General features: G+C 46.0%; 8 protein-coding genes, 1 long non-coding RNA gene and 1 other non-coding gene across 20 annotated transcripts; 4 read left to right on the top strand and 6 right to left on the bottom strand.

Annotated features, from left to right (window-relative positions):
- Positions 1-6228: 6228 nt before the first annotated feature.
- On the top strand, positions 6229-28754 carry pan2 (poly(A) specific ribonuclease subunit PAN2). The gene is made up of 27 exons (XM_061847124.1): positions 6229-6391; positions 6743-7048; positions 7131-7300; positions 7379-7499; positions 7563-7640; positions 7746-8016; positions 8226-8571; positions 12050-12146; positions 12249-12368; positions 12455-12574; positions 12664-12792; positions 14368-14567; positions 15376-15524; positions 16447-16553; positions 16661-16759; positions 18142-18230; positions 18300-18426; positions 18502-18639; positions 18714-18773; positions 20515-20605; positions 20699-20856; positions 22510-22653; positions 23517-23696; positions 23773-23866; positions 24571-24774; positions 24847-25907; positions 26765-28754. The coding sequence occupies exons 2-26, from the start codon at positions 6764-6766 to the stop codon at positions 24879-24881; spliced, it is 3612 nt and encodes a 1203-aa protein (XP_061703108.1). The 5' UTR covers positions 6229-6391; positions 6743-6763; the 3' UTR covers positions 24882-25907; positions 26765-28754.
- Positions 28755-29046: 292 nt separating this feature from the next.
- On the bottom strand, positions 29047-43239 carry spats2 (spermatogenesis associated serine rich 2). 2 transcript variants are annotated; one of them, XM_061847125.1, is made up of 13 exons: positions 42998-43239; positions 39140-39395; positions 38708-38787; positions 37593-37701; positions 36213-36262; positions 35648-35870; positions 34240-34386; positions 33924-34059; positions 32358-32416; positions 31499-31608; positions 31315-31417; positions 30735-30880; positions 29047-29860 (listed from the first exon to the last, which is right to left on the bottom strand). In XM_061847125.1, the coding sequence occupies exons 2-13, from the start codon at positions 39159-39161 to the stop codon at positions 29606-29608; spliced, it is 1440 nt and encodes a 479-aa protein (XP_061703109.1). In that variant the 5' UTR covers positions 39162-39395; positions 42998-43239; the 3' UTR covers positions 29047-29605. The 2 variants fall into 2 exon arrangements, with proteins under 2 accessions (XP_061703109.1, XP_061703119.1); XM_061847135.1 differs by lacking the exon at positions 42998-43239 and adding an exon at positions 42675-42781.
- Positions 43240-43787: 548 nt separating this feature from the next.
- On the top strand, positions 43788-49071 carry pym1 (PYM homolog 1, exon junction complex associated factor). The gene is made up of 3 exons (XM_061847147.1): positions 43788-45984; positions 47247-47340; positions 47430-49071. Exons 1-3 carry the CDS (start codon positions 45954-45956, stop codon positions 47965-47967), a joined length of 663 nt encoding a protein of 220 aa, XP_061703131.1. The 5' UTR covers positions 43788-45953; the 3' UTR covers positions 47968-49071.
- A 6105-nt stretch (positions 49072-55176) lies between these two features.
- On the bottom strand, positions 55177-67114 carry ocstamp (osteoclast stimulatory transmembrane protein). 5 transcript variants are annotated; one of them, XM_061847082.1, is made up of 4 exons: positions 67060-67114; positions 58506-58649; positions 57600-58410; positions 55177-57162 (listed from the first exon to the last, which is right to left on the bottom strand). In XM_061847082.1, exons 3-4 carry the CDS (start codon positions 58365-58367, stop codon positions 56785-56787), a joined length of 1146 nt encoding a protein of 381 aa, XP_061703066.1. In that variant the 5' UTR covers positions 58368-58410; positions 58506-58649; positions 67060-67114; the 3' UTR covers positions 55177-56784. The 5 variants fall into 5 exon arrangements, with proteins under 5 accessions (XP_061703066.1, XP_061703096.1, XP_061703076.1 ...); XM_061847112.1 differs by lacking the exon at positions 67060-67114 and adding an exon at positions 60941-60955; XM_061847092.1 differs by lacking the exon at positions 67060-67114 and adding an exon at positions 60577-60910.
- A 2065-nt stretch (positions 67115-69179) lies between these two features.
- Positions 69180-81507, bottom strand: slc13a3 (solute carrier family 13 member 3). The gene is made up of 13 exons (XM_061847198.1): positions 80988-81507; positions 80639-80904; positions 79976-80154; positions 78506-78572; positions 77991-78170; positions 77770-77895; positions 76861-76953; positions 76658-76762; positions 76469-76566; positions 73825-73937; positions 72995-73156; positions 70222-70359; positions 69180-70106 (listed from the first exon to the last, which is right to left on the bottom strand). Exons 1-13 carry the CDS (start codon positions 81093-81095, stop codon positions 69948-69950), a joined length of 1794 nt encoding a protein of 597 aa, XP_061703182.1. The 5' UTR covers positions 81096-81507; the 3' UTR covers positions 69180-69947.
- Positions 81508-87161: 5654 nt separating this feature from the next.
- LOC133515067 (uncharacterized) lies at positions 87162-92764 on the bottom strand. 5 transcript variants are annotated; one of them, XM_061847352.1, is made up of 6 exons: positions 92662-92764; positions 91323-91450; positions 91017-91139; positions 90743-90950; positions 88112-88278; positions 87719-88040 (listed from the first exon to the last, which is right to left on the bottom strand). In XM_061847352.1, the coding sequence occupies exons 2-6, from the start codon at positions 91365-91367 to the stop codon at positions 88008-88010; spliced, it is 576 nt and encodes a 191-aa protein (XP_061703336.1). In that variant the 5' UTR covers positions 91368-91450; positions 92662-92764; the 3' UTR covers positions 87719-88007. The 5 variants fall into 5 exon arrangements, with proteins under 5 accessions (XP_061703321.1, XP_061703313.1, XP_061703306.1 ...); XM_061847329.1 differs by having other exon boundaries at positions 87693-88040; positions 91017-91840; positions 92662-92761; XM_061847322.1 differs by having other exon boundaries at positions 87694-88040; positions 91017-91450.
- Positions 92765-94140: 1376 nt separating this feature from the next.
- On the top strand, positions 94141-94213 carry trnat-ggu (transfer RNA threonine (anticodon GGU)). The gene has a single exon. It is a non-coding gene; the product is annotated as a tRNA-Thr (tRNA).
- Positions 94214-102947: 8734 nt separating this feature from the next.
- On the bottom strand, positions 102948-104074 carry tcf15 (transcription factor 15). Its single transcript, XM_061847032.1, has 2 exons — positions 103471-104074; positions 102948-103086 (listed from the first exon to the last, which is right to left on the bottom strand). Exons 1-2 carry the CDS (start codon positions 103942-103944, stop codon positions 103021-103023), a joined length of 540 nt encoding a protein of 179 aa, XP_061703016.1. The 5' UTR covers positions 103945-104074; the 3' UTR covers positions 102948-103020.
- A 5160-nt stretch (positions 104075-109234) lies between these two features.
- On the bottom strand, positions 109235-116353 carry srxn1 (sulfiredoxin 1 homolog (S. cerevisiae)). 2 transcript variants are annotated; one of them, XM_061847043.1, is made up of 3 exons: positions 116084-116353; positions 114875-115113; positions 109235-109914 (listed from the first exon to the last, which is right to left on the bottom strand). In XM_061847043.1, the coding sequence occupies exons 1-2, from the start codon at positions 116309-116311 to the stop codon at positions 114904-114906; spliced, it is 438 nt and encodes a 145-aa protein (XP_061703027.1). In that variant the 5' UTR covers positions 116312-116353; the 3' UTR covers positions 109235-109914; positions 114875-114903. The 2 variants fall into 2 exon arrangements, with proteins under 2 accessions (XP_061703027.1, XP_061703036.1); XM_061847052.1 differs by lacking the exon at positions 109235-109914 and having other exon boundaries at positions 114345-115113.
- A 17-nt stretch (positions 116354-116370) lies between these two features.
- LOC133514941 (uncharacterized) lies at positions 116371-124669 on the top strand. Its single transcript, XR_009798901.1, has 3 exons — positions 116371-116493; positions 120472-120607; positions 123717-124669. It is a non-coding gene; the product is annotated as an uncharacterized LOC133514941 (long non-coding RNA).
- Positions 124670-125037: the final 368 nt, after the last annotated feature.

Here is a 125037-nt window from a genome sequence, read left to right as displayed (position 1 = left end):
GCCGACGTTATGAATCTGTAAGATGTAAACGTCAATCTCGGTATTTACTTGGGACACATAACAACATTTTTTTGACGTGATGTTTATTAGCTAGAAAAGAGCAGACACTTTGTGGCAGAAGCTTTTGAAAACCACAGCGTTTAATGCTTTTTATGAAGACATGAAATTAACATTGGAAACGAGAGATTATGTGTGATCGGTACGTCCACGTGTGTTCACGTGGCTATCCATGTGGATTTGGCTCCTCGGGAAAATGAATTATCCACCACTAGGAACTAGCATGTTTATTATCTATATTATGAAATGCCAGAAGAATGAAGTGGGAACGACGACCGCGGCCTGCAGAGCAACGACGACGCTGCATCCCTCGCCGCCGGTGTCCGTCGACGGCTTTGGGGATCGCGGTCACGACGGGCACCGAAGACCTCGTGGACACGGTTCCCATCGGCCGCCTCCACAACGGCGCCACGGCGCACGACCCGTTCGGACTCAATGTCCCCCGCTATCCCGGAATGGGTTTAAAATTCTGCAGCGATGTGCGTGTTCTGACGCAGGACCCGCTCTCACGATACAGTTTGGTGAGCCAGGTCAGAGCGACGGGCGTCTTGCCCCACCATTGGAGACGAGACACCACCGGGTGGTGATCGGTTGACAGCTCTCTCCTTCTCGTCTTCTGCCGATTGACGTCACCCAAGCGCAAAACCGATGCGGGTGTATTTTGAGGGTACCACTGCGTACCAGCCCAACGGGCCAGGCCACGGCTCTTAGGATCACTGAGAAATGCACCCCCCACCCCACCCCATGGCTGTTTGGTGAGAGCTCAGAGACGAGATGGACACATTCGATAAATCCATATTTCCCCCCTGAATCAGACCGACCATGACGACTGCATCTGCATTAATCGTTGTTTGTAGAGTTGTGTCACACTACGAACATTTGAATGAATTCCAACATCCTCGTTGAGTAGTAACACGGCTTATTGACATTGAAGCCGTCATACTTCCCCTTTAAATGTTCCGCTTTATAAAAAACTATAAACATTCCCCCATTGTTTGCTTGCAAATACTAGTGAATTAGTGTTGCATCATCGGCGTGTGAAATAACTCACGGGAGCAAATCTGCTGCAGTGGACATGCCTAAAAGGAAGCGTGCAGAAATATTTGGGGAAAACACACCTTCCTTGTGTCAGCAATTATCACAGACAATATACATGAATTTTTCAAATGGGAACATTTTAGGTTCTCCTCGCGGGGTCGTGACCAAATTGTGGTGGAGGACTTGGGTGTCTACCAATGATCCAAGGAGCTAAGTTGGTCTGGGGATTTAAGCCCTTGCCGTGATCCTCGAGGCAAACTGGTCCTACGCGAGGGACCAGACAAAGCAGACCTCCGGAAGCCCCGTGACCTTGTTTTCCCCGACATGGAGACTGAGTGACTTGTGGCCGGGGCTGCACGCACGGGTCAGGCCAGAGAGGTAACATGGGTCCCCATTACCCTGGGTACACCGTCTGTGGAAGGGGTCGAGGGTCACGGATGCATATTGACTGATGCGGGTGCTGGCTTTGGCGGTCAAATCCCCGGCGATAAGAAGCTAGCGGTAACTTTGTGGAATGTCGCTTTTCTGGCAGGGAAGGAACGGCAGCTGGTGTGCGAGGTCGAGAAGTTCCGATTTGATGTGGTTGGGCTTTCCTCACCACGCAGCCTGAGTTCTGGTCGCAATCATCTTGAGTGCGAATGGGCTCTCTTCCGCTCTGGAGTTGCCCCAGAACCAAGGTGCCGAGCTCTCATTACCCGCAGCTTTACCGCAATGAATGGGGGAGTAGCCTCCCCCTGCCTTCAGGTAGGTATTTGTCCCCTATCCAGCCTTTGTGAATGAAGTCTTTAGAGGGGGTGCTGAAGGACACTTCCACTGAGGACCGGAATCCCGCCAGAAGAGCTGGCTCGGCAGACGGAAGTCGAGCCTTCTTTGCTGAGACTGCTCCCGCCGGTACTCGAATAGGGTGAGGTAGGGGAAGCTGAGCCTTCCCATCCCGGTGTCCAGGGCAAGCGCCCCTTCCCTCAGGACGGGACGGATATGCACGGTCCATTCTCCTGTGCCCAATTCCGTCGGTGCCCCTGCGGTGGGGGTCTCGCGGCGATGCCCATGGCTCCGGGCAGCGCGTGGCCCGGGCCCCCACCTCACGGTTCGAGTGCGTCATCACGGTTGTTACAACAAGTCCTTGCAGCGTAAAACCTGGTGGGAACTTGTTATTTTGCGAGAGGCAATGTGTACGAGGTGGAGAAAAGCACTCACCCAGGGGGGGGGGGGGGAGAAAATTACCCCCTCAAAAGAATCAGACACAAAAACAATGCGGGTTGCCCCCCCCCCAAAAAAAAGGCAAAATGCAGAAAAAAATGCAGATATATGGTCAAAAAAATGTGACAAAACATGCATGAAAAAGAAAAAACAAATCAATGCAAAAAAAGGGAAGAAAAAGATGGGGGGGGGCTCCCCAGCAACAAGGAATTACAACCCAGCAGGCCTAAAATCTGGTCGAAGAGTTGCAAAGTTGAGCTTCTGTTTGCTAGGGTTAGGGTTAGAAACTAAAACTGAAATGGATGGATGGATGGATGGATGGATGGATGGATGGATGGATGGATGGATGGAACAGTTTTTTTTCCCTCTGGCAATTACACTAAGTCATTAAATTTTTGATCAGCGAACGTACTATTTTTCTCCCTTTGTGCCATGTTAGGACGTTCATCCTGCTGGTCCAATCAGTATTGGTATTAGTTATTTTGTTTGATATTTATTTTTTCATATTTTGTAGACTGCACAGTTCGTCAGTATAAACTGCTCCCTTTGCACAATTGACCCCGCCGTACAGGGCACTTAACCACGCCCCCCCGAAGTGACGTCACGCCACGTGCGCTGACGTAAGACAAACAATTCGCAAAAATGGCAAATACAATACAATACACTCTTAACTGAGAGAGACGCCATGCTTCTCATTTCATTCAAATCAACGATATATTGTAGATTCTAAATACAATACATTCTGAACTGAGAGATGCCATACTTCTGATTTCATTCAATCGTTCACACGTAGCGGTGTTATGCTAGCGAAGAACGTCTCATTCATTTATACGAGACGTGTATTTAAAATCAAATTTAGGGCATATCTTCGTGCAAACGCAGTCTGGTTAACTTTCGGCCGCAAGCCAGCAAGAAATCAATACGTTTGTGGAGTCCGATCATCGCTAAATATCGCTCAACAAAGAATAAGTGTGTCAATCGTTCACGCGCAGCAGTGTTACGCTAGCGAAGAACTTTGAATTCATTTATACGAGACGTGTATTGAAAATCAAATATAGGGCATACCTTGGTGCAAACATATGCGTTCCGGTTGATATTAGATGGATTTAGTTGATGATGCGGTCTTCCACAAAGTTTGATCCATCGAAGGCATTTTTCGTACCGGGTCTTCGGTTTTGGAAAGGGTACGAGTGGAACTCCACCAACTCGCCTTTCGGGATACCCGTCGTCACGATTACAAAGTCCGTGACTACACCTCTTAACCATATCGATTTGTTAAAGAACCCAAATACGCGATAAAACGCCAACCAAACCTATACTGGACCATGCAATGTTGTCTGAGAAAATGGCGGGAGCAAAAACGGGCTTCGGTCTATGCGGATCTCTGGCCTCTGATTGGTCAGTGACGCGGATTGCGCAATATCCACGGAGGGATCAATTGTCACTGCACCGATGTACAACGGGAACCGCAAACGGGTAAAGGCACTCTGTTAAGAAAATGAACACCCTTCCATATCCCTTCCCTATTCTAAATGAAGAAGATTTTACATATTACGCGACTTATAAGGAATAATTCCTAGAAACAGAAAATGTCTTTTGTTCTTTGTCCTTGTTGCTTTGTTGTTCTTTGCTCTGAACGTCGTACTAAGGCAGCACCGACTGCCGGAAAAAAAAAAATTCACACTTGGCAAATAAAGCTGGTTATGATTCCGATGGACGGATGGAAATTAGTGTTCATTTATGAAATAAATGTAAGGAAGTTTGAAGAAGAGAGAACGAGTTGTCCAATGTAGTTTACTCATTATTTTTATTGGGAAACTTTTGCATGGGGTGTGTAGGTTCATCATACAAAAACAATAAATAGCCATAAATAGAATAAATATTGCTTGTAAAAAAATTACCATGTAGTTAAAAAAAAAAAAAAAACGTTTGACTTTCCATTGGAAATACAATGCACACTAATTAAGATAATTATGATCAGGCAGGCAACAAGCGGCTGCATTAGATGTGCCGATCGGAACGACGACGATGCATCGATGGATCTCTACATGCACTTGTTGGACGAGGCTTGCGCGTGACGAGTCGGGTGGCCGGCTGCAAAGACCCGAGCCGTGAGCACGGAGAAGGACACGAGTCGGTCCAGGGTGTAGTGGCAAAACGGGTCCGTTTTCCAGTCCTCGAGTTTAGACTCTTTCGTCTCACTGCCGACGTCCTGCACAGAGACACCCCCGAAAATCTTTTACATCCGTTATTAGGTCTGAAAAGTCAAGTCGGCGAAGCAGTTTTCCAAGCCGCTCACCTCCTTCAACGGGACGCATCTGCTCATGCTTTTGTGCAGACCGTCCAATGCCGGCTTGACTTGAGCGGCGGCCTTTGAACAATTGATGAACCCCGTGACAGTTTTCAGGGCCGATCTGTGGCTGCTCAGGACCTTGGCGATCTTTTCAACGCACGGCTGTCGAGAGGGATGCGTGACATCACAATTTACTGCGCTGTACTTCCAATGTTACCCTAATCGCGTTCTGTGCTACTTACAGTGGAGTCCTCGCTCAAGGTCTTCGGATCGCACTTATCTTTGGCCTCGATCCAATCAGGTGTGAACAAGAAACTCGAGACATCCTTCGATCCATTCCGCGCCTGTAAAACATTTTTTTTTTTTTTTTTTTTTCATGTAATGAGTTGAAGATCCAGAAACAATCAAGAGCCAATGAAGAAAAAAAGCTGCTGGTGTCCATTTCATTCTCCGCAGCTCGGGTATAAAATATAGATATTGCTCATTTATTCGTGTACAATTTGAAATTCACATAGTACAGTAATTTCTCGCTCGGCATTTACAGTACTTTTCACCACACCACAGCTATGTATATCTATTTGATCAACAAGCCATTTCCAAATCGTTGGGGCCGTCTGATGAAATAAAACATTTTCTTTGAATACTCTCGCCCACTTTTGCGCAAAACATTTGAAAAAAATCACTTCTACCCGCGACTATTTCCAAATCGCTTACCTGCAGTGAGGCGTTTTTGGCGAGCTGGTTTAGTAGCAGGGAGTTCCTTTGCACGTCCGCGCACGCATCATCCACGAGGCCGGCAGGGGCGCACCAAGAGCAGACGGAAGCCGCCAGCAGCCAGGAAAGACACGCTAAAGTCTTGCAAACCAACGTCATGGTCGTTTTCTTCTTTTTTGTTTTTGTTTTTGGAATTTATATGACGCTGATGTATGTATCGAGATTTGCTCCTCGGTGTGTTGTGAGTGATGCGCGTTTGGGGCTTTATTTATATCAACAAGGATGCGTGACAGTTCAGGGATTTCCCTGCGTCAGTGGGCATCCCTCAGGTGAGTAACTCCAACCGGTGTCGCACGTTTAAGCCACATTAAAGGATAATTCATGGGACAAAAATGGAAAGAAAAAGACAATAATGCACATTTCTGTAGCCGTTATTGTTTTTCTTTGTTTTCATTGTTAAACAAAAAGACGAAATCGGCATCAAAATTGTTTTTCTTTTTGTGTTGTTTTCAAAGTAAGAACCTTTTTGAAAGATTCTTCCGAACTTGGAAGATGGGACAATTTCATCATTGAGATTTCTCTCTCTTTTGGGATATGAAAGTATGCCCCGTACAAAATATCAGTAAATGTTATTGAAGTGAGTTAATAATATCCGAAATATATCTCCGAAAAAATATTTTTCACGTTTAAATAAAGGCGATCCAAACAATGCAGACATTCAAAATGTGTCAAGAGGAAAAAATATGAATGAAGTCTCCCTGCATCTATAAGATAATCAAATTTAGCCACTGGAAAATTACAAATGCTGTACATTAAATTCCGTAACTCGGTAAATTCGCCAACAATCAAATTTACTACTACGGTACTTTTTTTTTTTTTTTTTGGAGACATTCACAGCAACAGAGCTCTTAAATGTGCTTTTGAACGCACCACCACTGCGCCGTTGCGTTCACAGCCATCGCGTGTGTTATTGTTTATTATTTTAGTGTGTGTGTGTGTTTTTTTTTTTTTTGTTTGTTTTTACTTTTTCGTGACTTCTGCTACGAATATGGACGGCGAATCCAACTTCAAGCTTAGCGCGACAAGAACGTATGACTTTCAATGATTGTTGATTGTTTTGTCGAAGTGTGTCTGCGTTCGTTCAGATTCCGTATTTGTTTCTTGTTAGCTAGAAGCTAACCTGCTGTGCGTAGCAATGCTCGGCCGGTGGGTCGATTCCACTCGCTGTAATGGAGCTGCGATTATTACTCATGTGCACGCTCCAATGTCATTGTCTCTTATGATTTATCGATTGTTTCGTGAACTGCAGGAGTTTTGTTGAATCCCTGCAGTGTTAGCTTCAGTTGCTTGCTAGCGAGCCGTTTAGCCGACACGAAGCGAAGGTTTTCTGGTTCTCCCCGCTTTTGAAAGTTGACCGCAAATTTCGCCTTCATTTCACAGGCCGCTTTAGCCGGACCCACGATGAACTATGAGGGTCTGGACACAGGGATGGGGGAGTACTCTCCGAGCCTTCACGGCACTCTGGATGCAGGGATCGAGCCCTCCATGGATCCGCACATCAACCGCAACCTCCTCCGCGGCGTCGAGATGGACTCGGACGGCCTGGCCGTGACAGTCCCCGAACCCGTGCACCTCCTGGAGGGCATGTTTTCCGAGCTCCACAGCGTGGTCTCCGAAGTCGGCGTCCCCGTGACAGCCGTGCATTTTGACGTGCAGGAAGAAATGCTTTGGATGGGGAACCACAGAGTGAGAGCGGAGACCATCCACGGAGGGTATTTGGCCTTCAAATGCGCTTATCGTGTCTCCCTCCCACCCCCTTCGCCAACAGGGCCACGCCACATCGTTCTTCGGGCCGACGATGGGCCGCTACTCTTCTTTCCAAGTGCAGGCGACGGATGACATCCGGCACATTCAGAGCCTGGAAACGGGCGTGCTGTTCCTCTCCAAGTCCAACCTCAAGTGCTGCACTCGCGGGGGCCTCGTCATGTTCGATTATCCGTACGGCCATCGTTCCTCTCCGCCTGAATTGCAGGTTCCGTTTAATTTCTCGTATTAATGTCGCACCTGCCACTGTAGGATGGAGGAAGGCGCCGACATGCACAGCCTCCTCATGACAAACAGCAACACTTTGTTAATGGGTGGACTCCAGAACTACGTCGCCGAAGTTGACTTGAATGCCGTTCAGGAAACTCAAAAGGTGAGCTTCACATATAGCGAGTGCGGGATCACGTTTTTCAAGTCATGGTGTGTGTCTACAAAGTTCACCGTGGAGGTCCCCGGAGTTGCAATTATGCGCCAAACCGGTCGCTTCTTCTTCTGCGGGCACACTTCCGGCAAGGTGGGGACGCTCAGTAGGTTTTTTTTTTTTTTTTTTTTTCTTGAGGGGGGTGGGGGGTGGGGGTTGGGAATTTCAGTAGTCACGTTGTCGTCCGTCGAAAACCAGGTGACACTCCGCGACCTGCGTACGTTCAAAACGGAGCACGAGTTCGACGCCTTCTCGGGCAGCCTGTCGGACTTCGACGTGCACGGCAACCTCCTGGCCGCGTGCGGCTTCTCCACCCGGGGACTGAACGGCTTGGCCTGCGACCGCTTCCTCATGGTCTACGACCTCCGCATGATGCGAGCCGTCACGCCGCTGCAAGTCCACGTGGACCCGCTCTTTCTGCGCTTCATTCCGACTTACACGTCCCGCCTGGCCATCATCTCACAGACGGGTACGGCGGTGACGACGTCGTACGATGCCACAAGTCATACGTTTTGACCCCGAATTTGAAGCCGAAGATCTGGACAATTTCAAATGAAGCGCCGGCTGTAAACGACAAATGAATGATCAAAATAATCGTCGCGTATTTTCATTGTCGATTAACGGATGAATGGCGAAACCTCTCCTGTTAAATACGCGCCCCGTGTTTCCCCTCTCCAGGTCAGTGCCAATTCTGCGAGCCCACCGGCCTCGCCAACGTGGCGGACATTTTCCACGTGAACACGGTGGGCCACCTGCTGATGAGTTTTGACGTATCGTCCAGCAAACAAGCTTTAGCCTTCGGGGACTCTGGGGGTTGCGTGCACCTGTGGTCTGACGCTCCCGACGTTTCGTTCAATGACTATTCCCGGGAAACCGAGTTTCCCCTGCCGTGCCTCGTGGACACGCTTCCTCAGCTGGAGTGGAACCACGACCTGCTGCCGCTTTCTCTCGTTCCCATGACGCTCACCGGTACCGAGCCGCTGCTGTCGGACTGGCCCGCCGCGCTGGCCACGCCCAGCCCGAGGTAACACTTCTTTCAGTGATCAATTGATTGGCGCAAACAAAATCAACCCCCTGTATTTCATTTGATTTCAAATTGATCAAATTCACTAACCGGTTTGTTCTGGGACATGTCGCAAAATGGGCAAAAGTGTTCTCACAGATGTTTGTAAATGTCTTATTTTGATGAAACACAAATACATTGCACCCCCCCCTGACCCCCCCCCCCCCCCAAAAAAAAAAAAAAAAAAGTACCGGAACGACAAGGTCAGTTCCTTTGTTTTTGTTGTATTCTGAAGACGTTTGAGTTCAAAAGATGATTATGAGACAAAAGTTCAAAATTGCAGCTTTTATTTCATGTAGACGTGTGACACAACTCTGGATCGAAACCCCTTGTTCACGCGAACAAAACTATTGGAACAGACATGAATGATATTAATTTCATTTTTTGTTGTATGACCCTTACTTGCAATAATTGCATCAAGCCTGTGATGCACTGACTCAAGTAAAAGCGTTTCTGGGCCTGTGGTACACCTTTTTTCTGTTGTTGTTTGGTTTTGGGTTTTCTCCCTTCAGTCTCCTTTTCGGGAGTTAAAATGCATGCTCTATAGTATTGAGGTCCGGTGATTGACTTGGCCAGTCCAAGACCTTCTATGTTTTCCCAGATGAAGGCCTTTGTTTTGTTGGTTTGTGTTGTAGGTCACTCACTATTTGCACGATGATGCTCGTCCTGAATAGTCTTGTTTTCATTTTTCTGTAAATTACCAGGGGGGGGGGGGGGAAAGAGATTTTGTAGCCTTTAGCTGTTATTCTGCTGCTACCATCACAAGTTACATCCACAAATAAAGACTAGTGACGCCGTTCCGTACATTTCCGCCGCCGTGCTTCACAGATGACCTTTTGCAGATCTTTTCTTTCGTCATACTTTGGTAGTGGTTGATCTTGACCTCATCAGTCCATAAAACTTTTGTGGCTCATCTTAGTAACTCTTTGCAAAGTCCAATCCGGCCTTCTGGTTCTTTTTGCTGATGAGTGGTTTGGCCTCCATCTTTCTTCTCTCAAAGTCTTCTTGGAGCTGTGGATTATGATACCTTCAGTCCTGCCCTGTGGAGGTTGGCAGTGATGTCCCCGACAGTCGTCTCTGCGCATTTCATTCTTAGCTCTTACCATGTTTCCGTCATCAACTGCTGTCGGTCCCCTGTTTGATTTCCGTTGCTCAGTTCACCGGTAGTTTCTTTATTATTCAGGACACACCAAATTGATGCCCAATTTTTCTGCAGTTCTCTCAGCTTCCAAATGGACACAAACAGCTTTATGGGCTTCATGTTTGCTGAACAGCAAATGCAGTTTTCGCAGGAGAAACTCAAAACCCCAAAACAAGCTTGAATGTTTTGGCAATCAATTGAAAAGGCAACACTCGCGTGTTCCAAAACTTTTGCCCACTTGAAAAGTGGGTAGATTCAAACAGAAGTTGCTTTTTTCCTTAGTTGTTTAACACATCTAGATGTAAATAGGGTGAAACATATGATGGAATTATCAACTTTTGTCTCATTTTTTTTAATTCAAAACCCAAATGTCTTCACCATACAGCAAAAATGAAGGAATGGAGCTTGCCGTTAATTTTGTAGGGCACTGGATAATCAGTCCGTTTCGGTATTATCACAAGTATGAAATCCTTTATTATTGTCCGTCCATCCATGTTCCGACCCGCTTGTGGTCATTGGGGTCGCAGGGACGGTGGCGACTATCCCAGTTATCTACGGGCGAGAGGCAAAGCACACGCTGAACTGTTCCCCAGACGAATACGAAACAAACGACCGTCGGCTCCCCCATTGGGTCATTGACGCTCTTCAATCAACCTACCGGGCGTGTTTTCCGAACGTGGGAGAAGAAATCCGGCGCGCGTAGGCACGGGGATATTTATTAAATCACCAAAACTCTTTATGGATAAATGTGTTGCACCTCTACTTCTCAGCAAAGTTTATTGTGAGTCATCCGGATAACTTTATGCTCCCAGGAATATTTAGCAACGCGCCGAATCTGCATGAAATCCACAGCGCACGGCGACTTCTGTTTGAATTGCCCGGCGTGAAAGATGAAGCCGATAGCGGGCTTTGGGTGAGTCACGGGCAGGCCGGGGGAAGTCACAGTGGGAGGTGGAGTTCTACGAACGCCGCTGGGTTTTTCACTTTATCCAGAATGGAGATGTGTGGCGTCACTATCGCTGCGTCGAAATAGCACGTCGAGCTGTTAACCGTGTGGAAGTTCACTCGGTTCTCTTATCAAGCAGCTGTGAGTGTGTGTTCAGTCACGTCACCCGCCCGCCCACCCGCCCCTTTCATCATCAGCAGTGCAGAACCACTGATTTAATCTCACACTTTCAACCGCCACCTTCAAAACTTTGATATTTGGCGGCGGTGTTAAGAGTGAACGTCTCGGGAGATTTCTTTCAAAGGGCTTTCACAATTTGTACCCGACTTGGAATTCTCAGCCAGAGCAGCTTTTAATAATAATCGCAATCATAATGCGCGTCTTTTGCCGAGCGTTTTTAAAGGGCACGGCGAGATGCTAATAAAATACCGAGATAAAAACAAGTCAACAATATGACAGATTCATATGTAAAAAAAAAAAGTTGGGGTGTGGGGTGGAGGGATTTTCATGGTAGGGAATGTTTGCTGCCACCCACCATTTAGGTCATCGGCCTAAAGGCAACGTACACACTTGCAGTGCACAGACAGACAGACGGTGGCGCGTGAGAGTCAGTTTATTGTACCTGCGGTTCTCTTTCTTACTAGCAATTGTTGGGAAACTTGCCGATAAAATGCAACAAACCCAAAGTATTTTTTGGGGGATTTCGCCGTCAATTTCAACATTCAGTTTTTAATTTGAACATTTTGAGGAATTGTTGATGCTACCCCCCCCCCCCCCAAAAAAAAAAAAAAAAAAGTAAAGTGAAATTAGAGAGAAATAATATAAAGAATTAAATAGAGGCCCCATAGCTCAGTGGTTAGAGCATTGATTTTTGCAAACCAATCGTGAGTTGGTATCTCACTGTGGCCTCCACTCCCCGAGAGGGGTTGCGTCAGGAAGGGCGTCCGGCGTAAAAACTGTGCCAAACAAGTGAGCGTTCAACTGAGACGTTACGCTGTGGACAAGCCGAAAGAAACTTACTTGCGTTTATTTTTCAACAAAGAAAATGAAATGGGACTGCAGGTGTGAACCATTCCAACGGACGAAATAATGGCTGATAGGAAAGCGCAGTTGTTTGTTTGCATTCCGGCTTCAGTTTGCAGCCAAGATGAGTGTGACGTCGAGTTTGCTGCGATCGGATTATTCCAATTTTAGCCTCCTGGAGACTCCGATGTTGGTCCTCTCTCTCATTGACGACCAAAACGTAGACTATGCAACAAGAGTATCCGAACTGCTATTTCTGTCCATTTGATTTACAGCCCAAAAATATTAGCAAATATAGCAAAGATGATATATTTTGTCTTGTCTTGTAGACGAGCCCCTCCCGTGGACCCAGAAATCCTGCGCACAATGAAGACCGTCGGATTCATCGGCTACGCGGCGAACCCTCGCGCTCGTCCCCGGAACCAGGCATGTTGAAGTCATCATCAAGTGTTTTAAATCGGGCCGCTGTGGACAACGTCCAGGTGATCACTCGTCGCTTTCGTCCCGTTCCCTCCTCCCCTTATTCAGGTTCCCTACAAAATGAAAGACGTGGAGCAGGACTACGACACTTACAACCAGGTTCCGGAGTCACCAATCGGGCGTGACGAAGAGCCGCACCTCTACATGGTGCCCAAAAAGTACAGAAAGGTTGGACTTTTTCCTCTGTGTGAAGGCATTCATTTCTTTTTATAGCGTATCTGTTGTCTGATTGTGGTCTTCTTGTGCCCGGGAAGGTGACAATCAAATACTCCAAACTGGGACTGGAGGACTTTGACTTCAAACATTACAACAAAACCCTGTTTGCTGGCCTGGAGCCTCACATTCCCAATGCTTACTGCAACTGCATGATCCAGGTGAGACATTTTACTCTGTCTCATATTTCTTGAAACGTGGTTGTATCCTTTCAATCCTGGACCTTTTCACATTTGTGTTGTCACGCTAGGTTCTCTATTTTCTGGAGCCAGTTCGCTGTCTGGTGCAGAATCATTTGTGTCAGAAGGAATTTTGTTTGGCTTGCGAGCTCGGCTTCCTCTTCCACATGTTGGATTTGTCACGAGGGGATCCGTGTCAGGTCAGCCGAGCCTCCGTGTTGTCCACATCGACTGGTCACGTGCCCTCGCGGATAATCAGCTGTGGGGAAACTCTGGGAAATAATCAAATTAGTCGGAAAATTATTACACTTTTGCCAATCTATCAATGCCAGTGACGTAACCAGCCGATCAGAAGAAACAAAATTAATGCTCTTCTCCGAGATGGCAGAAGGTCCAACTGTCCTCTGTACGCACTTGTTGCCATTCATGCCACAGATTACAGTAATTTCCGGACCATAAAGCGCACCTGATTATAAGCCTCACCCAGTACATTTTTAAAGGAAAAAGCATTTCGTACACACACAAGCCGCACTTGATTAAAAGCCGCATGCGCCCACATTGAAACACGACATATTTACAAAGACGGTACACAGAGTTATAAAAGTTTTGATAATCTACCTTAGCTTTTCTTTCCAAACAGTGCCTGTGACGTGGCAGCAACACGCTAAGACAGTGCTAACGCTAGCACAGTGCTAACAGGGGCAGTTAAAAAACATACCGGTAAAAATCACTGAGACGCGGAAGTAACACAGCAGCAACACGCTAGCACAGTGCTAACAGGGCCGGTTAAAAACACATACCGGTAAAAGTCACTGAGACACGGAAGTAACACAGCAGCAACACGCTAGCACAGTGCTAACAGGGCAGTTAAAAAAAACACCGGTAAAAATCACAGACGCGGAAATAACACAGCAGCAACGTGCTAGGACTGTGCTGACGCTATCACAGCGCTAACAGGGCCGGTTAAAAAAACATACCGTTAAAAATCACTGAGCTGCGTCAGCAACACGCTAGCACAGCGCGGACACTAACACAGCGCTAACAGAGTCTGTTAAAAAAAAAACATACCGGTAAAAATCACCGTGACGTGGAAGTAACACAGCAGCAACACGCTAGCACAGTACTAACAGGGCCGGTTAAAAAAAAAAAAAAACATACCGGTAAAAGTCACTGAGATGCGGCAGCAACACGCTAGCACAGCGAGAGTTAAAAAAAAAAACATACCAGTAAAAATCCCTGGGACACGGAAGTAACACAGCAGCAACACGCGAGCACAGTGCAAACAGGGCGCTTAAAAAAACATACCGGTAAAAATCACTGAAACGCAGCAGTATCATCGGTCCAACACGCTAGCACAGCGTAAACGCTAGCACAGTCCTCACAGGCCCGGTTTAAAAAAAAAAAAAAAAAACATAACGGGTAAAAGTCAGTTCCTCGGTACATATATTCCACCTGTGTCACTCTTACCTTTCCGCTCGATTGCCCCTTTGCGGCCGTTCGGGGAAAAAAATGCACAAATTAGCCGCATCACCGCATAAATTTTGTGTGAAAAAAAAAAAAAAAAAAAAAAAAGGCGCGGTTTATAGTCTGGAGATTACGGGAATAGTTTTGTGTTTAATTGGCCCAAATTTGCCAGTTGGGACGAGATCATCATTACTTTAGTATGATTTTTGTGAGTTTTTTGTTTATTGGCGTTTCATAATGTCTGTGTGTCACAAGTATATTATATGTTATATAATATGTCTACATTATCTTAAGAGCACTGTGTCTTCCAGGCGAGTAATTTCCTGCGGGCGTTTCGCACCATCCCCGAAGCGTCGGCACTGGGCCTGATCCTCGCCGACTCGGACGAGCAAACGGGGAAGGCCCGACTCGGACGCCTCATCCAGAGCTGGAACCGCTTCATTCTCACGCAGTTGCACCAGGAGACCCAGGAGCAGGAGGGGCCGCAGGCCTACAGGGGCGCCAGCAGCAGGTCGGAGGCCGCGTTACCTTTTCAAAATGCCGGTGCCGTCCTTCCATCGGGGTGCAAAAAGTTGTGGCACGACAGAGAATTCGGACATTTTTCTCTGGGGGAAAAAAAAAAAAAAAAAAAAGATGAAATGCTACAAATTGTGCATTTTTTTTTTTTTTTTTTAAACAGCATAGTTTGTAAAGACACGGCCGACTGAAAAATTTGGATATCAATCATCTCATAAGATTTATTGCATTAATTAGCCGCTTTTTCCTTGAAATTTGTTTCTCGGACAAAATGCATTTCTTCATTTCTTTCCTTTCTAAGATAATTTGTTGATTTATTGTTGGTAGCAACCAAATTGTACTCATCTTTTTTTAATGAATATTTAGTTAATTAATTAAATAATAATGGTTCATTTTATGATGAATAATACAATTAAAAAGGAGGACAAACTCTTTATTTTGTATTGATTTTAAAAAAAACTTTTTTTTTTTCTTTTTTTAAAAACTGGCCCACGTGTCTGTTTAAAAAAAAAAATCCAACGTGGCGCTTTTAGCACACCCCTGCGTTACTGTCTCATGTAGTAGTGCAGCACTGAGAGGAGGCAGTAGAGTTTATATTAAATAAAATGCATTAGTTAAATACTCTTATCTGATCTCATCTAGATCGGAGTGAATACAAAAAATATTTATTTCAATTCCCGGAACCTTTGACGAATTCTAACTTTCCCGGTAGGGGAGGTGTCAATTCGGTGACCGTCCCCAAATCTTTCAGGCCGAAGAGTAAATCCAGGACGGAAACGGCAAGTGGTTTGTTATGTTTCCAGTTCTCTGGGCTCGTCTGGCGAGTCTGCCGTCGGGAGGCTGTTTGGATGCGAGGTGGAGAACAGCAGCCTTTGTCGTTGTGGTAAAGAAACGGTCCGCGCCTCCCTCACCTTGCTCTTCACCATGCATTACCCTGAGCAGAACTCTTTGGGTGAGTACGGCGAGCCCTCTCAAGACCGAAGCACAACGTCGCCTTAACTTTAGAGTCGAATTCGTTGCGTCCGACCACATTTCAGCTCGAAAGACTGGTTCCTCAAATCGCCTTTCTCCCGTGGAAATGGCACCATTCCGGTCCTACCCGGAAGAAAAAGGTTATTTTGTAACCATTGGAAGCGTTCAATCGCAAGGAATGGCAACGGGGTGCCTCAAGGGTCACTTCTTGGACTCCTCCGGTTTAGCCCACGTATGCTACCCTTGGGTCAAATTCTTCAGAACTTGAATTTTGGCTCTCGTAGCTATTGCTGATGACGCACAGTTCTGTCGAGCGGTGTCTCCACATGACACTGTTTAAAATGGATAAATTGTTGGATGAGCAACAAAACTGAGATTTATTTTGTTTTGTTTCCCACTTATAGTGTGTTATTTCCATTCGCAGTGTTTATTTATTTTTTGTGTCTCTATTATACCGTAACTTCGGAAGTGCCACCGCGGCACGACGCGGGTGCACCAAAATACCACGGCCGCGGCGGCAGCGCCCACTTAGGGCAGTTGATAGTGGTCGACAGCCCCTTAGCCGATCGGGACTCGAAACATCAGGATCCTGAACATTAATATGGTGTAAAAAAAAAACAAACAAAAAAAGACTGCTACACTATAAAAAATGACACACACAAAAATCCATGTAATATCAGATCCATGTAAAGTGAGCCAACAAGGTAACTCGCTACCCTATGAATACACACTGTGTAATCCTCTTTGTCTTATATTTAATTCAACTGTAAAGTTTAATTGCGTCTGGCAACAATCATCTTGAAACAAGCGTGAGCTTTTCTTCAAGACTTTATCAAAACTTTCCACTGCTTGCTGAGATTTTCCGCCACATGTAAATCCATATTTTTGCTCCGACCTACCAGACAAAACCATCAAGGAGTACAACTTTGCCGACATCCTGAAGAAGAGCATCTGTTTGGAGCAGAGTACGCAGGCGTGGTGTGAAAACTGCGAGAAGTATCAGCCCACAGTGAGTTCCCGCGTCGTCGCCGCCACCCCCCCACCTGCGCCTCGTACCCCCGGGTGGCCGAGCTCGTCCGGCGGCGGCGCTCTTGACGTCTTTGTGCGCCCCCGCAGGTCCAGACACGCAACATCCGGTGCCTCCCTGATGTTTTGGTCATCAACTGCGAGGTGAACAGCGCTAAAGAGGCAGAATTCTGGAAGATTCAGGCAGAGGTCATTTTCATTTGTTAAGATAAGATATTCAAGTTATTATAGAGCTCGTGCACGTGACGTCACCATTTTCGCGGCACCGTATTGCCGGTCAAAAGGAGCTGCTCGACAGCGCGGGGGGGACGTTGAACCGGAGCAGAATATTCATTGTTGTGCTGTTGGTTATTACAACAGAAGAGACAGATATTCAAAAAGGTCATTTTAGAGAAAACCAGCTGAAAAGACCAGAAGAAAAAAAAAAAAAAAAATCGATGGATGGTGCCCGACCAAAATACACACAATAGTGTGGTAACGATCACTTCATTTCAAGTAGGAATTGTTCTTCTCAATCTCAAATTCCCAACAAGTATTTATAATGCCAGGTTGGCTCATTTGAGAACAATGCGTAAAAAAAAAAAAACAAAAAAAAGAACAACAACAGGGAGTCGTCTCCAACGTACACAGAAGGGTGTTGCAGCCATACTTTAAACTTTGGTAAACCTCTCCCTGGCACTTTTTTTTTTTTAAATATGCATTGTTCTCAAATTAGTCCACTGCATATTTAAAAAAAACTAAATAAACCATCAATCACACAGAGGTCTATGTAGGTTAACATGTGACCACAACACGCTTCTGTGTACGGGGGCTGAAGCCTATCCCGGCTGTTTTTTTTTTTTTTTTTTTTAAATATGCATTGGATCATTTGAGAACGATGCATATTAAAAATAAAAAAAAAAAAAAAGTCTGTCACGGAGATGTTTACCGAAGTTTAACGTGTGGCCGCAACACGTTTCTGTGTACGGAGGAGCCGACTCGCTGTCTTTTTTTTTTTTTTTTTCAATCATATTTAATGAATACGAGTTTGCGTAAAACCGGAGGTCATTTATTGAAATATTATTTGTATTGAAAAAAATCTTGAGTGGCTCCATCGCTATGTGGGATTTATTCTTGATTGAGAACAGATCCAGTGAGGAGGTATTTGGAAGCGTCCAGACTTTTCTACGCTTTCAAACTCTTCCGTGTTAAATCTCGACGATTTCCTCACCAGATCCGTGTGTAGATCCAGTTGGCCAAGACAAGCGCAAGCGGGGTAACAGTCCAATTTCTTATCGGCGACTTAAGTCGACTTCGGCATTAAATATGGGTCCTCTGTGCCGAGCGTACCTTCGTTTATTATCATCCCCTTCTAAACGTCTGACGGTATCGGACAAGAGTCTGGGCGTCGTGTGTCGTCATTTAAGACGTATTTTCGTGTCTTCTCCACCCGACCGAGCATTGAAGAATGCTTTGTTTGACCGGCGCTTTCCGGCCAGCGACGTGACTTCGGTGCCGTAGGTGCCCGAGCTCTATCCAGACGTCCACGGCACATCGCATAATCCACCATTTGGTCGCGGCTCTCTCCGCAGTACGCCTTCGCCAGAGCCCGTCGAAAAGAGGAATCGGAGCCTGCGATGGCAAAAGAAGCGCCGCTCATGCCCACGGAGTGGTGCCTGGAGTAAGAACTCCCCCCACACGCTTGCTCTCTTCTTCAATTCCGACGCTTGAGGCTCTCATCATTTTCCAGCGGCGAGGACCTTTGCAGCGCGGAGGGCTCGGAAGACCTGAGACGCGTGTGGACGGCGCTCACGTTGAAGATGTCCATCAGCAAAACGCAAGGCCTGGACGTCAGCAGCTGGCCGGAAGGAGAGGAGGTGAGTGTGAACTAAAGTAGGAACGGAGCCACCAAAGGAAGCCCCCGTTTGCTCATTTTGGCCGCCGGCGGCCAGTTGAGCGCGGCCGAGGAGGCGGACGGCGCGTCCCTCTACGACCTGGTGGTGACCGTGCCGCACGTCCTCGACGCTCGCACGGGTGGAAACTTGGTGGCGCACATCAAAGTGGGAGAAACGTATCACCAGAGGAAAGAGGTCGGTGGGGCCAGGGCGGGTTTTTCCCCTCCCGCTCTCGGCTCGCTTGACTTCATGAGCCACGTTTGTTTCAGGGGGTCACGCACCAGCAGTGGTATCTGTTCAACGATTTCCTCATTGAGCCCGTCGACAAGGTGAGAAGGAATTTGTTTCACCGGGACAGCGCGTGCAAACCAAAAACTGTAGACGGCCCGAGCGCGCTAGCCTTAAAGTCAATGTCCGTTTTTGTCTTCGCGATGACGATCGAGTGAAATTTTTCCGCTTCAGTTAGCGACTCGACCTCACAGACAAAAAAAGGGAAGGCCTTCCATCGGGGGAAAACCGAGATTTGAGGTCTGACCTTTTAAGGAGCCACTTTTCTTTTTAGCGACTCGCGAAAAACACGCCGTGATTGTCGAGGAAGAAGCTGCTTTAAAATTTGAAAAATTGTGGAAGCTCATTAGATACATTTCATTTTGGAACGCCCGTTAAACACAGCCCTAAGTGCATTTTCATAAAACCCTTTCATTTTTTTTCAGCAATTTAAAAACCAGCAATCCAGGCTAAACTTGGCTCTTACTTGACGTGCAAAGATCTTTGTATCTTCTCAGACGAGATGGATCACCTCACCAGCACTTCTTTGGAACCGATTACTACTTTCCTATTAGCCAGACCTCTTGGAAGCATCCGACTGTGTTTTTATCATCTTTCTAAGCAAAGAGTAACACAATCAATCAATAAAACACGCAGTGTGAGCCACATATTGGTCTGCATGCAAACTTAGTTTTGGACCAAAACATGACTTTCCATCACAGGGAGTCCTTTCCAGTGCCCGTCCACGTCCGCCATTTTTCTCTGGCTAATGCTTGTCCGTGTTTGTGGGCCGGGAGTATTTGTTCGCATTTTTCGCCCTCCTTTTTGGACATTATCGCCCCAAAGAAGGAAGCTGTGTCTTTTAGCAATGCTTCTGCAGCCATAAAAAAAAAAAAAAAAATCCATCACCATGGAAACGAAACTCCAAATGATAAAAAGATTGGAGAAAGGAGGCTTCAGTCGGTCGACCGTGGTGGCAATTATTAAAGACCAAGCCGTATTTTAGCGCATGTGAAAGGTTCCGTTCCTATGTCGGATACGATGATCGCAAAACAAGGTTCTTTGATGCTTGTGGAGATGAAGAGCATTGAGGACTGAGGACCAGGTTCCAATAGCAGCAATTGCTCAGCACAGCACATTTATTTCAATGTATTTGCTTTTTATACAAAATATTTTGATGTAAATTCTGACTTTAACGTTGGAGTCCCATTTAAGTCGAAATTCTAAAGTAGAAACGGATCTCGTTTGTAGACCGAGGACTCCCTGTACTTTGCTTTTAACAATACAAACCTACTCAAATGTCTCCAACTTCGGCATTTTCACCGGTCACTGTCTTGAAAAAAAAAAAAAAAAAAAAACTTTCAATCTTGCGGCGACGCACGGCTCCCACGGGGTGATGGAAGAGGCGCACTTTTATGACACTTCTCAGACAGTTCAGGTGTTCAACCGATGCGTTCTCAAAGTATTTTCAGCACGCGGAGAAATAGGAGACCAATCGTATTGGTTTGTGAAAAAACATTGACCGTATTTGGACAAAAAGAGGATTTACCTGACAGTAAAAAAAAAAAAAAAAAAAAAAATGCACAGCGGGAGTTGGTTAAGGTGAGAACAAAGGAAAATCGTTTGCGTCTGGATGAGCCACAGCAATTTCTTTTGCATGCACTCATATCTGGAGAGTTGCAATTAATTAAAGCGTATTATGCATTCGATTGCATGTCCGATTTGAAAAAAATCAAGAGTTCTACGCGGTCTGGCAGCGTATGTGGATCATTTGCACGCTAAGGAGAATTTTGTTGGCCACAGACGGAAGCGGCGCAGTTCGACATGAGCTGGAAAGTTCCCGCCATCCTGTATTACGCCAAGAGGAACTACCACACCAAATACGACCTCCGCAGTGAGTCCCGCTTCCCGCGCAACGCGCGCGGGCGCTGGAGTCTTGACGGAGCGGTTTTTTTGTTTTTGTTTGTTTGTTTGTTTTCTTCTTCAGTTAAAAACCCCATCGACGCCAGCGTGCTGCTGACGGAGGCCTCGCTGGCTCGCAAGCAGCGCAAGACTCACGCCACCTTCATCCCGCTCATGGTCAGCGAGATGCCGCAGGCCGGCGACCTGGTGGGGCTGGACGCCGAGTTTGTTACGCTCAACCAGGTGAGCGTCTTTGTCCGAGGAAAAATTGAACATGATTAGGGAGCGACTTCAGAATATTATTATTATTATTTTTTTTTTTTTTTTGTCCAGGATTAATTCTGATGAGTAAGTCGGTCAAGGGGGCTTCAAATTGATGTTTGGAGCCACTATTCTCTTAAGAGTAAAAATTAGTGTCGTAATATTAACTTTTGTTTGAATTCCTTTAATCCTGATGAATTAAATGCATCTCAAGTACACTTTAAAAAAACTTTTTGAACGCTCAGACAATCGCTCTCTTTGTAGCTGGGACAGGCTCCAGCGGACCCGCGACGCTAGCGAGAATAAGCCAGCAGAAAATTACTAGATGGATCTTTTCAAAATTGTAATAAAAAGTGCAGAGCTCACAGGCTAAGTTCAAGTGAAATGAAGAATAACTAGCGAATAAATAGCTCTTGAAAGGTTTCCACAATGACACTACGTTACAGTTAAGAGTAGGGATGACTCGATCCAGTTTTTGAGTTGTGAAATCGGTCCGATGTCAGCAAAAGAGCCGGGATCGGATCCAGCCAACGTAACGTCTCAGATTTGACTTGTCTTGTACGAGGTCTTCGATCCAACAACGCACAGACGGCATTGCAGTGCCCGTGCGATTCCGACAACAGGTTGCTGAGGTCCTAAACGTAGTAGCAAGAAGTCAAAGATCATGTCGCTTGCTTCAAGTTTTTTTTTGTTTTTTTTTTTACACTCCAGATGGAGTTTACAGAAACACCAAACAGACACAACCCAAAACAAAAGAATGACACCTATTGAATGTTAAAATAAGGCACCGCCTTTGTTTTGCCTCGTTTTTGGTCGCGCTCAAAAACCTCATTGACCGGCAAACAAATGTTAGCATTGAATTTGTGTTGCCAATGAAAATTGGCAACACAAACGTTGTATGAACACATAAACAGGCGAAAAAGAGTCATATTTTCTGGCATCTATTCTATAAAATCTGAATTGTTCATCCCAGTAATTTGATATTTGATTGTGACTTGTATTTTCTTTGTTCTGCCCCACACTGCCCCTCAGAGGTCAAAACATTCACTGCAGTTACTTTATGTGCAGTAAAAGTAAGGAAGTTCCTTTCGGCTTGTCGGCTAACCTTAACCCTACAGCGAAACATTCATATTTGTAGTAAGCTTAATTAATAAACTGAGCTTAGTTAATAAACAGCTCAGTTTGTCCACACACCGAATGTTGCTCATATCTTTTCCTTGATCAACATTCCATGCACCAAAAATAAGTCCACGATGTATAATTATTGCCGCAGGCCTAATCTTTTAAATCCTGATAATGTCAATATTCCGTGCGTTTGCTTTGGTTGGCGACGACGCGCACGGGTTGAATGTTTTTGTAGTTTTTACGCGGAGGCGCAATTTCGTTCACAACAAAACGCAAAGTTGAAACTTGGTCTCGGCCAAAACTCAAGCCCGCAATTTCGCAATTGGATCGGGACGTCCCTGGTTATGAATTTTGCATTTGCGTATCATTAACATAAAACGGTCAGCTTGACGTCCACCCGCGCCGCCGTAACCGCCTCCGAAGTTGAACCGTCCACTTGGCCGTCGGATCCAAAATTAGCGTGAAAGTGGCACGTGCGCCGCGTGACGAGCCTGACGTGTGCCCGCACAGGAAGAGGCGGAGCTACGCAGCGACGGCACCAAGTCCACCATCAAGCCCAGTCAGATGTCCGTGGCCAGGATCACGTGCGTGCGGGGCCAAGGAGCCAACGAGGGCGTTCCCTTCATCGACGACTACATCTCCACGCAGGAGCAGGTGACGTCCAGGAGGGGGCGACACGCCCATCGCGTGCAATTCTTCATTTTCACCACTTTCTGCTTCTTCTTTTCCTTTCGGCTTGTCCCGTTAGCGTGTCATCTTTTTCCATCCAAGCCTAACCCGCCAAGGTCACCATTCGCCATCCTAATGATAGGATGGATAAGTAAATCATTTTCATTTTTGACGAAAAGTACAATGCCGGTGCCGCTTGGCCAAGTCCGTTATGGGCACGGCTGGCTCATATTTTACGTGGTTTGAAGCTTGAATTCAATGAACATTTGGTGCTATTTCTTTTCATCGTTCACTTTTCTTACAATCTATCATTGGAAGACTAAATTTAAAAAAAAAAAATACCTGCCCCCGCCCCTCCATTCTGGTACTTTGGCCGTGACCTTTTTTTTTTTTTTTTTTTTTTTTTTTTTTTTTAACTCCACTGATGTCTGAATTTCACGTACGGAAGTCCAGATTTTGCTCATCACACAAAGTGTGTGTGGGGGGGGGGGGAGAATCTATCAAGCACATGACTTCGAAGTTGGGGTGCTCATCATTCAAGGTACGAGCGTGCTAAAATAATGATGATCTCCTTCCAAAATTAAACGTAGCACACCATCACAATTCCAGACGTGTCACGTGATACAATCGCAGATCGTCAAGCGGAAAACAAATACGGCTGCCGGTGGGTGGACTTTAGATGGCGGTACTGACCCAACGGTAGCAAAAAATTGCGTGATCTGGCACCCATGTCACTCCCCGGGCCAGGCACGGCATTTTAAAGCCATACACACTCAAAGTCACAAGCGTGTCTAAGAATGCAGCGGATTTTTGTCTAACATCTGGAAATACTCGATGCGTTTGCGCAGGTGGTGGACTACTTGACCCAGTATTCCGGCATCAAACCCGGCGACCTGGACGCCAAGATCTCGTCCAAGCACCTGACCACGCTGAAGTCCACCTACCTCAAGCTGCGCTTCCTCATCGACACGGGAGTTCGCTTTGTCGGCCACGGCTTGCAGAAGGACTTCCGGGTGATCAATTTATTGGTACGCAAGCGCTGGGTGGTCGCGCGACGACGCCGCCGCCGCCGCCGATGATGACAGCCCGCCTCTTTCTTTCAAGGTGCTCAAAGACCAAGTCATCGACACGGTCTACTTGTTCCATTTGCCCCGGAAAAGGATGATATCGCTGCGCTTTCTGGCCTGGTACTTCCTCGGTAAGGAATTGTTGACGGATACACGTGCAGCCGTAACGTTTGTGTCGTCCCGCCTCCTGTACTGTAGATTCAACAGTTCATCTTCCCCGATTTTAAATCCGGGAAACGGCTCGGCTGTGATTGGTCCGGATCGCGACGTCCGATCGCGTAGAAGACTCGTTGCGGCCGGCGATTGTTCCGATTATCGGGTGGCTGGTGTGTGGCAGGCGAAAATTTCAGAAATGAATTCAACTGAAATAAACGCTGTACTCTTTAGAAAAGAAAAAAAAGCTGCTTGGCAAAAGCGGTTTTACGGCTCCGTGGCAGCGAACAAACTCCCGATGTCGGAAAGTTTCGTACACGTTGACGGTGGCTCGCAAAAAAATGTTACTGGCAATATTTACGCTTGTTTGCGACAAGCCGTGGAAAATGCAAAAAAACGTCACATGACCCCGCAGTCAGAAGTTACCAGTCACTCACATTTGAAAAATGTACAGGCATAACTTTAACGTCAAATCTGCATACATTGGCGGTTTGGCGAGTACACACACGTAGATTGCGTTGTTTTCAGACTCCCCGGCTTCGAACCCGGAAACGCCGTCATCGGTTTCGACCCCGCCCGTTTTGCGAGCCTTATGCGACTTTTGCGTTCAAGCGACAAACTCTCGACTGGGCTCTTTTCAGTTCTATGTTACCAAAAATCGGCATTTGCGCTGCGTTATCAGACCTCAGCATCCAGGGGGAAACCCACGACAGCATCGAGGACGCTCGCACGGCCCTGCAGCTGTACAGGAAGTACTTAGAGCTGAGTCGGGGAGGCGGCGCCGACGAGGTCAGGAAGGTCCTGAAGGGACTCTACGAGAAAGGCCGACAGATGGATTGGAAAGTCCCAGACGCCGACGCGGGAGACGGCCGAGGCAGCCCGAAAAGTACGAAAACCGTGCGACGACCCCGTCCGGGCGCCCCGTGGACTGACGCGACTTTTCTTCTTCCTCCGGCAGGTGCTGCGGCGTTTCCTGCCGTCCTGGGACTGTGACCCCCCCCCAAAAAAAAAAACGCCGTCACGGCCGTCTTCTGGGATCTCCGCTTTTTTTGGATCGCCGTTTAGACATTTTATTTAGGAAATGGCTCTGAGAACAGGAAGTCGAGTTGTTTTTAACGAAGATTTGTTTGCTTGGGGGAAAGGAAAAAAAAAAAAAAAAGTTGTTGGCGGATGTAAATAAACGAGTGCAACTTGAGCGCTGTCATATTTTGGTATGTTTGCGGAAGAAAAGAAAAATATTCGCTTGTTGATTCTGAGAGGAGCTTCCTGAGCAAACGGGACCAGGTCATTTTCTTTGCGTTTATATTCAATAATAATAGTAAACATTAAAAAACAGTACAACCCATCAGAATAAAAACACTTCAGGTATGTTTTTAATATATGTGCGATTGTAGACTTTGACCGGTTGTAACGTGTCCGATTTGAAGAACAAACGAGGCCGATGTGAGAGTCCGAAAAACTTTCCACTTCTTTTCCACAATCCAGCACATTTAGGCCGCATTCCGCACGTCAAAATATTGAATATGCAACAAAATGAGTTTAGTGAATTGTGATACATTTTATGTATTTATATATATTATTTTTATTTATATTATATATTTATGTATTTTATTTTATGTTCACACCTCTATGAATTGAAATGTTTGCTTACAAATACAAGTGAAAACAATATATATCGCCCATATGAAATATTGTACCTCACTTCCGAAGATTCTCACATATGCGTTTTTTTTTTTTTTTTTCTCAAATCACACATATTACAACCAGTCGTAGAATATGTCTCCAATCTGCACCCCGCACAGATTAAAATGTACCTGAAGTGGCCACAGCGTTTGACCCGGTGAGGTTTTTTTTTTTTTTTGTTCTGATGCAAATTCTGCGTGTGCAAGTCACTTATCTTAAAAAAAAAAAAAACAAAAAACTGGATAATGCATACATATCTAGCGGTGTGTCGATTGGTTGAGGCCAATTGGCCGCCATCTTGGTACTCCAACAACCTATGGAAGACATGTTTTACAGGTTGGATTATTTAGATTATTGCGGGGATTTTCTCAAAGTTTGGCATGTAGATTTAAAACCGGTCGTGTGAGCTTAACATGTTTTCCAGTTCTGGTAACATGAAGGAATTTTTATTCGGCTTAGTAAGCCCAAAAATGCCAAGTACAAAGGAAAGACATATAAACATCGTGACTAGCAAAAAAAAACCTTGCATATTAGCTAGGGCCCGATTTCCGAGACATGTGAACTTTTCCCAAAATACGCTGTGAAGCACTGTCATCATAACATAGCAAAAAACTAAGCATTTTTTGTCATAAAATCGTGAAATTTGAAGTCAATCAGTTCGATATATTTTTGGAAAGAAGGACTGGCATTGGGCAAATACATGCTAAACGCATTCTTCATTTGTTGTCTCCGCGACGTCTTTATTTCACACAGAAAATTTCAACTCGTTTCCTTGCATTTGAAAATCAAATTCAATTTGCAGAGTTCTCTGATTATGAAATTCATCAAAAACTTCACATAAAATGTGCTTTCTTGCTTATCCACTGATGACGTTTGGGAAAATATTGACATTGCTTTTTCGCAAAAAAAAAAAAACATCGGTCTTTAAAGGTGAAGCAGAGACAACAACAACCGGAAACAAAACTTTGTTCATGTGAATGAAGCTCATCAGAAAATAAAATGGGAAAAAAAAACCTTGACAAACGAACTTTAACAGTGTCAAAGTAAATCTTTCTAACTTACCTGTGGAATCTTTTCTCACAGCCACGAAACTGGCGATTAACGCTGCTTGTTTCGGGAGGATCAAGATGGCGGATGTCGACTTCAGTTTTGACGGTTTTTTTTGTTTGTTTGTTTTTTTTTTTTTTTTTTAGATCAGTGGTGCACGTTTGGCGCCACCTCGAGGAAAATGGCGGACGGTGGTTGACCAGTGACGTCGTCATTTGTGCCGACCCCTGCCCAGGTGCCCGGATGTCGCCAAACGTGGCCTTTGCCCCCCCCACACACACTTCACGTATTTCAACGCATTCCAATACGGTTAAACGCAATTCACGCATTTTCAATTTCATTACAATGGCTACCTATTGTTCTTTTTTTTTTTTTTTAATTTCATTTATTTGGAGGTAGCAAAAGCCGTACGGAATGTCACGTTGTACACTGCCGCCCCTTGGTCGTTCATTGTAAGTGCAGAAACAAAAAAAATGTTACCCCCCTCACATCTGAAAGACAAAAAAATAAGAATAATCGGGACTATAATTTATTTGAAATGTTCTCTTTTCTCGTCACATTCCAGTGGATAGGCCAAATAAAACGGGGGTTGGGGGGATTAACTCATTAAAAAAAAGCATCAATTGATGCTACAATTAGCAATAATTCAAGGTGAACTCAGTGTATATTGCAAATGATTTATTAGTAATAAATGAGGTGTGCCAATGGGGGAAAGAAAGCGTGCGGGCGAGTGTGGCCGAGCTCTTTGGTCCATTCACTGTGTGGTTGTTGGGTTTTGTTTGTTTTATTGTTTGGATGGAGGTGCGGGGGGGGGGGGCAGAAGAAAAGGCACTTAAGTTTGCAGCTGTCTCAGCAACTAATTTCCGTTATGCCTACCGTGAATATTCACCTACAAAACGCATACATGTATATACAGCAAAGAAATTCAAGAAGGAAAAACAAAAAAGATTCAGAAACCCCTGTCTACGTTTTTCTAACGAGGAAAGAGTTGGGGTGCAAGGTTAACTGTGATTAAAAAAAAAAAAACAAAAACGAGTCTTTGGCGTTAAACTCATATTTTTACAATTTGCAACAACAAAAAATTGACACGGTTTTGAAATTTTAACCAAGCCAACATCAGAAATGACAATCGCCACTTCGGTGGGTGAACATCTTTTGGAAATAAAAGCTAATGATCTTTACGCCAAGACCGCTGCATGATGCAAACGTTGCTGCTAGCATCTTTATAGCTCACAAAATAAAATAATAAAGTATCAGTAATTCCTTGTCGCGTGTACAAAGTGTGCGTGGGAACTGAGCTTCAATGAACGCGACGAGAAATATCGTCAGTGAACTTTGAAGATGTTAGCTGCAGGGTTAGCTCGATCGCTAAGCTAACCCAACGCTCGCTGTAGCGTCATATTTTCCAAAGTATTTTTTTTCCAGTCGGAAGAATCTTGGCTCACTCCACAGCAACCCACGGTGAACAAAATAATACAACCATTGACTGCGATAATTACATATTGTTGAGAGATATATACATGTAAAAAAAAAAAAAAAAGGTAACGAAAACAACTTTTTCATTTACGTTTTCCTAACGTTTGCTTGATACAGGCCACAGAAAAGCTTCCAAAGTGAGGTACGTAGTCGATTTGTTTTCCTTCATTTTTTTGCCGACAACACAGTGAGAAGCTCAGTGAAAATCGTGTGGTACAAAAATGCAAGCGCTTTTTTTTTGAAAAAAAAAAAAAAAAAAAAACCCCACAGTGGGGCATATCTTTTTACAACTATTTGAAAATTATCTCCCTAAATCACATTTCCTACGGAAGGAAGAGTAAAAAGGCCTGTCCAATAAAAGGCAAAACAATACAAGAACAAAAGTTGGCTGTTGTGATGGTCAGAAGCAAAAAACAAACAAAAAAAAAAACAAAACGAAAATCATTTTTTACATTGAAATCAATCTAGAAAAAAAGAAAATGAGCCCACACCAGTCACACAAAAAACAACTAACGGTGTCACATTTGTTCAGGAGGGGACGCCCCCGAAATGGGTCATTTCATTTCTCACTGCGTTGTTTCCCACATGTACGCATCGGCTGTGCCCTGGAAAATTCTACAATTTTGCTTGAATCGGTTTGACTTTTTTTTTTTTTTTAAACAGACATAGCGAAAATCTGGGAATAATTGCACCCCCGCCACCCCTCAAAAAAAAAAAAAAAAAGACAACTGCTTACGTGACACGTTTGTCATAGTGAAGCTCCTCAACTCACTCCAACATTGTTACTAGGAACCAAGACGGCAGCAAAGTGAAATTCTGGCTTTGGCCTGAGCACAAAATCAGCGAGGACGAACAAACAGGATCGCTTTGAATGCAAACTTGCAACTGTCGAGCCTCGAATATATTCGCGGTTCGCCCTTACGTAGCTCTGCTCATTATCTATGCCAGTGACATAGAGTGACAGGCGTTATACTCAACTACTATGAAATATATATGTGTTTAACTAAAGCCAACTGTAAATTTGTGAGTACTTTGACAAGATTACTGACGTCTGTACATTATTTTTATTTGGTGATGTGATTTATTTATTTTTTTGTCCCCCGCCTCGGTTCAATAAAGGTTGGGGAAAAACCGTCCGAGCTAATTAGCGTAGCTCAGCAACAACCTACTCGAGTTGTCTAACGCTAACGATTTAGCTCTCTCTGGCTACGCAGCAGCTCGGCAATCGTGCCAAAAGCTTCCTCGGAACGATTCCGTCATCGACGGAAAGAGGACACGAAAACGAAAAAAGAAGAAAAGTTCCACTTCCACAGTGCACGCAAGCGGACGGAGGACGGCGAGGAGACGCCCACGTCGACTCGTCTACCCGTGAACGGGTCGGTGTAAAGGGAACGATGACAATATGGAAACTTGTCTTCAGGATGGCGGACTCCAATCGCTGGTGGGGTCGGGCGGGGAGTGCAAGTTAAATGAAGTGAATGGGGGGAGGTCGGGGGGGTTACTCCCGCAACCTACGGGCAGGGCATCCGCGGAAGCCTTTGAGGGAGACCGTTGTGAGAACCTCGGCTTTGGTTGGACGCCGACGGGGCGCCGCCTCGGGAGCCCCCTCGATAGCTGTTGGAGGCCCCGCCGTCACCCCCGCCCCCGCCGCGTTGACGCTGATCAGGGCGTCCGGAGTTCCGATCGTGGTTGGAGCCGCTGCTGTACCGCTGGCCGCCGGACTGGTAACCCTGTCCCTGGAATGTGCGGCGGTTGCCTTGGAATATCTGAGGAGGGCGTGGCAAGTTTGGTCAATCTTGGACACCATTTGTTCATGATTACAACGAACCAGTTAAGTCGTTTTAAAAATGTGTACACAGTTGATACTTTTTTTGTTTGTGACTAGTGAATTAAACAAAAATGTTTAAAATAAATTTTAGCAGTCAAAAAAATGAAAATGTTGAAATTGGGGATAAATGAATGCCGAAATAATGTACAGAACGCTAAAAAAAAAAAAAAAAAAAAAAACGGGGGAAAAAAAAATGAGGAAGAAGCCTCTTTTCACACACACATTCAAAATGGTGGAAAAATAATAAGCCTTTGTGTCCCCCGTCTGCTGAAGACGCAGAAATCGCATCGATCGCACACCACTGCTAGGATGCGACGGGCGCCATTTGGTCCAGCATCTTTCATCACGTTTGAGCCACAAAAGGACACCGACCGGCTTAAAGCCACAACACAACAACGAGGCGCTCTCACGTGGCCACACGAGCGCAAAAACCATCACCACCTACTGGCTGGCTTTTTGTTCTTCTTCTTTGTTTTTCCACAATCTCTCCGTGATGTGCGCACACTCGAGGCTGACGACAAGTCGCTCTAAAGTGACCGAGGGGAAGATGCCTTTCTTTATCGTCTCTCTGCGATTTTTTGGTTTCGTTATGCACGAGAGAGGGTAAATTAATGAGAACCGACAAGAAAATGGCAGCACCGTGTGCTGGGGACCAAGTACAAACTACCGAGCCGAGTTCTGAAATGTAGGAAATCGGAAACAACATTTTATTTTTAAGGCGTAATGGCAAATGGACTGACGACAGGACCAAGCCAAACGTGGCCTTTGCCCCCCCCCAGCTATTAGCACGTATGTTATTTTCAGGAGCTCACCTGTTTGGCCGGCGGGGGTCGGAACTGGTTGGGGGGGCTTTGGGTCTGAGTGGCGGGAGGGGCTTCCGCAGTACTCGGGTGGACCAGCGAGGACGACGTGGAGCTGCAACGGGACCGATCGGAGTAACCCGTCCGGGGGTGGTAAACTGGGGAGGAAAGTGATAAGTTGAGAAAACTTTGTGACTCCACTGGGGTCCGGGGTGAGTTGGGTCCGACCCGAGCTGTCGTGGGGCAAGACTACACCCTGGACTCGGTCGACAGACAACGACAGGGCACTCGTAGACGAACATTTCCACCGTTTCCTATATTGTGTTTTGAAAAGGTGGCATTATTACCCTTTGTTTCAAGTTGAGTGCTTGAAAAAAAAAATTACGTTTTTCGCCAATTAATATGATGCCCCGTCAATGGCTGGCGACCATTTCAGGGTGTACCACGCCGCTGGGATCGGCTCCAACCCTGCCGCGACCAACGGGTGGGTCGGTTAACTTCTGTGAAAATCTTGACAAAACATTGAGCGTACATCAAGTCATTCAAAATAGAATTGATCTGACATGGAGGCGGCACCGACAAGCGCTTTTACCAGATCCAAACTGCGTGATGCTCGTCTTCAGCGGCTCCAGGTCGAAAGTAAATCTGACAGCTTTGCCGAGGTCCTCGTCGTACTTGCGCTCGCTCACAAAGTGCTGCGGAGAAACGGCAACCGTGACGTCGCGAGACGGCGTCACGACGGGAACCGGGGAGGCGCCAGAGAGCGGCTGGGGCACCTTGATGTCGGCCCGCAGTTCGGTCAGCTGCTCTTCAGACATGGACGCCGACTGGTCCGTCAGCCTGCGGAGCTCCTCGGCTCTCTTCTGTCGAGCGTTCAAACTGGACACTGAAACGCGCAATCCGAAGGCTCAATTCACGCTTCTCTCTTTTGCTTATCACGCATTTTAGGTTCATTGTGAAATGTCACCCGTTTGCATGTCGGTTAAGGCCGCAGAGAAAAGCCACACGACAACTTTGCCTATGCAAAGGCTCAAAGCGCAGCTGGCGTCTCCGATCCAAACTGATTTGATTGCGCTTGTGAGAGCCACTCGACGCTTTTGACGCTAACGTTGCGACCCAAAGTCGACTACACGCTGAATTTTCAATCAAGGCAGTCCGTTGGGGTTTGTCTTAACATCCCACCCCCCCTGGGGGACGTACAAGAAATACAGGAAAAGCAAAAAGGAGAAAGAAGCCCCCCCACCGCCGCCCCAAACGAGTTTCACAATCGATGGCGCTTCCTCGCATAAAGACGCTGCCCAGACTCCCCTGACACCCGACACCATTCAAGTTTTCCTGGAACGCTCATCACACAAAAGACCAGAGCAAGGCAGAATGGCCCACTTACTTGTGCAAATGTCTTATTCAATACTTTGATTTATTTTCCTACGCACACACAGGTTGGAAAATGCTGGAGGTATAGCGGGACCCTTGGGGGGCTCCTCTCACGCAAACTCGGACTTGCCGTTCCACTTACAATCACTTTTTAAAACCTTTTCTGAAAGACTTTTCACTTCGGGCCAGATGTTTACTTCCTACGGGGCACGTCGTCGAGCGCCGAGATCTGCCGGAAACTTTTCAAAATACGCAACTTACTGGCCTCCGCTTTCACTTTGTCCATTTCGGACAGCAATGTCACTTCTCTGTCCATTAGGCTGCAAAAGAGGGAAAAAAGAAAAAGAGAGGATGAGAGGCCTCCATTATCTTGAATCAGATTACGGAATAGAATTCCAGAAACATGAATCAAGAGACAGCTGTACGCACTTCGCAAAAGGCGTCTGACGCGTAGTGCGGCACTACAGTCAAGTCAGAGACGTTTCGACTGACCCTGAATTCATTTGTGCTATCACACAAGTTGGTTTGATGGGAATCCACAGATGTGTTTTTAAGCATATTTCGCGTGTTTCAAGATAATTATCACTCACCTAAGACAGTAGTTAAACCATAATTAGTTTGTATGAACACACTAAAAGGCAATAAAAAAATGGCAAGCCTATCAAGCGTGATCCCACGTGGCAATGGATTCTTTTTCCATCTGCTAAACGCCAATTTATTTCCAGCTACTACAAAGTACAGCAAAGCCTCGGTTTTCGAACGTCCCCGTTTTTGAACAAATGGGTTTTCGAATAAAAATTGAGATTTTTTTGCTTCCGTTTCCGAACGAAAATCGGTACTCGAACGATGCTGAAAAAAAAAAAACATAGTGCGCGCGGCCAGACCAGCTGACCCACGACGCGTTTTGTTGTGAATTTGCACGCCCCCGAAAAAACAATTCCCGCAGCACGAGCAGTTGACCCACCCACGACGCGTTTTGTAATTGTCTATTCGAACGCCCCCCAACCCGGGAAAAAAAAAAAAAAGAAAGAAAATGACATAACACAGATGGCACAATCATCGCACTTTAGTTAGTTAGTGTGTAGAGTATAACGCAGACGTGTCCCGGTAGCAACTGCGGTTTGTCCCAAGTGCTGACGTCAAAGCCGTCTGTGCCAAGTGGAACGAGATCCATAATTTCACCAAACTTCATCACTCCAATAAATCTGAATGTAGCAGAGCACTCCAAAATGTTAATGTCGTCGTGATTCAGAAATGTTCTTAAGAGACGGCAGAAACGAATGACTTTGGATTTGGTTTTTGTTAAAATGGGGCGACCCACCCACCCACCCCCGAAGACATTTGATACGTACAGTTTTTCTTTTGTTTGTTAGCTGGAGTTACGAATGTTTTTGTAAAAATGAAAAAAATATTAAATATTTATTTATTCTGCACTTTTGTTAATGATAAAGTTTACAAGGCTGGGGGGCGAGTCGCTACAGATACGGCAATGCGGTCCCAGCCTAACCTTCTCTACTACTAAAGCATACATTACATTACATACAAATTACAAATACATTGTATAAAGTATTTAGACTATACATGTATTTCTACTATGCAGTTCATTATCAGGAAAAGCTATCGAAAAATGCTTTAAAAAGCCAAATTGCTTAGGCTTGGAACGCATTATTTCTTTTTCCATTCATTTTAATGGGTAACATCGATTCGGTTTTCGAACCGTATCCTGGAACGGGTTGTGGTCGAGAACCGAGGCATCACTGTACGCGGTTGTCGTTGCCAATAAAGTTTCAAGAGGCTACTCCCACAGCAACAGAAAAATGTACGCACGTGGTCTGTAGCTCGGCAAACGTCTGCTTCATCTTCTTGAGAGACGACTCCATCTCCTCCTTCACCAACGCCCTGTAGCGAGTAAGCGAAGCGCTGCATCGCTGCAGGTCCTTCACGGAGCGGTCGATGTTGGGGGCTGAGGGGACACGTTGAAGTCCTCAAAAGACAAACGCGACTGTTGTGGCCTACAACATTCAAGTCACGGCCTGTCTAGTTGGCTATGAACACTTTCAGCAACTAGCGCGCACCACCGTCTTGGGCATCGATACCGTCAACTCAACAACGGGAGCGGACTGCAGCACTGAGCCGAGCTTACCGATCTTCTTTCCTGCAGACGGCCGTTGCTGACTTTGCCCATCGGGGAGGGCCGAGGAGGAGTTTTGGCGCTGTGAATCTCTGGGACTCTTGCCGCCTCTGGGACCCTGGTGGGAACTCTGCGCCGGCGGACTCTCTGCTTTGGCAACTGTGAGAGATCCGGAAGTCACAGCCGTTTATTCCACTGCGGCCCCGCGAGCCGTCGCGCGTCCGTCATTTGTGTTTGGTAAATGAAGACGTACTCGCAATCTTCGCATTGCTCGGGCCCACTTGACACATATTCAAGCCTTTAACATTTGCCGAGCGAATAAGTGACCTTTGGTCCCTTGAAAATTACTCCATAAAACCCAAGTTATGGCGCAGTGCTCGGATCCATAGTCAAAAAAAATTGGTGCGCACGCCCTCGTCCGGCACATATGGAAGAGCCGCTGAGCGACATTTTCGTGGCTACGCTGATGCAACATTTCTGACGAAAACAAAGATGGAACGGGAAATAATCTCAATTCAATTCTGTTGGACACTAAATGAGACCCAAACCTTTGTTTTTACTCTGTTGTAAAATGTCAGAGCTGGAACAAAAACCAAAAGCAACATTTCCCACAGGAAAGAGCTCGTCCAATTGACCCGTTCGTCTGATATTAACCTACCCCCAAAAAATACATATCTAAATATTTTATGGAGACTGGTCACATGAAATAAATGTAACTAATCAAAATGTACCCATGAACATTCAACACTACTTTGACCTTTTATTGAGTATATCGACATTAACCATGCAAAAGCTGCAGGCTACACGCAACCGTGTTACTGTTACTTGTAGGGGTTTTTTTTTTTTTTTTTTTTTTTCATGGCCTAAAATGCACAAAGAGTACAACAAATCTAAAAAATGATTGAAAAGGTTTCAAAATTTTCACTGGAGTGCTTGGTCACGGTGACATTGTTGACGTACAGTACTCATTATCGGACTGTCGCTTTGATGGGCCGTGAGGAATTAGTGTGCTTCCTAGTTCCGCGTGTTGCCAAAGATGAATGACTCAACAACCGGAAACTGTTTCGGTTCCAAAACTAGCATCTTGCAGACTGCAAAGACTTTTCTACTCCACAAATTTAACACCGAAGCCATGCCGCTCTCTCTTTCCTCTATGCATAATAAATAATAGATTGAACCACTGCACATGGCCACCACGTCAATGCCCCACATTCATCATGGCCGCCACGCGGGTATGGGAGGCCCATATTTTGGAATTAGATGTAATCGTATTGTATTTCAGTGACCAGTGACGGACAAGGCAGAAGGAAATCCCATCCAAGTCTGGCACTGTTCAAATCTCCGAGCGTGAGCATCACGTAAAACGCACAAGTGCGACCCAAACAACAGAACCGACAACACACAAGCCCTCCGTGTTTACCAGAAGTTACGGATGCGGTCACTTCAGAGTCCAGCTCCGACGCGTCCACGGAGGCCGAGTCCAGGTGTTCGCTCAGGGAGTCGAGCGACTCCCCCTCCGCCAGTGAGCCGTTGGGGTGGAAGCCGTTGGTCTTGTCCTTGGCTTCCTCAGGCGGCGTGGCTTCAGATGGGCCCGGTTCTGCTGGGGCCTCCGGCTGGGGCTTGGGCTTCTTTTTCTTATTGGGCTGCAGGGCCAAGAAATCATCGTCAGTCTGCTTTGTTGACATTTTCTGTCGTCAAGTAGCAAGAGAACAGTAAGAGTGTGACTTAAAATGTAACCTGAACAGTAAAATAATAATGACGCTAATAATAATAATAATGAGAACTGGAATAGCAACACCTTCGATTGTCTATCAAGTAAATCCAGACAAATACACAATTTCTTCTTTTCATGTCAATCCTGAATAGTGTCACATTTTGCTTTGACTTATGATCATCACGCTCAACCAAGATTACTCGCGTTTCAGACGACTTTCTGAGAGTGCGGGTCAAGAGTTGAGGTGCGCTCGAACGAGCTCCTATCCTACCTTCTTTTTGCCAGTGACGCTCCACTCCTTCAGGATCTCCACTGCACTGCCTACAAAGGGGGTGGCAACGAAACAATGAGGGCACAGCGCAAAATACGTCATCCGATGTCCGAACGCCATTTGGTGCCGTTAAGATCATGCACACAACGCAGAGGATTTGCCTTGCCCTTGCACCACCGTGTACGTTACCCAACGGATTATTCTGCTACGCTGGTGAGAAATGTCTAGAATTCATTACAACGTCCTAAATACTCAACCGTGTACATTGCTGCTCATAATCTCAGTACCGCAGATCGATGTTTACTGTACGCAGGAATTGCAGTTCTCCTTTATAATCACATTGGTTACCGTAATTAACGGCCAATAAGCCGTGACTGTTTTTCCACACGATTTCAACTCTGCGGTTTATGCGGCTAATTTGTGAATTTTTTCTAACGGCCGCAAGGGGGCACTCGAGCAGAAAAGAGAAGAGTGACACCAGTGGAATATATGTGCCGAGGAAGTGACTTTTACTGGTATAGCATGTTGCTGCTGTGTGTCAGTGACTTTTACCAGTAAGTTTTTTTTAACTGGCCCTGTTAGCGCAATGCTAGCGGTTTGCTGCGGCGTCTCAGTGATTTGGGCATGATTTTTTTTTTTTTTTTAAAGGCCCTGTTATTGCTGTCCTACCGTGTTGCTATTGTGTAGCTGTCACTACTGTGTTGTTGCTATGTTAAGCTAAGCTAAGGTATTAAACCTTTGAAAACTCTGTGTACCGTCTTTCTTTGTAAATATCTCGTGTTCCAATGTGGGCCCTAGCAGCTTTTACACAGGTGCGGCGTATGTATGTACCAAACGGTATTTCCCTTACAAATGTACTGGGTGAGGCTTATAACCGGGTGCGCTCTGGAGGCCGGGAGTTACGGTACATTGTCTAAAGTGTAAGACACAATGTACATATTTTAGACAGACCAGTTTATCTGTATTTTTTTTTCAAACATTTAGTCCATTATAGCACCGCAGGTCTAAGAGGAATGCGAAGAGTTTTTAAGATATGTTTTATGTATAAAACATCTGACAAAAGGGAGTCGGACGTAAAATGAGGACTTTGGTGTGCTTAACGTAGAGCGGGTATGCGCAAGAAATCTGGCATAGCATACGAAGCAAGTCATGCACTTCTGAGTGATGACAGCTCGTGCGTCACAACTGACTTGACGTGCAAGCAGGTGGAAATGCAAAAAAAACCAACATCCACTCATTGTGGTCACTGCCATACGTGACGTTCGTGAGTGGTGCCTCGAAGGCATTCGTGGGCTCAAGTGGTTATCTTGCACCAGCAAAACGCATCCCGTGAAATGTGCGCAGGGAAGCTTTCTAGTTCAACAAGAGACACCTGCATACCTTCTAAGAACGCTTGCACAGCCTTGTCAACGCAGTTTTCAAAATGCTGCAACACCAGAACAATCTCATTGTTGCTTTTGTTGGGGACGACTGCCCTGACGGCGCCGATCTGCGACACAAGAAGACAGAAAGCACACAAATCACGCAGAGCAGGTTTAAATAGTTCTCCACAATAAAACAAAGCAGCAAAACGAGTCGTACGCCCAACTGAAAAGCGTGAACCAACGCAACTGAACTGCCGCACTGTGTGCGGGGTTGTCAATGACTTTTCATCCGTGATTGGCAACTACCGTAATTTCCAGCCTATAAACCGCGACTTTTTTCCACACACTTTCAACCCTGCGGTTTATGCGGTGATGCGGCTTACTTGTGCAAGGGGGGCACTCGAGCGGAAAAGATAGGAGTGAGACCGGTGGAATATATTTGCCGAGGAAGTGAATTTTACCAGTGAAGAAGCCCTGTTAGCGCTGCGCTAGCGTGTTACTGCCATGTCTCAGTGATTTTTTTTTTTTTTTAACCGGTATGTTTCTTTAGTGCTGTTCTGTTAGCGCTGCGGCGCTAGCATTAAACTCTCTTTGTAAATATCATATATATATGTTTCAATGTGGGAACCTGCGGCTTTTACACGGCTGCAGCCTACGTATGTACCAAATGGTATTTCCTTTACAAATGTGCGCTCCGTCGGCCGGGAATTACGGTAGTTTTAGTTTTGACAATTTCAATGGCGGGTGAATGAGGTCGCAACACGGCAGACGTCACGCCGATGCGATGTTATATCACATCGCTTTTCCACAACAGAAATGAAAGCTCCAGGTCCAACTGGATCACTATTTGAACTCACACCATTAAAAGCAACGCGTTCCCACATCCGAGTAAAGCACGTGAATGTGCTCGGAACAAAATCCCAAATGAAGTGATTTCGGTCCAGCCCCGGCTGGGCTCAGGCCTATGGCGAGATAAACGTGCATTTCCATTCAAGGGCTTATCAAAGCAGACTTTATCCGCTGGCCTCCGGGTTAAGTCAGGCGTTGAACTTTAAACAAGCAAGACTTAAAGTACCAGCGCGATGTAAGGACGGCTTTATAACAACTCGCCTGGACGTACACACGTCTTACCTTCTCTTTCATCCTTTCCGGTGGTCCTCCCTGGGACATGACCATCTTTGAGCGCGTGTCAAACACCACCTCCGAGGTGTCTGAAAAGTTACCCCAAAGAAAAATATAATCAGTCCAGAATAGTTAGCTCGCAACTATGTCTTCAAAAGGGCTGCAATGCGATTTATTCAATTCCTACACTGGCTTGTTTGCGAGACTTCGACGACATTTCCCTTAAATGCAAAGAGGGAAAAAAAAAAAAAAAAAAAAGAACATTGTCACAGAACACAGTCGGAGCGTGAGAGGGAAGTCCAAAGTTAAACGGATCAGTTTACGATTGGGAAAAAGAGGTTAACGTGACAGGTCACTCTGCTACGCGTTACGCCACGTTGACGGCCGCGACCTCCACACGAGTGTCAGCTGTGTCCAAATCCACCGCACGCACAAACTCACCCTTTTGGTTCTTCTTTGCCATGTCGGTAGCTGCAAGTTCACGCGGCGACGACGAGTCTGCAACTTGCTCGGGAATGCGACGTCCAAAGGGCTCACTCACGCTTTTTGTTCAACGGAAGGGTCCGAAAGGTGTTTTGGTTCTGGTTTCTAATAAACGGCCTTTTCTCAGGGGGTTGTGTCGTGACTGAAGCTCGCGACCAACATCAACATCCGCTCAGCCAATGGCAGCTTTCCTTTTCTTGTGCTTCACGCTGACCTGTGACGGGGAGAAAAACAACAACAAAAAAAAAATGTGCTTATCATTCATTCATTCATTTGGCCGATTTCAGCTTTCTACTGATGGATGGAGTCCCGGATCAGGAGTTCGCAAACTTTAGCGGTTCAGGGACCCCTCGTGAGGGAGATTCCACCCCACAAGGAACTCTACGCAAAGCACCTCTTAAAAAAAATAAAGACATCCCATTATTTGTATTTAAGTTTTTTAATTCTGGAGGGGGAAAAGCCTGAACATTAAAGTCGATTTCATGAAATTGTTACCTGACCTTCCGGAAAACGAATCTCAAAGTACATTTTTCCGATTGTCCTAACCTTGTGACGTGTTTGCCACGTAATAATCTCACCGTTTGTTTTGGAGCACTTTTCACGTTGGGATACTACAAGTCGTCTCAGAGATCGGTTTCCCTGCAATATGTCACAAAGAACTCTCAAAGAGAAAATGACGGACCGATAAGCAGTGCCGGGACGTAACCGGGAAGTATTTTCTCCATTGTATGTATGAGTAACGGTAAAAATCACTTTTCTATTCAATTTCATTTCAGGGTGTACTTTATTACTTAAGCAGAGGAGTTAAATTAGTACTTCCAGCATTTTTTTTTTTTTTTTAATCTCTCAACACAAGTACAGTTTTGTGTACTTCTCCTTGAGGGTGAGTACTTGCCACCTGTTTATAAAGCAGAATCATTAGGCAAGTCTGATTGTTGAGAATCATTTAAATGAAAGAAACCTCAAAAAAAAAAAAAAAAAAAAATGTAAAAAGTGAGGTTTTGTCTTGTCATTGGGGAAAAACAAACCTTCAAAGAGCTCTCTTCTACCTACACGTCTTCCCATGAGGAAGCGAGAGTCCGGAATCTCTGGAGTTGAAGTCCGGTCAAAGAGGCGGTAGAAGCTCGTCGATGGCAAGGCGATTTGCGAGGCTCTGGATGTTGTGGGCCTGTCCCGGTTGAAACGCCTCTGCAACATTGGGGAAAGTCTCCCCGGTTTGGCAGACTGACTTGGTGGTGGTCTGCTTCTTTTAAGAAAGGGGAGGATTCATGGAACGGAGCACTGCCCTGCAGAAAAATCACTTTTTGACCGATGCACACTTCTTGCTGTACCACGTCCTGAACAAAGCGCCTTCGAAGAACTGACAATGTTCGAAAGTTCGTTTTGACCCAATGTGTATTCCAAAAAGCTCCAACGGGCTAATTTGGAATCAGAACAGCCAATACCTTCACTTTGCTGGCATCTGAGTGGAAGTGGAGGTCTGTCCAACCACCTGATCCGTCAAGGGTCACTTTCATTTCTTCAGTTCGTAAAACATTTGAGAGAACAGTTTTCAGGAAGGCGTAGAACCGTGGGGCAACTGGTTACAGCGGTTGGCCTCACAGTTCTGAGGACCGGGGTTGAAGTGTCCCCCCAACCCCTTGATTTTCTCCGGGCACTCCAGTTTCCTGTCCACGTCCCCAAAACCTGCATTCATTGCGGACTCTCAAGTGCCCCGAAGTGCGATTGTGACTGTTGTCTGCCTCCATGTGCTCTGCGACTGGCTGCCAACTTGTTCAGGGTGTACCTCGCCTGATGCCCGACCATAGCCGGGGTAGGTCCCAACACTCCTGTGACCCTTGTGAGGATGAGCGGAAAAGAAAATGGATGGATGTTTTCGGCTATATCTTGGCCCAGTTTAGGGGCTTCCACTGTGTGTCTTTCTCAGTTTTTCCTCCTTTGGCGAGGTCTCTCGGTCGCTTCCACTTTGAAAGTTTGACAGAACTCGAGTCGGCTCGAGGCTTCCTGGTAGCACCACGCTTGATTCTTTTCAAATCCCCTGCAGTTAATTTGCAGCTTTTTCTCCCGCCACGTTTCTTGCAACCCCGTTGACTGCTTGCCACAAAAACGTTTGATGGTTCTGCGATCAGGTCCGACTATTTTAGATATTTCAGGATCCCGCAAACATTTTTTTAGAGTCAGTTAAATCTTTATTGGGTCCATTTTGGTTTAAAGAGCAGGCGTTGAATATTAATTATGCGGACTATTATATAGGTTGTTGATGTCTTTAGGCCACGCCCACACTTATTCTATTCTTAAATCCATTTAGTATTCAGGTTTATCCAGATGGGATCTGAGAAATATGTATTAAAGTGATACATATACGAAAAAAGTACGTTTCTTTCAGCTTCTCCGGTTACTTGCCTGATAATTCTGTAGCTGAATGAGTGGCCTGCTCGTGCCACACTGAACAGGTCCAACAACCACCCACTTATCAAAGATTATACAATCATTTTTGGTGTTGTTGTTTGCTTTGACCAAGAAGTACAACTGATTGCCACTTCCCTGGAAATAGAAACCAAAAAGGTTGTTCACGCCCCTTCTGCTGTACTGAGGTCTGCTTCCACCACACCAGCGCGCGTGCGATGCGTGAAGACGGGGATGCGTGAAGACGGGAATGTCGCACGTATGCTGCGTAAAAGTCAGGGAAATTCATCTTTGTGGCGAAATTTCAAAATGCACTTTGTCTGTCCGGGTGAAGTTAATGTGACCGCTTGTAGCAACTATTGAAGGCAACTTTCCAGCTGCTCTTTAACAAGCAGCAAAAAAAAAAAAAAAAAAAAGTCCATGAATCTGTGCCTTTTAGCGACTCCTCGAATCTTGCCGTAATTCAACAAGCGGGAATTTATCAGTCGATCCTGGTCACATTTTCTCAACATTCTGCACACAGAAGGCCACCAATAAAGAGTAATAAATAAAGTCGAGTCGGGTGAAACGTCGCCTGTAGTACGCCGAATAGCCAAGTAGCGTAGTTGCTGCATCCTTGTGAATTGTTGATCAAGTGGGTTGCTGCCGCTCCTGCTTGAGTCGTCAAGAGAGCCAGCAGGATTTGGGCTGCCGACTGCAGGATGATGGGGGGGGGGGGGGGGCTCTCAACTTTAAACTGGACACAATTAAACGCGCTGTGACGTTCGCTTGTCAACGGCCTCCTCGGAACACGTCAAACGGCTGGAAAGCAAAACGAGTAGAAGGACTTGGACGCCACTCGGCAGACGTTCATAAGCGTTGAAACGACGTTTTTGCCAACTAAGCCTCCCCCCCCCACACTTTTCAACGAACATTCGCGTGTATGTAAGGCAACCCAGGGCGAAAGTCGAACGGTGGGAAGACGGCACCGAGTCGCGAGGACCGGCTTGGAAATTCACGCAGCTTTCTTTCTCGCCGCTTTCCCCCCCCCCCCCCATCTTCATCTGCACTCCAGAGCTAAGGTTAGCACGCTAAAGGTTAGCCTTACCTAACGCCGCGTTAGCTTGGCGAGATGAATCTTTCGCCCCTGGCGCAACATTTCCAGCAACACGCGCGCCACCATTTGCAACGCGAGCGGCACCTCCTCGGTTAACATCGGAATGCTGTTAGCGATAGTTTACAGGTATGTATTTAAAAAAAAACAACAACAACAATTTAAGGAATGAAAATCTGCTCATAATAGCGACCGCTCCATCCAGTAGATGCCGGGTTGAGCAGGGCTCGGTGAAGGCGTCGCGTTTCTTTCTTTCTGCGATGAATACGAGACGTTCGCGCGGGCCGGTAGGAACAGCAACGAAAACAGTTACGTACGTGGCGATGAGAAAGGCGGAACCGATTTGGGGTTCGGGCGAGCGCGGATCCCGAAGGCGGCCGACTTGCGACTTGCGCGCTGAGACTGCGAAGAAGAGACTGAGCCGCTCGGCTGCTCCTGCGGGGGTTGCCAGGTTGGGAGTCGCACAAACACGCCTTTAGCCGTGACGTTCTCGACAACCGGGAGGCAAATTGTTCGGGTCACGGCTGCAAAATAAGGCGGAGACACACTGCTTTGTCGGTTGGTCCTTTGTTTGTATTTACTCACGTCTCAGCAAATTAAAAAAAAAAAAAAAATGGCGCAAGTATATGAATACAATGGCAAAATGGAGGACAGGGTGTCCTAATACTGCACTGCTTTTTAGATCTGTACCTCATGATTACTTTAATAAACGATTCATCTATTGATTCATTTAAGGAGCAATTGCTTATTGTTTTTTTTTTTTTTTTGTAATCTCCATCCCTTTATTAAAAACCAGGACATCGTACTGGTCTGGTATATAACGTCAGAAAATAGGCCAAAATATTGATCGTTGTTTCCAAAAGTAAAACAGACGTTTGCAAATGTCACACAAAGATACTTCGTCTGCCGTCATGGAGAGCTACAGCAAAATTCTTCGGATGTTTACTGTTGAGAGGCCCCGGAAGCATCTGCAATACATATGAAAATTCAAAGAGAACATCAATTTCATGCTTATTTCTTATCAATTCATTCAGTGCAACTGCTAAAAGGCATTGATAAATATCATCATCCAAATTTCTTGAAGAAGAATTTGACACGCTTACTCATGTGTGGCGGCATGGCGGAGCAGCTGGAAAGCGTTGGCCTCACAGTTCTGAGGTCCCAGGTTCAATCCCGGCCCCGCCTGTGTGGCTTTTCTCCGGGTGGCCACTCCGGTTTCCTCCCACATCCCAAAAACATGCAACATTATTTGGACACTCTAAATCGCCCCTCGGTGAGATTGTGAGCGGGGCTGTTTGTCTCGACCAGTTCAGGGTGTACCCTGCCCGTTGACAGCTGGGATAGGCTCCATCGCTCCCCATGACCCTCGTGAGGATAAGCGGGAAAGAAAATGGATGGATGGCAGAGATAGAGAGAGAAAGTGCATGAGAAAATAATCCAACAGGTTAAGAAAATGTTCTCAATGTCCAATTGCAAGGAATTTAGGGATTTCATCATCTACGATCCGTAATACCATCCAAAAAAAAAAAAATGTCCAGAGAATCTGCAGGTAAGCGGCAAGGGCGAAAACTACCATCGAAAGCCCGTGACGTTCGATCCCTCAGGCGGCCTTGCATCAAAAATCGACATCAGTGTGGAAAGGAAATCACCAGGCGGGCTCAGGACCACTTCGCAAAAACCAATGTAAGTCAATACAGTTCAGTGTTACATCCAGAAGTGCAATTTAAAACTCTACTATGCAACGAAAAAGCCATAGATCAACAAAACTTACAAACGGCGCCGGCTTCTACGGGCCCAAGCTCACCTGAGATGGGCTGATGCAAAGCGGTTCTGTGGTCAGACGAGTCCACATTTCAAACAATTTTTGGAAATTGTGGACGTCGTGTCCTCCGGGCCAAAGAGGAGAAGAACCAGACCGGACTTTTATGGACGTAAAGTTCAAAAGCTGACACTTGTGATGGTATGGGGCTCTGTGAAGGCACCATTACTCCTGAAAGGTACATAAAGGTTTGGGAGAAACATGCTGCCATCCAAGCAACGTCTTTTTCATGGAGACTCCTGCTTATTTCAGCAAGACAACACCAAACCGCATTCTGCAAGTGTTACAATAGTCCAGCTTTGTGGTAAAAGAATGAGGGTAACAGACCGACCCGCTTCCAGTCCAGAGAATGTGTGGCGTCATATGAAGCATAAAATAAAACAACGGAGACCCCGGACTGTTGAACAGCTGAAGCTGTACATCAAGCAAAAAATGGAATAAATTCCACCTGAAAATGTTCAACTATTGTTGTTCTTAGTTCCTCAACGTTTATTGAACTCTGTGAAAAGAAAAGGTGATGGAACACCGTGGTAAACGAGACCCTTTCCCGACCTTTTTGGAACATGTTGCATCAAGGTTGATCATTAAATATCGTCTTTGTAGTCTATTCAATTACAAATATTGCTTGAACATGATTTGCAATTCATTGTATTCTGTTTTTCTGTATGTTTAATAGCCAAGCTTCATTGGAATCGGGTTTTTAGGAATATTAAGAACCAGTCATTCTAGTTCGTTCGTGAACAATATCAAAACAGAAGGGGGAAAAAAAAAAAGAAATCAAAGAAAAAAATGGGGCTGACGACATTCATTTCCCTGGCGATCATGGTTTGAATACCTCTCAATGAATATTCGTAGCTTCACATGCTTTATTTGTGACCGATTTAAGAAATAATAATAATAAATGAGATGATTTTTTATTTTTTTTATTTCGCACTTCTGGATGGGAAATTTTCCTAATAAGATATGGATCGATGATGGTGTATAATTGATTCTCCTTGGATTCAAATATTTTTTTCTAGTTTTGACAAGCATGAAGATTTAATTGATTTAGTTGACATGGCTTACAACAACATATGTACATGAAATTCACGAGAACTGTATCAATGCCAATGAATGACATATTTCCAAAACGAAAGAAAAAAAGAAAGCTAGCAAGCAGTTCGCCCTCCCGTCCAACCTGGCAACCCAAATTCTGTCGTCATTTCCGGAGAGGAAGGGGGAGGGGGGGAGCGTTCGCTTGTTTTGTCGGCTCGCGTCTCCCGATTGCAAAAATCATGTTCTCGCGCACCTGCTCGACTTCGCCACCCGTTCTTGCGTTCGCGTCAAATGTTGCCACGGGAGTGACCACTTGGACGGGAACGTCGTGAGTTCGCCATCATGCTCACGATCTCGTAGTCTGCGGGGGGTGGGGGGACGTTTGGACTGACCCGCGGAGGGCGACGGAGCTCTTCAAAATGGCAACCCCCTACGTTACGGATGAATCGGGTACGCCCGGCGCATGTGGCACGTTGCGGTCGGTATAATGGCGACGGAAACGAAACGAAACGAAACGTAACGAAGGGAACATCAGTCAGGAAGCGGCTGCGGTGTGCTCGCCGGCGGCCGCTGCTTCGTTTTTACCGCAAATGAACGTCCGTCTTGTTGCTCGGAGGCTAGCTAGCTAGCTAGTTAGCCGGATGCTAGCGCGGGTCCTTTCGAACCAGGACAAGAGCGACAAACTTGCTTTCGGATCTTTTCGTCGTCGTTTTTGCTAAGCGCTTGTAAAAATACAATTATGTAGTGATACCAGAAGAGAGACCGGGGAGTAGGTTAAACTGAACCATAAGGTACCTGAAAGGAGCCTTGCATACTGTTCACGGCAGCCTTTGATACCAATCTATACTCGGTATAAATCAGTATAATACTGCCAAAGCATCTTCGTCATATTACAAAAAGTCTCACGAAAAATTGGATGCACTTCTTTTCGCTAGTGATGGGTTTTCATGGAAAGAAAATAATTTGATTGATATTAAAGCCATGATGAATAAACGGGTTTTCCTTGACTTCAAAGCCGTATTCTGTTGCCGAAACTAAAAAATCTGACTACGTTTTTTTAAAAAGAAAAAGCAAAAATTAAATTCGTCATAGAGTTTACAGTAGTAAAAAAAAATACCTGGCCTCTTGGGGGCAGTGTGGCGCGTGTATGCACTCTGGAGATATTCACATTAAAATGATAAAAAGAGTAGAAGAAGCAAGTCGCGATGGAATTTTATCATCACTTGTTGTTCACAGATTAGGATTTACAAAAAATGTCCTACGTTTGAATTTAGGCCAACGTCCACTTTGTTCAAACCAGCAGAATGCGATGAGGCAGTTTGTATTGCGTTTCTGACAATTCAATTATATATAATTGTAAATATTTTAATGATGCTCTAGAAAAAGGGTGCACGGATGAACTGTTTCCTTTCTGCCTTTCTGTAATATGGACTGTCAATTAAACTACCCACCTAAATTAATCACAATTTGAATTTATTTATGGACTTCCTTTGTTCCTCTCTAAAATATTGGATTTTTTTTATATTGAGTTGCTCTTGTTACGGCAAAGTAATGCTGCAAAAAGAACTTTGAAATGATTAGTCTTGCACTCGTTTATTTTTTTTTTAAATCACAAAAATCTTCCATTTGCTGCGGCGTATATCGACTTTTTACACGTACTTTGTTAACGGCTTCATCATTTTCTTTCGATGCTACTTGTCGGTGGTGTTTAGGAAAATACATTGCCGCCACGCAGCGACCGGACGGCACGTGGAGGAAGCCGCGGCGGGTGAAGGAAGGCTACGTCCCTCAAGAAGAAGTCCCGGTGTACGTCAACCTCTTCCCAACAGTTTCATGGCAAAAAAATATGTCAATATAATTTTTTTTAATCTTTAGATTTCCTCTTTGCGTTACAGGTATGAAAACAAATACGTGAAGTTCTTCAAGAAGAAACCGGGTCTACCGCCGGGCCTGAGCGCATCTGACGCCGAGCCCCAGCAGCACCAGCAGCAAAAGATCCCGGGATGTCCGGACAGCGACGCCGCCGGACTCTCCAAGTCAGCCAAGCGCAACCTGAAACGGAAAGAAAAGCGAAAACAGCAGCAGCAGCAGCAGCAGCAGCAGCAGGAGGAGGAGGAGGAGGAGCCGGAGGAGAACGACGACGACGCCGCCGCCGCCCCCGACGTGTCGTCGCTCGCTGACGCTGTCGGGAACGTCAACGTCTCGCAGGGCGGCGAGCAGTCGGTCAAGGCCGAGGCGGCGGCGGACGAGTCCTCTGCGGTGGAAAAAGCCAAGAAAATAAAGAATATGAGAAAGAAGCTGCGTCAGGCGGAGGAGCTGCAGCAGAAGGTGGACTCGGGGGAAATAAAGCAGCCCACGCAGGATCAGCTCGAAAAGTTGGCCCGGGCGGCTGCTCTGCGAGACCAGTTGGAGCAGCTGGAACGCCGCTCGTGAGAACGGACAGACAAACTCGCCCGGGGCAACCTCTCCGACTCCGGCCTCCGTCTGACGTCGACGCTCGAGTCGTGACTCATGCCGAGTCACACAACTCGGCGTGGCCCTGATGTTCATTTGGAAACCTCCTTAAAAAAAAAACAACAAAAATTGTCTCTTCCATTTTATACCTTTTTAAAAAAGTGAAATTTGTTGACGCGTGTGCTTTTTGAATAATCCCAGCCAAGGCACCATATCTTTCTTAAAAGTACATCCAACCCAAGATTTTCGGGGAGGCTCGTAAGCGGCGTTTTGGAGTCGCCTCGCCCGACTTGCGAGTTTTTCCAACAACTCGTCTCGCTTCGCAGCAAGCGGCACTCTGGCAGATGATGTGATGGTTACCGTCCATCCATCCATCCATTTTTCTGCCGCTTATCCTCACGAGGGTCGCGGTTAGTGCTGCAACCTATCCCAGTTGCCCACGGGCAGGAGGCAGTTTACACCCTGAACTGGTCGCCAGCCAATTGTAGGGCAGGCAGAGACAGACAACAATCACAATCACACCTTGGGACAATTTAGGGTGTTCAATTAATGTTGCGTGTTTTTGGGATGTGGGAGGAAACCCACACAGGTGGGGCCGGGATCGAACCCAGGACCTCAGAACTGTGAGCCCCTTTTAGCAGCCGGTCCGCCGTGTATTTAAAAAAAAAAAAAAAAAAACGTCCACTTGGCCTGACGCCAGCAATGCAAAATGACATAGATGTGCAAAGAAACTGACAAGACCGGTAATATAGCAATACTAAATAAAGAGATAAAGCAACACGAGCGGGCATTTCTCCTTCTATCTGTGCATGCGTGACTGGAGTTTTGAACAGCGCCATCTAGGAACTGTATGTCTATAATACTGCCCCCAGGTGGCCAAGGCGCGCACACCAGAACAAGTGGCACAATTTGCGTCGCCTTGAATGGCTAAAAAACGTTTTCATTCTCTAAATTATTTTTCTTTTCCTTTCAGCTTGTCCCATTAGGGGTCGCCACAGCGTGTCATTTTAGATGAATGCATATTTGTAATTATGTCATTACTGTGTTTGTTTTTTACAATGTTATAAACTTCTATCTTACTAAAACTTTTTTTTTTTTTTTTTTTGGGGGGGGGAGGATGGAACCGATGAGAGGCATTATTTCCATTTTCAGTGGGATTTGAGATGTGTTATGAGCGTGGTCGCGGAACAAATTAAATTTTTTATCTCAAAGCTGCACTAGTGGAAATCCATGAATAATTGACCAAATGTGATCATTGCCTCTATGACCAATTAAAGCTACAAAGCCACCACAAACTATGTTTTGCAAACTCTTGGGAAGTGCCTCGGGGTATTTGAAATCCTTTCAAGCATGTTGTAGATATTTTGCCTTGAAAATAACAGCGATTATGGGCCTTTTTATACCAATAAAGGGCAAATAGATCCGTCTCTAATCCGTCCATCATGGCCGCCCTGACCGCTTTGCCCTTCATCCGCAATTAACTTTCCAGGATTTTTGCTTTGTGTCTCGAGTGGATTGCGGCCTACGTGTGGCGGATGGAACCAGTCCTCATCCTGATCCTCGTCGTCACGGGACTGAAAAAAAATCGGTGTCAGCAAAGTGTTCGTTCTGGGTGAAAATACAGCTCGAGTGGGAGAGGCGGGGGGGACCTTCTGCCCCCGGCGACATTGCGAGTCTCCTGCCGTGACACTCGAGAGTTTGTGATGTCACTACCCACAACGCCTCTGACAGCAATTCCCCGGAGAGCCTCACAAGTGTGAGGAAAGACACAAAGTGCAGCAAGCGAGGAATTGCGCACCTTTTTGCACTCTTGGACTTTTCATGCTCTTGTCTGAACTTGAATATTCAAAACTTTTTCATTCTACAATTTCAAAAGGTCACCCAGCAGGTTTTCTCGCCGGTACGCCACAAATATCCATCCATGATCCAAGCTGCTCATCCTCACAAGGGTCAGAAGAGAGCTAAGGCGCATCTATAGAATTAGAACCGGAACGAATTGTTCTTCGGTTGTGAATTTCGGCAGAATTTCTACAGAACAAAATTGTTTCTGTCGCAAAGGTTTGGAAGAACAGAAAGTGCCAGAAAGCTTGATCTCAAATTTCGAAAAGAATTTCTGTAGACCAATTGTCCTGCAAGAGTCACCAACGGAGTAGTGCACAGGTGTCAAACTCTGGCCCGTGGGCCAAATTTGGTGTGACTCCATTTGGCCCTGCGAGGCAATTTCAAATTAATATTAGAGCTGGCCCGTCGGTATTACACACTTGTTTGGTTCCATATTAAACGGTTCATTTGTTCAACCTTGGCCCGCGGTTTTGTTCAATTTAAAATTTTTGCCCTGCTATGAATTTGAGTTTGACACACACACACCTGCCTTTGGTGCGGGCAGCCGCCGCGGGATCGATTCCCGCTCAGTGACGGTGTCGATATCTGCCCTGCGACTGACCGCCGACCGCTTCAGGGCGTAGTCCGTCTTTCGCCGGCCGGGATGCGCTCCGGCTTTCCCGTCACCCTTGTGAGGATAAGCGGCTTGGATAACGGATGGATGCATTTTCCTGCAACATCAGAGTGAAAGCACACGCTGAAGTCGCATCAAGTATTTGTTACAATATATAAATACTGTCATGACTACGGAGATTTCAAAATAGGGCAAATCACGTAAGCCGCGTTTATAAAGCCGAGATTCGGGCGAAAGGCGGAGTCCACCCTGAACTGGTCGCCAGTCGGTCGCAGGGCAGATATCAACTGATGTCACTGAGTGGGAATCGACCCCACGCTGCACGCTCCAAAGTCAGACGTGTGCACCACGACACACCATCGGGGTAGGGGGAAAAGATAGAGGGGAGTACAACCTGCAACCTTAATGCACAGATGGACATATTGCTGTTGGTCCAGACGGTTGTTTGCGTAGGAATAAAGTCAATTATGACGAGTGTGCGCATCCAAGTCTGCCCCCACTCGGCCGATTTGGGATTTGCACTTCAAACCCTCACCGCTGGATGGCGCCAGCATACTTCAGAACTTCTGCTCCTCCATCAATTCACTCGGGTTTCCTTGCAGTCGGTGGCCGTAATGCACTCTTCATCTGGTTTGTCACCCGACTTACCCCCGCCCCCCCCCCCCAAAAAAAAAAAAAAAAAACAAATAGAACAATGAAGGACAATACATCAGGTGCAGTCGTGTTTTGTGCTTGGCTTGCATTTTCCATTTTCAGGTGGAAGAAAAATGTTGTCCCCCTTTTTATCCAGTACAACAATCCTCAGTGCATTTACCATAATTCCCTGCTTACAGAGCGCGCCTGATTACAAGCCTCACCGAGTACATTTGTAAAGGAAATACCATTTGGTACATACATACGTCGCAACTGTGTAAAAAAAAAAAACAACCTGCAAGTACCCACATTTAAACACGAGATATTTACAAAGAAATACGGTACCCTGAAAGAGTTTAACGCTAGCGCCGCGCTAACGCTAGAAGTGACGATGGCGTGCCCACGACTACTGGACAAAACAAAAACAACAACAACAAAAAAAACCCAACATTATTTAGCTAACACAGATCTCAGAAAATTGTTTATTTGTCAATCATAACGTTGTTAAGCAGGAAATGAATACAATAATGCAGTGCTGCCTTGAGATATGAGTTTCATTCGTATCTCAAAACACGCCGATCTGAAATCATCTCACCGACTGAAATGAATAGAAATGCTATTCATCTGTTCTTTCCCCCCTCAAAAATATGTTTTTAAGGTTGGGGTTTTTTTTTTTTTTCATAAAAAAATACCATAATTTCCGGCCTACAAGCCGCGACTTTTTTCGCCCGCTTTCAACCCTGCGGTTTGTGCGGTGATGCGACTAATTTGCGCGTTTTGTCCTGACAGCCGCAAGGGGGTTGGGGGGGGGGGGGGCACTCGAGCGGGAAAGGTAAGAATGAGACCGGTGGAATATATGTGCCGAGGACGTGACTTTTGCCGGCCCTGTTAGCGCCGCGCTAGCGTTAAACTCTTTCTTTGTAAAAATATGTCGTGTTTCAATGTGGGCACTTGGGATAAAGTCGGGAAAAGTTTCAGCCTGACAGCTTTGCACACTTTCAAATCACCTCAAAAACCGTTTGGCATTTTTTCGCTGTTTTGCGTTTCTTGGTTTTGTGTTGAAACGTTTCCGTCACCTGATGATTTTCATCGTGCCATCGTTGTGAGACAAATTGTGGTCCGATCCATATTTGGAATTTTCCTCCTCGCTGCCGGCGAGCAACATGTGAAATAAACGTTGAGTGGACCTGTCGCACCTTCGCGATATGAACCCGCGTCGTCAAGACGTGTGTGTACACACTTGTGGATGACGCTCGGGACGTCACGCTATCGATCTTCGATGAGCTTTTAGGGCCGTAAATCCATTTTTTTCCCCTCCGCTTGGGCGCTCCGAAGGCCCGGTAAAAGGTAGAAAATCCGGAGCCTGCGATCGAATTGATCTGACCAAAGAGTAGAAATGAAAGACGATTGATGTCAATGTCTCGCTCGCTCTCCGTTTTAGATTGTCATAAGTCGACGGTAAAACATTTGAACGTGACGTGAAGGCAGACATTTATAACGCACGCATCGTTGATAAAACTGCTGTCTGTGTAAAATCAGTCAATAATGTTTGCGAACAAGCCGTCCAGTGGAAAAAAAAAAAAGATTACAATAATTTCTTCTTTGTTCAACTGGATGAAAAGTGCACCGAGGAGAAAGATTTCATAACACGTTCAGTGAAAAAATATGGAGTGTGTGGTGTGTAATTATTTTGTTTATGACTCGTGATGATGATGATGATGATTGGTGTCCTGGACGGGATGGCAATGCAACATTTATGCCACTTGAGTCCCGGCTCCAATTTTGCCGCGTGAAATGTAAACAACATCAAATGAGATATGATTCATGACCGACGCGCGTAACGTGGCTGACGCGCTTGTTTTTTTTTTTTTTTTTTTCCGACAAGAAATCGCTGCATCGTTTCGTTGATATCCACCTCACGTTTTTTTCCCCGACAATTTGTCGCAACTTCCATCCAAGTCAGGAGGAGTTTGCGTCCATTTTATGAGGATTTGGACTGGAACTTTTGTTGATGGCCTTCCAGATGTTTCTCACTGCGCTTTTGGTGTCACGGCCTCCGTTCAGGTTTGTCTGATTTGTTTGATGTTTTCCCGAGTTCAAGGTTTTTGTTGCGTCCACCTGTTCTCGTTTGCCCCTCCCCCCTTGTGTCGACCAATCGGATCCCTCGTTGTCTCGCCGACGTGTTTTTCCTGAGCTCAGTGGTTTCTTTCTTTCTCGTCTTCTTCGGTTGCTCGTTCGTGTCGGCGTCCACGCCGGTGTCATTTTCCATGCCACTCGTGATTTTTTTCCAGTTTTCCGTTTAGTTGAATGTTTCTGTGGTGTGCTTTTTTGCCCTTTTTTTTTTTTTTTTTTTGGACATTAAATATCATTTTTTTGGAGACTCCTGGCTTGCCTCCCTGCTTTCCTTCACTTGGGTCCTCCACATGGTTTGCTTCGCCTTGCTGACCTTCACAGACCCTGACCGTGACATTTTGGTCCCGTTCCTCTTGATAGGACTGATGTGACGGATCCGAGTTTGTTGGCTGCCTCGTTCGCGAACGCCTTTTCACAACTGCCGGTGGTGGTCAACTCGTTTTTGGAGCCCCCGTACCACGACCCGTGGTTCCTGCTCTTCTGCAGGATGTGCGTCTACGCCAACAGCGCCATCAACCGGTTGGACAGAGATCGAGGCTTTTTGATGGCCGCTCCCAAACGATATCCTTAAGGCACAATTGAACTAGTTGTGCAGTCTGCCGTTTGAATACTTGGCGTCAACAATACAGAGCACTGGAGAGTGTGGTAAGGAAGTGGAGAAACGGGTCCAAGCGGGACGGGACAGCTGGCGGAAGGTGACTGGTGTACTATGTGACAGAGGAGTCTCCGCTAGGATGAAGGCCAAGGTTTTTGAAACAGTGATTAGTCCGGTCATGAAGGACGGATTAGAGACGGCGGCACTGAAGAGACGACGGGAGGTGGCAGAAATGAAGATGTTGAGGTTCTCGCTAGGAGTGAGCAGGCTGCAGAGGATTAGACATGAGGTCATTAGAGGGAGGGACAGCCAAACGTTGGAGGTTTTGGAGACAAGGTTCGATCGAGAGAGGAGACTTTGACGGTTTGGACATGTTTAGAGGTGACAGATTGAGCAAATTGGTAGGAGGATGGTAAGGATGGAGCTACCAGGGAAGAGAGCGAGAGAGAGGAAGACCAAAGAAAAGGTTGATGGATGTTGTGAGGGAGGACACCAGGACAGTGGACAGTGTTAGAGAGGAGGATGCAGGAGATGGGACGTACAGGACGAGCCAAAAGGAAAAGAAGAAGAATCAAATTTGCATCACAAGCTCAATGGCTCTGGAGTCCCATAGCAACTTGTTCCCGTCATGCGTGTACTCTGGCAGCCCGGATAAGACCGAAGGACTCCACGTGAGAGGCTCAGAAAAAACCCCCCAACCCCCGCCGCTTACGGTTTGCAGTCCACTTTCATTCTGCCTCCAGCTCTGGGACGAGAGGACTCCCTCGGATGGCTATTGTACGTTGAAGGGTCCGCGAGGCTCGCTATCAATAAATTCTGCGTGATACACGGAGGTCACGGTTTGCGTGTCGCAACATCACCGCTAAAACCACTTAGCCATTGTTCTCCACTTTACTTATTATGCAGAGTGGCGGTGCTGGAAATCCAAACAGAGAAATGCCAACGTGAATAGCAAATGAAATGAAGTTGTTTGGAGAGAACCGTGTGGCCTTCAAAACGCGTCGAGCAACAGAAAAGGTTCATTTATGGCTGTCAAAGGAGAGCAGTTGACCTTTCAAGCAAAAACATGGCGTCATCCATCCATTTCCTGAGCCGCTTATCCTCACGAGGGCTGCAGGAGGGGGAGGAGCGGCGGTGGGCCACACCCCGAACTGGTCGCCGGGCACGTGGAGACAGACAACAATCACACCGAGAAACGCATGCTTCCAGGCACGGACTGGAAAGAGAACACAAAGTGGCCCGTTTTATTTGCTTTCGACAAAATGGCACACGATTTGCGCATAAATACAGAAAAACCAAAAGTACAGTACAGTACAGTACATTCCGATGTCGTCCTCATTTCAAATATCGCACGTGGACAACGAAGTTTAATTGTTCAAACGCGCTTCTTGAGAGGCGTTTAGATCAGGCAACGCGGTGAAAGGCCGGCCGGTTTTAGCGCGCCGATGAACTGAGCAAACACGTCGCTATCGTTACCTGTGTTGTTAGTGATCAACATGAGATGTACCGTACAGCGTATTGTACGTCGTAGGACCGGCTGCACTAATCCGTCCCGAGCACGTGAAGAGCACTTCTAGTCGAACAACATAGACAACGCTTCCTCCTGATGAATGGATTTCATTAGCAAGATAGCCGGCAAAAGCTAGCTCTGTCTCGACCACATTTTAAAAGATCTCCGGACCGTGGCCTCTTGTCGCATCAGGTGCTGTGTACCACGGTGGAAATAGAATCTATTTTTACGTGAACCTCTGAACACCGTCAACTGGTCGCCAGGAAATCGCAGTCATCGAATACACCGGTTAACAAATGAATTCTGGGTCCGTGGCTCTGTTACGGTGTTGAACTCAAATGTTGCCAGGTATGAATTGTTCATCGGGGTCACGAGCATGGGACAAGGGCTACGTAGGACCCAAATTCAGGACTCCGAGGCAGTGGCATGATGTCAAGTGTGGTTTTATTCCAGGCAGAGGATGGCAGTCCAACAAAGGCAAAGGCACAAAAAACACGTGGCAAAGGGTTAGGTCCGAAAACATGAAAACCACGTCGGGAAACTACTAGGCAAAAACAAGACTTCACTCGACTTTGCTTGTGGCAAATACACAACAAGAACCTCGTCTATTCACGCAGACTCATACAAGGAAGCGGCAACTCGAAACACAACACGCGAGGCTTAAATATCTGGCATTAATTCGAGCCAATGAGGCGCAAGTGAGGAGGCCGCCGCCACGCCGTTGACAACCAAGCGACACTTGTCGCCGTGCCTCACGTGCACATTTCTGCTCGGAGTTTTCCCAGCAGCACCAGGAAGTGTCGGCGACGCGCCGGCAGCTGCAGAACGTCGCGTGCGCCAGAAATGACGTTGGCGCGAGGCAAGGCACATTTCCACGCTGGGTTCGAGTTTTGCCGTCAAAAAGGACTTGTGCCATATTTTTGTACTGTCCGAGTCCCAGGAGCGTAGATTCTACAGGGAAGCCGTTGCCGACGTGGGTCGACGGGATCTCCAGAAGAGCAAAAACGCCAAAGGTCAAGGACCCTGCGCAATCAATTGGACTTGATTTGTTCCTTTCAAGTTTAAGGGTCAATATTATCACGTTATATTCGCAGAGCATTATCCTGATCTTTTCAGTGCAATTTTCGAGTTATGTGAGCATTTTGAGCTTTTCTGTTATGAGAGAAAATGTTTTGCAATAAAATTCCCTCAAAGTTCCATTGTTCCCAAGTTAGCCTCTTAATTGCCTTATCGATAACCCAATCCCTCACTTTGAACAACTTGATCAGTTTGAACTGGAAAGCGTAAAAAGTCATTTTAGTCACGTCACCGCACCAAATGGAGAAGTTTGCTTTTGCGTCTGAACCCTTCTCTTGCTCTCCGTGTCGTCACGGTAACTTTGATTTCAAATGAATTACAATACAAAATCAAATCAGCAGTAGTGTCTGTTTGTACTCGCCAGTATTTTTCCGCTGTCGCCGCGAACGCAGCCTAGCTAAGCGTCCTCGTCTGCCGAAGCGAACCGAACCTCCTGATGGTTCTTCCGTTGACGTCCTCGTGCTCCGTGATGGGTTCCTTGCTCTCGCGGGGGGAACCCTTCATCGCGGGCGCGTCGTTTTCCACGTCCTCCCGTCTGCGGGGACAGGAACACTCGCAGAGCTCCCGGAAGGCCGCTCGAAACTTCTGGGACATGAGGTTGTAAATGATGGGGTTGATGGCGCTGTTGGCGTAGATGCACATCCTGCAGAAGAGCAGGAACCACGGGTCGTGGTACGGGGGCTCCAAAAACGAGTTGACCACCACCAACGTGCGGTACGGCATCCAGAGCAGGCCGAAGAGGACGACCACCGCAGCCAGCATCTTTGTTATCTGGAGAAACCAAAGGCAAAATCGCCACTAAAGTCCTGCACGGCCGGTATTGTGAACACAAAAGCTGTCCTGAGGACTCCGGCAATTTTACGGACCCCTAAAGAAGGCTGAGATCAAGATCTCCTCAACCTAGAACAGCTCTGTAAACTTTCGAGTCTTTCTTTTGTAAAATAGGAAAATGAAAAAGGGTTGAGGGTGCACACCGCCTGCTGCCCATTCACTCTGTCTGGGATAGGCGCTAAATGTCGTCAATAGTTTACAGTTTTTTAGGTATTCACACGGTCTGGCGCGGCTCCACTGTATCTCACGTGTAATTGGACCAGCGCTATCTCTGCATTTTTTTTTTTTGTTATCACGATGCAACTTGAATTTTCGTGTCCCTTCGCTTTTACCTTTAGAGAAATGGAATAAGGTAGTACGCTATTGTCTGTATTTACCTGCTTCCTGGCCGAGACGGCCCCCTTACTGGCCTCGGCGGCGTCACCGGAGCGACCCCGGTGAACCGAGCCTCTGGCGTTGAGGCGCGAGGGCAGGGGGCTCGCGAAGAGAATCCTGGCGATGAGGCCGTACAGCACGCCGGCCACCGCCAGCGGGATCACGTAGAACAAAGCGAAGTCCAGGAAGTAGATCGGCATGTAGAGGCTCCTGGAGACGCGGTAGCCGCAGGTGACCGCCACGCCGTCGCTGTAGACGCTTTCGTCGGTGTCCACCAAAAAGAACCACATGATGCAGTAGAGGGACGTGAAGACCCACACGCCGGCGATGATTCTCTTGGCTCGCGACACGGTGCATATGAACTGAGCCTTCATGGAGTGACAAATGGCGATGTAGCGTTCGACGGTGAACGCGGTGATGGAGCACGAAGAGACGTTGATCCCCAGGTACTGCAGGTAGGTGATACACAAGCACCCCGTGTAGCCGTATACCCAGAAGGCCAGCACGTCAGAGATGTTGGGCAGCCCTGCGGTCAGAAGCACCACCAGGTCGGCCACCGCCAGGCTAACGAGGTAGCAGTTGGTCGCCGTCGCCATGCGCTTGCTCCGCAACACCACCATCACCACCATGACGTTTCCGGAAATCCCCACGCCGCAGATGAGGAGCGTCAGCAATATGGTCACCACCTGCTCTTCCAACGGCTTCAGGGGCATTCCCGTCATATTTAGCGCCGCGGTCACGTTTGGAACGGCGCCCTTGCCGTTCTCCATCTTTGAATCCGTTTCTTGACCTTCGGTGGCGCCGACAAGAATCCTGAAGAGACGCATTTTGAAGAGACACATTTTCCCTTTGTCCTTGCTGAAATGTTTTCTGCTGTGCTTCACAATCCTGTCAAGTATCCAACTTACCTATCTAAGCGCTTATCTTTGCTCGCTGCTCACCATGCATACCACCGAGCGCACTCTCCATTCAGGCAGTTTGATGAAAGTCTTCGTTCCCACAGTCTGCACCACTTCCGGTCGGTCCTCCCATTCGATTTTCTGGCCCAATCTCTGCAACAAAACATCAAATGCAATTTGTTTGTCGCAATATTGTCATTTTAGAAAGTTAGGGAAACATACTGTGCATGATCACGACAACTTTCGAACATTTCGTTTTTACATTACTGCTATGGAGTACTCTTGTGTGTTTACATAATTTAAATCAACCACACAGAACAGTTTTTTTTTCCTGCTCATGTTTGTATTTGTTTACTCTGTTGCCAAGTCATCCTTGCAAATTGCTTTGCCTGTTTAAATAAAGGTTAAATAAATCTTTTTAAATGGTGAAATTGTGTCTTTCAAGTACTACTAGTCACTTTTCATGACTTTTTGGGCGTGGCTAAAAGGAGCCTGTTGACCTGTGCCATGTTCAACAGGTCTTTGATGAGCATTCCTCAACTTTTTCTGTCTTTTTTTTTTTTTTTGCCACCTGTGCCAGATTTTTGGGAACGCGTCGAATCAATTAAATGTAAACTTAACGACTATTTGGCCGCCACGGTGGCTCAGCTGGAAAGCGTTGGCCTCGCAGTTCAGAGGTCCCGGGTTCGATCCCGGACCCGCCTGCGTGCGTTTGCATGTTCTCCCCGTGCCGGCGTGGGTTTTCTCCGGGTGGGCGCTCCGGTTTCCTCCCAGATCCCAAAAACACGCAACGTTAACTGGAGACTCTAAATTGCCCCGAGGTGGGATTGTGAGTGCTGCTGTTTGTCTCCGTGTGCCCTGCGACTGGCTGGTGACCAGTTCAGGGTGTGCCCCGCCTCATGCCCGATGACAGCTCCAGTACTCCTGTGACAATTGTGAGGATAAGCGGCTAAGAAAGTGGATGGATGGAAGTTCCTGGCTGATGTTGCTTCAATATTTTCTTTCCTCCCGATGTGATCTATTTTGTGAAGGGTACCAGCCGCTCCCGAAGGAGAAGAAACCCCCAAAACATGATGTGGTCTACCCCATATTTCAGAGTTGGGATGGTGTTCTCGGGCTCGCAAGCGATCGCCTTTGTTCTCCAAATGTACGTCACAGTCATCATTATGGCCAAACAGTTCGGTTTTAGTTTCTGTCGGACGGTGTCTCCAAAAATGAAGATCTTTGTCCCCGTTTGTATTCGCACACCGTAATCGATCTTTTATGTTTATGGGGTTGTAGACACCATTTAAAATATCATTTCCGACTTTCCCTTGTCAATATTTTCGGTCTGTCTGATTGCACTTTTCAAAGGACCGCAGGAGCAGGATAGAAAATTACCGCATGCTGTTGAAAATTGTTCCAACGTAAAAAAAAAAAAAAAAACGATACTGATCCTCCCGTTTTGCATGAGCAAGAAGCTGAACAGGAGATGCAAAAAAAAAAAAAAAAAGTGTGGCAGGTCATTTTCTTTGTATTTATGCAGAATTGCTTGACATTAAAATGCATGTGCGATGTTGCTAGGAAGACATCCAACGGTGTCACATTTTGTTTGTGTGTTTGCGGGGGGGCTTTGCACGATGAGTTTGCTCAGAGAGGTGGGGGGTGGGGGGGGGGGTGGGGGTGGGGACTCCAAGGTGACAACTGAGGAGCTGAAATATCCTCACTAATTAATACGTAACAGGTGAAAGTGAGCTGTCACAGGGCTGATGAATGCGTGCTCCAAAAATTCAAAAATACAAAATTCTAGAATTCCTCACAAATGTTTCTAATCTAAATCATGGAGGGGCGTTCAAATATTTCCGTCGTGGGTGGGATTTCTCCTTTCAGGGGCCCATCGTAGCGGAACAATTAATCTTGGAAAATCATTTTGGGGATGTTGAAGAGGAAACCGGGCCAAGCACGCGTAGAACATACAAACTCGGGGTCCGCGGATTCGAGCCTCCAAGCTGACAACTGTGACCCAGCTGCCGTCAGGCCTCTTTTTTCCAAAAACTTGTCACGAGTTCACAAACTGTAACTGCGTCAGGTCAACTTTTACCGTAGTTAGTGAAAGTCAGCTGGGTTAGACGCCAGTTCCGGGATGAAGACGGGTATCGAAATTGGATCGACAGTCGTGATACAGCAGCAGCAAGAGGAGCAGCAGTACTCGTACTCGTACTCGTACTCGTAACCTCGCTCCCGCTCCCGCTGTGCGTGCTTCTGTTTAGCGTGCTGGCAATCATTCGATGCAAAACGATGCAACAGAATATTCATTTCAAATCCCAAATTTAAAGACTAAATTCTAATGATTGTGCATAAAATGCACCTTAATCGACAATGGCAATTAAAATACACTGAAGAAATGACATATACGGGTATATGTCCTAAATGTAAATATGTGAGGAAAAAAACGGGCAACTTACCATCACTTGCGGGGAAAACGCTGAGTGTGATGCGATAGTTGTCGGGTGAAATCCGCCAAGACACGCGATTGTCGGCTTGGTCCTCTCTCTCTCTCTCTCTCTCTCTCTCTCGCTCTCTCCCTCTGCCACTCTCTATTTTCACAGCGCACCCCCCCCCCCTTCGCATCCCCCTTACACACCATCCACACCGACTTGTAATGTACTGCAACTTCAAAATCAATTCCAGGGTACCGTAATTACTGGCCTGCAATTGAACCCAAAGGGTGGACCCCAGTGACTAGTCGACTGAAATCGCCTTACCGTGTTTTTCTTTTCACCACATCGCGGCTCCATTTTTTCACGGCTACATGTCAAATTTTATACCGCCAGACTTTTCAGGATTGGGAGATTTCGTAGTCGGGATTTTTCCACCAGGAGGGTCACCGTAAATCAGAAATCGCAAGCGAGGAGGAAAGAGGACACAAAAGGCAGAATTAACCCAAGCAAAAGACGGAAGGAAGAGAGTTTGCGTTCATTTCACACTGAGAAACAAAAAGTTTTACTGGCTTACAAAACTGCATGTCTACGGTAAAGCAAACGTCTTGGGCTGATTTGACCACCGCTGGTTGAAGTGAACTGTGAACGTTCCACGAGTGGTGAAGGACGCGCACAGCCGCCAGTCCACTTTCAATCGAAACGTTTCATAACGAAATTCTTTCACATGACAAATGCACCAGCCAACTCTACGCTCCCATTCGCTGATTCCCAGGGAAGGCCACACACGTTCAAAGTCACAGATATCACAATGAAGAATGTGTGAAGGATGGCGACACAAAGTGGACACAACCACATCTGCGCCTGAACTGTGGATTTTGTTTTGGTATTCCGTGCGACGCGTTGAAATATAGCGACGATACTTTATGCTGAATATATTTCATGAACGACGAGAGCTTCAGGAACGCAATGAAGGAGGGATGAGCCCAGCAGTTTTTGATATTTGTAGACTGGAAGCGAGAAAATAGTTGAAAAAAAAAACAAAACGATTGTTCCTAAATGCATGAATTCGAAGGAGTTGGTGGCATGTCCGCCAGTCTGGACAGGACGTGTTTAACTTTTTTACGGTTTTTAACAACACGCCAGCTGATAGGAGATTGTGTGAAATGTTTTTCATGAACTGAGAGATCAGAACATATTGCTGCAATTTGCAAGTCTCGACGCTGGCCCCCACTCAGATGTAGAAAAAAAAAAAAACCCTTTAAAGTTCTGCTGCTGATCAATAAATAACTAAACGATTTAGCTCCCGAATACTTGAAAGAAATGCTAATAAAATACAAACGTGGTCGTGTTCTGAGATCTGCAGGCTGACGTCAGACGTTTTTCTTGTACTGTTCATTTATAGCAGTTTTCATTTTTGTGTTTTAATCCTTTCGGGATATTTTTTTTACTTTTCTGTACTTTGTCTTTGAAATGTCTTTTTTCTTCATTTCAAAATTCTTTTCATCATCGAAAGTGTATGAAAGCCGTTAAACAAAGAAAATTCCCTTGCTTTGCCTAATGTTGTTCAAGTAATGCGTTCATTTTATTTTTAATTATTTATTTGATATATGCCGTACACCATAAAATATTCCACTAGTGTCAAATGAATGCTGAACCTCACCAAGGCGCACGGCTACTCTGTGCCAAATGAATACGACAACTGACAAATCTCAGGCTTAAAATAGATGAAGAAAAATTGATTTTTTTTTCTTCCTGGAAGGACTTCTTAAAATAATCGCCAGAAGCTATTTTGATGTGAAAGATTTTTTTTTTTAATATAGTGATGAAAATAGAACAGCGCGTCATTGATGCCCCGCAAGAATAATTCCACAACTTCAAAATACTGCACGGGCCGAACCCGCCCAAAGTGCCATAACGCCATCTAGTGGCGCCAAGAAACACAATCTGGCTTGATTTCATGGAACGATATGTATTATGCAGTACTGGTGAGGAATAGAAATGAATATTAAAAACAGGAATCCCAAGTTAACTACAAGAAATTTTACCACAAAATTGGCCAAAATGTTTTGTGATCCACTGATGATAAAGAATCTTTAGACCTGAGACCTTTCCGACTTGTCAATCACGCTTTCAGTAACAGCCAATCAGATAGCCGCATCCTGGCTTGACGCATGCAACTGCCGCCATGTTGTCCCACAAGCAATGCTGGTTGTCAGTAGCAGGCGCTTGGAAAAGTTCACGTTACGAAGAAAATGGTCCTCGGATGCGCTTGGGGAACGAGCAATTCTGATGAAAGATTTCCGGCTAGCTTACGAGGGGCCCGCTTGATTCATTTTCCAAAGCCTAAAACGCAGTTGACCAATTGTCTGCGACGGATTAAGGCTCGCGGAAGAGCGCACGTACAACTAAATGTGGACAATTCGAAGATAAGTGAGGTTGAAGTATCTTCTCTGAGTTTGACTGAATTATTATCAGCGCAGAAGAAGAACTTTCACTTTGCTAGTGTATCACTGACCTGCTGAACGTCACGTTTCATGCCGAAGAGTCGGGTTCGTGATACGTAAATGCGCCACGTCATGCAAGAGAAATGTCTATTTGCCTATTTGCTGTTTGTGTCACATCAGACTTTCCGTTACGAGCCAAGTCAAACTTTTTCATCTGGTGACCACGGTACTGACTGAGTTCATCGCCATTGTTTAAATACACTTGTAGAAAATGGAACCTACCACACTTCTAAAGACTCCAACGATATTGCTGGTGATCTTTCAAAGTAAAAAGTACTCACCCTGCTTTCCATGCGCAGTACAATTCCACCATTTTGATCCTGTTGGATTTCGACATGAAGTTTGTGAGGCGTCAAATATTTTTGCATCGATCGCCTACATTTCGCTGTCACGCTGACCTTGCGTCCTCCTCCGTCCAAAATCTATAATTCTGTGTACATAACCTTGCGTGAAATATTTAAGACCTCTCTGTAGAACTCTCTTGGACAAGTCTGACGCATTTGGCAAAAAAAAAACGTACCGCAATATTATCAGGACTACGCGTTAGAGAATCGACTTCAAACCTGTTCTGTTCAATCGCCATTTTGGAAACTTGTGGGACATGGCAGATGTAGCTAAGGGGGGGGGGGGCGGAGCTTAAGCTCGCCATCGGAAAGGTCCATTGTCGTTGTCGACGTTCACTTCAGTCACTTGTCGATTGTTGTTGCTTGATTTCATTCTCTGCTGCGCTGTGAGCGTCACGTGCAGACAACTCGTTGCGGCTCTTTCGGGTCCCCCGTTGCTCGGCCTTTGGAGACCCGGTAAGCCCGTCTCCTCTCTTCCTGCTTTTTAAAGAAGGACGCACAGATGTTCCCGCGTAGCCGAGCGGCGTAAACCTCGAGGACGAGCAGCGCGTAGCTGGTCAGCCACAAACACGCCAGCAGCGCGCTCACGGCCGCGTCGGGAGCCGAAGTTGCGGCGTCGCACAGCGACCTCACCGAGCTGAAGTTCCACCTGTAGTCCTTGCGGAAGTCCGACTGCTGCGGATTGATGCAGGATGGCGAGAAGATGCAATACGCCGGCATAAACCATTGAGCCTGTCGGCGGTCAAAAGCAAAATGAAAACAACGCCAAAGGGCCATAAACTCATTGACGACGGTGGCCATTCCTACTGGTCAGCGCAAAACATTTACTTCCACGGCACAGAAGGTGCCGCCCAACTTGTTGGGGGAAATTCAGGTCAGTAAACCACACGAATGGCCAAAATATTCCAATAAGCAATGCAATAGTGATACCATCTTTAGATTTGAGATCAGCACAGCTTTTGGGTAGAAGATAAAAATCAGGAAAGGAATGAGTTCATCCATTTATGAATTAGTCTCAACAAAACCACGTTTCCGTTCCAGCTTCGTCCCGTTAAAGTTTGGAATGCGCCGAGCATTGAATTGTTCCAGTCCAAGCGGATTCCAGTCTAACCTCGTCTGTCAGCCTATCCGTGACTACCGCAAACAGGAAGGGGCTCGGCGCGGATCCCTGATGCAGTCCCACCTCCACCTTAAATTCTTCTGACACACCCACGGCACATCTGCTGCCCTCATACACGTCTTGTACTATTCTAACATATTTCTCCGCGCATGCAGTACTACAGTTCCTCTCTTGGTACTCTGTCGTAGACTTATGATGTGACAAGGGACTACGCGCGTGATCAGGTGTGCGTTCTCACCTTGAAACTGACGCTGACGGTGGCAGATATGGGCGGAAAGTCCAGCAGCCACGGAAGAACGACTTGGATGATGTGATACACGAGGTAGTCCAAGGCTGCTATTGAAGCCGCCGCAGTGAAATATAAGGTCACCGCCACGAGCGATACGGCGCCGGGCGTGCAAGCCCCACGCAAGATTCGAACTTTTCTGAGCAAAGACGTGGAACGTTGGCGGACGCCGTGATCCTCACGCTTGTTGTCGACGGAGCCGTTGTCGAACTGAACGTGCGTCAAATATGATTTCAGGTAGCGGGCAGATTCAAAAATGAGCAAAGCCACGAAGACGGCGGCCAGAATCCTGTTGGATAGCATTTTGTATTGCGCCAAGGTGGTCCTCATCAGGGAAACGTTGACGTCCACGTGTCCAATCAATTCGGTGAACCTGCTTTTCACCTCGGACACGTCCACCCGCGTGTAGGTCTCCAACCTCCTCAAGTTGGTGACAATGCTCAGGTCCTCCTTCCTGGCTTTAACGGCTTCCCTGAGAATGTCCCGCCTCGCTGCGTTTAAGAGCTCCGAAGAGTTCAACAAGGTCTGGGAGAAGCTCTCGGCGGTGCACTTGAGGGTGCGCGCCACCGCGCCGACGTTGGCGCCGATGTTGGGGATGACGTTGGCGATCAGAATCATGACCGAGGCCGAGATGAGGAGCTTGCGGCCCTGCTTGGTGCAGAGCGTGGGGAGGGTCAAGGTCAGCACGCAGCGCAGAGGGTGGCACAAGAACGACGCCAGCGACGCGCCCACGCTGTACGCCAGCGCCGCGGAGACGGACGCGTCGCCGTCGTACCGCAGCGTTTCCGAGAGCCAGCGGTGGAGCAGCGCGCCGGTGGCGGCGGCCAGCGTGAGGCAAAGGCACATCTGGGTCCACAGGTGGCGCCCCACGGGCTTGGGTGAGGAGTAAACGTCCCACAGGTACGACACGGAGGACTTCACCCACTCCCTGGAGCAAGCTCGCCTGTTCACAAACGCACGATGGCTTGTCACTAGAGGGCGCTAAGGAGCTACTCAACTTTGCACGGTGGGCACCAACGTCCATTTTCTGAGCCACCTATCCTCACGGGGGTGCCGGAGCCTATCCCGGCTGGTTGTGGTACACCCTGAACTGGTCGCCAGCCAATCGCAGGGCACACGGAGACAGACGACAGCCGCGCTCACAATCACACCGACGGGGCGATTTACAGCGTCCGTCCGATCATTGCACGTTTTTGGGACGTGGGAGCAAACCGGAGTGCCCACCCGGAGGAAAAAAAAAAAAAACCCACGCAGGCACGAGGAGAACACGTAAATTCCACACGGGCGGGGCCGGGATCGAACTCAGGACCTCAGAACTGCGAGGCCAACGCTTTTTTTTTTTTTTTTTTTTACCAGTTGAGCCACTGTGGCGCCTAAATACAGATATTCATAGTAAAATAAAAAGTTTCAAAATAGATGATCTAGACTTAAGTGAGCAGGATAAATACTATTGAGTACAGTGAAGTTCTTCCATTCATCTCTATTTTCAGATTTGGTGATTTAGATTCCAAAATGTTTACGTGGCAGGAATTTGGGATTTCCTCATCTACGGGAAATTCATGGAAAAATGTGAAGAATCTGGAGAAATCCCCGCACAAAACCGGCGAGGCCAAAATCCCACATCGAATGAACGATCCATAATCGAGCGCCGCCATTCAAATCGAGATAAAAATCACTTTACGACCCCGCCCAAGCGTGAACTCAACAATAACAATTTTCATAACATGTTGCGCCACGCTAATCATCGGCTGGCTTCGGGTTAATACACAACAGAAATACTTTCAACCCCTCACAAAGGAAAACACGTTTCTCGCTTGGAAAATATCAAATGAAATTCAATTCACATTCCTCACATTTGGACATAAATAATAGATCAGAACGATTCTTACCTGACGGGCCCAATGAGGCACTCTGTGCCAAACGTCATCGCTGCTATGAAATCTTGCGACTGAAGTAAAAAAAAAATGGATGAGAAAAATATGAAGTAAAAAAAAAAAAAAAAGAGGAAGTGGCGTGGACAGAGTCACGGTCACGTTGTCGACCCGCACGGAATCGGCAACTTTAAATCTGGCAAAACGGGACACGGAGCCATGTGACCACGTTACGTACGCCGTCTACAACAGTTTCAGTATTGTGACGTCGGACAACGCGGCACCGATCGGGTGTTGCGAGTGTCGTTTGTTCCACCGTACAAAATATGAACCACAAAAGGACACAATTGTTGATTTAAAAAACAAAAATCTTGCCTTTGCAAGAATCACCTCGATGGCGACGTACGAGTACTTCAAACGGAACAATGTTCGAATCAGAAGGCATTTTTGTTCTTGGGAATGTTGGCGTTGCAAACCGAAATGGAGAGCCTCCCCATGAAAAGCGCCTTTTCGCATTGGGACTTTTGATGGGCGCACTTGCGACTTTTCCCACCTCTTCCTTTCCTCACTTCTCAGACGACTCGCGCGGTTCAAGGTTTTGCGTTGCAAAACTTTTGAGCGCCGACACTGAGTAACCGCAGCAGCCTCGCGCAGGTTAACCATTGCCGTCGGCCGTGTGACTCCAGATACTTTATAACGTAGCGGCGGCGGGGGCCCTGGCGACGTCCCGACGAAGGACAGCGAGTTCGCTCGGGTTGCCGGACGAAAATCTCTCGTTCGTATCTCACACGTCGCGCATTTCTCCAGCAAACCGCAGGTTGGTCAAAGTAGCGCAAGGATCGAGCACACGTCAGTTATGGGACAAACACCTCTGGGGAGGAAAGTTGAGTTTCACAGAACTGGAAAAGGATCAAAATGAAAAACAATCAGTTTCCTCCACTTTGTTCTGTTTGGTTTGGTTTTAATAGCAGAATTCCTTTGGTTTCTGGTCTCTCTCTCTAGAAAAGCGGCGCCTTTGCTAGTGACTGTTTTTGTGACGGACGCTGCCGCTAATCGACGCGTCCACCAACACCGCAGCTACGCTTAACTAGTGAGTAGTAGTCTGGCTGTCCCTTGCGTGAAGGTGGCCAAGTTGTTCAGTTAAAGTACAGCTCAAATTCCCAATTCCCAGTGAGCCGTGTACTTCGGTCACAACTTCAAAGAACTGACCTTATATATCAGAATCAGAATCGGAATCGGCTTTAATGACCAAGTGTGTAAAAGACACCATGAATTTCTCCTCCGGCAGTCGGTGCTGCCCTGCTATGACAATCAGAACAAAGAACAGGTCACGTATTTGTATTCTTTGTATTGAACAATATTTTCCGTTCCTGAATAAACATACGGAATTTCATAAAGCTCTAGCGTGGGAAGCCTGCAACAAGCGCAACAAACTGTGGTGATCTGGTCTGTCCGACCAGACCAACATCGACTGCACTTCAAATACGCCGATTGAGACGTTTCGATTTCAGGGATCAGAATTCCCGCAACTGCGTTTCGATGGGACATATGCTAACTAACTAACTCACCTATTCCTTGGTTGTAGATAGCCACATGTGAGCAGATGTACGGAAATCTTTGACTGGGCCCAAAACCCCCCAACTGCAATTTTGTGCGGCACGGACGCGTGCGGTAGAATTATTGGGGGCGTCTCGAGCCAATTTCAAATGCTGATTGTACGGGCTCAAAATGTCCCACTTCAAAGACGGAACACAAAGAGACGAACATCAGTCGCGCTTTTCACATTTAATGGGTGCACCCAAATATGTGCATAGCCCCCGCATCTTCATATCACAATTATCAGTTCGCACTTGCGTAGCTTTTTGAGTGGCTTTGCAGTGTAGCCCAAAAGTGATTGGACAGCAGATTTTTTTTTTTTTTTTTCATCAATCATTGAAGGGATTCTCTCCCCGTGAAGCGATTCGCTAGTGTCAAAAATCAAGCACACCCTCAGTGGTCTACACTTTTCTTCAGATGATGAGTGAACATTTTGCAGTTAGCACATGAGTGAGATTGTTTCGCTGGAATACTTCAGCCACAAGAAGAAATGCACATCGATTCATTTCATCTTCTTCTTCTTCTTTTATTTGATAGATTAGTCAAGCATTGAACATTTGGAAGCACAATCATTTGCTTTTGTGAATATGAGGACCTTTTTTTTTTGTCTTGTGGGGAGCTCAGCATTCATAAATTAGTCATTTTTTTTTTTTCATAGAATGCGCTAAACATAACTTTGGGGTAGTGTTGTGTCGCGTTTGCTGTGCAACGCTATTTAAGGGACTTCAAAGAGATGTCGTTTGGCCACTCTTTTGAAATTAATTTCAGAAAAGTGACGACACGCACGATGTCAAAGTTGTTTGTCGGTCGGCGCCGGCACGCGAGCGCCGTCCGCCGCCGCGACGAACGACACTCGTGCAAAATGACAAAAATTGATTTTCAAGAGCGTTTCTTGCAATGCATTGAACAGTACAAGAATATGATATAAAAAAAAAAAAAAACAAGTGAACGATAATGAAGCAACACTGAAAGTAGCGTTGCTCTGTGATTGGCCGGCATCCAGTCCAGCAGGGTTGCCCCGCCCCTCGCCCGAAGAAAGGTGGGGTCGGGTCCTCGCACGCCCGTGACCCCTCGTGTGTTAGAAGAAAACGGTTGGATGGATCGTATCTGTTAACGGTTGTGACCATCTGTTGAAAACGCCGTTTCCACGCCTAAAGAGTCGTAAAAAAAAAAAAAAAATCCTGAAGGACGGATGTCATCATTAATGCAGAAAATGCTAAAATGCTAACAGCTGAACACTTCCGGGCTTTTCTACCAACAGATTCTTTTTTTTTTTTTTTTTTTTTTTTGTATTGAATCCAGTTGGGAGATCAGAGAGTAAAGTTGGATGCGTGGACAGCGGAACGGTTGAGGGGCCGAGGAGCCCAGTCGGGATAGTTGTTCAGGTTAAACATGGCGAGGCCCCACGTGTTGATGGCCAAAGAGACCGACAGCAGGCCCAGGATGTTCATGACAAAGCCGGTTTTGACCTGAACCAGGAGGACAATGAACAAAACGGAAAAACAAAAAAAAACAAAAAAAACGCTTCAGCTACTATTTCAGATAAAAAACAAAACTGAAAGCAAAACAAAGCAAGAATCTCACCATGTCCTTGACCATCAGGTGACCGGACGCAAAGGCGATGGAGTTTGGTGGCGTCGACACGGGCAGCATGAAAGCGTACGAACTCCCGATCGTTGCAGGGATCATGAAGTACAAAGGATTCACCGACACGTGGGATGCCTTCCGAAACGCAACAAAGGAGGTCAAGCGACAATGTCCAGCTTTGTACAAACATAGACAATTCAACGCAATGTAAAGATCCACTACACTTCAATGCCTCAATTCAATTCATTGTACTGCTCCTTGTGTAGACCAAAAATGTCTTCACAGAGGATAAAAAGTTTTATGAAGTATTGAAATATTGTCTGTCTTCACGTTCTGCTCAACCATTTGTGTTCAAATGGGCATTGTTTGAAGGGTTATAAAATTACAGCAATGGACTATCATCATTCGCCCACCAAGGGAATTTTCCATTATGAATATCATTTCATGGAACATATGTTGGAATTTATGTTGTAAATGTAGTCAGTGATGATGGCTCATCACTATAATAAAGATATGTTTTTTCCAAAAATGAAGAGGCAAGTCAAATTTTGCAAAGTCAAGAGGAACTGCCAGAAAATGACTATCAACGACAAAAATAATAATATATTATACCGTTTAAATATAATAGCAAAAGTATTCATGAAAACCAAAAAAGGACATTTTTTTGTTTTTAACAATTGACAATATATGTATATATATATATATATATATATATATATATATAAAAAGTCCACTGACAATATAAATGGAATGGAGGACCAACATGCTAATGCTAATGCTAATCCAGTTTCACACTTTGTGGGTGTTTGTAGGTTTGCGATAATCCACTGCAGTTTTACAATCCTTGAGCCGGAAGTTTTACAAAGTACAAAGGAAACATATATAATGATTAGTGACAAGGAGTTAATACTTAACAGACTACAAATATCATCATGTCTGTCGCAACGGCAAAAAAAAAAAAAAATGTCTCCTCCCACACACATTCAAACGTCAACAATGTTTTGCGTTTGTCCCATCTTGATAACGGCCTGACACAACAACAAAAAGAAAAGAAAAAATCTCACACTTACCCCAAAAATCACTCACATCACAAAAAATCTTAAAGGCCAAATAAATAAAACAAACACTTTTTTTTTTTCCACCGGAAAACCTCTCCCACGTCACTACAGGAAACGAAACTTCCACTCTCACAGAAAAAAACGCACTCTTCAAAACTTTTCATGCTCACCTAAAAAAAAAAAAAAAAAAAAAATCTAAGCAACAAAAAATTCCCACAGTCAAATGTCTCAAAAAAAAAAAAACCTCACACAGAGCCAAAAATTTCTCTTGTCTTGTCAGCCCAAAGCCTAAAACGAAACGAAACAAAACAAAAAAAAAAGCCACACATTTATTTATTCTTACTTCCTCTTTTCTAGTGGTGGGGAACCTATGGCTCGCGAACCGTAGCCGGCCCTTTTGTGTAAATAGTGGAGCGCAGAGTCCAAAGCAAACATGGCGAAGCAGCATTTAGCTATCATGTTGCACACAAATGGAAGAAATTGCCAACAGAGGTGAGGTCAGCCCCAAGTGTGAACGTTTATGTAATCCAGCTTGAAAACTCTTCTTTTTTCTCATGCTTTTTAGAATATATCCACTGTTTAAAAATCATATTACTTGCACTGTATGCTGTTTTAATTGTCTTGTTAAAAAATATATTTTGTTTGTCGTTTTTATTGTTTTTATCCCGTTTTGAATGTTTTATCTTTTTGTTTTCAAATGCCTTTAATTATGTTGCGTTACCTCACGTATGAAATGCGCTATAATTAAAGCAATTATAAATATAAATAATTGAAAATAATTATATTGCTTTGCTGTGCTCTTGGTGGTTGCCTATGGCTCGCGGAGCCCTCATAACGACATACTGAATGTGTGATTTCTGTCGGGCAGAGAAGGTTTGTCCTAGTGGGGTTGCCGTAGCTTGGGTGTGGGAGGCAACGCAAATGATGTAGCGAGAGTTTGGTCGTAGTTTTCGTGTGGTAGTCGACGTCCGCAGGCGCGGAAGGGTCTAACTAACGGAAAACTATGAGGAGCAGCGAAGTCTTCGACAAGAATGGACGGACTTTGTTTTGTGGGGACGGAGAGGGACGGTTCTGCTCCGTGTCGAAATTCACAGATGGGGACGATGCCAAAGTATTCGTACTCGCCGTTGCCAATCAACATTTTGAGCAACCTCGCATGGAGACAACATCACCAAACGAATAAAAGACACGCAAGAACTTCAAATTGAATTAGGTTCACGATTAACGGATGGAAATCTCAACACCTGCGTGAAACTTCATCCGACGACGTACCAAACGGACTAGCGAGGCATTAGCGAAACCAGGAAGCACCGCAAGTGGCATTCGAGGTAAGAAGCACGTTTGTCATCGTTGCCTAGCAACATCATAACAATGTTATTTAAAACCATTCAGAGACTTTATTGTACTCTAAAAGTGTTACTTCTACATGAGTGTGCAAATACACTTGTAAATTATTATTATTATTTTTTTAAATATTGTATGGCTCTTTCGAAAATGTTCCCGACCCCTTCTCTGTACTCTTAAATGAGATGTAGCAGGGCTCATAAAATTTCTCACTTCGACAAAAAAAAAAGGGTTTTACTTTTTTGAGTTTTGGTTTTAACGGGAGGCTTTTGGATAGATTTGGTTTTTGACGTGTGCGCCGCAAAATGTTACTTATAGCCTGATAGATTCACGGCCACGGTAACGTATTGTATTGAAGAGCAACTTACCAGTTCGGCAATAACTGGTAAAAATATGATAATGGTGGCGGTGTTGCTGGCGAACTCGGTGAAGCAGGCCACGAAGCCCGTGATCAACATCATGGCGGCGGCCGGCGGGACCTTGGACAGGGGCTGGAGGTGGCCCCCGATCCAGGAGGCGAGGCCGGAATCCTGGCCGAGGGGGACGAGAGAAGTCCAAGGTCAAATCGGAGGTTCAAATGAAGAAGAAAACTTGATACCAGTCAGCCCATCAATGTGTGATACCCGTTTAAGCGGTACAGTCCGTTCCGTGACCAAAACACACAAACAGCTCTCGAAATATCTTGTAAATCAAATAAAACCAGCAAGGTGTTATTTAAGAAGGAAAATAATACTTGACAATACTTTGCAAAACCAGAAATGGACTGTACCTACAACTGTAATTCAAGCCTTTAAGCATCGTGATTTCATGCTTCAATTCCATTACGTGTGATTCTCCTTCCGGTGTGCCAAACCCGGCCACCTGGGGGCAGTATAACACATGCGCGCAGACAAAAGAAGAAGACCCTCAGCGAGGCGCAACGATAACGGATTGAGCTGTCTGTCCGCGGATGTTGCGCCACTGTTTCCCAAAAGGTTCTCAAGCCGCGACCGTCTACGCGACCCGTTAGCATATCTATGGCGATTTCCAATTCTGTGTAGGCATTAGCGTACTCGTAAGGAAAAATTGTTTGCTCGGTTGAGATACGCAACTTTGTTTATTGCCTCTTTTTTGCACAATTGTTCTGCAAAACTACGATTTATGGCTGGTGTTTTGCAAAACCCGTAAACCGGGTCCGTTACATTTTTTTTTTTTTTACCTCACACGCTTGAGCCATGGCAAAGCCGCCTCCGAGCAGCAGAATGATATTCCAAGGAACCGACTCCTGGGCTTTCTTCCATGACAGGAGAGGCACGTACGGCGCGTTGGAAGCTGAGGGAACATTCGAGAAGCGAGTTTGAGATGAAGAATGCGCTGTTTGCTTTCTTTCACTCGTGTCCGGCGGTTTGTTTGTCCAGCTGAGCACGACAAACAAGCGAGCTCCGACGGGCGCGAGGCACGTGGATGGGAAATGTGCTCCGCCGCAAAGAGATTTCACAGATTATCCCGGTCGGTTAAAACGCAGCCAGAACATTCCCGCTTCCAGACTGCCGTTGCACCCCGGCCCCTAATCTACGTTATTAACATTCCGTAGCTTACCTGCGATATGTCGCAACAGCCGCTAACGACGGCGCAACGTTTCGTCTGTTGAGCTTCCCAGCCGGGAAATAAAACATGAATCCGTTCGACGGCCGGACCGTTGCCGTGACAAAACTGTTGGGAGTTGCACGTGGAATATGTGAACATTCATACAAGACTGTCATACCAGTGCAAAGCGAGTCGTCACCCGAAGCGATGACAAAGGGGACGATTACCTCCAAAGGGCACTTGCACTTTTCAATATTCTGAAGCGAATATCAACAAAAACCGTGTCATTGTCGATCCAACACTTGGACTACGCAACAGTTTTTCTATGCTCGCACATGTTTGAGCCGTGGAAATATATCCGCTTCAAGCCTCTGGGGAGTGGGAATACAACCCACCGAGTCTCGGCGGGGGCGAAGCCACACGAGGCCCAAGCCCCGGTCCACGTACTGTGGCCGTACTGCGGGCGTCCGTCCACCCTTTTGTTTTCTGAGCCGCTTATCCTCACAAGGGTGGCCGTCATCGGACCGGTCGCCAGCCGATCGCAGAGCGCGTAGAGACGGACAACAGTCGCACTCGCCATTTTGGGGACGCGGGAGGAAAGCGGAGTGCCCGGAGAGAACCGACACAGGTCACGGGGAGAACAGGCAAACTCCACACAGACGGGGCCGGGATCTGAATCCCGGTCCTCAGAACTGTAACCAGCTGCGCCATCGTGCCGCCCAGTAGGACGTTTCAATCGAAAAATCCCCCCCACCATTTTTTCTGCGTCCACTCACAGGCAACAATGAGGCGCTCTGATGCTCATCCTCACAAGGGTGGCCGTCGTCGGGCGGGAGGCGGGGAAGCACCCCGGACCGGTCGCCAGCCGATCGCAGAGCGCGTAGAGACGGACAACAGTCGCACTCGTGATTTTGGGGACGCGGGAGGAAAGCGGAGTGCCCGGAGAGAACCGACACAGGTCACGGGGAGAACAGGCAAACTCCACACAGACGGGGCCGGGATCTGAATCCCGGTCCTCAGAACTGTAACCAGCTGCGCCATCGTGCCGCCCAGTAGGACGTTTCAATCGAAAAATCCCCCCACCATTTTTTCTGCGTCCACTCGAGGCGCTCTGATGCAGGCCGACTGTCGCTTTTGGTGACTTGTTTTTCTGCCTCGGGGACAGCAAACTAGCTAGCTAGCAAGCTAACTGCACGTCGCAATTGCGCCAGATACTCAATAGATACCGTAGTACATTTGACTTTTCATTAAATAAGTACAAATACTTTGTGCTCAAGTCCATTTTTCAGGTATCTGGAGTTTACTCGAGTACTTCATTCTTTTCTCCGACTCCATACTTTTGATAGCAGGTACAACTCTTTCACTTGTCAAGTTGGGCTCGCTAGGTTTTTTTGTTTTTCTTCAAACCCTGCGGATGATGACACAGCATTTAAAAAAAAGATGCAATTAATATGAATTTTCAACTATAATTAGCTAATTTAGCTTTTTTGATCTTCAGTTCACGTTAGCGCGCTTCACGCTACCATCATAGAAATCAAAGCAATCGTTGCTAGCAATTTAATTTTGTATTGGAGATTATCTCAAATTCTGTACTCTTTATTTATTTATTTTACCTAAATACAGTAGTTAATTTTTTTTTAAGAACTCTTTTTACAGCCATATCTGAAGTTCTACTTAAGTACAGAGTTTGAGTACTCTGGGCACTTGTGTGTTTGTGTCGTTCACCTTCGTTGAGGCGATCACAACTGTGGAAAACCATCTCAACGTCAACATTTTGTTTTTCCCTAATAATTTTACGTCATACGTATGCGTTCATGGCTAATTATTTTTTAAAAACAATTCATAAAATGAGTCCGACTTTGTTGTTTTTGCGTTACTTAATAGGAAATAACTTCCTGGTCTTGGGAAAAACGGTTTGTTGGTTTTGAGGTTTTGTTCACGTTCTTACGGAAATTAACACTTGGGTGGCATTTTAGTGACAAATATGATGATAATTCTGGCTTATAAAAGACGACACGGGTCAATTATGCAACACCGTAGCCGATCAACATTAAATCGCAATTTGTTGAATTTCTCACCGGTGAGTCTTAACGTGTATCAATGTATGATTTTGATTTTTTTTTTTTTTTGGGTTTTTTTCATTTTTCCTGCATAAAGAGTCATAAAAGCAATCGGTGTGGCATAAATGTAGCCATCTTGAAGTGTGCTATAGCGTTGCATTGCAAAATCCTGGACGCCGTTTGGCAAGCTGAGCGCACGCCGACGTACTCACTGACCTTTCGGGTCCAGCCACCAGCTAAGAGAAGGTTTCTGTGAGGGGAAGAAAAACAATATGGACACAACGATCACGCCGGTGACCGCGTCTGACACATAACTGCGGAGGAAAAGGAGGAGGGAAAGAGCACAACGTCATTAGTGCTAAAACGGGCGGCGTGACAAATGTCGAGTGCAGCGAGCCGTCTTACCCCTTCTTAAAAAACACGGACCAGCCCGGGACAAACTTCGGATCCCTTGTGAACAAGAGGACTGCATACAAGACGAAGAAGAAAGAGACGGCTCCCTCCGCGAAACTGCAAAGAAGCCAAATGGCTTTAACCCGGCCGGGAACCTCGCACAAACCAAATTGCCGCGCTATTGATTTGGCTTGTAGACATACATGGGTCCTCACTTTAAGGGCCCGAGTTTTCTGTAATCCTCTTGAATGAGAGCCAGAGCTCGGTCCTCTTCCTCCGTCCCCTGGTCCCGGTTCCTCGAGCACAAGCTGCGGAACGCAGAAGCGCTCAAAGAGTTAATGAAACACTCGGCACGTTCATTCAAGCAGGAACGTGACTGCGGCTTGACTGGGGGGGGAAAGGCCTCCATTTTGTGGCCAATAGAGATATGTAAGCTGCTTACGTGAAGGTTACGTAACTTGCTTCTGGTGTTCACCATCCAAAACAAAATATGGACTGTACTTCATGGAGAGTTGAAAGCGTTATATTTCATACGCTTGTTGGCATCTCATTTATAAATGTCAATTGTATTTTGTATTGAATTTGATGATACTTTGGTCCGCCACTAGAGGGAGCCCCCGTGCCACAGTCGGTGCTACCACGCTTGCGAGAATCCCTCTTGTAAATTCGTCTTCCTTTTTCGACGTTCAAAGAGCACAATTGGTCTGAATTTGTGTAACGGGAAATTCAATCAATTAGCCATTCCCCATAAAAAGTCGATTTGTATCTCCAGTGAGATCTTCCTTTTGACTGACACGTACCATATTCGACCCTTATAAAGTCCATTTCCCCAGTTTTTCCATCGCTTTGGTCACACGAGGCGGACATGTTTGTTTACTAGCCGTGCCGAGAGATCGCATACGTGATGTCAGCTCCGATCCATCAGGAATTCACACCCAAATTTCCCAGAAGAACACGTGAGGTGGTTTTGCCCGGGGGGGTCGGGGGTCGGGGGGGGGGGGGGGGTGCAGCAGTTTGACGCGGGATTACCGACGAGATCAAGTTCGAAGGGTGTCAGCGCACACCAGCGCAAACTGCTGATGAAGGAATGTCATGTCCGTTCGTGAAAACGAAAAGTCCTTTACCGGGCGTTCAGGCCTCCGTGGAGGAACGCGATCCAGATCCATCCCAGAAGGAGGAAGATGAGCATGAGCGGGAACGCAAACGCAAGCCAAGAGCCAAAGTTGATGATGTCGCACTGCGGAAAATGGCTGCAAGAAAAAGGAAAAAAAAAAAAACAAGAATGGACAATTTTTTCAAAAGAAGGACAAAGAAAAGACGAGAAGCAGCTCGAAACGGGCGTTACTTTTTCAGCTGTCCAACGAGGATCAGGTTCGGTGCCGTTCCAGTCAGGGTGGCGGTTCCTCCGATACTGGCCGCGTAAGGAATACACACGAGGAACCCTTTCCACACTCTCATCTGATTCTCCGACCGGGACCGGATCTCCTCGGCCGACCTCGGGCCACTCCCCTCCGCCGCGTCCGTCCTTTTCAAGACACTTTCCGTCACTTCGTCGCGCGCCGCGTTTCTAACGTCGGATTAGCTCGGATGAGAGCCGCTAATCGTCGTCAAACGTTGTCGGGCTGCTCGGACGCCGTTCGCGAGATCGAGTGCGCGCGATGTTGAAATTGGCAATGCAATGAAACAAAGTAAGCTCTTAGAACAAAAAATGTCTCTGGATAAACAAACTGATGGGATTTTTTTGGGGATGCGCTAAACGGACCAAAATTTCAAACCGACCGAGGCAATCTGTGACAAGATCTTCCTGACCTCAGTATATCCTCAATAAAAGTGATGGAAAGAGCGTCGGGTTCTCCTTACCCGTCAAGGGATAACATTTGTTTCTCTGAGGCCACCGAGGGCACCGAATGCATCTTAGTGGACTGACCTGAAATCAAGCAAAGACGTGCATGAGCAAGAACGGCCACGCGATGAATGCCGTGGCTTCTACGTACGCCGGGGAGGATTTGTCCCGACTCCAGCGGTATTAATCCCTCCATCCATTTTGTGTACAGATTATCGTCATTTGGGGCGCCGGATTGCTCGGAGGTATCTTCGGGCAAGAGGCGGGGTACACCCCGAACCGGTTTCCAGCCAATCGCAGGGCACATCGAGACTACGAAGCATTTGTACTCACGTTCACACCCGCGGGCATTTTAGTGCCTCCAATCGACAGTACCTACCACCTGGAGAAGCTACCTAGCATGCGCCACGCAGGCAGGGGGAGAAAATTCGGGGGATTCGAACCTCGGTCCTCACAACTGCGAGGCACACGTGCTAACCAGCGGGGCCCCGGCGCCGCCGTGGCAAAAGTAATCATTTACGACTATCGGTGAACTTTGTCCACGCGCCGACTTCATTCGACTTGACTGAATTGCATCCACTCTAAAGAGCGAGTGGACCACCACCACCCGCTCAAGACCAAAACAACGACCGTGTGTATGATTTACGACACAGTAATCCCGAAGCAACAAATTTGAAATGCTCGCTGGGACAAGATGTAAAGAACGCCACAATTACTGTAATCAGTCACTCGCGGACTCGTACTGCAGTTTGGAATGCGATGATCTCGAACGGCAGACGCGAAGGGCCTCGAGCGACCTGGTGAGACAACGCTAAACATTTCGCTTCCTCTGCTCTGTTTCGCTTCAGGACGAGCAAATGCAAGCTAAAGATAAAAAAAAAAAGCAACATGAAAATCTTCACCACAGCCGACAATCATTTTTTCATCACATCTGCATCGCAGTTCTGAGGATCTGGGTTCAAAACCTGGCGTCAAACACGTTCGATTGATTGAGAACACTAAGTTGCGTCGTATGTGTGAACGGCTACCATCAGCACATGCGCGATGATTATCATTCATGATTCTTGTACGGACAAAAACAACACAAGTACAAACCTAACCAAATATAAATGCAGATAATTCCTAATATTTTGAGCAAATTGGTGGTGCGCATTATACATTGGTAGAATGGTTTTCCTGATTTTTTTTTTTTTTAGATCAACTTAGTGGGGGTGAGCATTATACTTCAGGACGCATTATACTTGAGAAATTACGGTATTAGTTTCTATTTGGCCCGCGATTGTCTGGCGACCACTTCCGAGTGGACCCCGCCTCTCGCCCGAAGATAGCCGAGAAATTCTCCAGCGCGGGAGGATAAATGGCTGGGAAAATGGATGGATGGATGGATGGAACGTGAAAATGTAATTTATTTCCGACAAATAATGTTCATCTACCGATGACCCGGGGGAACTCTTCGTCGTTCCGGCGACCATTCACATTCCACGTACCGTTGACGACGTCGCCGTCGCCGTCGTCCGCCGACTGGCACTTTTGTTTGAGGCTCTCCAGATCGCCGTAGAGACTCTCCAAGATGGCGTCGGCGATGGGGAGCATCATGGCCGTCGTGGCCGTGTTGCTCAGCCACATGGACAGGAAGGACGAAGTCACCATCATGCCCAGTATGAGCCTGGAAAATGAGAAAAAGAGACGGACGGCAAAGCCGATGAGGTCCCGGCGATCCAACTGCCGTATAGCCACAACGTATATGGTACGGTGCGTAGTAGTACAAAGACGTAGTATTAGCTTGGTTTGCCGATCCATGCTAGCGACGTGCGGTGACACGAACAACAATGAAACGCTGAAAAGATGAACTGCTGTTCTGTAGAACCGAATAACGCAGACTAAGTGCAGTTCTGAGGACTCGACTGTATGATCTCGCCGTGCCTGTGTGGCTTTTCTTCAGGCACTGGGCTTTCCTCTCACATCCCCAAAACGTGCAGTGATTGGAGACTCGTAAATTGACGCGAGGTGCGATTGTGACCGGTTCAGGGCGTACCCCGCCTCCTGCTCGATAACTGCTGGGATGGACCCTCGTGAGGATAAGCGGCTCAGTAAATGGATGGATGAAATGAGATTGAACGGTCGGGAATGACCGCTTGGCTTTTCCTCACCAGGCCGGTTTGACTCCGGCGATGGTGAGGACCTTGAGCGCGATCCTGCGATGGAGGCCCCACTCCTCGATGGACGACGCCATCACCAGGCCGCTTAAGAAGAGGAAGTTGGTTTCCAGGAAGTACTGAGGGCAGAGTTTCTTGGACGGGATGATCCCCAGCGTCGGGAAAAGGCAGACGGGGAGCATGGCGGTGACGGCCAGCGGGAGGGCCTCCGTGCACCAGAACGTGGCCATCAGCAAGACCACGTAGAGGCATCGTCCTTCCTAATCACAAGCAGAAAAGATTCACGGCGATTCTTTCTTTCTTTCTTTCTTTCTTTCACTCACTCACTCAGTCACTCACTCACCTTCTCCGGCAAGGTCGCGAGCAAAGGCGAAAAAAGCAGCGGCGTGATCAGGAGCACCAAGACCTTGTGAACGCACCACAGCTTCTTGGTCACGACGGACAGTTTCATCTCGGCGCGTTGAAGTTTGCTCCCGAGTGGCGGAGAGCAAAGCGGCCAGGCGGCACTTTAAAGCCTCGGCAGTCGGCAGGCGCGCAAGGAAGATTAACCGCACGCTCGGGCTACAGGTTAACTCCTCGTACGGAGGTGTCAAATAGTTGAGCGGGACACGCCGCTTTTTCCCCAAACTTGGCCTCTCCCACTTCCATCGCGGCGCAACGTTTGAGGCCCTCACGGGCACAGAGATTCACGCACGCGCTGGGAGGGAGCAGCTGCGGCCTCCGATTCTGCGACCCGGGTCGCGGCTTTACGACTTCCCCGTTCGGACCGCCTGCGACCGGATCGCAAAATCATTTTCAGAGAAATACGCGGTCGCTAATTTAAGCGAGAAAAGTCGATGACACAAACGTGCTGCATTTGTAAGTGAGAACATGAATTCGACAGTTTTTGCATCATCAATAATTAATTCATTGCTGCTTGCATAACTTTGATACTTTTCGGGGGGGGGGGGGGTCAATGCAATAAAGTCATGCACAAACAAAAGAGTTTCACAACTACTGTAAGTGACTCACTAAGTTACTGTAAAAGTTGCTGTTTTTAGCAGAGGATAAAATCAAATATGAGGCTGTATGGACTTCTGAATTTGATCTTTTTTTTCGTGAGAGTGCAGTATTGAGAAAATCTCAGATTCTCCACCGTTTTTTTTTCCCCTAAGACAAGTGAAACTCAGTCGAAAAATTGTAAAACCTTCTCCGAGGGATTGTAAAACAAACAACGGACTTTTCAAAAGTGTGCACACCCTCTGAAAACCGGGGACGTCAGTTGTCAGAATTAACCAAACTCGTGTTAAATGGGAGTCAGTGCAGACCTGCTGCCATTTTAAGTTTGTCTTATCAAAAAAAAAAAAAAAAAAAAAAAAAACAAAAAACCCCTTCAGATGTTCTAGTGAGCTTTTCTCGACTTTTGTTTTTGCTTTCTTGCAGCAGCCTGAATGTTTTGACTGAAATTTGGAACCGGTCATCTTTCCTTCCACCTCAAAACGCTTCAATGCGGTTTTGTTGCTAATTTGGGGACCAAAATGTTCACCTTTGGTTTCAAAAAGACCTTTAAAGGTGTCACATTTTGGCGATTTAGATCTCCAACATGGGCGTAGTACAAAGGTGTCAATTTCTTTGGGGGTGGGGGGGAGAAAATTGTTTTTTGTCATGTGAGTGTCCAGAAAATTCCCCTCTGACAGCTACTTGTTTAATTGCAAGCGCTTTTCATACATAAACGTGTGACTCCAAGCCTTTTACGTGAATCCAAAAAAAAAAAAAAAAAAAAAAATCAAAGTTGCAGACGCGCAAGATAAAGTGAGTTGATAAAATCCTGACCGAACCATTTGACAGATTGAACACAACACAAGTTTTGTGTCCTTCTCTCGAAGTGCTTAAGTGTGTAAAATGTTGTAACCTCTGGCGGAGTATGCGTACGGACCCTTACATGTGATTCGTGTCGGCACACGTCGACTTATAGAAACAAATTCGTGCTCATACATGAATTCCGACACCTTCAAATGCTTCTGTAAATGCGTCAAGGGTTGAACGCTTCAAATCTTTCGACGTGACGGTTAACTGCGAGCGAGAGCGGATCAAATTGTTCTGAAGTACATCTTTTCATAAATTGGAATTGCGGCAACAGATTACTTTACCCAGGTAGGCCAATTTATCAAGTCAAACTCACAACACATCATAGAGCTGCACTACGTAGAGAGCCAAATAGTTTGGATGTGCATAGATAGAGAGAGAGAGAGAGAGAGGAGAGAGAGAGAGAGAGAGAGAGAGAAGAGAGAGAGAGAGACAGAGATGGATGGATGGATGGAGAGAGAGAGAGAGAGAGAGAGAGAAAGAGAGAGATAGAGATAGATAGATAGATAGATAGATAGATAGATAGATAGATAGATAGATAGATAGATAGATAGATAGATAGATAGATAGATAGATAGATAGATAGATAGATAGATAGATAGATAGATAGATAGATAGATAGATAGATAGATAGAATAGTTCCTAGAAATCAAAACGTCTCTTGTTCTTTGTTCTGTATGTCGTACCAGGACATCCAGAACATGCATTTTTTTTTTTTTTTACACATTTGGCCAAATAATAATTCTGATTCTGATCCTGCGGAGTAAACCGATTTTGGCCGCTTGTATGTCGTTTTCCTACAAATTGCGATGCAGCTTACTGAACATTAGCAGCAGCATTATGCACAGCACTTGTTGCATTTCATTTGTGGCTGGTTGTTCATCTGCTCGTGAGTTAATCCATATTTTTATGATATTTTTTCTTAATCTCACCAGACTTATTGTGATTTTTTTTTTTTTTTTAATGTCACACTCTCACAACGTTGCATTCGCTGCCAACGGCAGTGACAGCGACTTTCCGTGAGTCATTCTTCCTTTCCGCCCACCGTGCAGTTTAGTTTAGTTTGCGTTTTGCCAGATTCTTCTTCTTTTTCTTTTCCTTTCGGCTTGTCCCGTCAGGGGTCGCCACAGCGTGTCATCTTTTTGTTGTTTTTAACAACACCCACAGTCCTCATGTCCTCCCAAAAACCACATCCATCAAGCTTTTCTTTGGTCTTCCTCTCTCTCGCTCTCTTCTCTCCCCGGTAGCTCCATCTAACCTCACCATCCGCTTACCAATTTCCTCAGTCTCCCACGTCTGGGCATGTCCAAAACCATCAAAGTCTCCTCTCTCGATCAAACCTGGTCTCCAAAACCTCCAACTTTGTCTGTCCCTCCCTCTAATGAGCTCATTTCTAATCCGATCCAACCTGCTGACTCCGAGCGAGAACCTCAACATCTTCATTTGTCGTCTGCTTCCTGTCGTCTCTCGAGAGCGCCGCCGTCTCTAATCCGTCCGTCGTGGCCGGCCTCACCACTCTTCTTCTTTTCCTTTCGGCTTGTCCCGTTAGGGGTCGCCACAGCGTGTCATCTTTTGCCATCTTAGCCTATCTCCTGCATCTTCCTCTCTAACCCCAACTGCCCTCATGTCTTCCCTCACCACATCCATAAACCTTCTATTTGGTCTTCCTCTCGCTCTCTCTTCCTTGACAGCTCCATCCTCAGCATCCTTCTACCAATATACTCACTCTCACGCCTCTGAACATGTCCAAACCATCGAAGTCTGCTCTCTCGAATCTTGTCTCCAAAACATCCAGTTTTGGCTGTCCCTCTAACGAGCTCATTTCTAATCCTATCCATCCTGGTCACTCCGAGCGAGAACCTCAACATCTTCATTTCTGCCACCTCCAGTTCAGCTTCCTGTTGTTTCTTCAGTGCCACCGTCTCTAATCCGTACATCATGGCCGGCCTCACCGCTGTTTTGTAAACTTTGCCCTTCTTCATCCTAGCGGAGACTCTTCTGTCACATAACACACCAGACACCTTTCGCCAGCTGTTCCAACCTGCTTGGACCTGTTTCTTCACTTCCTGACCACACTCTCCATTGCTCTGTATTGTTGACCCCAAGTATTTGAAGTCGTCCACCCTCGCTATCTCTTCTCCCTGTAGCCTCACTCTTCCCCCTCCACTTTTCTCATTCACACACATATATTCTGTTTTACTTCGGCTAATCTTCATTCCTCTCCTTTCCAGTGCATGTCTCCATCTTTCCAATTGTTCCTCTGCATGCTCCCTGCTTTCACTGCACATGACAATATCATCTGTGAACATCATGGTCCAAGGGGATTCCAGTCTAACCTCATCTGTCAGCCTATCCATTACCACTGCAAACAGGAAGGGGCTCAGAGCTGATCCCTGATGCAGTCCCACCTCCACCTTAAATTCCTCTGTCACACCTAAGGCACACCTCACCATTGTTCTGCTCCCATCATACATGTCCTGTACTATTTTAACATACTTCTCTGCCACACCAGACTTACGCATGCAGTACCACAGTTCCTCTCTTGGTACTCTGTCATAGGCTTTCTCTAGATCCACAAAGACGCAATGTAGCTCCTTCTGACCTTCTCTGTACTTTTCCACGAGCATCCTCAAGGCAAATAATGCATCTGGTACTCTTTCTAGGCATGAAACCATACTGTTGCTCGCAGATACTTACTTCTGTCCTGAGTCTAGCCTCCACTACTCTTTCCCATAATTTCATTGTGTGGCTCATCAACTTTATTCCTCTATAGTTCCCACAGCTCTGAACATCCCCTTTGTTCTTAAAAATGGGAACTAGAACACTTTTCCTCCATTCTTCAGGCATCTTTTCGCCGCTAGTATTCTGTTGAATAAGTTGGTCAAAAACTCCACAGCCATCTCTCAAATTGCTTCCATACCTCTACCGGTATGTCATCAGGACCAACTGCCTTTCCATTTTTCATCCTTTGTAGTGCCTTTCTGACTTCCCCCTTGGTAATCATTTCCACTTCCTGGTCCTTCACTCTTGCCTCTTCAACTCTTCCTTCTCTCTCATTTTCTTCATTCATAACTTCTCAAAGTATTCTTCCATCTATTTAGCACACGACTGGCACCAGTCAAGACATTTCCATCTCTATCCTTAATCACCCTGACCTGCTGCACATCCTTCCCATCTCTTTCCCTCTGTCTGGCCAACCTGTAGAGATCCTTTTCTCCTTCTTTCGTGTCCAACCTGGTGTACATGTCTTCATATGCCTCTTGTTTAGCCTTTGCCACCTCTACCTTTGCCCTACGTCGCATCTCGATGTACTCCTTTCGCCTCTCCTCAGTCCCCTCAGTATCCCACTTCTTCTTCGCTAATCTCTTTCCTTGTATGGCTCCCTGTATTTTGGGGTTCCACCACCAAGTCTCCTTCTCCCCTTTCCTACCAGATGACACACCAAGTACTCGCCTGCCTGTCTCTCTGATCACCTTGGCTGTCGTCGTCCAGTCTTCCGGGAGCTTCGGTTGTCCATCGAGAGCCTGTCTCACCTCTTTCCGGAAGGCCGCACACGACATTCTTCCTTTCTCAGCTTCCACCACATGGTTCTCTGCTCTACCTTTGTCTTCTTAATCTTCCTACCCACCACCAGAGTCATCCTACACACTACCATCCTATGCTGTCGAGCTACACTCTCCCCTACCACTACTTTACAGTCAGTAACCTCCTTCAGATTACATCGTCTGCACAAAATATAATCTACCTGCGTGGTTCTACCTCCGCTCTTGTAGGTCACTATGTGTTCCTCCCTCTTCTGGAAATAAGTGTTCACTACAGCCATCTCCATCCTTTTTGCAAAGTCCACCACCATCTGCCCTTCAAAGTTCCTTTCCTGGATGCCGTACTTACCCATCACTTCTTCATCGCCCCTGTTTCCTTTACCAATATGTCCATTACAATCTGCACCAATCACAACTCTCTCGCTGTCTGGGATGCTCAGAACTACTTCATCTAGTTCCTTCCAGAATTTCTCTTTCAACTCTAGGTCACATCCTACCTGTGGTGCATAGCCGCTAACCACATTATACATAACACCTCAATTTCAAATTTTAGTCTCATCACTCGATCTGATACTCTTTTCACCTCCAAGACATTCTTAGCCAGCTCTTCCTTTAAAATAACCCCTACTCCATTTCTCTTCCCATCTACTCCGTGGTAGAATAATTTAAACCCTGCTCCCAAACTTCTAGCCTTACTACCTTTCCACCTGCTCTCTTGGATGCACAGAATATCAACCTTTCTCCTAATCATCATGTCAACCAACTCCTGTGTTTTCCTGTCATAGTCCCAACATTCAAAGTCCCTACACTCAGTTGTAGGCTCTGTGCATTCCTCTTTTTCTTCTGACGCTGGATCCGTTTCCTCCTCTTCTTTGTCTTCGACCCACAGTAGCTGAATTTCCACCGACGCCCTGCAGGTTAGCAGTGCCGGGGGCGGGCGTTGTTAACCCGGGCCACGACCGATCCGGTATGGATTCTTTAGATGAACGCTCATATTTGTTTGGCACAGTTTTTACGCCGGATGCCCTTCCTGACGCAACCCTCTGCATTTATCCGGGCTTGGGACCGGCCTACAGATTGCACTGGTTTGTGCCCCCATAGGGCTGCATTGCCGGCCTCACCACTGTTTTTAGAAACTTTGGCCGGCATCCTAGCGGAGACTCTTCTGTCGCGTCGTTTTGCCAGATTGATTTTAGAATTGGGAGCCTTGCTGGCTCCCAACACGAATTAACGTCTGCCCTCTTAGTCTGGCCTCCCAAAAGGTGCCACCAATCCTGACCAATCAAAAGACTGAGGACACAACAAAGGAGCGGAAGCTAACTAGCAGCTTCTCATCCAATCTTGATTCCTGGAACATGGACCCAAAGCGCCACCCGCTGTCGCAGATAGGAACTGCAGACTCGGCGTGATCCCTGTCAATGAACGTTCAAATCTTTTCTTCATCCTGAAAACCCGCGAAATTAATTGGACACTCTCGATTGCCCCGTCAGTGTGATCGTGAGTGCGATTGGTTGCTTGTCTGCATGTGCCCTGCTATTGGCTGGTGACCAATTCAGGGTGTACAGCTAGCTGGGAATAGCCTCCAGCGGTCCCGTGACCCTTATGAAGATAAGCGGCTCAGAAAATGGACGGAATGTGAAAATATCATTTATTTAGAGAAAAGTAATGTTCCTCTATTAATGGCAGATGCACATAAAACAGACAGAACCAATAAATGCTCTTCTATTGGAAGGCGAAAGTGTCGAAATGGACTTTTTGTGACGTTTGTCGGTCCTCCGTGAGGTGTTTCACGTGTAAGATTTGTGCCTTGCCTCAGAGGTTGGGGAAGCTCAGGTGGAGGCCACAAATGGAGACTTCTGGAATGTTCTGGTTTGGTTCCTCTTCTTCCCACACAATTCAAAGACGAACAAACAGAATCACGTAGGAGAGACGGTGCCCAGCGTCCCCCAAGACGCTTTCCGATTTTGACACGCTCGTCAAGAAGATCTGTCCCGGAAAGCTCGGATGACCTGCGCAGTAAATCCGGATACGGATAAATACGGATCCACGGAACTCAACGGTCGGGTCGGAGTTCATTTACCCAAATACTTGCGCATGACACGAGCACCTTGGCCGAGCCCGTTGCCAAACAGACCAGGACGGTCCACTTGAGAGGCAGCTCCTCTCCGTGTCGGCTGCCGTTCGAAGTGCCGCCGACCGTGTTGAGGAGGAGCGTCGGCAACGGCGGCGAGGTGTTGGTCACGCGAGCTGAAGTGGGACCAAGGAAACGGGAACTGAAAAACTCTCGTTTTCCACAAGATGGCAAAGGCCAAAAGCAATCGCAGCCGGCTAGCGTAACCAAATATTCTATATTCGGAGTACTTTTTACTTGACAACGATATGACTCGAGTAAAAATAAAGACAAATGTTGACACGAGTAAAAGTGAGAGAGTACTCAACGAACAAAAACTACTCGAGGAAAGAGCAACTTGTGAGTTACCTCGGTAACATGAACTTTTCCAAGCGCACGCTACTGACAACCGGCATTGCTTGTGGGACATGACGACAAGAGGGGGCGGGTCAAGCCAGGGGTTAAGACAATGCTGCCATCTGATTGGCTATTATTGTACGAGTGATTGTCAGGTCGGAAAGGTCCATTAGACAGACATTTAAGTTGGAGTTTTTGTTGCTGGCATTTGCCAGTTCGTTGCCTAGCGGTAGTGAGTTGCATTCACTGCCTGTGGGACTCTCCGCTTCTACGCGTAAGTTAGAGTAACCTTAGTCGCAGCGATTCTGTGCCCTTTAGTTTGATTTTGTTCCGTTGAGTTTGTTAGTTTGCCCCAGAGTCATCGGACCTTGCTGTATGTCTTTTGGGTCCCGCCTAGCCTAGCGTTTCTGTGCCTCTGCCTTGTCGGACTGACCGAGGTTCCGCAATAAAGCGCATTGAACATTATGCCTCTGCCTCCAAGTCCTGCATTTGGGTCGGCCCCCGCACCGGAGGTTGGTGACACCTTCAGTGATTTCAAGAATGGTCACTGATGTTTCAGCCATGAAGTACAGATTTGCAGTTTTTATTTTTGGTCATTTTAATTTCTTTTATTCATGTTCAAAACTGCCATAAAACTACAGTGGCTAGGAGTTATTAAATATACATTTCGGGGGGAAAAAGGAATTCTTCATTCAGTTCCTACTACCATTGCGCAATGTTGGTCGTTATGGCGCTGGTTTTTTTGACTGGACATCTTTGGACGCTTGCACTTTTCTAAACAAAACCAACGTTGCCCTCAAGTGAGGAAACTTTTGACACCTTCGTCATGTTTTCATTCCCCCTCACGACCACCCACACAGTGAACCGCAATGCACTTCCTGCCCAAAGTCGCGTCGAGATCCAAGTGTAACCTTGTCAGAGTTTCTTGCAAACGCTTTGTGTTATGATGTGTCCCATCGATGGCCTTTAAACTGAAATGAAGTCAACAAACGATGAATTGTTTCTTGGGCGAAAAAAAAAAAAAAAAAAATCACCAAAAAGAGAAACTTTCTCGCGTTCATGACAGAACGTCTCTTTCTGGTGCTTATAAGAAAATAATTTCCAAAGTGTACCTTTCCCATCTGGTGGCTTAATCGCTTAATGGACTTTTCCGGCCTGTCAATCACTCCTACGACAATAGCCAATCAGATCGCCGCGTTGTCTCGACACGCCCCCGCCGCCGTGTCGTCCCACAAGCAACGCCGGTCGTCAGTAGCGTGCGCTTGGAAAAGTTCATGTTCCGAAGAAAATGGTCTTGGAGAACGAGCGGTTCTGATGAAAGATATCCCGCTAGGTGACAAGGGGCCCGCTTGATTCATTTTCCAAAGCCTAAAACGCAGTTGACCAAGCGTCTGCGACGGATTCGGGCTCGCGGAAGAGCGCACGTACCACTAAGTGTGGACAATACCAAACAAACACAAGGCTTTATGTTTGAAGGTAAGAGAGGGAGAAGTACTTTATCCGAGTTTGATGGAATTATTATGACTTGCAGGAGAAGCGCGTCACTGACCTGCTGAACGAAGTGCGTCGTGTTTTATGGCGAAGAGTCGGGTTAGTGGTACGTAAATGCGCCACGTCATGCAAGAGAAATGCCCATTTGCCCATTTGGATCGCGTCGGACTTTGAAGACAGAGCGCTGGGTTCCATTACGAGCCAAGTCAAATGAATACTTCTAAAGACTCCAACGATATTGCTGGTGATCTTTCCAAGTAAAAAGTACTCACCCTGCTTTACATGCGCAGTACGATTCCGCCATTTGATCCAGTTGGATTTCAATATGAAGTTTGTGAGGCGTCAAACTTTTTTCGCATCGATTGCCAACGTTTCGCTGCAACTCTGACACGGCGTCCTGCTCCGTCCAAAATCGTAATCCCGTGTACATATCCTTGCGTGAAATAGTTGAGACCGCTCTGTAGAACTCTCTTGGACGAGTCTGCCGCATTTGGCAAAAAACATACCCCAATATTATCTGGAAATACAGCGTCGAGAATGGACTTCAAACATGTTCGATCGGCATTTTGAAAGCTTGCGGGACGTGGCTCAGGGGGCGGAGCTCAAGATCGCTATCGGAAAGGTCGATTGTCCCGCCTGTCAAAATACGTCACCGGCATAGATGGTTGCACAAGGATACATTATCATAATTTGCCTCCGAGCCGCTAATCCTCACGGCACCTCACTGACCCATGCGGAAACGGAATTCCTTACCGTGAACCAAAAGGTCGACCACGCAGTTTTGATTTTGACCGCCCACATTCGCAGCGATGACACAGTTGTAGGTTCCCGAGTCGCCGGGCCGCACCGCAGGCAAGGAGAGGCCGTAGTTCTTGCCGAACGAGGCCCCCGGGCAAAAGTCGTCCGTCTCCGTGTGGCCGTCGTCCATGCTGATGATGAAATGTCGTCCCCGCTCACCTTTCTGTGCACACCGGCAACTTCGGTAATGGCAAAGCTCTGGCGAGGGGCCGCGAAAACGGCGACTTACCTTGTACCAGCTCAGCAAGAGGAAATCTGTGCCGTCATAACACGAACAGCCGAGGTCAACATTTTGGCCGCAGTCGGCTTCGACCGTCGCCGCGCTTTGGGTGACGGAGCACGCGGCCATCACCTGTTGACGAGGGGCACCTTTTTGCTCAAATTCCAACTTTGAGTGACAGCGACTGATCACGGGGCACCGCGGTACAAAAAAGGACGACAGGGCCGGCGTTCTGGACGGACGGCCATCCGACAAGTTCACCGAATAAATCGCTAACCAGACAGCAATCGCCCAACGCACGCGACGGCAGCTCACCTCGATGAACAGCAGCAGCGCCCGGCTCAGGGTTTCGCTCGTCATCCCTCACTTCAGGAACTGATCTGACACACGGTTTCTACTCGGGTTGAAGTTGGCTTCCTCAAACGCGAACAGAACGCGCGGACCTCATTGGAACAGGGAGGAAACATTTTCCATCTTCAGGCTGTACGTCGACCGAGATTGGTTTTGTGCTCGTGACAAACAAAGATGTTGTATGAATTTACGAGACGTTTTGGGGTCAAAGAAATGCAATTGGTTTAAGAAATGGAATGGAGGAAATGAAGTTTGGAGGAGTTTAGATTTAAATGTAAATGTATACATTTTATGCAGAAAACGCAGTAGAGGCTAATTTCAACTTGCTGTCATTATAAATAACAAAAAAGGAAAGGATTTGTGTTGACTGGTATTGTGCGGTAGTGTTCCATTAAATTACAAGCACGCATGCGCCACCGGGTGGTGGTGGCAAGCAAGTGCATCCTCCACAATTTCGACAGAGTGGAGTCCTCTTCACTGACCTAAAAAAAAAAAAAAGAGAAAAAAAAACACACATACATATCTAGCGGTGTGTTGATTGGTTGAAGCCAGTTGGCCGCCATCTTAGTACTCCCAACACGTGTGGAAAACATGGTTTACGCTGTTGGAATATGCCGGGGGGGGGTCCCTCAAAGTTTGGCATGTAGAATTCAAACCGGTCGTGTGAGCTTAACATGTTTTCCAGTTCTGGTAACATGAAGGATTTTTTTATTCGGCTTAGTAAGCCCAAAAATGCCAAGTACAAAGGAAAGACATATAAACATCGTGACTAGCAAAGAAAACCTTGCATATTAGCTAGGGCCCGATTTCCGAGACATGTTAACTTTTCCCAAAATACGCTGTGAAGCACTGCCATCATAACATAGCAAAAAACTAAGCATTTTTTGTCATAAAATCGTGAAATTTGAAGTCAATCAGTTCGATATATTTTTGGAAAGAAGGACTGGCATTGGGCAAATACATGCTAAACGCATTCTTCATTTGTTGTCTCCGCGACGTCTTTATTTCACACAGAAAATTTCAACTCGTTTCCTCGCATTTCAAAATCAAATTCAATTTGCAGAGTTCTGTTCTATGAAATTCATCGAAAATTTCACAGAAAATGTGTTTTCTTGCTGATCCAAAGATGAAGTTTGGGAAAATATTTGCATTGCTTTTTCGCGAAAAACGGTCGGCCTATAAAGGCGAAGCAGAGAGTGAACAGTCAACGACGACAACTGGAAATAAAACTTTGTTAAAGTGAAGTAAGATCATGTGGGGAAAAAAAACTTCAACAGTGTCAAAGTAAATCTTTCTAACTTACCTGTGGAATCTTTTCTCACAGCCACGAAACTGGCGATTAACAGCTGCTTGTTTCGGGAGGATCAAGATGGCGGATGGCGACTTCAGTTTTGGTGGCCAACGAGCCATCCAGTCTTTTTTTTTTTTTTTTTAGATCACTGATTCGTCCTGCAATCATTTTTTAAAAAACTACAATAAAAGCATTTAATGACACGTGCGTTCTCTACTTGAGTTGAATTTCACTGTACAACATTACAGGGAAATCCATAGTCATCAGCCAGGATCATTACAAAATTCTCAACAATAAATAAGCCTTTAAAAAAGACTGGGAATGATATTTTCTGCGTTAGTTTAATCTCACTACACACGGTGGAATACAACTCCGAAAATGTCCATGAAATCTTTCTTTTCGGGTTCACGTTGTTTGATCGCAGCCCGGAATGTGGGTGCGTTTACCTGCCGTTGCCCTGGCAACGTTGAAAAGAGCATTTTCTGCAAAGGAGAGCGAATCGCCCCTTCCCCACCCGCAGAGCTCATTCGATTCATAACCAATTTTCCGACGTGAACGACGGCTTCGTCTTTGAAACCGGACTACGGAGCGGACACACACGCACACGGAGTAAATGAGGCAAAAAACAGGATGAGGCTCCTGTTGTTGTTTCAACCGCAGGGAACTCCCCATTGTCCCCCCCCTCGAGCAAATTATTTGTAGCTGTCGCTCTCGTTTGACAAAAAAGGTCAATAGAGTGTGCGGTTATTAATAGCTGACAAGCTTAATGGGCCAGAGAAGAATGGAGCTCGCCATCTGCATCAAACAATGGCTCGTTTTGCAGCAGCTGCCGGCGGGACGGACGCGGAGACGGAATGACGTTTTGGAAGCCAAGCGGGCGGCGAGTGGAAACGAGGAGTTATCGGCCGCTTCCTCGGCACGCCCGGGCGCCGACTCCGGGCCGAATCTCCGGCGGGGCGCCAGAGTTCAAACGCCGCTCGGGCGCTCCATTTCAAAGTCGCAGATGTCGGGAACGGAATCGGGAGGAAATGCGGGCCGAATCCGTTTTTTCCTGCCGCTTATCCTCACGGGGGCCTACGGACACCCTGGACTGGTTGCCAGCCAATCGCAGGACGCATGGAGACAAACACGTTGTGAGAGGCCCACCCGGAGAAAAGCCACGCAGGTGCGGGGAGAATGCGCGAACTCCACAGATGCGGGTCCGCGGGATGGAACCCGGGCCAACGCTTTACCGGCTGCGCCACCGTGCCGCCACGATTTCAGAGTTTGGAACCTAATCATGGGAGCGTCACGAACCGAGTTGCTGCACCAGTAGGGGGCGCCTGACTGGAAGGGTCATTGTGGTGGGTGAACGTGGTGCTGATAGCGCTTCACCTTTTCGCCTCGCAGTTCATACGGTGGGGGTTCGAACATGGGCTCCAGCGTTTCTATGTTGAGTTAAACTTTTTTTTTTTTTTTTTTTTGTCAAGGTACTGTAGTTTCTTCAAAAGAGGCCCCGTAGCTCAGTGGTTAGAGCACTGGTTTGGTAAACCAGGGGTTGTGGGTTCGTATCCCACTGGGGCCTCCACTCCCTGAGAAGGGTTGCGTCAGGAAGGGCATCCGGCGTAAAAATAGTGCCAAACATATATGTGCTGTGGCGACCCAAAAGGGACAAGCCGAAAGAAACCTACTGTAGTTTCTTCGAACATAAACAAACCGTTTTTCTGCGGTTAAGTGAAGACGAAGGCCACGTGCCCGTATATGCGGGGACCAAACGTCTGTGAACACTCGACACTGTTGGCGGCGTTAGCGCACACGTCACACGAGGATCTGATCCACGTCCGTTGACTCCGGAAAGATGCGTACGTGTTGTACACTTTAAAAAAATGAATGGGAGTGACGAGTAATTATAAAGTAATTACATGATTAAAATGAAGATTTGAAAGGCCAGTGTGCTCTTGCGTGCCTTGCTCGGCAGTCGAAGACAAAGCCGACGTCTAACGTGGACGTCGTTACGGTCTTCTGCGGACGTCTCGGGTCCTCTCATCTCGTCTCAGCTCCTCGCAGAAGATAAAGAATATATGTGCGGTGAAACATCGATTTAACGGAATAAGAGATCCGGATCTCGTCTTCATCGTTGTGACACCGGTAGCACAATCCGCAAATTCGGGTACCGGTCGCTGTCTGGCGATGGCGCCAGTAAACATTACGTTGCGTTCAATTCTGGAGCTAACTAATGGACATTGTCCGCTAAAAAAAAAAAAAAAAACTGTTTTGAGTTTCAAGCAAAATCTGTTTTCTCTCTGTTAAATCTGAAATCTGTCATTTCTGGGTCCCTCTCGCCCTACAATTATATTTAAATGTTTAAACAAAGAGCTGTCCAACTCAATTTTCTTCTGGGCCACATTGTAGTTCCGGTTTCCCTCGTAGGGGCTTTACTTTACTGGGAAACGAAAATATTGACTCGTCTCATCACGTTTACATCATCAATTTATGAACTCGTTTTGGAATCTGAAATCAGGGGTAGTATTTTAAAAAAATACTGGCAATATCTCAACCATTTACGATACAATTTGACATTTTTTACAAGGATCATGGAAATTGACGCTGTAGATTTGGCTTCGCGGGCCACATAAAATCGTGCCGCGGGCCGGATCTGGCCCACGGGCCTTGAGTTTGACACCTGCGTAGAAAACACATTGTTGCGCCATTTGTGTTTAAAAAATCGGTTCCGTAAAGGGTCGCAAACTGTACATGTTTCCCATCGCGAGCTAAGCTAGTGGACTAAAGGCTACGTGTTTTATGACATCTGCGCGTTTTGCTTTGAAGAAATGATCACAATCAGCCAAACGGCTTCTTATTGTGAGCGGAGTGGAATCAATTGCCACCGCACACTTGCAAGAACAAATAATAATAGTAACAATAATGTCGTACTTGTAATGCGAAAAAAGTCACAAGTCGGGTCGCTTGTGTCGCGTGTCACTCCGAATTTGAGCTCGATCCAGGACCGGTCTTGTTTTCGGAGGGCCTTGAGGAAATGTCGGAAATGACTCCAAAATGGCAGACTTCCTGCGTCTTGTTCTCGAGATGTTTTTTCTTCTCACGACAGACGTCGTGAAAAAGTCAAATGAACTTTTGAAAACAGCATAAACGGACGGGAGTGTTTCACGGTGCAGAGTTTTTGTTGTGCTTTTTTTTTTTTTTTGCCTGCTGTGTTGCTTAAAAGTAGGCCGAGTCACCACGGTGACAACCCTCGGCCGGTTTTAAATCCAAGTGAGCGCGCACGCACGCACGCACGCACGCACGCGGGCGTCCTGGCCTTGCACGCCAAGGTCGGTCCCAGAGGTTGTTAGCGTGGCCAGCTGCTAGCGCGGGCCTCCATTTTTCTGTCAGCGAGGTTGTTCGGGGTCTGATTGAGGAAATCCGCTGACTGTTTGCCGTGTACGCCGACATGAAAGGTCCCAATGGTTCCGCCGCCTCTCCCAGCGGCCTCCCCATCAAGACTGCGAATGTTTACGCCGGCCGGACAGATTTATGGCTCTTTGATCGACCGCACAAGTACCAACGCTGCGGCGCTTGCCTTGAATCATCGCTCGGAACTCGAATCCCGTCCTAGTGCAAATCTGCCCCCCCCTTGAAATGGCTACGAATGCCCTGTCGGTTCCAGCCCCATTTCAAAAAAATAGCCCAAATGGTTAGACGTTCTAAACTAGAAATGTCATCATCTTGTTCTCTCTCTCTCTCTCTCTCTCTCATGATCAGAATTTTTGAGGCAGATCAATGATCAGTGAATTAAAAAAAAAACATTTATAAACTCTTTATAAACAAAAGATTTTTGGCTTTATGTGATGGGTACAAAAATGTCAATTTTTGTACCTCGCAACTTTGTCTGTTCTCTGGCATTTCACGGCGCTTGCGGGCAGAATCTCAAGCGCTGTTTACTTTCCTCCGCGCGTCAAAGACTAAAAATAAACGGTGTGAATAAGGAACTTAACGTGGTTTGTTTGCAAAAATGAAACAAGACAGAAAAGTCACTTAAGAGACTCTTTTCAGTCTCAGAACCGAAGCACCAAAAGAAAGAAAATGTCTAATGTTCATCAGGAAAATTGCACATTAATGTATTGTAAATTATGAAAAGATTCACCAGCAACATTCCATTCATAGATGGAATGTCAAGAATCAAAATGGAGACCCTGCAACACGCATCACCACCCATTGACATGGTGCTGCTCCCTCTGATGCGCGCCCCTCAGCCACAAGGGGGCGGTGTGAAACACGCGTAAACTGTGGCTGTCGTGGACCGAACGACGCCCTGTGTGTGTGTGTGTGTGTGTGTGTGGGGGGGGGGGGGTCTTAGTACAGGGGAGATATATACAATATATGTCTGTCTGTCTGTCTGTCTCTCTCACAAACACACACACAGTAGGATTCACACCAGTGGGAGCTTTGTTGTAAATTACATTTTCATTTGATATTAAAGAACTGGCGGTTAAACGTTTATTTAGGTGCAATTTTGAAATCCACCGGTTTGCATTAACAATGTATCCAATTGGTCATGTAATATGAACTCCATTTTGACAATGTCGATAAAAAACATTTGACATTGTCAAAAAAAAATTTATCAAAATAGAGTACATATTACGTAATCTATTGGATATTGGCGACCAGTTCAGGGTGTAGCCCGCCTCCTGCGCATTGACAGCTGGGATAGGCTCTAGCACCCCCGCGACCCTCATGAGGATAAGCGGCAAAGAAAATGGACGGACGTTTAAATTGAATTATTATTCCCCTATTTTTTTTGTATACAACAAATTAAGCTGAAATACGTTAAACATGAAGCAAACGATTGATATTTATGCTGCAGAGAAAGGCAGTATCCCTGCTCAAAAAGTTCCATAGAATTTGTACAAAACAATTTGTTCTATAGAACTTTGGCTGTGATTTTACTTTACTTAGGTCTTAAAGTTCTATAGAAATTCTTTCGAAAAATTCTTGAGAATTTTTTTTTTAGCATGGATAATACAGACGGTCACACATATACACGAAGAAGACGGTCACAACTGAGGCAATATAATTCCTTTTTTGTCAAGTATGAAAAATATATTCTTCTGAGTGTTGTTATATTGTCTGTCTCGGTGTGTTACTGCACCGTTTGTGCCTAAAGCGGTGCAACTACCGCGATGTTGACGCTTGCTTTGTTAGCACACAGTGGTGCGCTAGCATTAAGCTAAGCGGACATTTTGCAACACGCGACGTGTACTTTTCAACTGGGAATGGGAACAGGAAGAACTCCGCCTCTTTTTGTAGGAATCTTTCACTGTCTCGTGTCTTGTCGTGAAGTTCACGTGCACATTGGCTGCAATTTGCAGTTATGTATGCGTGCGTGCGTGCGTGTGTCTCACACGCACACACACGTTATTATTTGATCATCAGCCCGTGAGCGCAGACAAAGCGCCGAAGGTCGGAGCTTGATTGTCGGAGTCTGCTGTAGGACAAAACAGTTCCGATGGTCTGTATTGTTCTGTAATTTCATCTGTGGGATTTCCTCTTAGCAGCGGAGCTTCGCCCCCCCCCCCCCCCCCCCCCACCCATCCGACTTGCTCGCCGTCCATCATCCCGCCGCTGTCAGAGCTCCCTGCCAAGTCCTTTGCCGCATGCAAACAATTGTTCGTTCCTCAACGTTTGAGGAGACTTAAAAACCCCCCCCCCCCCCCCCCCTCCGCTTGAAGTCGGCCGGACTTGCTCGTTTCAAGCAAAGCATGCGAGGCCTCGGCCCATAAAGCGACTCCGCGGTCAGAACACGGCCGTGTTCGCGTTTATGTTCGGCGGGCCTTCTGGCAGGAGACGGCAGCACAGTTCAAGGTGAGCGCCCATCTGGGAATTCGGACTGCTCGCAGATGATGTTGCGTGGAGGGGGGGGGGGGGTGTTACATCCTTCCTGTTTCTGGATAATCTATTTTATTTTGAAGTCTCCGCTGACAGAGTTCGTGATTTGCGTCGTCCTCTCCACGCTTCGTGAACGTCGTACACGAGACGTTGACTTCATCTTCTTCGTCTTCACAGCTGTGTTGACGCATCGTTGCGTTATCTTTGCGTCGACTCGTAACTGCTTTCGTAGGCAGAAGTTAATGATTAACATTCTTTAACGTGTCACGTTAAGGTTCTCCAAAAAAAAACAAAAAAAAAAACGTTTAAAATCATTGTAATGACGATACCTGCCATATGACAGCCTGTCATTTATTTATATTTGTCGTGAAATGGATTTTATGTACCGACTCAATATTGATGCCTTGCTTCAGGGAGTAGAGAACAGAGTGAAGGATTCTGAATGCAGCTGCGGGATTAGCTCATTCGCTTCTCACGCACTAGATGGGGATTTTTTTTTTTTTTAATAGGGTTTGGTGCCTTGAGATAAGAGTTGAATTCGTAAAGTAAACACGCTTGTACCTCAAAATACTTTGAAATGACGTTAACTACAAATTTTCAGAATTGAATAAAATGTAAATAATTGTTATGTGAGTCTACGTGTGTTGCACCACCCTTCCTCTGCCAAAATGTTTGTCATGGCTCCAGCATTGCATGCTACACCTCATCAGTAAAGGTAAACGTCATATTCAATGTTCATTTATCCACTTGGTTGGTCATAAATTTTTATTTGGCCCAGGTGACTCATCTCTCAATGGCAGCACAGTTCGCGGAAGTGACTTTGACACCCCTGCAGACGACTGACGAAGGTCAGCGATGCGAGTTTACCAAACATCGAGTTGCTGAGAAAGGTTTTTGGGAAGATGGAATTGGTCGAAACGTCTGGCCAAGGACGGGGAGAAGAGTGTGGCAAGCGAATTGAGTGGATCCACATTCTCACTTGACAGACACGAAAAACAGTTTTTGCCCCATCACCCTTCCGACTTTGGTGCTGGCCCTGACTGGAGCCGCCAGAGAGCTCTACATCTGGGTCCCAGCGCAGGATGAAGTCAAGACTGGCGCTGACCCAAAACCCGCCGCACCGAGGGTTACTCGGAGAGGTCGACCGCACTTTGTTTTTCCTTCCTGTGCCTGGGTGACATCTTCCTGCCGGGGGGAGCCTCAGGGAGCCGTTCGAGGGGGCCCGGTGGACGGTCTTGGCGCAGAAAAATTCCAGGTAGCCTGCGACGGCCGAAGGGGGGGGGGGTGGATGGGGGCTTTGGTTTAGTGTTTGGACCCCCCTACGCGTTACTGAAATTCACTTTCCTGACACCCGGGAACCTTCCACTGTCCGTCTGTGGAGGAAATTTGTGCTATGATTTAAAGCGAGGCCAAACTCCAACTTGGAAGCGCACATGAGCTGCAATGTACAGTCCAGAGTACCACGTCATGTACCTGGAAAGTTCCACCCGGTAGAAACGAATACGTGTCTTTTTTTTTTTTTTTTTTTTTTCATCAGCAGAATTTCATGGAAAACTTGAAAATGTACTTCATCTCAGGTAGCCCACAACGGAAGTTGGATGTTTTGCAGTAACCACGATAACATGACGCTAAGGAAAATGGACCACTGGCTACATGCTTGTTTGTTAGCGAGCAAGACTACATTCTGCTTTGTGGAAGATAACAACAGACACTTCCATTGGGATTCTGTGGGGGTGGCGACTTAAATCAATGCCAAAATCAACAAGGGAACCTCGGTTTGGGGGATAAATTCAATCCACAAAATCCAAGTAAAACCAAATTGTATAAAATCCAAAGCACTACTTCTCATAGGAAACCATGTATATCCAATGAATCCGTTCCAGACCACACAAAAAATACTACCAATAATATAGTTCTCGTTCAAAAAACTTGAGGTTTTCATCCAGAAAACTGTGAAAGATTAATTATTAAGTGGAAAATGAACATTTAATATGACTCTTGCCTCGATTTTTCTTTTATTATTGACCAACCAGTCCTGGCATCCTTTGCACAACGGTCGTTGCACGGGATTGTTCTATTAGGCACTCCAACTGCTCAAAATGCAAGAGGACTCTTGCATCCTTTGCAAAATTCTCTCAATTTTATTTTTTTTTTAAATTCTGTTATTGCCAGACTACAAGCGGGCTTTATTGCACCGCACCGCTAAATCTTTACGTTTCAATTGACTGTCTGTTGGTGTACTCGACATGCATGTTGTACTACTACTACATCGGCTCCAACTACCGGAGACACACCCCGTGTATGTTTTTGACATACTTGGCCAATAAAGATCGTTCTGATTCAGATTTGTGATGTATGGAAGACGGACGGCAAAGAGAAGCGAGAGAGGGAGGAAAAGTTATTATCAATTATGTGGTCTTCCTGATCTTCTTTATCAAACCGCTCGCCCAACAAGCCTCCCAAACTGCTCGGCAACACTTGAACACGTGAAGGCCGTAACGTAAGCGTAACATCCTGTCAGAAGTCAGGCATTCAAATAAAAGTTGCCACCGTGCTGGCTTGGGGCATCAAAGGAATTTTAAGTATTTGTAGTTTTTCGGGTTTTTTTTTAATCAAGTGAGACTGTTGAGTAAGTCATCAAAAGGTGGAAACTGTATTGATAAGCACGCTCTGTGGTTTTATTTTGAAGGTCTGACTCTTTCCGGGATGGGGAGGGATATTGCCTTGAATCGCTCATTAAAGGAAAATTCCGGTGGTTTGGAGTAATATGCAAGTAAGATGCAATATGTACTCTATATCTTGATCATGTGGTGTTAAATCCTTTCTCGTTTAATAGTGATTTGAGAAGATTTTTATCGACAATTATCCAGTTATCTATGTTGTATCTATGTTGTTGTTTTTCGTACGTTTCAGCACAAATGATGGCGTGGCCCAGCGCCGATTTCTCGGATTTATCCTCATCTGATGAAGACGGAGGAATACTTCCGTACACATTTGAACCTGTGGCTGTAAATAATGTTGAATATTCGGATGGTTCTTCTGGCGGAATGACGCGGAGTCAGCGCACGTAGGTCACCGCGAAAATGGCGATGCACCTGAAAATTCGCAATTGTCGATAAAAAAAAAAAAAAAAAAACTTCTCAAAACACTATTAAATGAGAGAGAATTTAACATCACATTATCAAGATAGAGTACATATTACGTGATCAATTGGATACATTGTTACGCCAAACAACTGGAATTTTTCTTTAATGTTCATATCGTGTTATTTGTGTTACACACAAATTAGAAAAATGGACGCGCATCGATTTGGGGGACCCAACGTGCCGGCCACGCCATCATTTGTGCTGAAACCAAGTGAACGTACGAAAAACCGGGACGAAAACAGCAACAACATTGTTACAACATAGATAACAGAGTCTTTCGTAAATTATTATTATTTTCTCCCTTGGCTCATGCATCATCCCGCTTACAAAGTTTTTCAATCTTTTTTAAATCCTTTTGTGTACTACCACTGTATTTACTGTTTACTAAATGCGTGCTGTGTAACAGGCCATTAAAGCAACAATGCAAGTGGTGCTCTATGGATTTCGTACAGTGCCGCATCCCTCTAACAATTTGTTACGTTCTGCTCGAACCGAACGCGTCACACAATGAAAATACAAAGTAACACCGCTTTTGTGTCACTTGCTTCCAGTGCGAGAAAACAGGCTTTCACTTTTGACCTCTCACCCCTCTCCCACCCCTCCGCCGCCGACGCCCCCACGGCAGTGATTTATCCCTCTGGCATACCAACAGCTGTGTTTGGGGGTTCCGACCAGAGTGCGGGCTACTATTTGCCATGACTAATCGATAGCAGACTTCAAAAAAAAAAAAAAAAAAAAAAAAAAACAATCGTGAGATTGAGAAGAAAAGCAAATGACAGCAGAAAGTTTGCACTTTTGTTGTGCTTTTTGCGCGTTTAAACTCATTTGCAAGCCCGTGCGTGCGGTTTTGCCTTTTTGACGGGGGAAAAAAAATACAAAAACATTACACAATGCATTTTTACTGCAAGTATAATGACTAAATTAAACAACATTTTTAATCAAAAAGTTTAAATTAAATTAATCAATTCAAATTAATACAATTAAATTAATCAATTCAACTTAAAGATAACATTAAAATATTAAAAAAATCGACCGTGATGGTTGTGCAAGGTAGACACAACTATAGTTAAATAAAAATCAATAGAATGTTAAGAAACGTGTTTTTTTTCTGTATAAAATAAACTTTATTTCGGTTTTTTTTTTGCAAACAAAGAAGGTGAAATGCTCATAAGTCTCAAAGAAATGCACAGCATCTCTGAGGGCTTTATGCTTACATTTCTCGGTCAAGTATAAATATTGTAGTCTGTCGGCTCCGCTGTCGGATCCAGTTCGTTTGTGTGTGTGTGTGTGTGTGTGTGGTTCCGACTCTTCCCTGAGAAAGTCCTTTTGAGGGTGTTCAGGTTGCTTAATCCTCCGGCGGTCAATTGAGTCCGCGTCTCAGCCGCAGCGGGCCCAGTCGGCGCATCTTCAGACACTCCCCGCCGTCCTTCATAGGAGGAGGAGGAGGAGAAAAAAAAAACAACAACTTCAGGGGCTACAAATCATTTTTGTCTTTTTTTATAAAAACTGGTTCAGTGTGAAATTCGACATCGTTAAGATTTTTTTTTTTTTAAATGTAAAAATAAACAAGATTTTAATATTTCGAATGTGCGTTCATATATTGCGAGGTACTGGCGCCCTGTTTTAAGTAGATGAATCGCGCACCGAGGATTATCCACTAGTTTGAAAATGGCACCAAAAACCTTTCCGACGGTTGCGAAGAACCGCGAGAGAGTGCAGCACGTGGGCCTCCCTGCGGTTCTAACTCCAGGAGTTCGGACTACGCGGATCTTTTGTCGACGGAGGCAGATCGGCCGTTTGTTTTCTTTACCCCTTTCCTCTGGTTGCTCAAGCAGAAAGTGCAGATGGTCCTGGGCTGCTTGCCCCCCTTGTCCCCGGGCTGCGCGTGGACCGCGTCCAGGCACGGCTGCGCGTCGGCGCGGCCGTCCCCGAGCAGAAGCACGTTGGCGAGGTGGGAAATGTAGCTGGAGGCCAGGCGCAGCGTTTCGATCTTGGAGAGCTTCCGGTCCACCGGCTCGGTGGGGATGAGGGTCCGGAGCGCCGTGAAGGCGCTGTTGACGCTCTGGGTCCGGCCGCGCTCCCTGGCGTTGGCCGCGCTGCGCTGCTTCATCACCACCGAGGCGGACTCGCCCTCCGCTTTCCGCGGCATCCTCGCTCGCTTCACGCCGCAGTAGAGCCGCTCCGAGCCGTCGTCGCTCTCGCTGCGGTTCTCGTCGTCCTCGGACGCGACGCCCAGGTCCGGGTAGAAGCGCGCGGCGACCGGGCGCAGCGTGGCGAACGTCATGGCTCCGCTCGAGTTGGGCGTCTCTGGGAACTGTGGCGCTACATGTCAACACGCGGCTCTACATGGCTGCACGTGGAACTTGAGCGCGGCGGCTTGGGTTGTGTTCACTTTATTGCTGCGGTCCGGCGGGAGGGCTCGGCTCTGACGTCTTGCCCGGACCGATACGGCGACACGGGAATCGATACGCGTGAGGGAAAAACGCGCGTCAGACATCAAAGATCGTCATGCGAACCGTGGGCGAGGATCTGTACCGATATGATATCACGATCAGTACAGGACGCAGAATATTGACGTTTTATGTGTCCATTCAATTTTCCACTTATCCTCACTAGTGTCACCGTCTATGTCGTTGACTTTGGGCAAGAGGGACGATACTCAGAATGGATAGTAGCAAATCGCAGAGCGGACATAGACAAACAACCCTTTGCGCTCATATTCACACCTACTGACATCTACATTTAATCGAGCCCGCATGTTTTGGAGATGTGGGAAGAAGAAACCGGAGTACCCGAAGAAAACCCACGCGAGCCCCGGGAAAGCATGCAAATTCCACACAGGCCCGGCCGGGATTCAAACCCGCGTTTTCAGAACTGTGAAGCCAATGTGCTAACCAATCGTCCAAAGTAATAAATAATATTGTATTATTTAGAACAAGGCGGCACAATGGCCTCACAGTTGTGACGACCCGGGTTCGATCCCGGCCCCGCCTGCGTGGGCTTCGTCCGGGTGGGCACTCCGGTTTCCTGACACGTCCCAAAAACACGCAGCATTAATTGGACACTGTAAATTGCCCAAAGGTGTGATTGTGAGTGCGGCTGTTTGTCTCCGTGTGCCCTGCGATCGGCTGGCGACCACTTCAGGGTGTACCCTGCCCTCCTGCCCGTTGACAGCTGAGATAGGCTCCGGCGCTCCCCGCGACCTTCGTGAGGATAGGCGGCAAAGAAAATGGATGGATGGATGGATATGTAAAACAACATATATTATGACATAAACTAGTACAGAGGGTGTATACGTGAGAGGAAAAAAGTAATGGAATTCATTCATGTTGAAAATGTAAATCAGTTGCTAATGAATAAAATGTGGTCAACTGGTGTTTATTTTTATTATTTTTGAGAAAGTACAGTTACTGTGCATAATCAAATGAAGGACTTTTGTATCTGCACCAGACTAACGGAGAAGAACAGATCCACCCACCCCTTTTCTTAACCGCTTATCCTCACAAGGGTCGCGGGGCGTGCTGGAACCTATCCCAGCTATCTTTGGGCAGGACACCCTGAACTGGTCGCCAGCCATTCGCAGGGCACTTGGAGACCGACAACAGTCGCACTCGCAATCACACCTTGGGGCAATTTAGAGTCTCCAATCAAGGTTGGTAGTTTTTGGGATGTGGGAGGAAATTGGAGTACCTGGAGAAAAGGGACAGGGAGAAGGTGCAAAGTCCACGTAGGTGGGGCCGGTCCTCGGAACTGTGAGGCCAGCGCCCTAACCAGTCGCCGCACCGCGCTGCCAAGTACAGATCCTTGTGTTCATAAATATTTGGTACACAGTGGAAGCTCCGTTTCAACTATGTCAAGTCAATTAAAGTGCAACCTCTGAAATTAATAATATTCAAAAAGAAAGTTTCAAGAGAAAGCAGAATATGACACAATACTATGGTGGCCCCACACATGAGGTCGACGTCGTCCATTGCGGTCACAACGTGCGCTGTAATACGGCGTGCATGCTAAATACTACTTTGTGACCGCGAAGTCGCTGCGCTTCCATCGAGTAGAGGTCGGTAAAAAAACAAAACAAGGGCCTCCTCCCTCCTCTTGAGAAACGCGAAAAGGTGGAGGAAGAGGGTGGGGCTAAAGACAATGGACAGGGGGCGAGTTTGGCGGGATTTTATTTGCAGCAGGGGATGCGCCACAAAGTCAGCCAGAAACGTTTTTGGCGTTGCAGGCCGCCGGTGAGTCGGAGCCCTGAATTAGCGGGGCGGGTGCGCTCCATTTCTTTACCCACATATCCAAGCTGCTCATTGGGATGATATTGAAGCCACAAATATGAATTTCATGCACACGGGTGGCACGGTGGATCAGCTAGCAAAGCGTTGGGCTCACAGTTCCGAGGACCCGGGTTCGATCCCGGCCCCGCCTGTGTGGAGTTTGCATGTTGTCCCCGTGCCTGCGTGGCTTTTCTCCGCTTTCCTCCCACATCCCCAAAACATGCAACAAAAATAGAACACCCTAAATTGCCCGTAGGTGTGATTGTGAGAGCGACTGTTTTGTCTCCTCGATGTGCCCTGCGATTGCCTGGCGACCACTTCAGGGTGTCCCCCGCCTCCTGCCCGCTGACAGCTGGGATAGGCTCGAGCACTCCTTGCGACCCTTATGAGGATAAGCGCCAAAAGAAAATGGATGGATGGATGCCCACGTTATACCCATCGGTACTGTATTTAATGTAATCAGTATTTTTTGTCCACGTTTAGTCTTCTGTGCAATAATAACTTGGGCAGAATGTTAAGAAGACAATTACTAAACTTCTTGTGTTAGTGTTCTTCAATTATTATATTAAAACGAGTAAGTTTTAAACACATTAACGAGAATGTGAAACGGAGTGTTCGCGGCTAATCTTGCGCTACTCGATGTGTTATTATCGGTAATATCCGCCGCCCACGTGACTTCGTACTGCATTACCGGAATTTTTTTTTTTTTTTTTTTTTTTGACGATACTGCTTCAAGGAGGAAGTAAAGAACCGCACCCAGCTACAATGTTACAGCAGCGCTCCATAAAAATGTTTTTTTAGTCAACGTTGTGTTAAAAAGACACAAAAACAAAAACAGGTCAGCCATTTTGTTGAGATTACCAGAACGGTCCTGGTGAAAAGGAAGTCCAAGACGTTCATGCAGAATGTCTTCCGGATCTCAAGGAACACAAAGTTCAAGTACTGCTACGGTATCCGACTAACCTTATCGTCAATTTACGCAGCATGACGATCTCACCTTAGTTCGACGCGGCGTGCTCAGGCGACATTTTGCGCTTTGTGAGGCCAAATGAAGTTTTGCGAGCTCACAGAAGGAGAAAGTCAGCGGTGAGTAAACAAAGAGTCAACAGATGATCCTGGAATGTTGACTCGCTCGGCCCAGGTGCAAAAAGAAAACAACAAACGCGGCAAAGGGATGATTTAGTGGCGCCGTGCCGAGAGCGTGCTGGGACGAAAAGGACAATTGGACTCGATTGCGCCAAAGTTCTTTCAAAACAAAACCACGAGGCCTTGTGGCATCTTGGACCAGCTCTGATTTATTCAGACATTTTTAAATGAATTCATCAATTTGAGGCGCAAACTTGCCTCGTTACTAAGCGTGTGAAAATAAGTAACTCGGTCGATGCCGCCGAACTTTACGTCCGCCGACTTTGATTCAAACGTCTACTGGCACGAACAAGTACTGCAGGCGTCAAATACGATTTAAAAGGTGACGCAATTCAAGACGATCACATCAAATTACGTGGTGAGTCTTAGTTGGATATATATTTTTGAAAAAAAAAAAAAAGATTCTTTTTCAGTCAGTTCCTCCTCCTCAGTCTCGTTTTTGTTGCTTTCAAATTTGAAGTGACATCAAATGCAAACATCGGTTTTTCCCTCCAAGCTCATTTTTTGCACTTTTTGGGAGAAACTTTTGTTTTTCTCATTACAGCTGATAACTACACAAAGGATAAAGCTAGAAACAAATTTTTTTTTGTCCTGGTGGACTCCCCCAAAAAAGTCTTTTGGTAGATTTGGTGTTTATTTTGGCAAAGAACACAACATTCTAAGGGTCAATCAAAGTTTCCCAAAAATGGCTGACGATACGGAGACCATAAAATGTGCTCCCAATGACCGCCAATAAATGTAAAGAAGTGAAGAAACGGGTCCAAGCGGGTTGGAACAGCTGGGGGGCGTGGGGGGGGGGTTGGTTGACAGAAGAGTCTCCGCTAGGATGGAGAGGGGCAAAGTTTAGAAAACAGCGCTGAGGCCGGGCCATGATGGACGGATTAGAGACGGTGGCGCGAAGCAGAACTGGAGGTGGCAGAAATGAAGATGTTGAGGTTCTCGCTCGGACAGGATTAGAAATGAGCTCATTAGAGGGAAAGGTTCGAGACTGCAGACTTCGATGGTCTGGACATGTCCAGAGGCGAGAGAAAGAGTAGATTGGTAGAAGGGTGCTGAGGATGGAGCTGTCAAGGAAGAGAGAACGAGAGGAAGACCAAAGAGAAGGTTGATGGATGTTGTGAGGGAGGACATGAGGACAGTCGGTGACTTAGAGAGGAGGACGCACGAGATTTAGAGGCTTAGATGGGGAAAAAGATGACACGCTGTGGCGACCCCGTACGGGACAACCCGAAAGGAAAAGAAGAAGAAGAAGAAGAAACGTTGCTCCTGTTAGCTGAGGTAAAGTCTCGTGAGTTCTGCAAAAGTGCTTCGACCAGTCGGTTTCGTGCAACATCCGAAGGACGAAAACAAGTTGAGGTTGGACTTCAGTGGCACTCCGGATTCCAACCTTATTCCTTTTGGCAAAGTTGGAAATAAGGTGCCAGGTTTTAGTGTGAATTACGCGTGTGTCAGATTTTCAGGTTTCGCTAACGTCAGACCGAAGACGGACGGACGGGCCAGTCGTGCCAGATCGCCTTCTCAAAGCAGCTGTGAACCGTTACGGCGCTTAGTTGACGGAAGTACGTCCATCCATTTATCTGAGTGATGAGGACGCAGCCGCTGGGCTCCGCCACCCACCGGGTCCTTATTGATGATCCGTCTGAGCCACGGAACAAAGAGGAAGACGTTCTGGAGCAGTTCAAACCGGCTCGACTTCTTATTCCCGCGGAAAGTTCTCAGTCGGATCCGAGACCTCGGGCTTGAGCAACACAGCGTTGTCGGAGCCGTGCAGGTTTGTCGCCTCGGTCCGGTCGCTCTCGTGCGGTTTTCCCCCTGCTGAGGACACGTTTGCCTCGGGTCATCGCAAAGGGAACCGCTTATTACTGCATCCCATTGAATCGGTACCGATCCTGCTACTGCAAATACCGAAGAGTACTTAGTAAGCAAAACTCACTGGAATCATTTAGCTGTCCCTGCTAAAGCTACTGCCCCCCCCCCCTCCCCTGCGACCTGACCTCAGATAAGTGGTACAAGATGGATGGATGGATGGATCTAAAAAAAAAAACAAAACAAAAAAACAAACAAGTACACTTACACATAGTGTCATATAATACCTGCCATTAAAATACAGTACACCGATGTCAGGGATACACCGAAAGCACATTTTTAGGACCGGTGGTCCGATACTCACACGCAAGTACTTGCCGATAAGGAGTCCTGATACTTGATAATGCCATTATGTCATACAATTGAGATGGAAATGTTTTATTTTGAACAAATGAAATGAAAACCAACTTGAAGAGAACACGTTTCACCCACCCGCATTTTCCAAAGTAATTTGTCATTTTTGACATTTTAAGACCCAACTGCAGGTTTTTTCATAGTATGTCACACATTTCGTGTACAGTAAATATGGCCCGTAAGACGAGGTGCATCAGTTATGTCATGTCTCAGACTGAAGACTAGGGGGCGCTCTGCAGAAGAACCGACTGCTACTCGAGAATAGCACACGTTATATTAAAAACAAACAAAAAAATTGTGGTAAAGAGGGAGCTAAGTCGAAAGGGGGAGCTCTCAATTTACCAGTCGACCTACGTTCCCTCGCGCTCCCCTCACCGATGGGCACGAGCTGCGGGTCGTGACCGAACGAACAAGATCCCGTATACAAATGAGTTTTCTCCGCAGGGTGTCCGGACTCTCCCTGAGAGAACGGGTGAGAGGCTCGGTCATCAGGGAGGGGCTCAGTGTCGAGCATTGAGAGGAGCCAGATGTGGTGGCTGGGGGATCTGATCCGGACGCCTCCCCGGTGAGGTGTTCTGGGCACGTCCCAGCGGGGGGAGAACCCCTCGGGGAAGAAGCGGCTGGGGAAAGGCAAAGGGAAGTCTGAGTATCTCTGCTGAAGCTACTTCCCCCGCGACCCGACCCGGAGAAGCAGTAGAAAATTGGTGGGTGAAATACTGCAAACCTGACTGAGACCGAGTGAAACCTGGTCTCGAAAGGAAACCCGATTGCGTTGTCATTTCCACGGAAACCCAAACCAAAAGAAGACTTTTTTTTTTCCCCTGACAGGATGACAGGATTCACCCCCCCCCCCCCACGTGCTGACCGTATCACCGTAACGTCGACGTGTGGTACAGAAGGCAATATTTGATTTTTGAGGAAGTTGCGCTCCCGAAATTCCCTCTTCTGCGTGCAATTTGGGATTCCGGCGGGTGGGTGGGTGACAGCATGTTTGCTTGCCGACTAGCTGCACGTTGTTCCGCTACCAGTTTAGCTAGTGAGTCAGCGCGTCTCCTTCCCGCGAGTACGTCTTCCGCCCTAAAACGTTTCTCTTTCCTCAGACGATTGTGTTAGCATGCGGGTGCGTTCGCTCCGTGCTGATTGACTGCAACGGGGAACCTTATAAATAGAGACTTTTTTACAGGGTTGAAGCGTGAAATGTAGATTGCGCCGACACAAACGGAGGTGAGCGCTCGTGCGAGCGGGGGAGTCGCACACCAGCGCCGCAAAATCTGGCCCAAATTACACGGCAGCAGTTGGTTTCACTCGGGGATAGGAAGCGGGGAGAAATCATCGTACACCTAAAACAAAAACCACCCATAGTGGAACTAACCAGTGAGAAAGCATTTTTGCCGATGGGGGGGGGGGGGGGTCACGGGGTCGTTTTTCTTTCCGCCCTTTCTTATTTTTTTAAAGTTGGTGCGGGCAGACTTGGATTTGACAATCATTGACATGAAGTCTTCATTTGAATGTGTTGCTCCAATTGATCATATCTGTATCTTAATAATCATCAATTGACAGTCAACATAATCAGCAAATTTCTGCAATTGAAATACGCCCCCTTAAAAAATGTGAAAGATTGCCGCTCCAATTGATCATATCTGTATCTTAATAATCATCAATTGACAGTCAACATAATCAGCAAATTTCTGCAATTGAAATACGCCCCCTTAAAAAATGTGAAAGATTGCCGCTCCAATTGATCATATCTGTATCTTAATAATCATCAATTGACAGTCAACATAATCAGCAAATTTCTGCAATTGAAATACGCCCCCTTAAAAAATGTGAAAGATTGCCGTTCTCAAAGATGAAAGTTGCCCCTTCACGAACATTTTTGCTGGTCTTCAACCCATTCATGGGCAGGGTGGCAATTTTTTGCCTTATTGAGATAAAAGTCTCCTCACGGGCCACAATCAAGGAAATAACACTTCTTTTTTTTGTTTATGGTTAAGTTATATGATAACTTTGCTACTTTATAATCCCGTCCCAAAAATGGGACGCTGCCGCCGAGAGGGTTCTGGGCTTTTCTTAGTAGATCGTCACAAAAACCAGAATGAGAATCACATTAAAACATTTCATTATTTTGATATACTGAAGGATATAATGCGTGAAAATCATGACGTCCCGAAAATGGGTTGAAGGACGCGCAGAAGGTTTTCTTCCGTGACGAGATCAAAATTGAACATCAAAGAGGAAAGAAAGAAAAAAATGTTTGTTTCAAGCTTTTTACATTTTTTTTTTTTTTTTTAGTAATCAGCAGCGGAATGATGGCTGATTTTCACAACAACAACAACAACAAAAAAACACCATTTTCAGAAAATTGAAAAGAATGGAGGGAAAAAAAAAAGCATCAAAGGCAGATCACAACTCTCAGGTGTGTATTTTTTGCTTTTGTGACACCTCAGACTGTAAGATTTAAAAAAAAAACACACGCACACACAAAGCTGCAAAAGGCTTTTAACGACAAAATAACAGACCTATTACAATTTAATATAAAACTACAAAAATGCATGCCGGATGATGATGATGATGACTTGCCCCAAGACATTTTTTATTTTTTTTTACATGGCGCTCACACCAAGAACTGTCAACTTTTCTCACCATTGCTACACATTTTCTACTACGTAACCAGATACTGTGTTTATACCTGACCTATTACTACTCTACTTATGTCTATACGTGTCCAACTTTTGACGTGTTGCCATTTTTCCTCCCTCATAATTGACGTGACAAGATGAGATTCAGCACCTAATCTTTGTCTTCCACTCAAAAGCTGTTCTGATATCAAATCCATAGCACCTGCACTGCTGTCTGTCATTAGGTTTGAAGAAGACTGAAATCCACATACGAACTACAGTACAAACGTCCCCGTTCTCGAACAAATCGGTTTTCGGACGAAAATTTAGAGATTTCTTTTTTTTTTTTTTTTGCTTCTGTTTTCGAATGAAAATCGGTAGTCGAAGGCCCCCAACAAAACCCGGAAATAACTGAACGCCCGCGGCCTACGACGACGTGCTCTGTTGTGAATTCCCACCCCTCGGGAACCCCCCGGAAATAACAGAACGCGGGCGGCGGTTGATTCGGTTTTTGAACCGCCTTCTAGAACGGATTGTGGTCGAGAAACCGAGGCTCTACTGTATATTACCCGACCCCCCCCCTCCGCCCCTTTCACGAATACCAATTGCAAAACGTACTCATGTGCGACACTTAACATCTGGATTGCAGTTGACAAATACAGTAGTGAACGAGCTGCTAGTTTAAACAGCAAATACCCAAATTATGATGCCAAAACGATGGAATATCATGTAAAACTCAGTTTCAATCATTAATAATAATGATCATTTAGCTCCAGAGAAATGCATGACAATGTTATGTAAACTTCACAAAATTGATGGTAGCTAATCTGAGTTATTCATGGAAAATATGTCTTGCTATTCTGTATAGTGAAAGTTGAGTGGCTAAATAGAACATTTGAGTGCTCTGAAAACTTTGAGCTGTATACATATGAGATATATGAAAGGGATTTTTTTTTTTTTTTTTAAATCCTCTTGAAACTTGCAAATCCCCCCCCCCCCCTTGACACATTTAAATCCTTCAAGATGAAATCCACCAGAGCCTCCCGTGTAAAGTCCTGCCCAAAAGCAACAGGTGCAATGTTTTGTTGTGTGTATTTTTTTTTTTTTTTAATGCTGGTGTTGCGTGTCAAAAGGCCTTTGAGGATTCGGTTACTTCCAGACAGCGAGAGCCACAGGAAGGAAATCTTCTCACACAAGGGAACACGCGCGCTGCTTTTGGGTTTGGTCTCCACAAAGGGAGATCAGCAGGGCTGCTGACGTAGAGGAAAGTTCTACGCCGCCGTCTACGGAAGCCCGATTATTTGCCCGACAAAATGGAAGCGGGGACTTGCACTCGCTGGGCTGTTAACAACAACAACAAATTCTGTCGATTTTAGCCAAATACATTTACGGGAACAATTTAAAGTCATTCCAATTGTGTAAATTTAAACCGGTGGAGCGGCTGGAAAGCGTTGGCCTCACAGTTCTGAGGACCCGGGTTCAATCCCGGCCCTCGCTGTGTGGAGTTTGCATGTTCTCCCCGTGCCTGCGTGGCTTTCCTCTCACATCCCCAAAAACATGCAACATTAATTGGACACTCTAAATTGCCCGTAGGTGTGATTGTGGGTACCAGTTCAGGGTGTACCCCGCCCTCCTCCTGCCCGTTGACAGCTGGGATTGGCTCCAGCACTCCCCGCGACCCTTGTGAGGATAAGCGGCTCAGAAAACGAATAGATGGATATTTGCCGCTTCCTAAACCCATTTGTTAGCATGCCTGCGTGGCTTTTCTCCGGCCACGCCGCTGCTCCCCTCCCCCCCCCCCCCTAAAATTTTTTTTAGAAATTGGAGACTCTAAATTGCCCGTAGGTGTGATTGTGAGCGCGAATGCTCGGCTGTTTCTGTGTCCTGCAATTGACTGGCAACCAGTTCAGGGTGTACCCCGCCTCTCACCCGAAGATAGCTGGGATTGGCTCCAGCACTCCCGCGACCCTTGTGAGGATAAGCTGCTCAGACAACAGATAAATGGATATTTGCCACTTTCTCAAACCATTTCCTAGTGTGGATATTGGCGCACGCAATGTGCGTAATAGAACGGCATCATTTAATTTCATGTTGTTGTCATGAAAATATGATGTTGCAAATGTTTCAAGCGGATTTGTGCTCAATAAAAACAACGAGGAGTCTTCTCTATGATCTTAAATGATTGCAGCAATAGTTACAAATGAAATATAAGAAGCTCGCATATCAAATTCAACAAAGAGCATTCATTTATGAATCAACAGGTTGTGTTGTAAAAAGCTTCCATTGGAAAGATTTGGGGATATTAAATGTTAATTAAAAGTGGAACACATTTACCTCTTTTTGTTGTTGTCAGAACAATGTAATAATTATTGAATGTGGGATTATCTTGAGTGACATTTTGAGTTATAATACAAAGAAAATCAGAGAAAGGATAAATGCAATGAATTTTATGAGTAAACATAACATTGTAGTATAACAATATATAATTCAAATAATTACATTCCTAAATATTCATCAATATTTTTTAAAAAATGTATTTGCAATCTCTGATGTGGGCTCTCCCGTATGGAAAATTACCTTCACTTAAATAGTCAGTCAAACCTAAACAGTCATGCAAGAAAAATGAGAATTCCCCAATTTCGGAAAACTAAAATTTATGTGGCATAAACTCCTTCATTAGATCAAATAAACACCTGTCAGCCATTATACAACCTTCAAAATACTGTACCGGGATTAATACCCACGGATAATTAATGATGTCATCATTACTTTAAACAATACCAGGAAGAGTGTAGCGATAATCCATATTTTCTTCATTTGACACTTATGTTGTCTGTTCTTGATATCTGTCGCCCCCTGACGGATGACTACCTGCTATGCATCCCCTTGCCTCAGGGACAAAAGCAAAAAAAAAAAAAAAAGAAAGAAAAATAAGAGAGAAAAAGAAAAGAAATTTTCGTACTTGCAGGTTCACACCACGGGAGCATTTGGTCACCGCAGATCCGGGGTTGAGGCCCCCAGGTACGTCCTGAGGTCCGACACGCTTGATTTGATGATCTTGGCGGGGATCGTCTGCATTTGCAGCCTCTGGTGGGCAGCGAAGCGATGGCAGCCCCCAAAAGAGTAAAAATAATTTCCTCCTTCTCTGCCTTTGATCCAGAGGACATCGATTGGGGGCACAACGTGGACGCTTGCTCCGGCCTGCGTGGAAAGCCAACATTGGTTGGCAGAGACCATTGCAAGAACACACCTCCCCGTACGTGAACGTATGTTATTTGAAAAAAAAATCAAATCAAATAAAAAAACATAAAACAAAATTTAAAAAAAGGCTTTATCTGGCATCGTTGGAAAAATAAGCAACAGAGGGGAAATCATAAACCTTGAATTTTGGATGAATTCATTTACTTCACGTGCATGCAAGGCAATGTGGTCATTTTAAATTTGAATTTGGGATTATTATTAAGAGCAAAATTAGGCCTTGTTATGGATTTGTGTCTACCTCATTGGAAGCAATCAATCAATAAATCAATCACTTAATTCATTCATTCATGAATATTATGACCACATTGTAAAGATGAGCTACTCATACGTGTTTGACTTACCCCGATTGATTCGGTCTGTAAAAATGAAAGTGCTCCAAATCATCTATTTTCTATACTGCTTGTTCTTATTAGTAATTTTGTAACGCGTAGTGCACACGTTGACCCATTAATTAATTAGTTGATAATACTAATTAAATAATACAATTAACAGTGTACACAGATGCAGTGCTGGGAAGAGAGGAACTAAAAAAAATCCTTAGTTATTCTGTCAGAATTTATTTTGCAGCTAAACTGCACCCTGTGCTATATTTTACTATATATTCCAAGTTAAAAGGGAAATATTTTACACGCGGAAGTTTGTTATTATTATCAAAAGGGCCAGTAAAAAAAAAAAAAAAAAAAAAAATCATTTTTACTTCACTACAGTTCAGCGTAAAGTCCATACTGCAAACAGCCCTGGTACTTGAAACTCGTACAGTACTTGGGTGAAGGAGGAGAATCCAAACTTTTGGACCATTTTATTTCAATTATTTTATAATACGATACTTGGGCGACTCTGCACAGATGACAGAATACCAACAAGTTTTCAATGCTTGCAAGGAAGGCAGACGAACTTTGGTTTAATGTACCTTTAAAGTATCGACGAGGCTCTGGACTTTCTGCTCGTCTAGAACGGGAGGAAGCGGCCTGATGATGACGTCCATCGGAACGTCGTTCACTTCCTGTGGTCGTTTGGAGTCAACCGATTCCCCCTCGTCCGTTTTTACGTCGCGCTGGGAGCTCATCGTCGGCTGCTTTATGCGACAGGAACCAGACTGCGTGCCAAGCGTTCTGTTGCGGCTCCACAAACGGAACATTTGAGCCCAAACTTCGGCTCGCTTCTCGAGTCGTTACTTCCGGGGTACGTTGCGGGAGGCGGGAATCATTGACGGGGATTTCTGATTGGCTGACGTTACTGTCAATCACGATACTGTTTCCGCTTAGCTGTTAAGTGCGTTTTATGGCAAATTTACTTTTGGGACTTTTGTCAAAACAGCAGGTGAGCAAAATGTGTTTTATGATCGTATTTGTCAACAAGAATGCCGAATTAGATGTATTTTGTGGTTATAGATAGATAAAAGTGACCAGTAATTAAATACATTCCCCGTGCCTGTGTAGACAAAATGTATTTTTTTGACGACTGCCATTTTTTTTTTAAGATAGCTTCTCCAGCTGGACGGTTTTTGATGTTGTACAGTCGGGTTAAAGTCAACTTGAAAATTTGCCATAAAGCAATATACGGTACTTTATTTACACTTTGGTGTAAAGTTTTTGCACAAGTTGTTAAAAACAAACGAGGATACAAAAGTGCACCGGTTTCCAATTACGCCATCTTGTGTGTCATTGAGGTCAAAGAACACCCGGTGAAAGGTGAAGCGTGAAGTTTTTTTTTTTTTTCTATAGTTAATTCATCTGATTGGTCTAAGGGTGATGACATCATTGGAAAGCTGTCCATTGAATGATGTAGCGTGTTGCCTGTGAATGCTCCTAATCATCCAGGGCATTTCATCCACAGGGCACTGAATGGCTCACAACTGGGCTGCTCTGTTTGTCTTGTGGATGAACCGCCGATGAAAAGGGAAACCTCCTCTAAGACAAACAGAACAGTCCACTTGACCTCAGGATCAAGTCTATTGTTTGTACTATCATCGGTAAATTGTAATTGGACAAAGTCGCCGTCATCAATCATCTGAGATCCTTTATAAAAAAAGAAGGCTTTTTATTCACTCTGTAAAATTATGGATTATTATTGTTTTAATCCTTTACGATGCACCTATTTCATATGTATCATCTCAGAATTCTGGCCATAATGTTATGCTTGTGGGGCAATTGACTTGCATCCTGGCCTCTTACCTGAACTCGGCAAGGTTCGGATCCAATTATGTTAGGCAGTATTATGAAAAAAAATTCAGCGATTAATGTATCGAAGTGCTGTTTTTTTTTAAACAGCCATTTTATTTTTGTGCTTAGACACGGGTGCCTCTTCAAAATTCACGCCAGCAATTATTCTGAAAAATAAGGTGGCACAAGCCCTCCATCCTGTAACTTGTCTTTTAATGAGGTCGTGTAGAGTGTTGCGTGATGGAGGCGCGCCGCTTCAAAGCGCTTAACTTGGTACTGTACCGTTCTATATTTGTCGAGATTTCAAAGCGCCGCGCGGGTTGCTGTGGTTACAAAGACGGGACATCTGGGCTCGCCGCTTTGCGCAGGTAAATCTTCAAAAGAGCCGCGGAAATAAATCCATTGTTTGTTCCCGACGTATAGCCGTCGCTTCTTCTAAGAGACGAGACCGTTAAAAATGAGTTCTTGGACGGAAGACGCAGGTCATTGGACTGATTTATTACACACACTTTCAACGACAATTAATTGGTCACGTGGGAATAACTTCCAACATGGAGCTCTTTAAATAGTCAGTAATCGTTATCCGTGCATTATACAGTATATCTCGCTGTTATGGAACTGTGGAAAATACAACTCCAATCCCAATGAAGGTGGGACGTCGTGTTAAACATAAATAAAAACAGAATGCAAGCTTTTTGGGAACGTGTTGCAGCCATAAAATTCAAAGTTAACCTTTATTTGCTAAAAACAATAGTGTTGGAACATGAAATATTCCATATTCTTTGTCGTGTATTCAACGAAATATAGTTTGAGCATGATTTGCAAATCTTTGCCTTCTCTTTTCATTCATGTTTAAGGCGACGTCCCGACTATTGGTGCAGCTATGGTGTAACAACAATTGTCTGATCATCTCCATCAAATGTTCTCGCTTTCTTCCCGTGATCTGATATCAGGGTACCGTAATTTCCGGCCAACAAGCCGCGACTCTTTTTCACACGCTTTCAACCCCGCGGTTTATGCGGTGACGCGGCCGATTTGTGCATTTTTTCTAACGGCTGCAAGGGGGCGGAAAAGGTAAGTGTGAGACCGGTGGAATATATGTGCCGAGGAAGTGACTTTTACCGGTCCGATCCTGTTAGCACTGTGCTAGCATATTACTGCAATGTCTCAGTGATTTTTACCGGTAAGTTTTTTTTTTTTTTAATCAGCCCTGTTAGTGCGGCGTTAGTGTTAGCATGGGGCTAGTGTTAGCGCGGCTGAGCTAGTGTTAAATTGTCTGTGTACTTTCGTTCTTTGTAAATATCTCGTGTTTCAATGTGGGCACTTGCGGCTTTTACACAGCTGCGGCGTATGTATGTAAAAAAATGTGATTTCCTTTACAAATGTACCCGGTGAGGCTTATAACCAGGCGCGCTCTGGAGGCCGGGAATTACGGTAGTTGAAAAACATCAGATGGCGTCTGTCATAAAAAGTGCGTCGTGTGCAGCCGGCCGCAAATATGTAAGGTGACATTTTACCCCTCAGCATTCACTCTTTTATTGGGCATCAATTTCGAGCCGGCGCTTTATTTTCCGTCAGAACGCGTCGTGCGGCTTCCCCGCCAAAATAAAGCGCATCACGTGCGAAAGAAGGGACCCTGTCACTCAAGGCGCGGAGACGAGTAAATTGATCCGAGTCCCACTCTTGTCTGTACGACCCTCTGCTGTCAAAGCGGAGATGCTAACGTCTCCCAACGACTTGAGTTGAGTTAGGCGCGCAGGTGCAGCTGCGGGTCACGCGCCAACAGTTCCCACACGATGATTTTGCTGTTAATATTAGATTTTCGGTCCTCACGGGATTGTCACACTTAAGAGCAGCTGGAGAAAATTACCTGCCAGAAATGAGCTATATTTATTCACCGCTGTCCCCCCCCCCCCCCTCCCCGTCTTTTTCCACGCGCTGACGCGCTTTTAAGGTGATCGTGCCTCTGACAATGTCGCGGGATTGACGATCGGATCTGAAAGCGCGGCAGCGTTGAGCAAAAGCGGCGCCAATATTGTCAGATTTTGTGACGCGTGTTCATTGTTTTTTTTTTTTTTTTTTTTTTCCCGTTTCTCCGGCTAAACGAACTGATTTTCTCCACTTCAGCATCTCCATTTGGAATGGGACCTCTGCTTATAATCTTACTTGGCTTGAAGTAAATTCACAGAAACAAAAGTGGAAAGTACGGAGCAGTATTACAAATTATGGTGCGAGTGATTTACGACGCGAGCGGTGTCTGAAATGCTCCAGAAGTGACATCACAAACGATATAGTTCAAATCCAAACTCCAAAATTTCCCCCTCGGAAGTAATCCCCCAGGAATGGGAACGCATCCTTTTCTGCCGCGCCTTCTTCGGAAATCCTCCGCAGCCCTTTCGACGCGACCGTCTCGATGTCCTCCACGTTTTCCAAATGGGTCCCCGTGAGCTTGGGAAAGAGGGGAAAGAAGTCACATGGATCCAGTTAGATTGAGGAGGGACCTCAGTTTCTCCAGAACCCCCCTGATCCAATTTCTTTCATTTTTGTTGTACTCGTTGTACTCTGTTGATATGGACGCCTCCCGACATTTTTTTAACAAAATCAGCTTTAATGGCCAAGTGTGTAACAACACACAAGGAATTTGTCTCCGGCAGTCGGTGGCGCCCTGGTACCACGTTCAGAACGTTTTTGTCAGTCAGTCATAAATTGTGGTGAAACTTGTCACATTACTACTCATTAGAAATACTTGTATGTTAGCATTATAGTTCTACTACAGTATACAAGTACCCCAGTGATTCTCAGTGATGGGAGTCAAATGATGGATCCACGGGCTCCCTCTAGTGGTGTGTGAAAGAATAACAAAATTAAATGTCCAAACTCAGCATAATGTTAGTGTCTTGAACTTTTTTTTTTTTTTTAAATCGAGTACAGTACATTTGTATTTGACTTTTTAAATACTGTGCATTTACATTTAATGTTTTAGACCCGTTTGTTTTCAAACACTTATTGACGAATGCGTGTATGAGTTTCTTTCGGGTCGCCACGGCGTGTCATCTCAGATGACACGCTCATATTTGTTTGGAACAGTTTTTACGGCGGATGCCCATCCTGACCCAACCCCTCTCCATTTATCCAGGGAGAGAACTGGAGCCTATCCCAGCTAACTTCGGCCGAAAGGCAGACCACACCCCGAACTGGTCGTCAGCCAGTCGCGGGGCGGATATCGACACCGTCGCTGAGTGGGAATCGATCCCACGCTGCCTGCACCGAAGGTAGGCGTGTGTACCACCACACCATCAGTGACTCCATTTATTGAACAATACATTTATATATATATATATATTGTTTTATGGGTAACCCTTCAGCTTCATTTTTTATGATTATTTAAGCCTACTGTGCTCCTGTATTTTAATATTGGTTCAGGATGGTGGGAGTGGTGTAAAAAAAAAAAAAAAAAAAGAGAGAGAGAAAAAGAACCACTATTGTGCACCACTACTCATAGGACAGTTCTCTAATAATTGCAAAGATAAAGATATGCCAAGGTTGATGTGATATTCTTCCAATTGCCAATTATACAGTACAACAATATTATGTATTTGAAAACGATTGACGGGAAATGTCATTGCCTCAAAATGGTCATACGAGAGGAAATGAAATATTTTCTACTAAAAGCGATTCCAGGTCCGCCCCTCCCTTCTTGGACTTTTGCCCGAGTGCCGACGACAAGTTGGACATCTTCGATGCGTAAAAATGCAGTTCTGCCACCACTTCAAAAAGTGAGGCATACGGATGAGGTGGACGCGGTGCCGACAGAGCGATAAGGAAACAGATGGGTTTCCCACAACCAGCGCAAACATCAAGAACAGCGAGTTCAAGAGCTTGGCAGTCTCACTTGATGGACCACCAAGGAATGGCGGTTTTAATGAGCAGCTCTCCCGCGATGAACTGCTCACGTCGGAAATGGCCGCTTCCAGCGCACCGCTCGGGCTCGCGGCCCGGATACTCGTCGGGATCTTTGTATTTTCTCGCATTTCGCCTCCACGCAAAATTGACGCTTCCTTGCCGTAGCATTCGCCACCTGGAGCAAATGGTAAGTGTTGTTGTTTAAGCTGCCGGTCGTCAAAGTTCCCGCCAACAGATGGCGTCACGTGTACACAAAGGGGGTCAGCGTGGGGGGGGGGACTTTCACCGCTTTAATGGAAGGAGTGTTAAATGAAGTCGTGCTCGTTGTCGGAATTGCACGGATGGCTGCTGCTGCTTCTTGTCGTCTCCTCTGGGCGGCCAGCAGCGCTTACAAGTGAGCCGTCTGATGCCAGCATTGGTGACACTTCCTTAAACCCGATTCACTTTTGTCCACTTTGACAGTTTTGGCCAGAACAGAACTGAACAGAACAGACCACCAGGATCCTTAATTTTCCAAAGAATAGTACACAGTACAGTTTATAAACTGGACAGAGCTCGTGCACGTGACGTCACCATTTTCACGGCGCCATATTGCCGGTCAAAAAGAATTGCTCGACATTGTGGGGGACGTTGAACCGGTGCAGAATATTCATTGTTGTGCTGTTGGTTGTCACAACAGACGAGACAGCTATTCAAAGAGATCCTCCTATAGAATACCAGCTGAAAAGATCGATGGATTTCGGCAATTAAATGTGATGGACGGTGCCCAACCAAATGCACACGACTGTGTAGCGATCGCTTCACTTCCGGTAGGAATTATTCTTCGCAATCGCAAATTCCCAACAAGTATTTATAATGCCAAGTTGGCTGATTTGAGAACAGTTCATATTTTAAAAAAGAAAATAAACCATCGGTCACACAAGAGGTTTACGAAGGTTAACGTGTGGCCGCAACACGCTTCCTGTACGGAGGAGCCGACTCTGTCTTATTTTTCTTTTAAGGCATTGTTCTCAAATCAGCCAACTTGGCATTAGAAGTACTTCTTGGGAAACGCTACACTTTTTTTTTTTTTTTTTTTTTTTGCAATCATAGTTAATTAATGTGACCAGGGGTCATTTATTGAAATATTGGTATTTGTATTGAATACTCTCTGAAATGATCGATGGATTTCGGCAAAGGTTAACATGTAGCCGAACACACTTCCGCGTTCACGAACCGTGAAAACCGTCACTGCGTGGGATGGATTCCTGATTGAGAACAGATCCAGCAAGAAAGTAGTTGTACGCGTCCAGACTTTCGTACGCTTTCAAAGTCTAACCCGTGTAAATCTCGCCGACTTACTCACCGGATCCATTTTTAGATCCAGTTGTCCAAGACAAGCGCCAGCGGGTTAACAGTCCACTTTCTTATCGGTGAAAACCTCGACTTTGGCATTAAATACGGGTCCTCCACGCCAAGTGTCTCTCATTTTTCCACGTGCCTTCGTTTATTCTCACATTCTAAATATTTAACGGTATCGGACAAAACTCTGGGCGTCGTGCTATAAGACGTATTTTCGTTGCAGTCTTCAATCGACTTAGCATTGGAAAAAAATGCTTTGCTTGACCGGCACTTCCGGCCAGTGCACGAAAAGATTTCAAACCGTGACCCGGAGGTTTCCCCCTTCAACGTTGGCCACACGATCGAGCAGCACGTCCGCGAAGCGACGCCGCCTTATTCGGTGAGAGTTTTAGCAAGATGGCTGAAAGTCGCCGCGCTGGGGCGACGTCTTTACTCACCCGAGTTGGTCCTTTGGGGTTTAATTCCTCTTTCCCGAGTTCACGTGGGACCCGTTTTGAAGACGTGGACGACGACAAGACGGTCGTGACGACTGTGGCGCGGAGGATGGCGGAAAAGTTCTTCCAGGAGTGCAAGAAGGGATGGCGGAGAAGGCTCGGGGAAGTTTGGATTGCAAATCTATCTTTTGTGGCACTGCTCCTGGAATTTTCCTTCATTTACCTTGTTAGGTTGTACCATTTTGGGTGGGTTTAGATGACAAAGCAATCGGCTGTTTTTGAACAGAGCAAGCAAAATCCAGCATGAATTATTATAAAACCGATTTGAGCTCACTGCCACTGTCGGATAACCTTGCGGTCCCCCATTTTTGTTTGACGTGTGACCATTTTGCCGGTCGTTTTCAATCACTGAGTCGATGTGCGAGGCAGCGGGAGGGCGCCTTCGTTGACACGTCGTCTCGTGGCTGCTCCCGCGCGGGCCCACGTCGCTGCCCCAAATGTGATGTAATTGGATTCCTCGGGCCCCCACTTTACAGGCTGTCGCTATGTCATGAAAGCGGTTCTTTACTCTCCTCATAAAACCTGATCAGCTGCAACATGTTGGGAGGGGGAAGTTTTGTCAGCTGTTGAAATTGGCAACTTCCTGTTGAATGCAGTCACCAGCAGGAGGCGCTTATCGATGCTTCGATTTGTTTGCCTTCAGTCGCTTCTTTTCCACACGGAGGGCGGAGCCCGCGCACCCCCTCGTCGAGCTGCCGCGGAGGACTCTGAAGGACACCAGGAACTCACTTCAAGTCTTGCACGTTCCCTGAAAGCCAATCAAGAAAAGCCCCAGAACAATAATCCCCGCATTCGTTCTCATTCTGTTCCATATTTTTTATTCAGAAAGAGTCGTTGCGACGTAAAATCCTCATTCCGTTAAAAATGTAACGAGCAGGAAGATCTTCAAGCAGATGTACTGGCTTTTCATCTCAGGAGGTCTTGTCCTGGGGGCTCGCCACCCACTTTCAACGATAAGTTGTTGCCATTTTCTTTGCCTCATAGTGGGCACATTTCGTGGAAAGTCACAATAAAGCTCATAAAACCGCTCAAGCGGCGAAGATTTCATGTCGATCGTACCATCATGATGACCAACATTAAAAGAGAGTCGAATTTTAGTCTTTCTTTTGTTTTTTATTATTCCTCAAAAGTACATTTAATATTACGGGAACCTCTAGTAACATTGTGCATCATTTTAACATTAACGCTGTGCTTAACTGTAGGAAAATGGGGGGAAAAATGACTTCAATAATAACTCAATGAAATGTATTACACATTAAAGTACACAAAAAAAAATTAAAACACAACAAATTCTTCTTAAAGATGAAATCCAAATGTATTGTACTTCAAACTTAAATAGATTAAATATATGATGCACCTGATAAATTAAAAAAAACAAAACAAAAGTTTGCACCTTTTAATTGAGGGATTCTTTCACAAAGCGATACGGGGAGCGTGTTTAGCGGCACTTATCGCGATTCCAAAGAAATAATTGCAGACTTGCAGGTTGCTTGTGCTATTGTTTTGTTTTTATTTATTAGTATTATCATTGCTATTGTTGTTGTCATAAATTGTAGCAGAACAAGAGAAACCAAAACATCCCCTCAGCAATCATGGCTTAAGTTTCTTCATACTCGGACAGACAGACAGAAAGAGAGTGAGTGAGAGACAGAGAGAGAGCAAGAAAGTGGAAAATCTGAATCTGTTTTTTTTTTTTTTTTTTTTTTTTTGAGGGCCATATGGAAGGTTTCAAGCAGCCAACCATATGTTGAAGGCTTTTGTCATGGAAATCATATTTATTTGGCACTTCTCTTTGCACAGCCGAGCTGGGCACATTTAAAAAAAAGAAAAAGAAAGAAAGAAAAAGAAAGAAGAAACAGAGCATGATCAATTCTTTGAGAATACACTGAAGTGTTGTTGCCTTGTCCTACAAATAGTTTGGAAACCAAGACAGTCCCTGATTCACGTGGCCACCCGGATTGTAA

This window comes from Syngnathoides biaculeatus, chromosome 2, assembly GCF_019802595.1.
Source record: "Syngnathoides biaculeatus isolate LvHL_M chromosome 2, ASM1980259v1, whole genome shotgun sequence".
NCBI classification, from domain to species: domain Eukaryota; kingdom Metazoa; phylum Chordata; class Actinopteri; order Syngnathiformes; family Syngnathidae; genus Syngnathoides; species Syngnathoides biaculeatus.
This window is presented reverse-complemented; position numbering and strand designations above follow the sequence as displayed.

Coding starts and splice junctions, on each gene's coding strand:
- pan2 (XM_061847124.1), top strand. CDS start 6,764: ATGAACTATGAGGGTCTGGACACAGGGATGGGGGAGTACTCTCCGAGC. Junction 7,301..7,378: donor CTCGTCATGTTCGATTATCC/GTACGGCCATCG, acceptor CTGCCACTGTAG/GATGGAGGAAGGCGCCGACA. Junction 22,654..23,516: donor ACATCTCCACGCAGGAGCAG/GTGACGTCCAGG, acceptor GCGTTTGCGCAG/GTGGTGGACTACTTGACCCA.
- spats2 (XM_061847125.1), bottom strand. CDS start 39,161: ATGGCAAAGAAGAACCAAAAGG. Junction 35,871..36,212: donor GCGTCACTGGCAAAAAGAAG/GTAGGATAGGAG, acceptor TTGGCCCTGCAG/CCCAATAAGAAAAAGAAGCC. Junction 30,881..31,314: donor CATCACGCAGTTTGGATCTG/GTAAAAGCGCTT, acceptor TTTCCTCCCCAG/TTTACCACCCCCGGACGGGT.
- pym1 (XM_061847147.1), top strand. CDS start 45,954: ATGGCAACCCCCTACGTTACGGATGAATCGG. Junction 45,985..47,246: donor CTACGTTACGGATGAATCGG/GTACGCCCGGCG, acceptor GGTGGTGTTTAG/GAAAATACATTGCCGCCACG. Junction 47,341..47,429: donor CCTCAAGAAGAAGTCCCGGT/GTACGTCAACCT, acceptor TTTGCGTTACAG/GTATGAAAACAAATACGTGA.
- ocstamp (XM_061847073.1), bottom strand. CDS start 67,097: ATGACGTTTGGCACAGAGTGCCTCATTGGGCCCGTCAG. Junction 66,114..67,059: donor TGCCTCATTGGGCCCGTCAG/GTAAGAATCGTT, acceptor GTTTGTGAACAG/GCGAGCTTGCTCCAGGGAGT. Junction 64,497..65,122: donor CCGTCAGCGTCAGTTTCAAG/GTGAGAACGCAC, acceptor GACCGCCGACAG/GCTCAATGGTTTATGCCGGC.
- slc13a3 (XM_061847198.1), bottom strand. CDS start 81,095: ATGAAACTGTCCGTCGTGACCAAGAAGCTGTGGTGCGTTCACAAGGTC. Junction 76,567..76,657: donor TCCGTGTTTTTTAAGAAGGG/GTAAGACGGCTC, acceptor TTTCCTCCGCAG/TTATGTGTCAGACGCGGTCA. Junction 73,157..73,824: donor CCATGGCTCAAGCGTGTGAG/GTAAAAAAAAAA, acceptor CCCCTCGGCCAG/GATTCCGGCCTCGCCTCCTG.
- LOC133515067 (XM_061847322.1), bottom strand. CDS start 91,367: ATGACGAGCGAAACCCTGAGCCGGGCGCTGCTGCTGTTCATCGAGGTG. Junction 88,279..90,742: donor GGTCGACCTTTTGGTTCACG/GTAAGGAATTCC, acceptor GTCCCACTTCAG/CTCGCGTGACCAACACCTCG. Junction 88,041..88,111: donor TGTCATGCGCAAGTATTTGG/GTAAATGAACTC, acceptor TTTACTGCGCAG/GTCATCCGAGCTTTCCGGGA.
- tcf15 (XM_061847032.1), bottom strand. CDS start 103,944: ATGACGTTCGCCACGCTGCGCCCGGTCGCCGCGCGCTTCTACCCGGAC. Junction 103,087..103,470: donor TGAGCAACCAGAGGAAAGGG/GTAAAGAAAACA, acceptor CCTCCTATGAAG/GACGGCGGGGAGTGTCTGAA.
- srxn1 (XM_061847043.1), bottom strand. CDS start 116,311: ATGTTCCGTTTGTGGAGCCGCAACAGAACGCTTGGCACGCAGTCTGGT. Junction 115,114..116,083: donor GCCTCGTCGATACTTTAAAG/GTACATTAAACC, acceptor CTTTCCACGCAG/GCCGGAGCAAGCGTCCACGT.